General features: G+C 38.9%; 1 protein-coding gene across 2 annotated transcripts; it reads left to right on the top strand.

Annotated features, from left to right (window-relative positions):
- Nucleotides 1-6,634: 6,634 nt before the first annotated feature.
- On the top strand, nt 6,635-78,560 carry ngf (nerve growth factor). Of its 2 annotated transcripts, XM_008109869.3 has the most exons (3): nt 6,635-7,202; nt 69,648-69,747; nt 77,671-78,560. In XM_008109869.3, exon 3 carries the CDS (start codon nt 77,683-77,685, stop codon nt 78,415-78,417), a length of 735 nt encoding a protein of 244 aa, XP_008108076.1. In that variant the 5' UTR covers nt 6,635-7,202; nt 69,648-69,747; nt 77,671-77,682; the 3' UTR covers nt 78,418-78,560. The 2 variants fall into 2 exon arrangements, with proteins under 2 accessions (XP_008108076.1, XP_003220556.2); XM_003220508.4 differs by lacking the exon at nt 69,648-69,747 and having other exon boundaries at nt 6,639-7,202.
- Nucleotides 78,561-121,896: the final 43,336 nt, after the last annotated feature.

Below are 121,896 nucleotides of genomic sequence, written 5' to 3'. Positions count from 1 at the left end.
ACTGAACACTTTGATCCCTCCCTGATTCTTAGAAACCAGCCTTGATGCACTTCATGCAGACATTAAACATCTGCATGGCTGTCTAGCAAAGTTCATAAATCAAGTGGCACTTATTCTTATCTAGTATCTGCTCATATTAACAGAAATTTGAGCACATATACAATATGATCCAAAGGATAACACATTTGTAAAAGAGGGCATTAACACCATTGTTATAAACACCAGTAGCTACACTATATGGCTTTCGCATAGTATAGGATCAAAAGGTAATGTTATAAGCCATAATAATGTCATTACTTTATGTAATTTTTTCCATATTAATTCTAGTTTGATTGGAAGATTGAGATATAGGAAAACAGAAACAGAGTCAGAGTTCAAATGAAATGAGATTCAAAGTCATCATTACATACCACAGTTTCATGAACTTTAAATAAGACAGAAAAATACACTATTAAGAACCTTTCTCTATCATATTTAAGTCTGAGTGGCACTAAATCTGAAATGGGATTTTGCTTCCCTATTCTAATCTATTTTCAGTGAAATGTTATTACATCTCTTATCAGATGAAAGTCTCACTGCGTTCAAATGGATTTGCTACTAAGCAGGTACAGGATTGCACTCTAAATTGCCTTTTCAAATCTGGTAGGGCTAAAACAAATGGGACAGTCTCGCAATGGTGCCCTCTACTGGATGGGACCAGAATGAGTACGTCATGCTGAGTGCAGTGCACTCAGTCATTGAAAATCGGTGATGCAAAAGTGGAGCACAAAAGAATCTGGATGTGCTGGTGGAGAGGATGGTGGACAGGGACCAATCTAGAGTACTGCCCTCCAGGGCCAACAATCGTGTGTTCCTTCTGCCAGCCCTTGATTAAGTACCATATATATTTAAGTCACAGTCACAATTTTGATGCCATTTTAGATAATGCCATCCCTGCACAGGTCTAAAATGTTAGTTTTGCATTTCCTTTATTTTTAAAATATAATGCCCTAGACCACAAGGACCTGGAAAAGCTTCAAAATAGATACTTCAAAAGATCATTTTGTTCCTTTTATGTGTGAATTGTTGCACTAAGTTTACTTTAAGAAATGAATCTGAATTATTCACACTTATAATATTAATTGAGATTTAAAGAAACAACTGCAACGGCAAACTATTTTCAATGTTATTCACATAACTCTATGAACATTTTACACAGTGCTGATCATTGTGACCAAAAAATGAAAGAAGTTTGAGCAAGTTAGCACTAACTGAAAAATGCTGCATAGTACGATGAGCCTAGAATAGTTAAGCTGTCAAGCCATCTTTGTCTATTGAGTGTGAACTTGCAAAATTAACTGATTGGGGGATTAATTATTTTGCAAGGAAAGGCACCAAAGAGTTAACTGATATAATGTGTGCAGCCACATTAACATTTAAAACATGCCTCTATTAATGACCAAAAAGTACCAAGTAGTTAGCAAACATGTCAGAACTCTCAGGCTGGGTGTTATTAAATGAAAGTTCTAAAATAGGTGTTTTACAGAAATATAGGGCATATAACTCAAATATCATAATTAAAACAAACACAATGTTTTCTATAAATGGAGCAAGGAACTATTGTGTCTGTAGGAATGGTTTTACAGATCTCGATCTCTCTCTCTCTCTGTTTGCTTTCAAGTTGCTTGTCAACTTATAGTAACTCCATGGATTTCATAAATTTCATAGAATTTTCTTAGGTAAGAAGGTAGTTTTTCCAATTCCTTCCTCGGAAACATTGCCTATTTCTTGTATTTGTTGGTAGTCTTCCATCCAAGCACTAATTCGAGCTACTGGTTTTAGGGTGTTTGGGACATTTCAAATCTGTACTAGGTCCAAAACACACACATTAGTTTTAGCCACAAGCCTCAAGTTCTGCATATTTTGCTTTTCTTGTTTACCTGCCATGTATCCACAACTGTTCCCTATTGTCACTTATTAATATTTGTATTATGCATAATTTCCATGGCACTTTACAATTGTGCCATTATAAACCCAGTTGAAGCAATGGAAATGTGGTAGGTTAACACTTATGTAAGTTATATTAATTCAATATGTCTACTCACATTCACATTGGTTATTCAATTTGGGCCTAAGAATTTAAGCATGATGATATTTTGTAGCTATTGCCTGAGAGAGCGTAACTAGTTTGTTGCAGATGTTACAACATAAAATACAGTATAGTAGGCTGCACAGAAAGTTGTATTTCAACCTCAATGCAGCTACAAAACCATCTGAATATGACTACACATGATGGGCTTATCTCCATGAGCACAGTTCTCAAAGCAGGTGAGAAGTTGCTCTGTGATGTCTGCATGATGTCCTACCCAAACGGTTTTAGTCACAAATTTTAAACTTGCGTCTTATGTTTAATCTTTGTTCTGTGTATTTTAATATTTTGTAGAAATGTGTTTTAGTATGTGTATTTTATAAAATGTTTTAGATGATTATGAGTTTTTAGTGATCTTATAACCCACCTCGAGCCACAAGGAGAGACGGGTAAGAAATAAAATTGTTGTTGTTGTTGTTGTTGTTGTTGTTGTTGTTGTTGTTGTTGTTGTGCACAAGGCCTTCTTGCTCCCAATGTGAGGTGAAGCCACTTAACAAGGTTTTGCCCTGCATTATGAAAAGTTGAAACTTCTCTGAAGCTGCAAAGCAGGTTTGCACTTCAAGATGGTGTGAGTAGTTTAAATGGGCCAGTATTGCCACATAGCTTTCCCCACATTTTGTAACATAGGGAAAAGATGACACCTAGCTGTGTCATTTTTTCATTGCCGTAGTAGCACCCCATCCTCTCTCCCACAGGGAACTTTGCTGACATTGGCAAAAATGCTGAGTAATGGCCAGGAGCTTGGTGGCTGCGACTACAGCAGTAGTGGTGGCAGCAGCAGCAGCAGCAGCAACGGCACAGACAAATGTGACACTCCACTAGAGTCTAACCGGGTAAAAACCAACTGGGTGGTCCAGAGTCAATCCTGGTAGCTCCAGTAGGAAGTGGGAAGGAGAAGGGTCCAATCTGGAGTACTGCCACTCTAGACTTAGGACGTATTAAATGGCTGCTATAGAGGAACTCTTCATTATTAATTTAGTGGAGAAACTAGTATGGTATATGGGTTAGACTATTAGAGGAAGATGGGAGGCTGGTTGGCCATGGAGTTCATATGATGACATTGGGACAGTCTCTCCTCTGCTCACAGTTTGATTTTCTTCCCAAGGCTACATTGATCTCCTTAAAGAAAATGCAGACCATGAATGCTGCAAGCGATTAATTAACCAACCATTACCACACTTTCTCAAAGGCATTTATATGTATAGGCACTATGCAACAATAGGACAATGTATCCATATGGAGACAGCACATCTCCATATGGAAATGGTTATCATTAGCAATCACACTCAGCATGATGAAATCTTGGGGCAATATAAGCAAGTGAAACACTTCAAAACTATAAAATAATTACAGTAAATTTTAAAAGAGCTTAATCATCTTAGAAAATGAAAATAGGTTTAACAGGTTAGAACAGTTTAAAACCTAGTGCCTAAGTATCTTAGAGTGAGTCACTTACTCCCCTAAAGCTTCTTATATTAGTCATGATGATATAAGGCACCTATATGAAGCTAAAATTGGCATCAGGGAAAGTCATTCCACAAGTGGTGTATTACAAATGAGAAGGCCTTCTCCAACACCCCACATATCAGTGGGATACATAAGAAATTCCTTCTGACAGGCTCTGTCATTGGGCAGACATATATAGGGGTGAGTGCTTTGTCTCCCAGTATGTTATGATAAGCATATTTAGGTAAAATCTAAGGAATAGCCATCAAGCTCTACAAAAGGGTCACCTAAGTGTCTGCTGCACTCAGTATGTGAGTAATGTCCATGCCAGGCACATATAACTTTCATACTTTAGTTGTGAACTCTGTGTTTGCACTCCCACTGTAAAAGAATGATTTATTGCCTTGTTATTGATGAATTGTACAATTTGCTATTACTTATACATATCATTCTGTTATTGACAGGCATAGGTGTAATTGGCTTACCCTGCCACGAACTTTCACAGAGGTTTCTTTGCTTTCCCTTATGCCTTGTTATTGATGAATTGTGCAATTTTTGATAGGCATAGGCATAGTTGGTTTGCTCTGGCATGAATTTTCACAGAGGGTTCTTTGCTTTCTCTTATGCCTAAAGTAGATTGAATTTATTTTTCAATATTTTGGAAGTTGTACATAAAACCAGAACCCTGCCAAACTAAGGCAATGGTCCATTTATTCTAGAAAATATGCATTTATAATCTATGTATCTTCGCCAGTTAATGGTGATTAGCAATTTGTGAAAAAATTATTTTGAAATTATAAATTAATATAATGTCCCAGCTTTTGAAATTGTGCATCTCACTATTGTGTTGGCTGCCCAATATAGAGTCCCTGTCTCCCAAAAGTAACAGTATTTATTATAACAGTTTACATATTAACCTTTTAAGTTTCTTAATCAGCAGTTTGCTTGATCATCTAATTCAACATTCCCAACAGTTTCTTCATCAGCTTCCCTATGCAGTCAGTGGTTCCCTTGTTGTATGATAAGAACCAGGGCAGTAGCCAAGGGGGGAGGGTTAGGGGTTCAACCCCCCCCCCCCATTTTTCAGGTTCAATTAAAAAAAACCTGCTTTATTTTAACTGGTTAATCAAATCCCCATGAGTGTCCACTGAAATTTATCTGTCCTGTGTGTCCTCTGAAGTTTCTTGATGGAGACTGATTTCTAAATTATTTTGAGTTATGGAACTACTCTTCATGATTCACTAAAAAAAAGTTTTAACCCCCGCCTCCCCCCCACTGCCCAAATTTTTTTCTGACTATGGCCCTGGTAAGAATACTTTTCTTCTGGGTGGATCTTTGTCTTTACTCTTGTAGCTTGCTCTTGGCCTTGCAGCTCTTCTGATGTCTGTGGTGGAGTTTCCATTGGCCTGTAGAGCCCAGTTTAGGTGATTCAGTTCCCTTTGGAGAAGGTGGGGTTCGCAGATTCTTTTTGCACAGTTTCTTCCACATACTAATTGAAGGGACATGTATGTGCATTGTATATACTGTAGAATGAGTGCAATTTGACCCTACTTCAACTGCCATGGCTCCTTGCTACGGGATTGTAGTTGGGTGAGCCACCAAAGAAGGCAAAAGACCTTGTGAAAGGTAATGTTAGGGAACCCATGGTTATGGCAGTGAAAGTAGGATAGACTGCATTCATCCAACAGCTTAAGCGGCTGAGGGGGGAAAGGAAGAGGCCTGCGGCTATTAGGAATTGTGGAAGTGATATTAAGAATATCGTAATCAAGTCTTCAATTATAACACATGGAAATGTTTGGGAATTGAATGGAAATTCAGTCCGTACCACGTTGTTTGATGTATCCTGAAGAACTCAAAAACTCATAATAATTTTGGGAGAATCTCATAGAGTAGACTCTATAATATAATTCCTCCAGTCTTATGAAGCTACTGCTGTCTAAAATGAAGCCCTCTTAAGGCTTAGTCTAAGAGTACTTTTGTAATAAATATGAGTGTTTCAGCTGGAAGGCAGAAGAAAAGCAAATGCATGATGGCATGGAGACGTTTTGGCAATTGAAGCAGGGAACAGTTCATCTATAAAATTAACTTTACAACCTGATGGATTGGAGGCCGTGAGGATACCTCCCTGCCAGTACAAACAAGGGAGCACAGTAGAGTCTCGCTTATCCAACCTTCGGTTATCCAACATTCTGTATTATTCAATGCAGTCTGCCTTTTAGTAGTCAATATTTTTGTAGTCAATGTTTTCAATACATTACGATCTTTCGGTGCTAAATTTGGAAATACAGTAATTACTACATAATGTTACTGTGTATTGAACTGCTTTTTCTGTCAAACATGATGTTTTGGTGCTTAATTTGTAAAATCATAAAGTAATTTGATGTTTAATAGGCTTTTCCTTAATCCCTCCTTATTATCTGACATTTTTGCTTATCCAACGTTCTGCCAGCCCATTTATGTTGGATAAGCGAGACTCTACTGTACCTGCACATGGGAGAATGTCCCTTCAAAATGATGAATTAAGTGGAGAACAAGAAAGGAGACCTCCCGACAGGTTCAATAGTGCATACCAAGGACCAAGGCTTGGGAGGAATTATCTATTACTGTTATGGACTAAGAACTGAAAGCAATGTGGAAAACATCTGAAGTAAGCCATGGACTGAGATACACCTGAAAATGATATTAAGAGGGGGGCTTTTCTGATGCTTGTATGTGTGGGAGTCAGCACTGCATCTGTCACCCACTGCGGTTATGAAGGAACTGATCAACTCTTTGGGAGGAGCCTTGTGAGTATGAGTAGAAGTGCATGAGAGAATGAATGGGCCCACTTGGTACCAACTCAGTGTATGATTTTACATGCTTAATAAAAGTTACATGCAAGGTGTTTAAAACCAGAAAAAAGGAATTGTGGGAGTTGAAGTCCAAAACACCTGGAGGGAAGGCCCATGCCTGGTGTGGCGGCACCCGTGGGCGTTCGTTCTCAACCCGAGAGTGGTGCTGCCTGAGCTTAGCGCGGATAAGCCAAGATCCGGTGCCAGGTCAGTCAGGATGGGCGTGGGAGGGAGGGTGGACCCTGAGGCGGCGGGGAAGCCCCGGGGGCGGCGGTGCTCCCTCCTCAGGAGACAGGAGCCGCGGCCCCTCGCCTGGTATGAAAGCGGGGCGGGCGGGAGGCGGAGGCGGCAGAGGCAGGCGCTCTTCTCTCCCGCGACGTGCTCCGCGCGCCTTCCCGGGACTCAGTCAGTCAGAGCCAGCGAGGAAAGGAGCGAGTGAGCGAGTGGCCCTCGGGGGATCTTCCCGCGCGAGTCTGGGCAGTTCGCTCCTCGGTTTTGATGGCGCTAGGACCCAGGCGGAGCGCGAGCGGGAGGCCGAGGGAGAGCGCCCCCGGGGCTGCGTGAGTCAGTCCGAGCGAGCCAGCGAGCGACCGTCCGTCCAGGGAGCGCCGTCGGAGTCGAAGGGCAGCGCGCGGTGGATGAGGCGGCGGCGCGCGGTGGCGAAGTGGATGGCTCGCGGGCGCCCGGGGAGCGGCTCGAGGGTTCGCGGAAAGCGGGGCGGCCACGGAGCCGAGAGCAGCACCAGCACCAGCAGCAGCTCCTCCTAAGGGGGATCTCTCTCCACCTGCCCGCCGGAGGTGAGTGCAGCGCCTGGCTGAGGGATGCCCTGCCTCGTGGGGGACGTGTACCCCCGGCAAACTCCAAGGGTGCCTCTTCTACACGGAAGGCAGTTGGACACCACTTGGACTGCCCTTGAAATGGCTCCGTGCTGGGGCATCCGGGGGGCTGCAGTTGTATGAGGTCTTTCGCCTCTCAAAGATTCCAAAATCCCACCCAGGAGTCCCACCCAAGCCTCTCCTGGGGACCCTGAGCCACTCTTGGGAAGTTGCATCTTTGGTGTGTCTAAGGCTGGATGCACACTGCATCCCTCACCACACTTGGACATTTCTCCTGCAGAATTCTGGGGCTTGTAGTTTAGGGAGACACTGGGCTTCTCTGGAGGACCATAGCCAGAAAAATATTTTGGGGAGGGGGGCGGGAGGCTGAAACCTTTTTTAAAAAACAAATCATAAAGAGTACTGTAGTTCCATAACACAAAATAATGTAGAAATCAGGTTCCATCAAGAAACTTCAGTGGACACTCAAGACAGATAAACTTCAGTGGGCACTCATGGGGATTCGGTTAATCAGTTAACATTCATGAATAAATCAGGTTTTTAAAAAAAAAAAATCTGAAAATTTTCAGGGGGGGAGGTGAACCCCTAACCCCCCCCCCTCTTGGCTACAGCCCTGGTTTAAAGATCCCTCCCTAAACTGCAAAGTCGAGAATTCTGCAGAAAGCACTCACTACAGAATTCTGGGGTTTGTAGTTTAGGGAGGGGCTCATCCAGAGAAGCCCAGAGCTTCCCTATACTACAATCACCAGAATTCTGCAGGAGCCAGTCACAGCTTTTAAAGTAGATTAAAGTAGATAAATGTTCAAGTGTGGTGAGGCCCATGCATACAGTTAAACTGCATTATATGGGTCTACATCAGGCATGGGCAAACTAAGACCCTCCAGGTGTTTTGGACTTTAACCCCTACAATTCCTAACAGTTAAAGTCCAAAACACTGGAAGGTCGAAGTTTGCTGGTGGCTGGTCTACACTGAACTTATAATGCAGTTCCAAATTGTAATATCTGGCAGTGTACATCCAGCCTAAAATCCCTTGTTGGAGGAAGCAGAAAAAGTCCTGCCACCTCTATTAATAGGGAAGGTTTGTAGCAGGCCTTTGCCAAGTGCAGGTCATTTTTCCAAAAACCAAGGGCACAAGTAGCCCATATTGATGGCATTAGTATGAAACGCCACGCATGAATGTGACCTTCTGCTGTAAGTCAGGCAAGATTGCAGCTCTTTCCTCCACTCCTTTACACTTTTTAAGACACCAGTAGACACTGCATTTCTAAATCAGTTGATTCCCCCTCTTTTATCCCTCAAGCAATGAACTCCTCACTGTCTGTCTAACAGGGGCAGGATGGAAACGGATGGTGTTCATTGATTTATGCTTCAGGACTGAGTTCTCTGTGTGTGTTTGACACCAGACAGAAGTTGAAAGAGATGTTGGGGGGTGGTATGTGTGTGTGTGTGAAAAGAGTTTTGAGTTTGCAGTTTGTTGGAAATGTGTGGCATTATTTTTTCTTCCTCTGAACTTCAGAGCATTTCCATATTTTCTCAGGATATTTGGAATGTAAAAAATGAATGTCTAAATAAGAGTGTGCTTGTTTGCTATGTATTTTTTCACAGTGTTGCAGCTAGGAAAGTTTGCAGATATCAGAGTGTACTGATGGAAAACCTTTTGTGGTATGAACTAGGGCTCTGTATATGATTTCTAATGTAAATCCCAGTAACAAAGTCTCAGCTGTTGACCTGTGAAGTTGCTAAACGTTGAGATCCTGTTGTCATTTTGTAAGAGATTTGTTCTCGAACACCTCCTGACAGCTTCAGTTGTGCAGATGAATTTAAGTCTCCTGGTTTCAGTGATGTCTTCAGTTTGGTCAACAACTTCATAATTAAATGATCCAACTGTGATGACCTTTCTGTGTCATTGTGTAGACCTATACAGTGCTGCAGTTAAATGCAAACTATACACGAAAGTAGTAAAATCACATCATGATGGTTCATGAAAGTATTATCTGAAAGATCTTAGACTAGGATAAATAAGTGCCAGGGGCCAGATGAGTTAGATGAGACACATGCCTTGGCAAAGAGAATGGGGACCGTAATCTCAAGTTTCTGAATCACTGCTTAACAATCCAAGGAACATCTGGAGACATTGCTCAGTGATATAGTCACTTTCAAAGGGATATGTGGAATTGGGATAATGATTATTCAACAACTTGAGAAATGCAGGGAACTCGCCCTAAAGGGACATAATCTGTTTCATGGTAGAAGTCATGTTGACGGCTGCTCATTACTCCGTCCCAGCACTAGATCAGCTCTGAGTTCACAGTTTTGCTTAACAGGATTCACCTGCTGCTGCTGCTGCTGCTTCTAGGTGAATTGATTTCAGATTCATTTAAAGCATTGCCAGGAGCTGAATGATTTTTCATCGCCCCATAAAAATGCTTTTATGACCGCAAGGGTCAGTCCCAGCTTAAAAGGAGTATTTCATATATGCATTACATTTCAGTTTAGATTCAGAAAATCTAGCCTGGTTCTATGTTGCTGTTCCCTTTCTTTTATGGAACAACATGAAGAGACAAATTAGGACGGTGCTTTCTGCTTAATGGGATAGAAACTACTTAGATATTAGTTCATAATCACTCAGTAGACATTACAATTCAATGTTAGTTGTGTGGCTTTCAAAGGAATGTTTCTTTCAGGACTCCTATACATCTTCATTATTTTCAGTTTAAGGGATGAGGGGCACTGTCTTGTTAGCACTAACACATTTAGTCCTCCCAACTCCCAATTATATTGCAATTGATGAAAAAATGTTGCTCAAATGTCATCAAACAGAGCTTAAAAAAATTAATTCAAAATGGATTCTGTCACATCATTGGTTCAGTTTGGAGGAAAGGGTGATGTAGCATCTTTCCCAGAGCTCCAGACCATCACTTTCTATTTTTCTGATTTTTTAAGGTATCATGCCATTTAAAGCAATGGGGACCTCTGCTGGCAATTCTAATCTAACAAATACATGCTGAATGCATGTAATCTGATAAACATGAATTGTTCCTGATTGGTTTAATAACCTCCATTAAAGCAAGTTACAAAATGCTAAGCAAACATACCCAGAAAAAAGTTGCATTGACATTAATGAGGTTTGCTTCTGAATAAATACACTTATAGGATTGAGTTGGAGTTCTTTTAATCATTGTTATTTTTTTAAAAATCTCTCCAGATGTGTTCTTTGGTTTTGTGTGGAACTGTGAGCCAGATTCTTTACAGATAAGATTTTTTTGTTTTCTGTTGTTTGCCAGAAAACCCTCATGATTTTGTCTGCAGAGTGGAGGAGTAATGTTAATAATACAACAAAATATCAGGGTCGGGAAATTGTGCCACATTGTAATCTGGCATTTCAGATGGAAACAGTTGACTTTGTTATAGGTTAAACATTAAACAATTCATCGTCTGGAATTAATTCATCTATAGAAAGACACGTGGGGCTTTTGGGTTTTTCCCACTCCAGTCTTTGTATGATTATCAGGAAACAAAAGAGTTATACAATTAAGTTGTTTGTAAATAAAAAGAGAGATACCTCACTCCTGGTGTGTGCTTTCAGTTGCTTTGAAATTCATGGTGCTTACTCAGTTTAACTCTGCTTTGGTTTTCTCAATATGAACAACTGGGACTTTAATAGAAATAGGAGACCACCCATAAATTGCAAATTCTGTCCATGGAAATGGTCAATAGCCAAAGCACCAAGAACATTAACCACAGCTATGAACTCAAGAGCATATGGCAGACCTCTTCACCAAAATTACTTGATCGCTGTTGGCTATGAATGTGAGATCTGGACTTGATAGTAGCAACTGTGGTTATCTTCCCTATAATTAGAATAATAATAAAAATTCAACAAGAGCCAGTAAGTTGTGAACATTTGTGGTAAGAACTTGTCCAATGTTAGCTTCCACAGCACTGAACTGCTTAACTGAAAGCAATAGCTTAAAATGTAGGAAGATGTGAATATACTTAGCCCCCTGTATCCATGGATTCTACATCCATTGATACAGCCATCCACAGACTGAAAATATGTATTAAAAATGAACTCCGAAAAGGAAACCTTTATTTTTCCATTTTAATTAAGGGACACAATTTAGGTGTAGATACCAAAGGCCCATGTACCTAGAACAAAAACTTTCCAACAATTCCAAACTTGTTTCATACAACAATCACTTAATTAGACTGTGCTATATGTATTGTGTGTTTGTCTCATCTTTTGTTTGAAATAAGAGGATCCTCACAGAGGCCAACATCTAGTCCCTTTGAGGTGCAAACATCCAATGGTTGGGCTAAAATTGTATGGGAAATGGTGATTTTACATCACAAAAGTACACAATGTCTTTGATCTGGCATCTCCCCATCACCACCATATACAAGTTCCTGGAAGATATTTAAAGATTTTGGTTATAGATTTGAACCAACTAAGGTTTCCATTATATCCCCCCTCCCCAAAAAAATAAATAAAAGGAAACTGTGGTTTGTTCTAGGCATAATTTGAACAAGCCAATATCAGACTATAGTTGTAGATGATGCCATATTTGAATAACTATGTTGCTAGTATTTGGATATAGTAGTAATATTTTGTTAATTTAAAAGATGTAACCGGAAGATATCAATCTTCCCAGCATACCTGAAGGCGATAATGTACATGGTTGAGACCGACTTGCAGCAACACGTTGGTGTTAAAGTAATAAAGTAAATCTTCATTATGTCTGAATGACTTATACCTGGAATCACTCTTAGTAATGAGAAAAGCTAACATAATTTTAATCAATGATGTGTCCTCCTAAGGCAACATTTTTGTGCTGAGGTTTTCTTAGACATATGTGTGTGCGTGTGTGTGTGTGTTATTCATTGTATTAACAATCTTGCTTTACAGTTCTTTTTGGAAATGATTAACTAAAACCACACTTTCTTAATGAGAGCTAAATGCCGCTAGAACACGGCCATACAGCCCAGAAACCACACTACACCCCAAATACCATTACTTATTTATTCACATTATTGTAGCAATTACAAATTATTGTACTTGAAAATGGAGGAAGAGCTCCATGATTCTCTATCTGTGTCTTAACACCAGAAAGAAACTTTCACTGTCTAGATCAGGGGTCCTCAAACTTTACAAGTAGAGGGCCAGTTCATGGTACCTTAGACAGTTGAGGGGGTCGGACTATGATGAAATAGTCCAAAATTAGGATTGTTGTTGTTGTGTACCTTCAAGTCATTTCAGACCTAGGTCAACCCTAAGTGTAAAGTTTAGGACAGGGGCCAGGTAAATGACCTTGGAGGTCTGCATCCGGCCCATGGGCCTTAGTTTGGTACCTTCCAAACTTCAGGGATTACAACCTTTAAAATCCCAAATTCAGTATGGCTTTGGAATTTTGGGAGCTGAAATCTTAAACTTGTGGAAGGCAGCAGATTGGGAAAAGGCAAAGTTGCATTAACATTTTAATGACAGATTCTATAAATTCATCAACCTTGAGAATCTGATTGACATGGAATACCATCCAATTTTATTTATTTAAATTATTTAATGCATTTATTAAATTATTTTAAAGCTTTTATACTTTGCCTTTTTGTAAAGATTCTTAGTGGTTTATAGTTAAAAAAATGTGTAATGTGGGTGAGAAATAACCAAGGGAAAATCAGTAAAATCAGCAATAATATTGATAAGACTTTCAATTGGAGGGTTTTCCAAAGTGATAGTCCCATCACTTTGTTGCAGTAAAAATATCTTGAATCCACTTAAATTCAAACAAATTTTAGCCTCAGGTTTTGTGAACCCAGATCATCAAATCCATGAAGTATAATCCAGAATGTCCAGGATTCCACCTTTCCATCTGTTTACCTTCTGTTTTAGTCCGTGTATAGAGAGCAAGGTCAGGTGGAAATTAAACTGAAAAGGCTAACAGCGACAATGAGAATTAACACTGGCCAATCACAAAATGTGCTGATATCCCAATCATTCTAATACTATGTAAGCCAATTAACATGCAGCAGGTGTTCCCCTTTTTCAAATGTCTGATTGAAGATTTGCTAATGGAGCCTTCTAATCAGGCCTTGAGATATAGCAGTCCCTGATAAAAAGTCTAACTTAGCACTTTAAGTTGGGTCTAGATGTGCCGTCCGCCGGACAATAAAAAACTATAAAACTGAAACGTGCTGTCCTTTATCCGGGCGAACTGCAAATCCCTATAAGCTGTCCTATAGATATTGAACGACTGAGTCTGGATAACTTCAAAAAAGGGTGTTTATTCATACAAGGTTGTAAACCTGGCACAGATCTTAAAGTTGCAGAAAATGAAACAAATTTCTATAGGTTTTAGTCACAGAATTATCCCTGGTTCCAGAAGGCAAAAGTGATTATAAAACCACTATACCCTAATCACGCTGCCTATATTAGAAGGAGAAACTCTTTCCTTCCCTATCTTTACAGCAAAGATTAGTTCTAGAAGCGATGGAATAACTTTGCTCCTCTAACTAGATTTCCTATTCCAGATCAATATAATTCAATACTTATCTAATTTGGATAGGCTTAGATTGGCCTGGTTTTGAGGATGATCTGTCCCAGTTAGCCTTGCACAGCTCCAGCACGTTGGAAGACTATAGCCAGAATGAAGCTCCAAAATGGAGACTAGACCCTGGTAAAAAGGGCGGTCCTAAGATGTTGCACTCTTTGACCAATCACTGCAAAGAAAACTGCAGCCAGCTCTTGCAGACTCCAAGCCACTTTTCCTGGGCTTTGCAGCCAGAGGCTGAAACAAAATGCAAAGGAGGGAAAACAAACAAACGACCAATAGGTAAGGCAAACCATCGTCCTGGGGGACGGAACACTAGATATAAACTGGCAACTGATGAATTTTTACAAATTGTTGCATGTTGGTTTGATTAACTGAATCGCATTTTAAAACAATTGTAGTTCTCAGACTGTCTTCAAGCCCCTCCTGCCCCCAAACACAGAGCACATTATAGCAATCCAGTCTTCCGCACCCCAGAAAATAAATGTTTCTGTCTGGCCAGTCAGTGAAAACAAATGTTTTTGTCCAAACAGACAGAGAGTACTCACAGTGGCCAAAATTCTGGATATGGAGATATAGCATAAAGTTCTAACCATGCAAAACTATGCCCATCTCCCCTTCCATATGACTCGTCTTGCTTCTGTGGTACCCCTTCCATGGCCAGTTAGTGACATTGTCATCATCCAGGATTTTTCAAAGAGAACCACTAAGTTCTAAAGATGCTTTTATCATTGTGTGTCTGGTTAGAGGCAAATAGCTAGCCACGTCTCCCTTGCCTGTCTCCCACCCCCATTTGTACTGACCATTACAATAAATTAATCAGTTGCTAATAACTCATAACCTAACCCTACACCAAATTTGTTATATGTTCTCTTTTCCATTCTTCATTGGACCTTCATCTGGAAAGTATTAACATCACTTCCAAAAGATCCAGAAAGACTTCCAAGTGTTTAGGGGAAACATTGTGAGTTATGGTAATGTTCTTCTGTCTTTTAGACCAAAATGGTTAAGAAGAAATTCTTTACAATGGCAACATTTTCTTTACTCAATGCAAACAAATTTTGATTGTTTTATTATCATCATGGGTTTAAAACAGAGCAAAGTCATTCAGGCCACTGGAGCAACAGAACAAGCAATGCTGACATTCTGTTTGGTAGTACCTAGAGCAGTGGTTCTCAACCTGAGGGTCCCCAGATGTTTTGGCCTTCAACTCCCAGAAACCCTAACAGCTGGTAAACTGACTGGGGTTTCTGGGAGTTGTAGGCCAAAACACCTGGGGACCCACAAGTTGAGAACCACTGGTCTAGAGAGAGTGGAGGGAAGTGTTTTGACTCAGAACCCTACCAGAATTCTTCTTCCATCACAATGATTGGATACTTTTGTAAAATGCATGTTTGTGGTCATTTTATCAATGGGCCTTTTTTTAACATTTTCTCCTTTTGATTATATAATGTCAAGGACAGAACGCTCCAAGTAGAATACAACACAGTTTATTGAGGTTACAGAACTAAAAATTGCCCGTAGAAAACAAAGGACTAGGCAAACACTTGTTTTCAGTGTGAAAAGTAACAAAAATAACTTCGTTTGAGTTTAAACAGTTCAAAAGAATAAACCGGATTAAACAGAAGTTTAATCCGGATTAAATAAAAGATGCTTACTTCAGCCTGGCAATTAAACAAACAAAAACTGGTTAACAAAAGGTCAAAATGAACACAAAACCCAGCAGCAGATTCCCCTCTGCTACTCAAGAGCTACAGAAGTAACTCGGGCTGTTGCTCCTCCGTGCAACAGGCGAAAACCAGGTCCAGGCACATCAATCAGGGTAACGACGGTCAGCGGGGTCCCAATCTGGTCCGAGGTCGAAAGCCAAACGCAAACGTCTAAGGTTCCGCAAGTTCCACCGATAGCCACAGAAGGGTTAGTCCAGAGTCGTAGTCAGTCAGTCAGTCCAGCGTCAATCCAGAGTTGGCAATAATGTCCGTCAAAAAGACGACGGAGGTCCAAGCTATTAAGATTAAACACAAGTTGCACAGGAAAAGCCCACACAGTTCCTCCCGCCGTCTATGCCCAGTGTCCTTGGTAACTTACGTATACAGCAAACGAATCACACCCGTCTTCAGGAAGTCCCCAACAAGAGCCCAAGCGTTCGTCCAGATTACCTTGCCCAACGCAATTAGCCATTGGTTCTAAACCCCATTTTATGCCAGTTCATAACTCCTCATCGCTGTCAGCTGCTATCCTAATTCCAGGTGCCTCCTCATCATCCTCATCAGAACTAACACACCTTTGACTACGCCCCACAGCATCCCCAGCTGTGGATCCCGTTCCATCCCTCCAGCCCGTCCACGGGTCCGATCCTGCAACCCGCCAGTCGCCTCCCATGCTATCATTGCCAGTGACACCCAAATCTTCCCTCACCCGAGTCCATTCCATATCATCCTCCTCTGAGCTAACCATCTCTTCCTCCATTCCCTCGGTAAAACCCTCAAAGGAGTCTTCGTCAGTTGGTTCTGCAAATAAGTCCCGGAGCCGCTTCCTTTCACACTCCTCAAAAGAGTCTGACTCTCGAGGAGTCTTACGACCTCGTCTCCTAGTATCGGAGCCAGAAGGCTCAACCATAACACTATCCCCTCTCACAAAGGCCTCCTCCTCCAAAGGAGAAGACACAGCAGTGATCTCCTCGGCTACAGTGTTACGGTGCCCAGAAGTATCCAACTTCAATAAAGAACGATGAAAGACAGGATGGATCTTAAAAGCAGATGGCAAGCGCAATCTAAATGCCACAGAAGAAATCTTTTTAACAATAGGGAAAGGTCCCAAATACCGTGGCGCAAACTTTCCCCCAGTATGTTTAATATATTTAGAGGATAACCAAACCAGATCCCCTTCCTCCAACTCCTCCCCGGCTTGTCTATGGCGGTCGGCTTGAGTCTTTTGCGCTGCCTTAGCTTCTAATAATAAACGACGAGCAACATCATGTAAGGCAGCCATTTGAGAGGAACGGTACACCGGATCAGAGGAAACCACATTGGTCGACGGCGCCACCCCTCCCCGCGGATGAAAGCCATAAGTTAACTCAAATGGCGTGTGCTAACTAGACGTATGTACAGCGTTATTATAGGCGAATTCAGCCACCGACAACCATTTTACCCAAGCACTTGGTTGCTCTAAACAGAAACAACGTAAATACTGCTCCAACAACCCATTAACCCTCTCAGATTGTCCATCCGTTTGTGGGTGAAAAGCAGAGGAGACATTCAACTTGGTTCCCAAACATTCATGGAAGTGCCTCCAAAAACGAGACACAAATTGAGTAGCTCTATCAGAAATAATAACCTCAGGAGCCCCATGCAAACGGAAAATATGCTTGGTAAAAAGTAAAGCCAATGTAGGAGCCGCTGGGATTGTTGAACATGGTATAAAATGAGCCATTTTAGAAAATAGATCCACCGCCACCCAAATACATGTATAACCCCCAGACCTAGGCAAGTCAGAAATGAAATCCATGGAAATAATCTGCCACGGTCTCTCAGGAACAGGCAAGGAAGATAGTAATCCCCTAGGGCGCCCGACAGGCGTCTTACTCTGCTGACATACTGCACAGCTATCACAAAAACGGAGAATGTCTTGTCGCATCTTAGGCCACCAATAGTTTCTAGTAATGAGTTGTACAGTCTTAAACCTGCCAAAATGCCCAGCCATCGGTTCATCATGATGTGCCCTAATGACTTCCAACCTGAGAGCACCCGCCGGTACATAAACTTGCCCATTACGTACCAATACCCCCTCCTGGTCCTGTAAGTGAGGCAACACCGTACGAGTCCCTACCGAAAGTAATATGAGTTGCTCTTGAGTCCAGTTATCGTTCTTCTGAGCCTCTAGGATTTGAGCATGTAAACCAGCCTCGTTTTCTACCACACATAAAGAGGCAGTAGGCAATACTGTCTGACACACTGCCTGCTCGCAAGTTTTAAACTCAGGCTTACGAGATAATGCATCCGCCCGTAGGTTTACCTTTCCCTCCACAAACTGAACCTTAAAGTTGAACCTAGAGAAAAACAAGGCCCATCGAATCTGGCGTTGATTCAATTTCTTGGCAGTTTGTAAATGTTCTAAATTCTTGTGATCAGATCTGACCACAATTTGATGACGTGCGCCCTCTAACCAGTGCCACCACACCTCAAACGCCACCTTGATAGCCAACAATTCCTTTTCCCAAATGGTGTAATTTTGTTCAAAAGGTGTTAGTTGTCTGGAGTAAAATCCACAGGGACGCAAAGTCCCTGATGAATCCCGTTGAGATAATACAGCCCCCAACGCATAACTAGAAGCATCTGCTTCTACTACGAACGGTTTATCAATGTCTGGATGGATTAGTATATTGTCAGCTTGGAAACTAGATTTTAACTGTAGAAACGCATCGTGAGCCTCCCGTCCCCACACAAACGGTTGCTTCTTACGTAAGAGTTGTGTTAAAGGCACAGTAAGTTTGGCAAAGTTTGGAATGAACTCTCGATAGTAGTTAGCGAATCCCAAGAATCGCTGTACATCTTTTTTAGACTTGAGTTCTTGCCACGAGTTGACCGCGTCAACTTTGTGCGGGTCCATTTTTAGTTCCTTTCCCGAAACTACATGTCCCAGGAACTCAACTTCAGACACGTGAAATACACATTTGGAAGCCTTAGCAAAAAGCCCATTACCCCGTAGACGTAGTAATACCTGCCTCACATGCTGCTGATGTTCCTTTTCATCCTTAGAGAAAATCAATATATCGTCCAAATAAACCACTACAAATTGGTCAATTAATTCCCTAAATACATCATTTATGAATCTTTGGAAGACAGCAGGTGCATTGCATAATCCGAAAGGCATCACACGGAACTCGTGACATCCGAAACACGTGTTAAATGCCGTCTTCCATTCGTCACCTTCCCGTATTCTAATCAAGTTATACGCCCCCCGTAGATCAAGTTTGGTAAAGATCTTCGCCCCTTGCACTCTCGATAATAATTCCGAAATCAAAGGTAGCGGGTATCTATCACGAATGGTGTGCTTATTAAGAACCTGATAATCGCATACTAGTCTAAGCTCCCCTGTCTTTTTAGCCACAAAGAACACAGGTGCAGCAGTTGGAGAGCTAGATGGGCGAATAAACCCTTTGGCCAGGTTCTCGTCAAGAAATTCCCTCAAGGCTTGTCTTTCTGGCACCGTTAAAGCGTACAACCTTCCTGCTGGTAACTTAGCGCCCTCTATTAACCTAATCGCGCAATCGTATGGCCTATGAGGCGGCAACTTATCCGCTTCCTTCTTACAAAACACATCTTGAAATTCCCTATATTCAGCCGGTACACCCTCCATGTCAATCTGAGAGGAATTTAAAGCAAAACATCCTTGTCTTCTAAAAGCTATAGTACGCTTCACCCAATCCACTTGAGGGTTTACTAAAGTTAACCAATCCATTCCCAGGATTACATTGTACCTTGGTAACCGTGTAATGTCCCATACAAATTTTCCAGTTACCCCTTGTACCTCCCACGTTAATTCTGAGGTTTCACGATTAACCACCCCAGACTCCAGTAGTTTCCCGTCCGCTCCTTCCACCCATATATCGCATGCTTTACGTACTGTAGGAAGCCCATGCTTCCTCGCAAACCCAACATCCACATACGAGACCGTAGCCCCTGAGTCCAGCAGTGCCAGAGTAGAAGCAAGTTCTTTTCCCCCAACAGATAAGGAAATGGGTACAAAAACATGTTTCTTCCCCTCAAGTGACTGCTTTATAAGCCCTAATGCGTTGGACTCACGTCGCACTAGGGCTGACCTTTTCCCGAAAGCTGAGAAGGTTTAACATTACAATTTCTAGCAAAATGCCCAGCAGTCCCGCAATATAAACATAATCCCAATTGCCTTCTATGGTCTTTTTCTGCCGTTGACAACTTTCTAAACACCCCGAGTTCCATTGGCTCCTCTCCCTTTGCCACAGGTGCCCTAGGCGCAGATACAGATGGCACATACATTGCTCTAGACTGTTTGCGAGATTCGAACCGGGCGTCCAAACGCAAAACCTTAGCCACCAAAGTGTCCCAGTTTTCTGCCAGTTCTAAACGCGCCAATTCATCCTGGAGATAATCATTCAAACCATGAATAAACAAAAGCATAAACGCGTTCTGCCCCCAGTCTAGTTGATGACGAAAAGAATTAAACTTATTTAAATAGTCCAAAACAGACCCCTTTCCCTGTTTTAACCGATACAGAGCCCAGCTAGCATTCTCCATACAGAGGGGATCCCCAAAAGTGTCAGATAGTAATTTCTTGAAATCATCTAAATTGTCCTTGACTGGGTCATTTCCCAAAATCAAATTAGTGGCCCATTGTCCCGCAGGACCGGTCAACAGACTCAAAATAAATGCCACCTTACTGGTGTCCGTAGGAAAAGCTTGTGCGCTAATCTGAGAAAAATAAAGTTCAATTTGTGCCAAAAAAGTGGGCAATTTGTTTCGAGACCCATCAAAACGTTCAGGAGTCATTACATGTCCTTTAGCTGGCTGTGCTGCTTGTGCAGCGTAAAATGCAGCCTGCAGCTGGTCAAAGTGGGCCTTAAGTTCCTCCATCGTCTTCTTGACGTGGAAACCTCACTAGAAAAACTTTCTTTTTAAGGCGTTGGGCAATCGGTCAAGGACAGAACACTCCAAGTAGAATACAACACAGTTTATTGAGGTTACAGAACTAAAAATTGCCCATAGAAAACAAAGGACTAGGCAAACACTTGTTTTCAGTGTGAAAAGTAACAAAAATAACTTCGTTTGAGTTTAAACAGTTCAAAAGAATAAACCGGATTAAACAGAAGTTTAATCCGGATTAAATAAAAGGTGCTTACTTCAGCCTGGCAATTAAACAAACAAAAACTGGTTAACAAAAGGTCAAAATGAACACAAAACCCAGCAGCAGATTCCCCTCTGCTACTCAAGAGCTACAGAAGTAACTCGGGCTGTTGCTCCTCCGTGCAACAGGCGAAAACCAGGTCCAGGCACATCAATCAGGGTAACGACGGTCAGCGGGGTCCCAATCCGGTCCGAGGTCGAAAGCCAAACGCAAACGTCTAAGGTTCCGCAAGTTCCACCGATAGCCACAGAAGGGTTAGTCCAGAGTCGTAGTCAGTCAGTCAGTCCAGCGTCAATCCAGAGTTGGCAATAATGTCCGTCAAAAAGACGACGGAGGTCCAAGCTATTAAGATTAAACACAAGTTGCACAGGAAAAGCCCACACAGTTCCTCCCGCCGTCTATGCCCAGTGTCCTTGGTAACTTACGTATACAGCAAACGAATCACACCCGTCTTCAGGAAGTCCCCAACAAGAGCCCAAGCGTTCGTCCAGATTACCTTGCCCAACGCAATTAGCCATTGGTTCTAAACCCCATTTTATGCCAGTTCATAACTCCTCATCGCTGTCAGCTGCTATCCTAATTCCAGGTGCCTCCTCATCATCCTCATCAGAACTAACACACCTTTGACTACGCCCCACAGCATCCCCAGCTGTGGATCCCGTTCCATCCCTCCAGCCCGTCCACGGGTCCGATCCTGCAACCCGCCAGTCGCCTCCCATGCTATCATTGCCAGTGACACCCAAATCCTCCCTCACCCGAGTCCATTCCATATCATCCTCCTCTGAGCTAACCATCTCTTCCTCCATTCCCTCGGTAAAACCCTCAAAGGAGTCTTCGTCAGTTGGTTCTGCAAATAAGTCCCGGAGCCGCTTCCTTTCACGCTCCTCAAAAGAGTCTGACTCTCGAGAAGTCTTACGACCTCGTCTCCTAGTATCGGAGCCAGAAGGCTCAACCATAACATATAATGTTTGTATGCATTTTTCAAAGATAAAAAGTTTTTACTCATGCACATTTGATTTTACTGAAATTTATCACCAATATTGGCTCAGAAAGGATTTGCAAAACAAGATGTGCTTCTTCTGATTGCCAGGAGATATTTGTCCCATTGCCAGAAGAGTTTGAGATGTTGCTAAATGGATACTATTATAGGGAAATGTGAGCCTGAGTAATTATTTTTTGTCCCTGGTTCTTGGTAAGAGTGGGCATTCATCCACCTTTTTTACTGAAAGTGGTTTCTGCTGATAATGTCATGTGTTTGCAAACTCATTTGATTTAAACAGTATGTCTTGAATATTATGCTGCATATATATGCTTTTCATCTTGGTTTTTTTTTAAGCGGGTGGGGGGGGTCTATCCTACATTAGACTCAATAAAATCTATTTCCAAATGTTCATGGATAGGATAAAACTGTATGATTAGTTTGCCCCATGTTTTCTTCTTCCCCAGTTTTTGTTGGACTCAGATTCATAAGTGGAGCTATGCAGATGATTTTTCTCCCAAGTAAGATTGCTTATCAATTATAATATAATCATATCAATTTTCACACTCTATAAATGGTACAGTCACACTATCAAGATGATTTTGACAGTCATTAATGATTAGTCACTAGCAAAACCATTCAGGTTTCTATCATCTATATGATCTGTACATTCTAATTTTTAGCCCTAAAAGTTTTTCCATATTTTTATGGATGTGATAACTTTGGTATATGTGTATATATATACCTTCAAGTTGCTGTTAACTTTTGGTAACCCCATGAAATTCATCATTTTCTTAAACAAGAAATATTCAGAGTTAACTCGTCATTATTTTCCTCTGAAATATGAACCATAGCACATGGTTTTTGCTTGGCAGTTTTCCATCCAAGTACTGTACGTACTAACTAACCCTGACCCTGCTTAGCTTTCAAGATCCAACAGAATTTGTTATCTTCAAGGTGCGGACCTTAACAAATTGGGTACACTGTACAAACACCTAATTCATTTATTAAACCAGTGTTTCTCAACCTTTGAACTTCCAGGTATTTTGAACTTCAGAATTCCTAATTTCTGAGAATTTAAGTCCCAAACACCTGGTGGATAAAGGTTGAGAATCACTGAAAATGACAGCAATTTAAGTTGTGTGATTTATTTCTGGATGATTAGTGATGTGTTTCAGGATTAAATAGAGAAGGTTACTGTTTTTCCTCTGGGTTTTGAAATTAAAAGCATAGGTTGGTAATTGTGGATGTTCAGTTGTAAACACTGGAGACTTATACAGTGACAAAGTTTACATCTTTTTCTGGTAATAAAGAAGGAGAGGCATTAAATATTTTCAGTGAATATTTTTGTAGCAGGCAAAATCAATGATTGCCTATCTAATATAAAAGTGTGTGGAAAGTCACTTCTTATACTTCTACGGCAATATCCCTTTCTGTGTCACTAAAAAGATGATAGTGAATTACTTTTAAAAGTAACATTTTATTTTCACAGAATTCTGTAAGATTTAAACTTGCAGAGCCTGATGTGTGGAAGAGGACTGGCAGATTAGTTGTCAACATGTTTGCTTAGGAGTATGTGCCACTGAATTCAATAGGATACATTTCTTGATCAATGTGATTAGCACTGCAGCTTTATAGGGTTACTTAAAACATCCTTATGAGTGAATAATATTATTAAACTAGGTCCAAGGTAAATGAGATTCCATGGCCTTGACATTTGTTTTGACCATAAATACATTTGTTTTTGATTTCAAGTTTAAAAAATAGTAAGGTTAAAGGCAGGTAACATTAACATCCCAATGACTCTGGTCAATTTCTGCTGGAAATTGAACATAGAGTTGTGCTGAGGGACCTAAAGATTCCGAGTGAAACCATATTAATCAAAGCTAGGCATAATCAAATCTGCTAAGTCAAACCTGCAAATGTGGAAGACCAACCATACATTTTAAAAGGGATCATTACATTGTAGCGCTGAAGACATCTTTGTAGGGCAGACTTTGGTACGAGTGTGTATGATTATAATCTTCCCCCATAATTGGATTGGTTAGGAGACCTATAGGCAATATGGCAATAGAAGCCTGCTAAAAGACAGTTGGCCGGCTGGAGCTGTGCTGAATCTTTCAGAGACTAGGAACACTGGATATTACCTAGGGCTATCCTCTGACTTAACTTTGTACTAACATAGGAGCCCTGTATTTGAGTTGGAGGTAGTTTGGATATATGCAACCCAGCTGCTCACTCACTGTAGCTCTTCTTTGCCACCTTTTATCTCTTCTGCTGAGAGATCTTAGTCCACTGAACCATTATTTTAATAGATTTATTTGTCAATGGGTCTCCTGAGATGAGCTTGCAAAAGAGGACTCTGTTAGCTAATGTATATTTCTGTTGGCAGAATATGATTGTGTCAATTCTTAACACCATAAAACCAGGGCATCTTTGGGTTAACTGCCTGGTTAAGTAGTCCAATGAAGATTTTGTCCATGTACCATTATGTAGAAAGCATTTTTAACTCATTAGGTTTATTTATTTTGTGTCAAAAGCATTGCATAATAAATAAGTTTAAAAGTGATAAAATAAAGGAATCACAAGCAGCTAAATAGTTTTAGACCAAAAGCAGGCAACAGTGACCGCATTGTCCATAGCTTTAAACAACTCCTCCTCCGTACACGAGGCAGGACATTGTGAACAAGCATACATATGCGGAGTTGTTTGTTCTGCTCCACAGTCACACAAGGTGGAGGTTTCTTCCAGGTAGTGCCATCTTGCCAGGTTGTCTTTTGATCTGCCCACTCCACTTCTGAGTCTGTTTAGGGACATCCAAGTTACCCATTCTTGGTTTGCCCCCGGAGGCAGACCCTCATGGCGGGCCATCCAGTTGGAATTGCCTGGTTTAACTGCCCAGAGGGATACTCTTGCTGTTGCTGGAGGAACACATTAGGTAAGAGATCAGGAGCGGCCCTAGGTTTTTCCAGGTGGTAACCCAACCTAGGGCTGCGCGCCCCCCGCCCAAAATTGTGCCCCCCCATCCCAAACTTACCGGCAGCAGCAGCAGGCAGTGGCGGCGGCGACCATTGGGTCACTCACCGCAGAACCAGGAAGCAGCTTGTATTCTCACGAGATCTCACGAGAATACAAAAATACGACCCAGTGGTCGCCACCGCCCACCGCTGCTTCCACTTCGGGTGCGTCCAGGAAGGCGCTGCACCCAAGGCGGGGGCTTCAGTAGCGTCCATGACGAACCAGGCCTGTAAGAGATAATGCTAATTTCTAAAACGTTTTAGCATGCATGTAGCTGCCCTGGGCTTTGCTACTAAACAATTGGAAGCTAGACCGTAATCTTTTATTTTAATTTTATTAATGTTAAATAGAAAACAATTATTGTAGTGAAACATTATGGAGAGGGATGGATGTCTATTTTGGGGAAAATACAGCACACCAACTTCATATTCTGGCTATTATATTTGCAGCCAAGTTGGACAATAAGTGTTATATAATATTGTTAGAGTTTTTGTATTTTTCTTGCTCCTGTTCTTTTGATGGCACAATGGGATAATGGTAACTTCATTTGCTTAATTATTCTGTGTATGACTGGTGCTAAAGACATAGGAGAAAAGCCAGTTAAGAAGATGGCATCCCAGATTTGACCAAAGTGGATATGTGGAAATCATCATACAGTAGTGTGTGGAGAGTTCTTCCTGTACTGGGACCATGGCCTTTTAGTGCTATATAGTGTATTTGACTGAAATGTAGACATTTAAGAGAATTATTTATCACAATTAACATCCCCCTTTTTCTTTATATGCCAAATCGCAAGGAGATCTAACTCATGAATGGCAGCTAGAATTTCCTACATCAGGGACACTGTCAATCTCTGGCAGGTTTTACTCCAGACGTTTAAGGAACCTCCCATGGTCTCAAGCTATGGTCCCAAAATCCTGGCTAGGTAAAGCCAGGTCTTAATTGTAATGCCTGGCATTCTGTAGGTGATGCCTTCTTAACATTTACATAAGAAAGTATTTCCAGCAAGCTAGAAACAATATCAATTCATACAGATCTCCTTCTGTACTACCCACACATGTGTTCATGATCTCTTTAAGAAACAAAACGGAATCTTTAGAAGGAGAGAAATTGTTGCTTCTGGTTGCTTCCCAGCAAACATCCTCCCCGCCACCCCCTCAATGGTTGTGAGTTTATAGTATTATAGACTTTATAGGAAAGAGGGGCCTTTGGCAAGTAGCCATATCAGACCCCATCAAGTTCCGATTTCTCAGCTCTGGGAATGGTAACAACATATGATTACACTTTCCAGGTTATTCACTTGATCCTACGTTTTGGGCAGTAATAAGGAAGATAAGAGGGATTAGGTAAAAAGGATACAGAAGGAAGGATGTATTATAGGTAATGGTTGCCAGAATAATGCGCAGTTCTTTTGTTCTGCTTTCAAAGCTAGTTAAGAAAGATATGAAATTACTTTGACAAGTTTCTTTTGTTGAAAATTCTTCAGATATATTTTGAGTAGACTCTTTAAAGGTGGGGTGGAAATCATGTGGCCTTCCAGATGTTTACATAATACAGCTCCCAATACTCTTCAGTATTGACTTTGCTGGCAGGGATTACTGGGCAACACTGGGAAGGTCATGTTATTCCCACCCTATGTATAATCAAGATCCACAATTAATAATATATTATAAAAGAGAGCATAGGTCAGCAAGTAGTATGCAAAACCCAAGTAAACCAACCTGGTAGATTGTTTTGTTTAAAAACAGAAATCAGTTTGCATAATGCAATAGTCCTTACCATGGAAATGTTATTTCAAAACAATAACTAACAGAATCTCCCCATCAGCGTTAACACTGAGGGCTTCAGGAACTTTTACTCCCAAAAAGTAGTTCTTTCATGCTCTTCACTGCTTTATTATCAGTGGCTTTTCATGGTGGTTATTAGGGGTGTACAATTCAGAAAAAAACCCTGCATTTTTCAGTGCTGATTTTTTGGTCGGCCCATATTCTGTTTTTCGGAAACTTCCCAAATTCAGAAAGGGGGAATACCATTTCTCGTTCTGTCTTCCAGACGTTTCATTTTCATTCTGGGAAGATCCAGCCCATTGGCAGCAATGGGGGAAATTCCAAGGCTCCCCTTTCAGTCATTTTAGGGCTATCAGGACGAAAATGGCCACACCTGGAGGACACATTTACTACTGCAAGCCCCCCAAGTTTCAGAACATTTGTGTCATCTCCTGATTTTTAGGAATTTTTAAAAAATGTCTACAAATAAAAAGGGGAGGCTGCTGAACTTGTGTAGGCCAGAAGATAGGGCCACACAGGCCAGAAGATAGGGCTGCGGAGCGAATAGCACAGAGTCAAAGAGGTGAATTAGAAGAAAGAGTTTTTTTGTAATTTTAAAATATTGGGGGGGGGGGGGAGGCTGCTGGTGCAGGACAGAGTTCAGAAGCCAAAAGGTAGGGCTGTGGAGGGATTGAAATTGAAATAATATTATCCCTATTGGAACTCGAGGAAGTCAGGCTATCCCTCCCTTCCCTAAATCTATCTCACACTCAGTCAATTTAAAGCAGAAAAGGTAAAAACATTTAGACAACTACACAAAAATTCCCTTTTTAACTCACCCCCTAAACGCACATCCCTAGTGAAATTAGTAAAATTACTAGTGAAATTAGTAAAATAAAAGGACTATAAGAAAAATATTAACTAAGAAAATTTAATGATCTAATGCAGAAGAAAAAAGATTGCAGTTCTCAAAAGTGTTCCTAAGCATCGACTGCACTGCAATAGAACACAGAGCTAGCTAGCACATGATCCCTCTCTCTCAAATGCCAGGATGCCACAGGAAAATGGAAGAGCTCTCCCAGCTTGGCAAAAAAAAAGAAAAGAAAAGAAACATGTGATCTGCTTTTTTGCTCTGATTGGCTTAGGAGAGGCGAAGAGGGAGAAAAACCCCACGAGTGTGGCGGCTGCTGCCATAGCACAGCCAAAAGCAGACGATTTCAGCTGCCACATGGTCCATTTTGCTTGAGTCAGTTTAAACCCCATCATCTGTTCCATTTCCAGAAGTTTGGTTTCCAAAACTGTCAGAATTCGATTTCCGGTGGGGCTCCTTGCACAAATTGGTGCGGCAGCATGATGGGATGCTGCCATTGCCAATACATAGGCTGCCTTATGTTCCATAAGGAACAACGTGACTTTGGCACAGTGGTGACGCTTCCATGGGATGGGGAAGTGTCAGGTGGCAGCCGGGGTGCCCGGATTGATCCACTGCTGCTCCACTGCCATCATGATTCACTGCAGAGGCTGGCAAATCATGGTGCTGGACCTCATCCATATGTTTTAAAGGATGGCAATATGTCTGCTTTACCCCACATAATTTGAGATACTTCTGTTTACAGGAATGCATTTGTAAATCATTAAGACTTTGTATAGCTTTTTTTTCAACCACAGTTTTCTTTAGGATATTACAAGTAAACTATGGTTGCCTGACTTCTCCAGGATGTGGATGTATGGCTTTAAAAGGGGTGTTGGTTGCAATCAAGGGCAGGCAACTCTGACAACTTTTGAATAGAGACACACTTGCTTATCAAAGATGAGGAAATATACCATATTCTTTACACCCCAAGTCCACAGCAAAAGTGTTTCTGCTGATGTAAATCTCATTGGATAGGCAGTTGGCAGATTCCTTGCTGCTATACTCTTCTTTTGTTGATAGATACATATTTAAGCATCATAGACTGCTCTCATTTCAGCAGAACAGGTTCAGGCATAGATGTAGGAATTCACCCAACAGCAGGTATGGTGATTTATTTGGCTGTGCTCTGGGGAATTTTCCTCTGTCTTGGTTCAATGTGACAACTGTTGTCAGAAAATATAATTGCAGGTCTTGCCTCTAACACTGGAGTGCAATAAACATGACTGTAAAATTTGCAGCCTGGCAGTAGGTCATTTATTTTGTTTTTGAATAGCTGTACGTGTAAGGCAGGAGGCACTTTTAAAGCTGCGATGCTTAAGGCTTATTTAGCTTCCCTGGAAGGTGGTGACTGTTGGGGAAACTAATAAAAGATTAGACTCTCTTTGACAGCTCTGAACCACACAGAGGAAATTAACTGGAGCCGTATTCCAGTGAGAGGTGGATTACTGTTTTACCCGTTTCATATTATATGTGAAATTTATCTCTTTCTTAAGACTTGAGGGCTTTTTTTATTCTCAGCTGTAGTTGTCTTTGCTGGGGGGGGGGGGGGCAGTTTGTTTTGTTTCTGAAGCTATCTTTACTTTCACAGTTTTCTTTTCAGTGTATGAATTGGAACCAAGAACTGCTTTTTAAATAGGCTAACTTCTCCTCTTAATGTGGTCTAGTTTGGTCCCCATAGGGCCATTTGGAGTATTATAAAGAACAATGTTTAGCATAGTAGTGCTGTTTTTGGCTTTTAACAAACCTGCGTGCCAGCTGTTTAAGGTTACAATCCTGTACAAATCAGTCTAGAGTAAGTCCTATCAAACTCAATGGAATTCAATATTGGTTAAACATGCATAATATTATACTGCAATAACGGTCAATTTGAGCAGATCCTTGAAACCAAAGAGCTTGTACATTTGTCCCTTCAGGCGAAGGTTGCTGTGTACAAAGTTGTCAAAATGCTTCTTGGGTCACTTGATATTCCCCCAATGCATAGAAACAGCTATTTCTTTTTACATTAGCAACTACTACATCAACACCCCTCAAAAAAACCATGTCTGGTCAGTAAAAGCTATGAATAATGCTCCCCATTTATATTCCCTCACAACGCAGCTGGGGGTTCTAATGGACATCATTGCTCTTGGTAAGCACTAGAATGCGGTTCCAGACACAGTATGGCAGAAGTAAGCAAAGGGAGTGCACTTTGTTAAGTCTTCAACTGTAATATTTATTGGTGCATACAAATAAAACATGGCTTAAGAAAAATCCTTTAAGATATAGGCAATTGATTGGGGGCATTTGTGTGTAGAGTGTGGGGAGGATGTCCATAAATTGTGACGCCAGTAGCAGAAGCATCTTCACTGTAACCATCATTAAAATTCAGATATCATGGAAATAAAAGTCAAGCTCTTCCAACATTCAGAGTGCAGCAGGTAGTATAACAGTGAAAATCTGTTTCATTTTAGATTACCTATAACCATATGGAAAAATTCCCTCTCATCCAGCAACTTTAATTATAGAAAATCCTAAAGGTAAACCCAAAACCTATCACCATACCTGTAATGATTAACAGAATGCTGTACTTCTGCCAGCATTTGGAATCTTCGATTTAAAAAATAATTCCTAATACAGGGTGTTACAAAATGATGGACTCAATTCAAAGCAGTATATTTCACAATGGCAACATGTTAGAATCACACAAAAAATGACTAACGGTTTAATGACTTATCAAGTTGTCATGTTTTACTAACCATTTTGAGCGGGAAAGAAATATAAAAAACAATCCACCAAACTGAGAATATCTCATTAGCCTTTATGCTGTGAAGTCATCATCTTGAGGATGAGGATTGAGGATAGGGGCTGTTTGTGTGCTGGGAGAGGCATCTAACAGTAATAGTTTGAAGCTCTATGCCCCACCCTTTCAAGTGGTAAGTGTTTCATTCATTGAAAGTTTGTGGTTGCAGATATATAGCAATTTCAAATCAGGTCCATCTATTTGAAACGCCTTATGTTATTAGGGAAGTAGAAATTATTTTTGTAACTAATGAAGGAATTGGGATAATTGAATTCATTGTGCTATCTTTAATTTATTAAACCGTGTTCATTGCAGTCGTGAAGAAGCACAACTGCCACCCCCCTTGTGAACCAGGGTTCACTGTTGGTTTCAAGTAGTGGGACGGCCACCTATCTGATTCTCTGAGGTCTTTATTCCTACTACCAGGTCACAATACCTGCGAAGGAGGTTTGGGGGGGGGGGAGGTACTGTTGTGATACATCCCCGGGCCACCTGAGCTCAGGGAGTGAGGTATGGTTGTTGAGACATCTGAGGCCAGTTCCACTTAGGAACCAGCTGCACAACTGTTTCAGGTGTCTGATTTTTCCCTGAGTTAGTTTAACCTTTGATAAAGCTGCATTAAGTGCCTTTGCCCCCATGTTATTTTGGATCAGCCCTGTGTGGTGTTCAGCTGCCGTGGGACTGATGGCTTTCTATATTGACTGAAGTGGTCAGTGTAGATGTACCCCAACTATTGTCCCTTGCCTGGTGGTGGTGTCGGTTATTCTTCCTTCTTGCTGCCACACTTGCCTGTTGCTGGCTCAAAGGCACGTGGCTCCAAGATTGCTGGCAAATGGCATTTAACATGGGAAGAGCACTAGTGTTTCTCCCAATTTTCTGCAATGGGACAGCTTGGGATGTTGTTATCCACAAAGGCTTGCACCAATCAAACATGATAAGCTAAGACAAGAATTGGCTTTGTTTCAGTGAAACAATATACCTGCCTCTGTGAAAGGTTGTTCAAGAACAAGTGAATCTTTAAACTTTCAGAGCAAGTATATGACTTTTAAGACCACTGTCTTATATTTATCTTTCCCTTCATCTTGCAGCAAATCCCATCTATACCCCCACAGATCCCATCCACTCTGTAGTTGCTGTTTTGTTCCTCTGATCTCAGTAATATTGCAGAATGGAATGGGATGGATTCCTCATAAATATGTTTCAATCTGCAGTGCACATTCACTAGGGATATGATCCATTTGACTTTGTAGAGCATTGTTCAAAGTGCCAGATTATATATCCAAGTTAAGTAAATGTGGAATAGCTCCTCCAAAAGAACTTCACATGTTTGTTATTACTTGAACCTATTATTTCTTATTATTTGAAGCTAAGAGTCACAGCAACATCTACTTAGCTCAGTGAGGTTTTATCTATTCATCAATTCTCTTATCTTGCCCTTTGCCAGCTCCTTCTATCCTCCTGATAGACAGTTTAATTTCCAAGAAAATAAAATGAATGTTGCCATTTTAGAAATATGATAAAGATGAATAATATTGCCATGCCAAGTCTTCTGCAGAAGAAACAGCAGCGACCATGAAACCTTAATTACTAATGATTTTATTTTTACATTAGAACATTTTACCATGCTTTACCTAGGTATTTATTTATTTATTTATTTATTTCCATCATTTATATGCCGCCCTTCTCACCCGAAGGGACTCAGGGCGGCTCACAATACAGTAGAAAAATAAAACATAGCAATATAAAACAATCAGTTTAAAACAATCCCATAAATACATTTAAAACAGTATAATAAAATACTTAATAGGTACTTTGTTATGATCCATTTTCTCCATATTCCTTCCTGTGATTCTGCTCCGTTGCTTTCTGTGCTTTCTATCACCCATGAAATAAAGGTTTTCTAAGTATAAAGAGAGCTTTATGTGGAAAAAAAGGCAACAATAATGTCTCTCTAACGATGCTAACCTTTTCCTCAAAAGTCAATGTTTTTCCTGGGAATTGGGAAAACATAAATCTCTGTGAAGCAAGCTGTAAAGTTTCATTGATTAGTTATAAACTCAACTGAAAGGTGCCAGCTTGTTTCTGGCAAAACAGTATGCCACCACTTTTTCTTTCAATCTCATCTTCTAGAAGGGCTATAGAACTAAGTTCACCTTACTTATAACCCAGGTGAACTAATGTTCCCAAGGAGCAGCAGGCAGTATGACTAGTCCGGGGGAAATCCAACCAATCAGGTAATAAGGCAATCCTGCATATGTGGGACCATCCATACAAAGTTCAGTCTCTACAATCTGTGATTTCTAACACACACAGTTGCCTCCATCCATTTTTATTTTGAAAACCCATTACATGCAGTTAATACTATTTTATTCTTCTTTGTACTACAAGAGTACTGAGTGCTAGTGACCAATCAATTTACTTCTCTGGTTGGGAGAAGCCAGATAAATTTAGTAATTTCCAAGCTGTGTTGGTGAATGTGATTAACCAACAATAGTTACCGGTATACCTCACTGTGGGTAGATGGACACTAAAGTGAAATTCTGTATTTGATTTGAGCAGCAAAAGATTTTCTCATAATACTTTTTGATTAAAGGTTTTTAAAGCCCCTTTTTGTATTGTATTCAGGATGTATGACTGTTCTGATGATGCAAATGATGAGGAGCCTTCTCTATCCCACCCCCCACTTTGTAGTCTGTACAAAGGATATTTGTAAGAGTGTGCTGTTATCTGTTGATGTGTCTGCATTGGATTTGATGTCTGTGACTGAGTGTCCGGATTTTATGCATTACAAAGAGAAATGTATATTCATGGAATTTTGATCAATCTTGCAAATTGACACTAAAGATTGTGAGTTTTGGAGCTTAACTGCAAGGGCTACTGCAACTTCATTGGCAAGTTCATTCATTTTCTGATTAGGTCCGCAAATTCCAAAGCCACTTGCTTCTAATGGTAAAAAAGCAGAACAGATCCAGATACTTTTAAAGTAAAACAAAAAGACATTTAATATGTACTAGTTTAGTGAGCACTTCCCAAGAAGTCAGATGTTGACACAGGGAGAAGAAAGTAGGATATAGAAGAATGGAAAACAGGCCTTAATGGATTATCTGATTAAGAGAAAAAACATTCAAATGACAGGGAACGCATGGCTTTCATTCAAAGAACAAAAATTCAAAACATAGGGTTTAATTCACTGCATATTAGGCTGGTTACATCCTGTTGGTGTCAGTGACTTGAAACAGTACGAATGTAAGGTTGTAGTATAGAAACATTAATTTTCATGTTGAATATTTTCTATGTAAAACTTCGTATGCACAGCTCAGTTCTGCTCTGGTTCTATTTTTGTTATCACATTTCAGGCCAAACCAGTATTGCCACAACTATTTACAAAGGGGAAATTAGAGTGGGAAAGGTGACCAGCAGCACTCAGTGGCAGTTCTGCAGCTGGAGGAATAGAACTGGAGTCACCCTCCCAAGTTCTAGGCTGGGTGTTATAGTTTGTGTATATATTTTGCCTATTTTAAAATTTGGAAGTAGGAAATAAAACAGTGTTAATCCAAACGTGTACACTTACTACAAGCTTTTAATAAGGTATTTGTCTGAGTAAAGTGAAAGTGAAACAGTAACATGTATGTCTGAGACACTAGCTATCCAACTAAAAGGTTAAATAAAAGATAATGAAAAATAAGACAGAACTGTTCATCTCAGAACTATAGTACATAATCCATGTAACCAACTTCAGAAAATATTGATAGAAGAACCCCAAAAAAAGAAATCAAGAAATCAAGCAGGGTACTTAACCATTTCTAGAGAGTGGCATCTGATACTTTGCTTTTCAAGGTACAATATGGTATATGGTTAAGATAATGTAAGCAAACCTTGTTAGGTCTATAAAAGACAGAGAGGTCAGTAAAATGGGACCAGTGTCTAACTGAGTTTATATGATTAGTTGCATAAACCATGCTATACATAAGACTAGGTGGCTGAATTCATTCCCAAGAATGCCATGTGTGCATGTTCCTTCAAGTTGCCTGCCCACTTATGACGACTGTGAATTTCAGAGGGTTTACCTAAGCAAGGACTACTAAAAGGTGGTTTGCCATTTCCTTTTTCTGAAATATAGTTTATAGTACCTGGTATTCATGAGCAGTCTCCCATGCAAGTACTAACCTGGGCAGATCCTACTAAGGGCTCTTTGACACATGGCTAAAAACCTGGAAGTAACCAGGTTAAAACCAAGTGTGGGCAGAACTGGGTTAGCAGCCGAAAGCATGTGTTAAAAAGCTGCACTTAAAACCTGATTCTGCCTGGAAAATGCGCACCTTCGCATGACTGTATATCCCTACAGTCATGCAAAACAAATGCTTTCTTTTCCTCCCCCCCCCCCCCCCCCCTGTGTGGACTGCTTCAGTGCACGTACACTTTTTAAAAGCCCAAAACAGCTGATCAGCTGATTGGACTGTCAAAATATGGAGCCACAGACACATAGAGCTTGAATTATCAATTGGACTAAGAAAGAGATGAAAAATCTGCTTGTGTTTACATTAAGATATTTGAATGTGCGCATATGAGGTTCAGTGTGTGACAGTGTATTTTTTTTAAAAAAACTTCTGCCAAATGTCCCCTGTCCGCCTTCCATCTTGATCTGCTTCAAAGTACCATTTCCCAGGACTGACAAGTCTGTGCGTGGACCTGTTGTTAGGTCCCAGGATTTTTTGCCCCAGATTTAAAATGTGCGTATTGGTGCTGTCTCAAAGCACACTTAATTTCCAAGATCAGCCGGGATCTGGAGCCTTTAGATATTTAGGCCTCAGTAATAAAATACCTTATTGCAAAATGTCCAGAAAAAGACGTTTGTGGAACTTTGGTTTACCCTTTAAGTCTTTTCTGTTTTACTCAATGAAACTACTTGAGAATTAGATGTTGATATCATTATGTGAGCCATTTAAATGATGGTGCAGCCTCAGTTGTTTGTGCTTTACCAGGTCTCAGACCAGTGATAGAAGGTAAAATCTTTTTGTTTTAAAAGTAAGGAGGCTGGTTATCATGTGTGCAGCAAGATTTCCGGGGAGTAAGAGTCTGTTGCTTCAAAATAAAAGATAATGCAGCGCACATATGGGTTACTAAAATTACATTGTCAGAAACAATTTAAGGACATTTCACACATCACTACAGAACAGAAAATTATTTTTCAGTTACTTGGGAAACCTTTGCTCTATTGGTCAAACACAATTGAAGAAAACTTTACATCTTAGAATCAAATGCTCAGGTATTTCAAGTTCTATATTTTGTATATATAAAAAGAATCACAAAAGTGCAAGTTCTTTAATTTTGGGTGCAGGCAGTTTCTTTTAGTATACTAATAATAACATCCAAATCGGTCCTCTCTTTTGAAGCAAGATACTACATAGCAGAAACCTATTAGCAAATATAAAGATTCAGATGCACATGTTATTCATGCTGGTGGTGTAGATTCCTTTACATCAGGCATATGAACAAAAGGGAAGATTATTTCCATATGTTTCATCCCAGCTCTGTAAGGCACATGTACACACATGTCTGTAGATGCTTAAAATGTTAAGAAAGACATGTAATTGTTTGGCAATGTTGCCAAAATACATTGTTAACTGGATTTAGAATTGTTCATGGTTAGGAAGAGAACACATCACTCCAGTAAAATGTTTTCATATACTGTAGAGAAAAATAAACAGCATGTTATTTACTTGGAACCCTCCTGTCTATTCTATCTGGAAGTATCATTCCACACTTTTAGTTGATGCTCTACATGTGCATTCTACCTCCAGTATTTGTTCCTGCAATTCTTGCTAGTATAATCTTCGTATCCACAGGGGACATGTTCCAGAATTTACCATGGAAAGAAGAAACTGTGGATAATGGTGAACCCTACTGAAATGAACAGCGTCCTTTGGATGGTACCATAAAATGCTGGATGACCTGGAAAATTCTGAGAGATATTATCTAGGAATGTTCTAGGTTCCCTAGGGTGACTCCATTGTAATTTCCAGCCTCAACACACTATAAAATCACCTGGAGGCCATAGAAAATACCTAGAAAGGGCATCTTTTGTTGGATGCAAATAGATAAAACTGCTGGTTCCAGTCCCATGGGTACCTGGATCATACTGTATTTGTAAATTCATGACTTAAAGCTTTAACAAAAGGAGACATTCTAACTTGCTCTATTGGTTATGTAATTAGGAGTGCAGATGAATGAATATTTACCCGGTCCTAAATCCCAGATTAAATTCTGTGCATTGTACTTCTGCAAAAATATTTCATAGAATCAGAGTTGGAAGAGACCACAAGGGCTATCCAGGCCAACCCCCTGCCATGCAGGAAAAGCACAGTCAAAGCACCCCCAACAGGTGGCCACCCAGCCTCTACTTAAAAACCACAAGAGAAGGAGGCCCTATCTACACTGCCATACAATTCAATTTCTGAATCCAGATAATCTGCTTTGAACTGGATTGTATGGCAGTGCGGACCCATATAATCCAGTTCAAAGCAGATAATCTCAGTTCAGAAACTGGATCGTATGGCAGTGTAAATCCAGTCAGACACTTCATCACACTCCAAGGCAGGATATCCTACTGCCAAACAGCTCTTACAAAAGGGAGTTCTTCCGAATGTTTAGATGAAATCTTTGCTCCTTCAATTTGAATTCATTGCTCTGTGTCCTAGTCTCCAGGGCAGCATTTTTTTTAAAAAAAAAACGCTTATTCCCTCCTCAATGGGTCCTCCTTTCAGATAATTAAACATAGCTATCATGTCCCTTCTCAGCCTTCGTTTCTCCAAGCTAAACATACCCAGCTCCCTAAGCCACTCTTATAGATCTTGGTTTTCCAAAGCTTTGATAATCCTTTTGGTCATCCTTCTCTGGACACCTTCCAGTTTGTCAATATCCTTCTTGAATTATGATGCCCACAACCGAACCCAGTATTCCAAATGGGGTCTGACCATTTCATTGTGTTATTTGTTCAAAATTCTCTTTTGCACTGATACAATTTTTATAAATAATTATTTACAGGTCCTTTAAATGTACTTCAGTTAATGCATTCTCGATGTAAAATTATCTTAATCACTTTTCTAATAAGACTTGTTTAAATCCTGTTAGCAGGAAAGTGAATTTTCCATTGATGCAGATAAATGCTGCCATAACATTAAGTTGCTTCAGTGATCGTGTCTGCTTCATATCCATGGGCTCTTGTTCTGCAAGTTAGAAGTGAACTTGTCAGGAAATGCGTGGTTCTGAAAATTTATCATTCACCAGCCAGACAAAAGCCACTTTGGCTTTTCCAAATCAACTGAGTTAAGTCTCAGTGATTCGTTTAGAACTTTTTTTGGCCTTATTCTCTTCCTCTGAGGGTGGGGAAGTATGTTTGTATTGGATGTAAAACAAATAAAAAATGATTGCATAACAGGAAGAAGCCACTTGAAAAATACAAACAACTCAGAAGAAAGAGGTTGTTCAGGGTTAATGAAGAATGTTATCAACACAAAGAAAACCGGTCTTCCTATGGAATTGAGGAATTGTCGGCATTAGACAACCCCCACCCCCAAAGCCCTTCCTTGGGTGTGGGTGAATAAATTCTTCATCCTCCCCTCACTGTAAATGGAGTGTAGGTTAATACTTAAACACTTAAAGAGCAACACCAACAATGAGTGCTTCTGTGCCCTTAAACAGAAGTCTGACAGAACATTAGCTGATGAAGCTTTTCTTGGCATGGAAGTGAAGGGTGGGAGAACCATTGCCTGCAAATTCTTGCATGTTAAGCTGCTGTTAAAAAGAATGGAGCTGGGCCAGGTTTCTTTAGGGTCAGTTTAAATGGTATGAGACACAGTTCATAATAACATCACATCTAATTTACAACATTTGATAGAGGAGCTGACTGGAACGAACTGTGCTAACATCGTGTGCCTGCTATCAGTTCAGGATAGCATAGGTCCAGAGAGCCAAATCCACACATAGCCAACCAGGAATACTCCCATAAGGACAATTACAAATAATTTAATCGTGTTTACAAATATTCTTCCTCCCTAATTTCTTAAGTCCTTGCAGTTATGACATTGCTTCCTTCCTTTATAGGATATTATTGTATCTTTAGTTCAGTCACATACTCAGATTTTACTGATTTTATTTGCCCCATCTGAAAGCATGAAGACATGGAAATTCTCTGTCCTCTTCTCATGCAAGGCAATCCTGACATCTTCCAAGAAATTCTCTAAGATTCTGCCATCATTCTGGCTCATTATATTTTTAATAGAAGAAGATATTAATAATATTTCTGGTAATGCATAGTTTCTTTTCAGCTGTTTGCCCAGTTTTTTTGATTAGCAGTTCCACAAAGAAAACTAACCCTACCCAAAATACAGCAATCATTTCATGAAGTGAGTAGTTCCTCTGATGAATGGAGTGGCATTAGTGCCATATTTCATTTTCCATGTATTTATATAAATTCATTAACTTGGCCTTTTGGCCCAATGGGGCCTTGAGGCAGTTCGCAATTACTAAAAGAAGTAATATTTAAAATACCAAAGTAATAAGCATTAAAACATTGTAACTGAAATCTGAAATTAAAAGCACTCAAATTGATTCCAGTAGAAGAACAAAAATGTATCCTAGATTAAAAGAATTGATAGACTAAATCAATCCAGGTTCACAAGAGGTCTATAATCAGTCCCTGCAACTAAAATATCTAATTTGCAGCCAGATTAATCTATGAATGTACTGAGATACAGAAGACGTTCAAAAGAAAGTTGCATCTAGGTTTATGTGCAAAAACATTATCATCAATTTTTGTTCCACTTTAGTCATTGATCACGATTTGAGCACTTTGCTTCTCATAGATCTGTTTAATCCATTTTGAAAATTTGGTCCTTATCTGAAATCCTAGGGACCAGAAGTGCTTTTTGAATATTTTTTTTGTATCTGTATAGACACACTTTATGATATATCTTGAAGACGGGCACACATATACACATATAGTTTGAAGGTATTTTTTAAACATAATAGTTTTGTACACGAAACAAAGTTGAACCATCAAAAAGCATTGAACCATCAAAAAGCAAAGGTGTCACCATTTCAGCCAGTGCAAACAATTTTGGAATATTTCAGACTTTGGAATTCTGCTTAAGGAATGCTCAATTTGTGTAACACTTTAGCTAAACTCTATGTTAGATTATTTTAAATGAACTTGGGGGCCATGGCAAGAGAAAATGGTGGTAATAAAAATTAAACGTATTTGTGTTAAACGTATTTATTGGAAAATCGTTCTTGATTTTCTATCAAACATGTTAAATCAAGCAGTTCAGGAATGTGGAGAGCTTTAAGGTTGAAATGCTTCTCTTAATCATAAGGAATTGATTTGAGTTTTAATTACAACAGCTACAATGAACATGGAAGGAAGAATCAACTTTTGAGAAATTGGTCACTTACATGGATAGATAAATTGAAATGCCAAGTGAGATATATAAGTGAAAATAACTGCTATGACAAGACTATGTGTCACCCCTGTAGTCATCAAGTGACTACACCCGTGTGGTGTCTCTTGGTGTGTAATGTTATATACTGGTTTTGTATTGCTTTTAATTTTAAAATGCTTTTAAAACCACAACTCTTTTTTTTTAAGAGGAAGAGTTTTGTACCATTCAATTGAATACATGATAAATTGTAACTATTCCTCATATATTCATATGTGACATAACAGCTATGGAAGTAGGGACATTAAGAAAAACTTAGCAGTGCCAGTTGTGCAAGGTGTAATTTATAGTGACATCTTAAATTGCAGTATTAGATCTAGTGGGAAGCTGATGGCATCTATGTGAGTGGAGGCTGTGAATCTACGCCAGATTTTAGTCTGAAGGGAGCTTTCCAAAGTACTAGGTTTCAGGTTTTATCCCCAAAATAGGTTCAGCATATCGGATAGTTCCTTAAAGTTCAGGTTATAGGGCAGACCCACTACCCTATAGATATGCCACAGTGTAGTAGAAATAAGATGAGACAAAAAGGACACCGCTGGTGGACTAACTGATAGGACCCAGGGCTTCAGTTATAGGGAAGGCAAATGAAATCTGATGCAGCAAGCGAACATTTATAAATAGAGCTTAGGCATCAAAATAAAGTGGTCAGACAGTATGACCAATAAAATGCTAACATAGAAAATTCTAGGTATGAACTATGATAATTGGCTCATTTTCTGCACTGCTAGAAATATGGTGACTGAAGGATCATTTCATTTGAGGAAATAATTCTTCATTTTCCCTCTCTGATTTTTTGCTACATCCCTGATAGAACTTCTGTTCTCCTCTTGTAAATTGTAAATTATTTTGGGCATCTTATTGTATCCTGAAGCTGATGCGCACTGTAATTTGCAGTGGAGTAAGTGCCATTTACCTGTCTGGTTTGGTATAATTCCAGTACCATTTGTATAACTTAAAATACTGACTGTTGTGTTTGTCTAGTGGCTTATCTTTGTGTCACTTGCCTTGTCTAAATGAAATCCTTCAGTAACCACATCGTAAATTTTGGTACCTGACTTTGTGTTTAATTTTCCTTCAGAAACAGCAGCTGAACTCAGAGTATTTTACAAATGAGCCTTTTGCAAACATGAATACCACCATGGTAGTCTTTTCAAGTGTTAACATTGTCTGGAGTAGAAGACAGGCAGAGAATCTGTGAGGCATCTGCCCTTTTATCCCACTACCTTCCCACCAGATATGAAGTTCTACCTAAACCTCTCTCTTCTCTGTTCCCACCACAGACACTGCATCTACTCTCTTTGACCTCTATACCTTGGGAAGGCACTGTCTCTTGGGAAGTTTTCATGGGGAAGATCTTCTGTTTAAGCCCCATTCTTTTCACAATTGAGCTTTTTTATAGATTATCATTTCAGTCAGTAGAAAACATATCTTTCTTGTACTATTTCTGCTACTCTGGTCCCACCTACACTGATCATTTAATGCAGTTTCAAAACAACATGAAACTGTGACAACTACAAGATGCATGCCACCAATGCATGCTGGAACCTGCACATTTAAAAAGTCTCCGAAAAGTCCAAGATAAGCACTTTCATGCTGTTTCTGCAAAATTAACATTTTCCGCATATCCTATTATTCCTTCATTCAGAAAAAGGTGACTGCCATGTAGAGAGTGTATAAATATTATTCTGCATTAAAGGAAGCACTCTTCAGATCTCACCTTCCACTTACTGGCAGCTTTTACCAGCTGGCAAATTTTACTCAACACAGGACCTTAGCCCAGACAGAGTCACTTTCCTGAAGTCTAATCTAAAAGCTATCAAATTTAATATTCCTCCCCTGTGTATTGTTTCAAATAATTACTTGAGGAAGGAGAGTGCCTTGCACATTGTTAACAAGATGAAAAAGTAAGACTTTGTAAAAGTGTTCACCTAACCAGTTTTCACTGTTAACATAGTAGAAAGCTGAGATTTTGCTTTCCTTATTGTTTTATCTTCCTTTGTTACTTCCTTTTTCTCTCAGATTCCCTGTTCAATTCTGTGACATTTTTTCATCATCTGTCCAAGGCAACATTGTCACGCATGTTCCTTGCTTGTTTCATAAATCCAGTTCCATTGAGTATCGAAATTGCAACTCCATCCTCATTGCCTTTGTGATAAACAGCAGTTAGTCTGGTTTTTTTTTTCTTTTACCTTATTCTTAAGAGAATTTCTACTGCCAGGAAATAAAAGCTAATGATAATACTTCTTATACTTAGTTCCATTACTGGACTATCAAAAGGTATTGCACCAGATATTGGTCAAACATAAATGTAGGCTCTCATAGGATACTTCTTTGCTGTTAAGATTTACTGTAAAGATGTCTTTTTCATCTTGAGCTTCTGCATCTTCAGGTTATAGGTGACAAACATACTTTAGGTGGGAATAATGGCAGCACCTTGATTTTAGAACTTTCTTAGGGCAAGGGGTTCTCTAGGAACCAACCATGATATACCCTTTAAACAGCAAGTTATGCTGTATTTGTCTGTATTTGTCTGTTCAGTTTATATTCAAACATACGCTGAAGTAATACTAAGCCACTGAGAATGCAAGGTAGATTCTTAATTATTACAAATACTTTTAATAAAAGGATTCAAAAAAAGAAAATATAAGCAAATAAAGGCTTCTAGTGTCCCTTGGACAGAATTTTGACCTAGGGAGCTGGCTCTGGGTCTATACTGCTAGGTGTTACACTGTTTATCTCCAGGTGGAATTTCAATTTCTAGGGCAGGTACAAAGGAGGTAGGGGTTAATGCTTTTGTAGAAACATTGAGATAGTGCTCACATCTCCCAGAAGATGCACAGTACCTCTCTTCCTTCCAATTGCCTAAGGATGAAAGACAATTCCTGTCCTCAGAGAGATTCTTTACCAGGCTAGCGTTATCTCGAATCAGCAGCCTCTTTGTTTACCTTTATACTTAAAGTCTGGTTTCAAAGAACCTGAAACTCAAGCAGGGTCTGATAAAGCAGTGAAATGAGACTCAAAGTGTGGACTCTCTCCTATGCTTTCTCACTATCTGGTTATATTACAATAAATATGCATGGGTGCATGAGAAGCCCAGTTAATAGACTTTTCATTGATCTTTGAGTGCAACCATATACACCAGGGGTCCCCAAACTAAGGCCCGGGGGCCAGATGCGGCCCTCCAAGGTCATTTACCTGGCCCCCGCCCTCATTTATAATATATTTTTATATCAGTTTTAATAATATATTGTATATACATATGATATTGATAATATTATCATTTTATACACTATAATAATAATAATACCATATAATAATATTAATTATATGTTATATATTGCATATAATATTACAGTATAGTGGTATAGTTCAATATAGTAATATATAATGCTAATATTATGCTATGCTAATAATATATTGTATGTACATACAGCTGCTCTGAGTTCCCTTCAGGGTGAGAAGGGTGGGATATAAATGTAGTAAATAAATGCAGTAAATGAATAAATAAATAATTTTGGACTTAGGCTCGCCCAAATTCTGAAATGACTTGAAGGCACACAACAACAACAATCCTAATCAACCTGACTATGTCATTGGCCAGAAGAAGGCCCACACTTCCTATTGAAATCCTGATATGTTTATGTTGGTTAAAATTATTTTCATTTTTGAATATTGTATTGGTCTTTCATTGTTATTGTTGTTGTTTTGCAGTACAAATAAGATATGTGCAGTGTGCATAGGAATTTGTTCGTATTTTTTTTCAAATGATAATTCGGCCCCTCAACAGTCTGAAGGATTGTGGACCGGCCCTCTGCTTTAAAAGTTTGAGGACCCCTGATATACACTGTCAAATCTATTTTTTCTTAATTCTTTGAGTTGTTGTACATTTAAGTAGGGTTTTGATCAGCTTCACATGGTTTTTCCATCTGATTTTTTAAAACATCTATGGCTGTTTTCAAAATTATGTGTTGGCAATTTTCAGTAGTCTCACCTTGAGCCATGCACAGCTGAACACACATGCAAGTAATCCACATTGAACATAGTGGAACTTATTTCTGAGTTAGTGTACACAGAAGTGTAATGTAGATAAATTAACTAATATTGTATAGAGCAGCCTCATGTCAAAACATCTGTGAACACGTCCTTCCCAATATCATATGAATGTGTTTTGTATGTGGATATTGGAAGCAGTTACAAATGTTATAGAAATTAGTTGTCCAAAGAAAATAACCCACAGAAGTATGAGAATTAACATTTTAGTTACTAAAATGGGGCATAGCTGGTGTTCATGAATAAGGCATAGATTGGTAAATAGTACCGGCTTAGAGTTTTAAAGTGAGAGGGGAGATAAAACCTTCCATATCCAGACACATTTAGTGATGAATGATAACTTGAAATTGAATAAAATAATTCTAAGATATATAAATAATAAAATAGCAATAAAATATTATAGCATGTAGTTGAATAAACTAAATCATCTTGTGAAAAGGGAGATTTTGGATGGAGAACAAGTGACTAGAGAATAATTTTTTTCACTGTGTTCAGCAAACAGCATACATATACTTTACATATATGCATAACTAACAGTAACTTCTGTTAGTGATACTAGGAATCTGCTCAGGCAAAGAAATGCACTTTCCATTGCTAGTGGATGTACACATCAGATGTGTATCTGATGTTAATGTTGAAATCATTACATTTCTTGGATGCCACAATGGAGAGGTAGGCAATATTCAAGATGAATCCTAAAAATGGATGACAATTTCAAATTGTAAAACAGATTAATTTTTAAAACAAAAGAAGACCAATTTATGTGATTTTGTTTCAAACTCCCTAATATATTAAGGGGCACCCACTTTTAAGACCTCTTTTATATACTTATATACTTTTTCAAGTATATAAGCTCATTTATGTGTCTGTAGCAATTAAAACTGTGTGTTACGACAGTGAGCTGGCCAGATACAGGCATATGCTGTATCACTGACTAGTCTGAAATGTCTCCCCATTTAACTTCTCAGATGATATCACCAACTCTTTGTTGCAGGAAAGTCACACATAGTTTCACTGCATTCATAAGAGGAGAAACCTTGAATTCTGAGCTTTGCTGAAAGATACAGATAATGTAATGGCTGTGTAATACAAGTCAGAAGAAATCCAGGTGGACCTTTCATGCTAAGTAGGCATGACTATTTGCCTGCTCAAAAACAAAGCAATTGAATTTACCTATACTTTCAGCTGGATAATGTTTACAGTTTTTTTTAATGACAGTAACATAGAACCTACCATTTCCTAAGCCTCTCAATGTAGATAAATTATAAAATTATGCCACTTGGCAAATCTTCTGTTTGTAGAAAGGTGGGAATTGAATCTTCATATTCCCACTCAGAGCTGGCCCTAGGTATTTTTCAAGTGCAGGCGAACAGAATTTTGGCGCCCCCCCCCAAACCAATCACTGAAAAATAAAAGCGTTGGATAAGCTAAAATGTTTGATAATAAGGGGGGATTAAGGAAAAGCCTATTAAACATCAAATTACATTAAGATTTTACAAATTAAACACTAAAACATCATGTTTTACAACAAATCAACAGAAAAAGCAGTTCAATACCTTGCGGAGGCAGGCCGCAGGAGACAGGAGTTGCTTTGATGATGCCCCCAACAAGATGGCGCCACAGGCAACTGCCTAGTTGGCCTGATGGTTGAACCGCCTCTGTTCCCACTAGGGTGTAATTGGCATTGCCTGAACTTGAAGTACTTCCTAGGTATAGTACAGCTCTTTGCATAATGGGTTGAAAATGCATTGTACAATGCTTTTTTGGCAAGTGTTGTATAGGGGCTTGAGTGCCAGAATTTGGCTTTGGGAGACCAGGGTTTGAATTCCCACTGAGCCATGGAAACCCACTGGGTGACCTTAGACAGGTAATACTCTCTCAGACTCAGAGGAAGCAATGGCAGATCTCCTCTGAATAAATCTTGCAGTCTCCCCTATAGATTCACCTTAGGGCTGGCATAAGTCAGAAATAACTTGAAACACACAATAACATCGATTTTTTAATAGCAAGTTGCAGAAATGATTTATCTTGTATCAACATGACAAAGTCTTGAAAGACAAAGGTTTTTACTAGGAAAAAAATCAACTTTAGCCTGGGGAAACAGTTAATTTTATATATCCATTAAGGATTTAAAGTTCTTGTGGTTATACTCCTAATCAAAATCTAATAAAAGCTAGTAATAAAATCTAACTTTAGCTAGTATGCTGTGAATCTCTGGAAATATAAGCATGGGAAGTTAACCAACTCTGGAACATTTTTATCCTTTGCGTTGTACAGTATTGACAGTACTACGCAGGACCATAAGAAAATCAAATAAAGTTCTTTGGCCATTTCATTTATGGTTTTTCTTAGCTAAAGGAGTTGGACAAATTAGCTCTTTTTAATATGAATTGTTTCAGAGATTTATGTTGCAAAATGGCATGGTTAGTAATAAGCAATACATTTTAAATCTGGTGTGGTCGGGAAAGTACTCAAATAGCACAAGAAAAGCCTGAATGGATAAATGCTCCCTGGTGAATCCTTGAACTGGGGTGGTCAACCAGCTTGGAGGCAGAGGGTAGAAAATATGGTTGCCGTGCATTTTGCTGCAAGCAGGGGAAGTTAAAGCCAAGAGCAGACAGACTCCAAATTAATTGCTGAAAGGAACATCCACTTACCCCTTCTTTCCACCATTCATTGATTCTCTTCCATTCCGTCCCCTTTATGTCTCACTCTGTCTGTATGCTGCCCTCTCACCCACTCCACTTTCCCTCTCTCACACACAGACACATATCCAAAGATCCCAATGCACCCAAGGATCAAGACTGGAAACAGAAGTCTTGACTTCATTGGAATTGCTGGGCGGGGGAAGGTTCTGGCTGCTTGACTTATATGTATGGCCAGAACTGGCAATGTGTCTCTATGTGTGTGTTGAGGGCCCCTTTTATATCACTGAATTATAATGCTGCAATTCCATTTTAGTTGCCATGGCTGCATCTCTGGGGTATGTACTTTATGGAGGAACTAGAATTACCTGGCCAAGCATTCTAAAGGATGGACCAGGAAAAATTAAAGTGAAGCCATAGAGTAGAATCATGTGTGAAAGAGCCTCTTAGTCTAAAAATATTTTCAGTTTCTGATTCCAACTGTCCTTGCATCAGAGTCACAGATTATTGCTGCATTTTTGTCCCTCTCACCATCTGTCTCTCCAGCTTGTGAACAGGGAACTTTGCAATTGGTAGTTTTTGAGAGCGTATGTCATAAAGAAAAGTAGAAATGTTATTATCTCACAAACTTCCAGTTTTGCCTAACTGTGCTAGGACAGAACCACATATTTAAAATATTGTTTCTTCCACAGCCTCATTTCCCAGTCAACTATGTCAGTACATCTGCAGCTTAAGTTGCCCCTTCCTACGGCTCTCCAAATCCCAATAAAGAATAAATGATCAAGGGATAGATCAGCTCTTCCATAAGGACACATTACATTATTAGGGACTAGTCTACTCTCAGAGGTTGTAATAAACATCAAGTTGGCCATTGTATTAAAAGAATGCAGGACCAGATATTTCAAAATTTATAAAGTCTGCCCTGTCTCTCCTCCTTTCAAGCCTGATCCCTGAGTGAGGGTATTTTGAGGGGAATGTAATCTAAAGTCTTCCAATGCTAACCTGGGAACTAGATCCATAGTCTCCCCCCCCCCCCCCCCAACATGGCTCACGTGAGCCATTTTTAGTAGACATGAATTCTAATGAGTCCATACATAACAGAAAAAATATCCTAAACAAAAGATTGTGTCCTTTCAGTTTCAGAATTCAAGAGGCAAGCTTATTTTAATGTTTCACTAATCCTCTGTTAAACATCCCTTGAAATGACCTGACATAAGGAAAAGTCTTTTATGAACCTTTAATTGCTAATGTGATACAGTGATGGAAATCTGTAGCCATTATCATGTATTTTAGTCTATAATTAATACTGACGTGCAGTAGATGGGATATGGATTTTTCATCAGACTTTGCCCCGTTGTTGCTCTGAAACTACAGAACTGTGCATAGTCTTAGTGTTTTATGTTTGCTGCTCATAGTTTGGCCTCTGATTTGCCCAAGTACTTACATTTGAGAGCTGGGCGTTTGTATACAATGCTGGACTCATTTATTCTGCTGCCCTGAAGTGAAGCCTAAACCCTACCTGCCCATGCTCATAGCTTAAAGGTTTTCCTCTGACATTAAATCCAGTCATATCTGACTCTGGGGGTTGGTGCTCATCTCCATTTCTAAGCCGAAGAGCCGGCGTTGTCCGTAGATACCTCCAAGGTCATGTGGCCGGCATGACTGCATGGAGTGCCGTTACCTTCCCGCCGGAGCGGTACCTGTTGATCTACTCACATTGGCATGTTTTCGAACTGCTAGGTTGGCAGGAGCTGGAGCTAACAGCGGCCGCTCACGCCGCTCCCGGGGTTTGAACCTGGGACCTTTCGGTCTCCAGCTCAGTGCTTTAACGCACTTCGCCACCGGGGTTCCTGCCCATGCTCATAACAGCATGATAAAACCCCTTTTTCTACACAGTTTGGAAACCATTTTCTCTGTCTTCATTTCTCCCTGTGCTCCAGTGGTATAATCTGAAACAGACAACTTCACCAGGGTGCATTTCAGGACCAGTCTTGTTTTTAAGAGTTGAAATGCAGCTATATTTAATGTTACGCAATATGGTAGCTAAAATCCTAGCTAAACCATTCTGTCCTTTTCTAGCCTGTCCAGTCCTATAACCTTGCCTTTCCTCCAAAGCTAGAATTCATTCCCATTCTACATCTCAACACACCAATGTTAGAAAACAATAAAGATATATAATCTAATTTAAAATATTTCAAACACAACTCACTCTTTTAGAAAAAATAGATTTTCACTTGGCATGCAGGTGTACAGATGCCACGCTGCTGTTATCAGATATACTGAGAAACCTACTTCACGAGCTAGCTGTTTATTCCCATACTCCTAAACAATTTCCCTCTAGGCCACAAGATAATAATCATAATTAAGCATTTACATATCATTATTTCTCTGGCTCAGAAGACATGATCTGTTTCCAGCTTGGGATAGCTAGATGAAATTTATTTTGTTGTATCATAAGAGCTCTTATAATATAAAAAGTGATATTTTGATTTCATCCATCCATCCTGCTTATTAGATTCTGATTTAGCTAAAATTAATAATGACTGAAATCCCATTGATGATCAATGAAACAAAATTTGTTCTAATGAGACATAAGTGGCAATTTAGAGTACTAAGAAATAATTCTGAGTGTATTAAATAGTGCTTATTTTTATTTAATTTTGCTTTATAGTGCAACTGAAAATACCAATAATTTTAGCTGGGTCATAGGCCTGCAGTGCAATTCTGCAGGTTTCCCATTTTCTGTGGCATTTACTTGTGTGTGTGTGTGTTTTTTTAAAAAATTATAATAACTACCAGAATGAGTCCTTTTTCTCTTAACACATCTGGTGCAGGGAAGGAAGTAATCCCATGAAAAACTTACTGCTGATTTTACAGAAACCTTAACAGAAGTGGTGTGTTTGCTTGCAAAACTGTTTTCTACATCTCCACTTAAAGTAATTAATGAGCAGGAAACAAGGAGTCCTCAGTGGCACAGTGGGTTAAACCACTGAGCTGCTGAACTTTCTAACCGAAACGTCAGTAGTTTGAATCTGCGGAGCGGGGTGATCTCCCACTATTAGCCCCAGCTTCTGCCAAACTAGCAGTTTGAAAACATGCAACTGTGAGTAGATCAATAGGTACCACTCTGGCAGGAAGTATCAGTGCCCCATGCAGTCATGCTGGCCAAATGATCTTGGAGGTATCTATGGATAACACTGGCTCTTCGGCTTAGAAATTGAAATGAGCACCAACCCCCAGAGTTGGACATGACTAGACTTAATGTCAGGGGAAAAGCTTTACCTTTACCTTAACAAGGAAAGGAAATGGACCGAAATTGCCAGCTGTCTTCAGTCTTCCAACAAATCATCTGCATCCTCATTTTTAAATAATACATGTCGAATAGTGAAATAATTTTCTCATAGCAAGTACTGATGGATATGCTTGGCAACACTGGTGATCATCAGATCAAAATTATTCTTAAATGTTCATTGTGAAAAATAATTATAGGACAAAGCATACTACTCTGTAACACAATTTAGTGTAACATGTTTTTTGCTAAGGTGCCTTTAATAAGTCACCAGAATGCTACTACCAACTTATTAAATTATATTGCTGTTCAGAAATGATAATTCCAATACTTTAAAATTGCCATGGATCACAGTTCATGTCAAAGTTCAAGGTGCTGTCTTTGACACTTAAAGCCCTGAATGCCTTGGGGCCTGACTACCTTTGGGATGGTTTACACTCATATCAGCTTACCCATATGCAGGTTATCTTTGATGGTTCTGCTTGTGTCTCTTCTTTTCCTCATTACCTTAAATTTCTTTTGAATACAAGTTGGATTTCCATTTAGTCACCATGAATTTTAAATATAAAATTTAGCATCATAGCTGGAGTCAATTTGGCAATAGGAATATCCCAAAATGTCCCATGGCTGGGTTGTTGTATGTTTTCTGGGCTGTATGGCCATGTTCCAGAAGCCTTTTGTGGTTTAATTGGCTTTGGGTTTGAGGCTTCTGACTGACAACTTAACATTTATACAGACAGAAAAGAAACAGATATGAATGGTGACTTTACAGCAGGCATCCTCCAGCTGTTTGGGCTTCCAGTACTCAGAAGCCCTAGGGAGTTTCTTCGATGTCAGGAATTCTGAGAGTTGGAGGCACAAACAGCTGGAAGGCCACAGTTTGAGGATGCCTGCTTTACAGGATTGATTGTCCTGAATCTCTTGGTGGCTTTCTCTGCCTTTGACTACTGTATCTTTCTGAGTGACCTTGATGACATGGGACTGGGAAGCTGAATCTTTTGGGCCATGAACTAAAGTGCTGGTACTGATATTTACAAATCTGAACATTGTAGGACAATATTGTACATCTAAAAGGTTATGTCTGCACAATTGAATCTCTCCACACACTCAGGTGACCAACCTGAGAAGGTTTTACCAATTGCCACAACTACATTATGGAATGCCACCATGGGGCAACTGGCAAATAAATGTATTTGGTTGAGTTTTTGCACCTGAATAAAGGCAGAAAATCTTAGGCCGCTTACTTTTGTGCATCCCTTAATGTTTCTAAATGTTTTAAGTGCTTAAAAGTGTTTTACATTTTCTAATGCAAACTGCCTTGGTGGTCCCCAGTATGAAAAGCAGAGTAAAATATTCTTAGCTGGATAATCAAATTCATTCCTTGAGGACATACTGGGTAACAAGTGTAATAAGAAAGCCCTGGAAATAATCTGGAAAACAGGGGAAAAAAACATATATATGAATCAATATAAGAGATTGTTTGGCTGCCAATGAAAGTGGGAGAAAAAAGGTTTATGCAGATGCAATATAACTCCAACGGTGTATACATTTTGGGGTGGGAATATAAAAATCTGCTTGAGAGATACCCAAGAGTAAAAGGTTCACTGAACTGCTTATGTTTAGTCAACCTTTATTCTGTGTGCAGACAGTATATCATACTACACATTGCTTTTGAATGTCTTTTCTATTTCAAAGACAAAAAAGCAAACTGTGTTTTTTAATGAATTGGTGCTTAAAAGGAAGATGCTTCACCTATAGGCAGTGATCATAAAGATAAGGTGTTGCTTTCTTGTATTCATAATTTGACAGCATTCTTAGGAGTTCACATTACCTAGCAATTAGGAATGTTGTTTCAATAGTACTCCAGATTTAATTGTCTCTGGTTTATGAATGATGTTCCAAGCATTTTATGCCTCTTCTAAAGGGAACATAGAAGATGTTTATTTTATTATTTTATTTTACATTTCACTTTGCTGGTTGATTGCCTAACATGGACAAAATAAATTGCAAATAATATTCTGCCGTATGAAACTCTATGTTAGAGAGACACAATCAAATGATGCCAGGTGCTGTTACATCTATAACTATGTGAATTCTTTGCTCTTCATGAGAAAAGTTTCTGTCCAGTCATCAAGCTACCCTAATTATCTCATCATTAAGCTACCCTGATTATTGAATTCACTAGGAATGTTCATCAGATGAAACTCAATAGCATTTAGAACCTCTTTCTTATGTTCGTGTTCGTGCTATTTTCTCAATTTCTTTTTTAAAAAGCAGACGTTTGATTGCAGATTAAGGTGGCTGTGGTGCTGAAGCAGTTCCTATGATAGGAGCCCCTTTCTACACATAGGGGTAACCTATATTGAGAGTGTTACCATAAAAATTGAACAGTTAATTACATAGTTAAATAATAATAAAAATACCAAGTACAATTGACAGCACCAACAAAATTCTGGCACATTTTGAATGCTGCAATTTAAGCCCCTTCTATATTACCATATAATCCTGATTATCAAAGCAGATAACCCACATTATCTGCTTTGAATTGGATTATATGAATTTATACTGCCATATAATACAGTTCACAGCAAGTAATCTGGATTTTATATGGCAGTGTAAATGAGTCCTCAGTTGAGACTAACAGACTGATCTGCTGCATTTTTATTCAATTGCCCAAGTAACCCACAAAATAGTGATTATATCAGAAACACTGGGAAATTCAGGAAGCAATTGGGATGAAAAGAAAGCTAACTACACCTTTCCTTTAGCACTGAGTCCCATCTCCAGTGAAACAGTTCAGGTCCAGACTATTTGCAGAACTCCATCTCTGTTTATAAACCAGCTTGAGCACTGCGATCTGCAGGGGAGGCCCTCCTCTCGGTCCCATCATTCCTTGCCTCTGGAACTCCCTCCCAAAATAACTAATTTTGCATCTACAAATTCCACCATTCATGGCTTGAAAATGTCCCCACTTAATTTTGCCATTCTATTACATATTTATCTCATTGATTCATATATAGGCCATTCTTTTACAGATGTATACTACTGATTTGTTGTTAAGGAGGTTTGTATTAGGTATATTCACATTTAGAACAGAGAACATACACATTCCTTACACATCCCTACATGTGGGAAACATTTGCTAATTCTTGGGCCTAATAGCACACCCACTCCCTTTATTCCTTTCAATAAAATAGCCTGGATCTGCTTTGTAGATGTAAAGAATACCTCTCGAGGTTGGTAAGGGAAAGTGAAAATCATGCAGGAAAATTCCATCCCAGAGGTACATAACTTCTCTTTCTCTTCCTTATTCTCACCAATTCCCTTTTCCAGGCCTCACGAATGTAGTCCGTGGGCAAGAAAATGACCTGTTCTGTGAGGTCTGTAACAGCTGCCTTGCCTCCAGCATTGGTAAACAGAAAATGAGAACACCCGCTCAGTCCTGCTCCCCAGTTTCACTCCCAGAAACAGAGAAGATTACTCCAAGACATGGATTCAGTTCAAGCCTTCATTCCCCCCTTCCTGTCTCCCTCTTTGCAATCCCTGAACCAGGCAGCAGCGGGTGGCCTTTGTTGGACTTGACACCTTCACACAGATTGCAGTGTAGAACTAAAAGATATTTCTGGCTTGAATGAGGTCCCAAATGATTTCTGATTAGGTCTTAGCTAACACAGCTGGAAGCCTTTTTGAACGAACTAACTATGCTAGAAAAACAAAGTCATTATCATGGAGTATGTTATCATATCACAGCTAAGTAGTTACTACTTCCATGATACCAGTTTTTTACATGCCTCTCCATGTGCAATATAAGGAAGATCCTCTATAGTCTGCCCTCCACATTCACTGGGGTTAGTAGCATAAGAATAACATGAAAATGAAAACCTGCAAATAAATTGCTATTTTTTCTACTTGAGAGAACACCTTTCTAGCATGACTCTATGATAAACTTCTTCTGGAAGCTGGCAACATAATTGCTTTGAGAAACTTAGATATTCCTAAAGATGTGGGGGAATTTGACCATAAATTCAACCCAAGGACCTAGAGATTCCAGTAAGGAACATTTTAAATCAAGTCCACAAAAGTCAGAATCACAAATGTGGGGGGACAACTGCATAGCATAACAGATGAAGGAAAGGGTGCACCTTACACTCTGAAATTTCATATAAAATGTAGGAAGAAACCTGGCAGACTTGAAACAGGCTTCTCCAAGCAGAGCTAGGATGAAGGAAGGAATGAAATAATGAGTTTGGAATACAAATTATTTGAGTCTTATAATGTGATTGAGTAGAATATGACAGTTAGCTATTTGTAACTACAAATTTTCCATCCACAAATCCCACCATGTATGGTTTGAAAATATCCCCCTCTTAATTTTGAAATTATATATAAGGGACACCATTTTACTATACTATTGTCTACTTAAGCATCTATGAATTTTGCTATCCACAGGGGTTCCTGGAACCAGTCCACAGTGAATATCAAGGGCCCATTGTGATTGTTTTTCCTTTTCTTTTTTGGACTACAAATCCAGTACAAATATGACTTGCATTAACTGTACTATTTCAAAAAAATCTGCATGTTTAAACAGGATTCTATTTAATCCTGTGTTTAAGTTTCTTCTTCCTGAGGAAAGATTTCAATTGTAGGGATCAGCAGAGATCCCAAAATAAATAAATCCCATATATCCAATATACACATGGTTCTTTCTAAGTTGAGTAGAACTGTTGTAAATTTCAGTGCCCAACTGATCAAGTGCATGAAATATTTTGGACATCTAAATGAATTAACATCCGCAAACAGTTTATCTAGAAAGATGCTTACTAACTGTCCTTCTTCACATTATGTCATGATAATGAGTAGCAAATATGAAATACAAAAATAAATGGCTGAATTACTTAAATAAAGTAAAGGAGTGGCAAATAAATCATTTTTAATTTAAATGTTCTGGACCTTCAGCAGGTGCTTTGAAAAGAAAATATTGATAATCAAATTATTTCTATTTGAAAAGTCCTACATTTTTGGTTCCTTTGTAACATTTGGAAGTATGACTACAAACTCCAGCATTAATGTAGTTCTAAGTACGATATTTGTGCAAGAAAGCAAGTCATTGTATTCATAATTGTTTTAAATCAGTTAACACAAATGACAATTAAAATATTCACCAAGCTCACAGATTCCTCTCTACTAGTTTAACATGAGGGTCTTCAGAATTTATGCATTTCTTTGTGAAAAGTTTATAGTTTCCAGTAGCAATTTAAGATTACAGGTAGCCAATATGTAATTTCATATTACTCAAAGCGTACCCTGCTGACACATAAAAAATATATGGAGGTTACTTTCTGTTAACTCATATTTTGAGAAAGAGGGCTGAATATGTTTGCTAAAACATCTGACTTCAGATTGCATAAATGGAGTAAAGTCAAGATCTGTTCAACAATGTTACATCAGCTGTTGATAATTATACATTAATTCCTCTAATTACAATAACTAAAACCAGTATAATCTTCATAATGTGACCAGTACAACCTCCAACATGGTGATGAGTGTTCATTGCATATAGCTAATACTACTGAGATTTTAATCTCTTTGGGTTGTTTTGTGCACACATTGAGCTATATGTAAAGTAACATGTAACTCAATCTTTTGTTAGAGTTTCCCTGATACCTTTTTCCCAACATAGCAAGTGTATTTTCAGAGCTGTAATATGAGGCAACAAAGAGAGAATTCATGTGGTAGAAACTACAAGACCCTAAGATCTCATATGGATAACAGGCCTCTCTCATTTACAAACGTGAAAAAAATCTCCTTGAAGTAACCAAAGAAAAGAAACAAGAGTGTATCTACTATGAAGAAGAGACACCGTCTGTCTTCTGGAATTTACTGCCTGGTTGCTTCGGTCCATTGTCCATATAGTATATGCTATGCAAATTATTTGAGTAAGTTCATCTAAGCTTATAAATCTTTGAAATGGAATTAAGTGCCAGTAGAGGCTTTATTTATAAATTCATGTATGGGAGTGTACTGTTATCCTCTGTAAGAAAAGGTGTCTTGATACACTGTATTGAAAAAAATGCCATTCTATTTTTCACACTTAAGGAACTTTTTGTGGAAAATTGGTTTATGTGAAAATTAAAAGCCAAAGGAAACATTTTCTTTACCAAAGAACTATTTTAATATAAAATATTTTTTTAGAAAAATCCAGATGTAAACAATCATTGGTACTTGCACAAAACTTCTAGATTGTCTTCAAATGCATACATTTCACAGTTTTTTAAATTCTTGAAACAACAAAATCAGTGATGGCAAAACGCTGAGTCTCCATATGTTTGACTTCATATCCCTAACGACTGGCCATGCTGGCTAAGACTGTTGAGAATTAGAAAGTTAAAATATTTGGAGGGTCACAGGTTTCTTCCCACTAAGATATTTATTTTACTTTTTGAAGATTTTCTTAGTGGCAAACTCTATCTTCTCCTGAAAACAGATTTACAGTGATTTAGCCTAGTTGTAAGCTTTGTACAAACATGGTTGTTGTATGTCTTTCGGGCTGTGTGGCCATGTTCCAGAAGTATTCTCTCCTGACGTTTCGCCCACATCTATGGCAGGCATCCTCAGAGGTTGTGAGGCATGGATAAACTAGGCAAGGAAAGGAAAATATATATATATCTGTGGAGAGTCCAGGGTGTGGCAAGAGTCCTTTATCACTGGGAAGCCAGCATTAATGTTTCAGTTAATCACCCTAATTAGCATTGGAAAGGTTTTGTCTCTTGCCTGGGGGGGCATCCTTTGTTCAGTCATTAGCTGTCCTTGGGGCTCCTCTGCCCTCAGAGTGTTGGTTCCCATCTACTGTTTTGATTTTAGAGTTTTTTTAATACTGGTAGCCAGATTTTGTTCATTTTCATGGTTTCCTCCTTTCTGTTGAAGTTGTCCACATGCTTGTGGATTTCAGTGGCTTCTCTGTGTAGTCTGACATGATCGTTGTTGGAGTGGTCCAGCATTTCTGTGTTCTCAAATAATATACTGTGTCCAGGCTGTGTCAAGTGCTCTGCTATGGCTGATTTCTCTGGCTGAATTAGTCTGCAGTGCATTTCATGTTCTTTGACTCTTGTTTGGACGCTGCGTTTGGTGGTCCCTATGTATACTTGTCCACAACTGCATGGTATCCAGTAGACTCCTGCAACTGACCAGGGATTCAGGCAACAGTCTTTCCTAGATCTGTCTGAAGTTCCTGATATTGTCTGATGGCATCCCTTCCAAGAACAAAGAGGTCTATCCTTGGTTAGCTTCTGAAATCAGGAAATATGAGGAATGTTTGGGCATATAGTAGGGATGGGTAGCTTCCTTGTCAGTGGGACAGAATATACACTCTGATTTTATTTGAAAATTTATAGGAACTGTCCATGGTGCTGGACTCTGTGGTTCTAGACTCACTGAATCATGCAGTTGGAAGAAGGCATCAAGTCCAACCTTTTGCTTAATGGAGATGCTCCAGCTAGTGCATACTCAGCATGTAACTGAGCCATGCAGAGAAAATATAGAGAATAGCTTCTGCAGTTTGGAGTGCTTCTTTTAGGTTTGGACTAAAACTCAAAGGAGATTCACCACCCTGATGACATAACAGCTGCTAGTCCCTTCCAGTAATGTTGGAATATAAAAGACCAATGAAGCATAAAAATCCATGAAAACTGTGTTATTAATTCCTTAATTAATGTAGGTTTAGAGTTATGTGAATGATTCTTGGATGATCTTCTTATTTGAAAATTATTGTTGTTATGTTTGGTCTTAAAAGGATTTGTTTTCTGTGAAGCTTTGAAAAAGATTTATTTGGTTGGGCTCTGAATTTATTTCTGGTAATGCTTAAAAGTTGTAAATTATATGAAGATGATTGCCTAATGTAACAGTGCAGTTTCTAAAAAGTAGTCTAGTTCTTTTTTCCCATCTGTGTATGTTTTGTGGTAGAGAGAAAATACTTTTAACATTACCTATGGGATCACATAAAAGAACCTGAGGAACCATATGCAACGTATAAACTGTTAGATGCTTAGCTTAAGGCTAAGGCATGGAATTTTTAAAACCTTATGTTTATATAAATTTTATAAGGTTCTCAAAGAAAATTGGTTAAAAATAGCCATTCTTATAACTCTAGTTCCACCCTGCTAGTTTTTGGAATCCACAATTTGAGAAGACCCTACATAACTGAATTCTTTTGGTTTATTCTGGACTGACCCAGAATGTCATTTAGCCCTTTGCAATGTACTTTTAAACCAGACACCCCCAAACTGCAACCCTCCAGCTGTTTGGGCCTCCAACTTGCACGTTGGAAGCATGGTATGGGAGGTATGGAATGTAGCCTTAAATGAAGTATTCAGTTCTGTTAACATGAAATACGAGTTTATACATGAAGTAAATACATCTAAATGCTCCATACTGTATCATGATATATTTTATATGAATGTTTTTTTTATTTCACCTAATTCATTTATTTGTTTAATCTATACATCAGCTTTACCACTTTTATACACATAGTTTATTTCCTTATAGAAACTCAGACAAATGTTATTTTGAAATGAACATTAGATGCTACATAAAAATGCACCTAGCCTAGTGTTTCTAATGTATCGAGAGACAGAATTGCTGTTTAGTCTTCTACTTCAGACTGGTGCTTAATCATAAAATGCATACATGGTAGTTCCTTGATATCCACTGTGATTTGTTTCCAGGACCACCACCTTACATACTATATAACATTTGTGTTCTATTTCTTATGGCCTGATCTTTAGACTTGTTCATAATATTTTTCTTGACCCAGTTCCATTTTTCTTCAACTTCTTGCATTCTATTTTCATTACCTTTTGGATCATTTAATTTTACATCCATAATTTCGAATTCCATTTGATCCACCATATACTGATACTATTTATTTACTGTCCACTTTATCTTTCCATCCCAATACTGTCACCGCTTGTGTGCACTCAATTATTGCTTCCTTTATTTCCCTGTAATTTCCCATTCCCTCTCTTTGTACTAAAACCGCCATTTCTTTTGTTATAACCCAATCAGTTCCTAATATTTGGTTTGACACGTTTTATATAGTCTGCCAGAAGTATTATACCTGTTTGCATTCCCACATCATGTGCATAAATCACCCTTTCTGTTGACATCCATGCCAGCACTGGCTGCTCCCCTTTTTATAATAATATGCTAATTGACATGGTGTACGATACCATTTATGTAATATTTTCCTCCTCATTTCTCTTACTTTTGTATTCCTTGTCGTTCCTATTGTCTCTACCACTTGTCTCATATCTTGTTCTGTAATTTGTAACTCTGTTTCCCACAAACTTTTCAAGTCCCCTATTGTACACCCGTCGGCCTCTATTAGCATTGCATATATTTTATTGGCCTATGCGTTATTTCTTTCCATTTTTTCTCTTATTATCTTTTCAAAGGGGGTGTCTTCTCTTTTTACCATATATTTTATTTAGTATTGAGATATAGATCCTTGTGCCATAATATACACTGTTGTAGTAAAATGCAGTCCCTTCTATAAAATGGCAAAATCAAGATTTACTTTTTAATTTTTTCTATTTAATATTTTTAAAACATGGTTGAAAAAATGCATGGATGCTGAATCTGTAGATAAGGAGGGTCAAGTACTGTTACACCAAGACCGCAGTCCTGTATCTAAACCAACATGCTTTCGCTGGCATATCTTTAAAATGTGTCAATGAAATGTTGTAGGACCAAGTGTGTACACGGTACAATAAATCATAATACTTCAATCTGTAACTAGTCAAAGAAAACAAACTATTGTCTCACATATGCCAAGTCGACCTATTGCTGTCAAATTGCTTCTTTTTTATTGGTTAAAGGTTATTGGAGGCACTTCCAATTTTGAAATACTGTAGTTATAGCAACCATAACATGTTTGTATCTGACATTACTAGCACCTTTATGACCCAGTTCTTTTTAGGAGCCAACCCAGGATTTTATCAAGCATGTTTGTTTTGTGTAACCTCATTTGTTTTATGACTTGCTTTATTGTTGATTGATTTGTTTTATTGTTGTGTTTTATATTGTCTGTTTTGCCTGGGCTTGGCCCCATGTAAGCCGCCCCGAGACCCCTTGGGGAGATGGGGCGGGGTATAAAAATAAAATTATTATTATTATTATTATTATTATTATTATTATTATTATTATTATTATTTGTGATTTTAAAATGTTTTTATTGTAATGTGATGACTTAACATGAAATTAGTCACTGTTCTTGTTGATTATCATGTAGCCATGAGATCTGACAATACAAAGCAGGTTGCAACTATTTTAGAACTAAAAATGTGATCTGCAGCATGTCTATCCTGCACTGCAGCATGTCTATCCTAAGAATTTCATATCTTCAGCTCACGTTCTAGTGAATGCGAAGCACACATGACTGGAATCCTAAATTGAAAACTGGCTTCTCCAGTATCAGTGCTGTGTTTTTATTTAATGCAGTGTGTTGTGGTAATATTTAGAGGTACCCTGCTTTCACTTATATCTGTTGCATAGTCCTTCTTTCTTGAAGAATCTTCTTGAAGACTGTGCCTTTGCTTTAAGGATGTCATTACTGAGTAATAGGGACAAGATCAGGACATTTTTCCCCAAATAAGAATTCTCCAATAAAATCTTCCTCCAGTTCCCAAATTTGGGAACCTTTCCCCTAAAATATGAATCCCCAATGATATGTTCCTCTAGTTTTGAAATTTCTATCATTGCAGGAACTAACATTTCAAATGAGCATTTGAAAAAGCAATTTAGATATCCAAGAGAAAAGAGCAGACAGAGATGCCAAGAAGAAGAAAAAAAACCAAAACATTGCAGATACTAGAGGTAAATCATTTTCTGTGCATCACCCACTGTAATACTCAAAATTTGGGGACTGAAAGAGAATTTTATTTGGGGGCAGAATTCTTATTGTTATAGCCCAGCCTCTATAGTTATAATCCTGCCCTCTATATAAAATCCTATTTGGTACACTGTTACAAATGTTTAAAGAGACGCTTTCCAAAGGTCTCGGCTATAGCCATTCATTCATTCCCCTTTATTATTGTGATAGGCCCCTTGGCATGTTGGCCTTCACTCATCTAATTTTAGAACTGCTTGTTTCCTAGAGGCCATTTTTGTCTTTGATATCAAATCTGGATTACATTATCTCTTCTGTTAGAGTAACTCGGCAGTCGCTGTATCACCCAGTTAGCACTTAGGGTTGTCAAATAACAGCATGACCCTTTGGCAAATAGAATGGCAGTATCACCATCGTGTTCTCTTGCCATAGATAGTTTCTAGTGCTTTACACCAATGCTACCTAAAGTAATGGTATGTGGACCAGAGTCATTCTGCAACTCTGACCCATACACTGTAGATCAGGGGTCCCCAAACTAAGGCCCGGGGGCCGGATGCGGCCCTCCAAGGTCATTTACCTGGCCCCTGCCCTCAGTTTTATAATATAATATTTTATATCAGTTTTAATAATATAATATTGTATATACATATAATATTGATAGAAATATTATAATGTAATACAATGTAATACTAATAATAATACCATATAATATTAATTATATATTATATATTACATGTAATATTACTAATAATATTACAATATAGTGGTATAATTCAATATAGTAATATATAATGCTAATATTGTTCTATGCTAATAATATAATATATTGTATATAGATATAATTGTAAGCCGCTCTGAGTCCCCTTCAGGGTGAGAAGGACGAGATATAAATGTAGTAAATAATAAATAAATAAATAAATAAATAAATTTTTGACTTAGGCTTGCCCAAAATCTGAAATGACTTGAAGGCACACAACAACAATAATCCTAATTAACTTGACTATCTTGTTGGCCAGAAGCAGGTCCACACTTCCCATTGAAATCCTGATCGGTTTGAGTTGGTTAAAATTGTTTTGTTTTTTTAATATTGTATTTTTCTTTCATCGTTGTTGTTGTTTTGTTTTTGCACTACAAATAAGACATATGCAGTGTGCATAGGAATTTGTTCATTTTTTTTCTTCAAATGATCATTCGGCCCCTCAACAGTCTGAAGGATTGTGGACTGGCCCTCTGCTTTAAAAGTTTGAGGACCCCTGCTGTAGATAATTGGTCTGCAGAAAGATTCCAGGAAAACTTGAAACAATTGTTTTCAGTGTGCACAAATATGTTACCATTCTCTTGCACGTTAAAAGAAAAATTGCTTGTCTTCCACATTAGATAGCATAAAAAGAAGTACTTTAGACTATTGTTTACTTCTGTTTTGAATGTGCGAGTGTATTGGGCTGGAGAAAAATTTTTTAAATGAAATCCAGAAACATAGTTAAGGGGAACTGAAAGTCTACATTTGTTTCTTCATTGCAGTTTCACAGAGTTGATATTGCCAGGATCAACATTCTCCTTTTACTGCTCACTTTCAGAGAACCATCAAGTTTTGTAATATTCCCTTGTAAACCTGGATGGGTGTTTCCCTCTGCCAGCACTTTCTCACCATAAAAACTTGGCTCCATTTGCCACTAACGTCCCAGAAGTGCCAGCAGCGTGATTTTCATTCTGTTTCTCACAAATAGATTGCTCCGTGTGCCAAGCCAGCCACCAACTCTAGCTGCTATCACATGGGCTGGTTGCTAAACATGAAGAAGCAGCTGCCTGCCTATCTTAATTATCTACACCCAGCCTCCTGTAAAACACAGAGAACTAGCCTCCCCTCCTCTTCATGGGACTGTTTTTATAAATAACAGATTCTTTAATCTAGTGACACTGCACTGTTAAAAGAGCAACACACTATACAAGTAAACAGATTGTAGCTCAGCAACTCTAGTTGAACAGCTATGCATAAGAGCACTGCAAAATATACTGCCTTTACATTTGTCTGAATATTTCCTTTTATCCTGTCAGCTATAAAAAAAGAATTGGGGAAATTATCTTACTTTTGTGGATGGATATAACAGGAATTAACAGTGCAGCTCCAAAGGTTCTCCAGATTCGTTTGTTACAGGGAAAATAATTTCAGGAGGTTGGGAGCAATTCACTCCTAACCCTTTAAGCCTACTGTTTTTCATGACAGTCCCCATAAAACCTCAGCTATTATAGTTGCCTTATCTTCTTCCTGTATAACCCTTAACAAGCTCCACCAGAAAATTTGGATCAATGTTCCATGTTCCAGATTCATTGGTGCATAGCTAAACGACCTCATACCTGGTGTGCTGATTTGTCTAAGGACCAATTCAGATTCTCAAACTGAGAGTAGTGATCCTACTGTCAGTCACTTTGAATGGCTCTGGAACTCCCCCCGAAGGAAATCAGAATGGCTCCTTCATTGCCCTCCTTCAAAAAGCAATTAGAAACCTTCCTATGCACACAAGCATATGGAGAGAAAAATGGTTCAATGGTTAAACTTCGGCCTAAGAAACAAGGAATGGTATATATGGCCATGGCTTTTAACTCTGTTTTATTATTTTATCATGGTCTATTTATATTATTGAATGCTACATTTTTAATTTGTTTTATTCATTTATATATGCACTTTGATGGCATTGAATGTTTGCCTTTCTATATTTTTTAGCCACCCTGGGTCAGATTGTACAGGAGAAGGTGATCCTGTAACCTGGACCCAAACCATGTAGGGCTTTAAAGGTCAAAACCAACACCTTGTACTTAGTGTATAAGGTTCAATAGTATTGCCAGTTGTAAATGAACCCCCTTTAGACTCCATGGTCCTTGACCACTGATGGCCAACACTCCTTCTTGGGGGAATGACTTGTGGCAGTGCAGTTAGAGGCATCTTAGATGACAGCAATTCACTAAACCTGCGTCAGTCTGTGTACAAATATGGTTTACTTATTTAATTAGCTTTGGCCTGTGTCCCTTATTGAGATGGGGGAGTTCAATCTTGTTGATCTTTCACACATACAAAGAGCACCAAATGTGATACGCTTCTGGACTGGCTAAGTGGAGTGAAATTTTGGGCCACTATATTTTATGTTTCAGCTCTTCCCTACAGAAGATTTATTTTAGTCTTCATTTTAAAAGAAAAATATTCAATAATCAATTTTTGCCAATGTTTCTCCTGCCCCCATTTTTTAATGAAAAAAAATACTTTTGGAGAAAATGAAGGGTTTGTTTTCAAAATGTTCAGGGTTTTTTTCTGATCTTCATATCTCTTGGTCATCAGGAGATTGGGAGGAAAGTGTCATCCATATGCTAATGGAACCCAACTTTCCATCTCTGTCACATCTGAATCAGGTGTAGCCTTCCAAGTTATGTACCAGTGCCTGGATGCAGTGGTGGTGGACTGGAAGAGGGCCAATAAACTGAGGCTGAATCCTAGCAATATAGTGCCCATGCCCCATGGATAGGGTTGCACTTCTGAAGAATCGGGTCCATAGCTGATGGATACTCATGGAATAATATTTGCCACCAGAGGCCCAGGTGTTTTCAGTGTTTTGGAGTATTTTTTATCAGCTTCACCTACTAAACCAGTTGGAACTATTCATAGGTCAAGCTACCTGGACTATTGCAATGTGGTCTACGAGGAGCTGCCTTTAAGACTGGGCTACATCTGTAGCTGTTGCCAAATTCTTCACTGCGTTTCTGACTGGGATGGCCCACCAGTTGCAGATGACACCTCTACTGACTGAATGGTACTGGCTGCCTATTTGGTAGTGGGGCCAGTTTTAATGTGAGTGTATAAGGTTCAAACAAATTGGTCCTGGTTTACCATCTTCTCCTTTTTGATTTTGGATGTCATCAGGAAAAGCCATCTGAATTATTAATGTATCTATAAATCATAGTTATCTTATTATAATTAATTATAAATTCTCAAAGATTTATCCACTCCTTTATCTATTGTCCATTCCTTGGTAAGATTCAATTGTGAGAATGATTCCATAACAAATTCTTATTTCAGTTGTGTTTTATAATCATAATAGTATTTCCTTTTAATCCTCAACTTTGATCCACTTTAGGACTAAGTGCAAATACTAAGTTTATACAGTTGTGTATAGATGGAAAGTTAAATCAACATTTTTAATTATGCATTTTGGCATTAAAGTGCCCTATTTAATGGTGTTTAGTTAGTAGTGATAAATATCTTATTCTGTCTGGTTTTAGATAGCATTTGATGTAGCTTTTGTGATGTTACTAAAGCTGCTTTGTTTTCTACCACTGAAATCACAATCCTTTGCAAGTCTAGTGAGGACCATTTTTGAAATGCCTTAATATTTGTTATCCTTAATTATTGGCTTTAACTGCTTTTAGCTACCCTGGGTAGTATGTAAGCACCAGAAGGATAAAATAAAATTCATATTTAAAGTGCATTGGATAAATGATATTTGAATCAAGGAATTGCTAGTTCACAAAATAGTTCCCAGAAATAAACTGTTCTTTGGAAAATGAATATATTTTAAAGATATCTGACTTCTTAATCACTTTAATTTTATTACATACAATCAGTAATAAAAATATCCCTGTATCACCCAGCTTTTGGGCTAGTGATCAGAGGTATGTAAAGGCTGTGAGCTGCAGTGTTCAATAGAACTAAATTAGAATTGGTCTCATTTAAGTATGCCTAAGTAGTTTTTCTTCACCTTATTTTCCTTTTGCCTGAAAAAAAAAACATTTTGCATGTGAGTATCAAGACTAAATCTGGAAAGAGAAAATGGTATTGCTTTAAAATCCTCCCAAATGTAAAGAATGGGTTTGATGTCGTAGAAGAAGTGCTTTGACCCATATGAGATAGCAAATCAATACCAGGCTTTTTGAGTTGTTTGTTGGAAGTCCTGAATTGCAATTACAAAAAAAGTTGAGTATACAAGGCATTTCAGAATTGAGAGAACTCATTCTACTCTGAAAGCTTGTCACTGGAGAAAGGAATTGCTACAACCAGTATGTTTGTAATTGAAGAATGTAAAGGACACGATTTTCATTTTTCCCTAAATGGTTCATTGCACATGAAAAAAAGATGAAAAAGATGATATTTCAATAAAAATGACACTGTGTTGCATCCCTTGTCTTAAAGAGATTATCAAGTCTGACTGTCTCTGTTAATTAGAAGTATGAGACACCATGCAGTGCAATGAAAAGGGGGCACAGAGGCACTTGGAAATTGGTATTATTTATTTTAGATAAATTTACATTCCTCAGCCCTACTAGGGGCAATGCTATCACCTGCACAGGGGTTTAAGAGTGTCCTTACATAAACTCAGGAACTTGGGATTCATTTTCCTCTGAAAGGCATGCAACCCAACCATGTGGCTTTAATTACTGATTGCACTACTCAAGTTTTAATATGTATTTTTTTAGTCTTTTATGTTTCATATTATGAGCTATGATTAAGCAGTGAAACCACCTTCTGAGGAGAAGTAAAGAATGAGTGGAGTAAGAGCTCAGAAGGGAAAACAGAACATTGCAGCCTAGAAGGAAAATACATTCCAGCTAGACACAGAAAGAATTATGAGCTGTTAATCCAGCACATTTTTTGCTCTGTTGTTTCATTTTAAGACTCATATTTGTGCAAGAATTAACAGTTTATTAGCATTCATATTATATAATCTGAATTGCAAAAAGCCAACTGTGCATCAGCTTGAATACATATGCAGATGTCTAAGCATATATTGCTATGATTTTTCAGTTAGAAGTAAAAGACCATCTATCAAAATGGTAATAACCTTTTAATGGTTTAATATTTTCAAGAGCTGCAAAAGTGTACCCTTGCACACACACACACCTCAGAAATAAGACATGTTAGTTCACAGACAATGTTTTCTGCCTCAGCCTTAATGATGCATGTTTCCCCCCTCTATCGCTGTCAAGGGCCTGTCTACATAGACCGGGGGGGGGGGGGGGAACTCACCTCTTAGCTGTTTTATCCTGTCATGTGACATATGTGACAGTGTTTCTTTTAGACTTTAATGCAATGTACCTATGTTTTAATGGTTTTAATCATATTTATATATTTATTGTTTTATAGTTTAATTGTGTTATATATTGCTTCTCTTATGTGTAATGTGGCATTGAATAATTACAAAACTGGAAGCCGTGCTGAGTCCCCTTCAGGGTGAGGTAGAGTGGAGTAGAAATATAGCAAATAAATAAATAAATACCTAACCAGTTCTTGCTCCACAGTTTCCAGGAAAATTCAATCTATTGCTTCCTTTTGACTCAGACTCACTGTTTACACTGTCTTACCACTGAAGGGATCAATCAGGCTACCTCTTTTTCATTGATCTCATGGCTTGATGCCATGTTCCAATGTCAAAGCAACTGATTTACCTAGTGAGGCTTTGCAGATAAGGTATTTAATTTTAAATTTTACAATCCCAGACTTTATATTTCCTAATTGGAAGATACTGCATACTGGGGATTGTACTGGATGGTCCTTATGGTCTCTTCCAAATCTATGATTCTCTGGCAAACCCATAACTGAGTCAGTGTTTTTCATTTTGGCACCTGTATATTAGGAATTAAAGGAGATGCAATTTTTTTAATATATAGCATTCTTCTGATGTTTCAAGTTTCTCCTTTTCTCATACACTTGGCAACTTTGCAAAGAAGAATAACAGACCTAAGGGGAAAGAAAAGATGTGTTCTCACTCCTACTTGCATTCCCCACTTCTGCATCCTTACATTTGAAGTATTGCTTTCCTTTTTTGATAAAATCGTTGAAACTCTCCTCTCAGTTTCTCTGCCTGGAAATAAGATAGAAAATTCAAATTAAAGGTGTGTACACTCCTCTAATAGGAATTATAATTTCCACAATATCAGAAGGCTTTCCTGGCTTGTCAGAATAGAGATCAAGAAAGAGAAGTATGTGATTAGGCCGTAATTCTTAGGAACCAATTACAATCTTGTATCTGTTTACTACATCTCCATTAAGGTGGTGCAAGTAGCAAGAGAACAAATATTTCAACACAGTTGGACTGGATTTTTTCGCACCTGAATTCTACAGAACTGTAATGGTTCAAGGATGTAAATCTTTGTCAAGAACGTTTAAGCTGTTTTTCTTCCCCTAAGTGGATGACATAACTCTAGGTTTTGACTATAAGTGAAACAAGAGAATCACTGCAGGGTGCAGGGGACGAGGCTGCCATTTCCACTGGGAATTGTCTGAATTCGTGTTCCTTTGAGTCTTAAATATCTAAATTGCATGGGGTTAGTGGTGAGGGAAAGAGTGCCTGGTTTGCTTCATTCTATAGGTGTGGGAAAAAAAGAAATCTGCTCTTAATCTCAAGGATTCTCTTACTCAAATAAACCAAGTCTCTTGAGGCAAATGAGTTCTATGGAGCTCTTGTTAACCCTAAAGCCAATTCCCCTGGGTGGAGAGTTGTCCTTTGTTCATGATGTCATGGTCAAATGGAACCAGAAATGCGAAACACTAGAAGATTGTGAGCCCCTTTTTTTGCTGTTTTGAAATGTAATTATATGTGTATCAAGGAAATTTAGAATAGCAGCTTTTCTCTCCCCCTACTTTGACCTTTGCTACAGAGTTAATGAAAGGTTAGGTGGATTCATTTTAAATACGAGCTTCAAAATACCCCTTGATAGCCTAGGCTTTATTAAAGCCAATCATTTTCTCGGATACCAACAACTATACTATACTATTCATCTAAAACATTTGTGTGCTGCCTCTTTAGGGCAAGGGGCAACTTTTGCCACATAAACCATATAAACTAGTTCCAGCTACAAAAAAAGTGCAGGCTTTATAAAAAAAAACTAACCAATATCAATAGAAACTGTAGTCTCTGAAAATACCACACTCTGTAACAGCAGCACAACAAAACCAAAGTACTGATTTAAAAGCAACAGGACATTTTAATAAGGCAGCATTGTGCCCCCCTTGCAAAACTGGAACAGCAGTAGAGCTTCCATGCTCTCTTTACGGGTTCTTTCATGACTTTGGAGCAATTGTGGTAAAGGCCCCAGTTATTGATACCAGTTATCCTTGCCACCTATAGTTCCACATAAAATTCAGCATTCTTCCTGCAGAGGTTATTGTGTCGTGATAAAAGTTGGTCACTTAACAACTATCAAAATTGCATAGATTAAATTATTTAAAAACAACACTGGGATTCCAAAAACCACAAAGAATGTACCTTGGATGCTTGCACTCCTCCTGTTGAACTGAACTTGGCAATGTGAACAACCAAGGGAGTGGTTAGTAATCAAATTAAAAACAAATTACCACTGGAGATGACAGCTGTATATAAGGACTGACAGTGCAAGCGGGCTGAGGAAATTTGGCTGACTGAAGGTGTGTGGTATCCAGACTTTGTTCCTTCCAAAATAGGTGTGGCTCTGGCTGGCAGACTGGGGCCCAGGAATTTTAGTTTTGACAAGGCTCCCATTGGTTTCCATGTGTTGAAAATTAGACCAATCCTAAACTTGGTCTAACTTTGTGCCCCACCTCCAATGTTTATTGTACCTTCCAACTTTAAACATGCCACTTTTCAGGATTCAGATTTCATGTGTACCCATCTAAAGTTGTGAGACTAAGTTACATACACAATAAAGTCTAATCCATCCCATCAGCCAACATTTCAAATCTTGTTGGCTGTTAGTTCCTGCCACTTCAAGGACTCTCACTTGGATCGCAAACTCATCTTCCAGAGAGTCAGGAGGCATACTTACTGAACGTAGGATATTTTTAATTGTTTCTTGTTACTTTCTGGTATTGCTTTTGCTTTCTAACCCAGATTGTCACAATGCAGTCTAGAAATATTATTATTATTAACAACAAAAACAATAATTCTATATAAATATCATATTATAAAGAGAGGATTGTGCAACCTTTTCCAGACCTGAAGATAGCAGCTAATTTTGGGGAGGAGCATAGATCACATATAAAAGTAGAAACACATGTGCAAAACACAGCTAAGATGTAAAGAGTACTTTGGAATTACTGTGGGAAAAGGTGGCTAAAGTCATCTCTTCATTCCCACTCCACTTTGGCATCCTCAGTCAACACTACCACTTTGATATTTCCAGCAATGCTTTCTCCTTCCAGATGGACTTCTCAGTGATCTTGACTGGAATCACTTATTCTATGATGTAGAAGCACAGGCTACAATTGTTGATGATGGGGGAAGCATGCCATCACACAACAGGTCTGCCATCTTTTCTTTGCTTTCAGATGTCCCCACTGTGTTTGTTTATGTACTCTCAGATTATGTTTTGGAAAGCCTTTCGGTTCCTTAGCAGCATATTAGGAGGTGTCTTGGCTAGACAGTATTAATAACAATGAACAAAGTAATCTGGTTAATTGTTTGCTGCTTATGTTCTTCCATTGCAATCAGTGTATCCAGGTGAAAGAGTGCTCTAGACAACACTCCTTTGAGAATTGAGGCTCGTCAGTTAATTGTCCTTTGAAACAAGTTTCTAAGTAAGTGGAGAAATCAGTAGAGATTTAAACTCGTTTTAATGTGATTGCTGTGTGCTTTCAATTAATATATCATGGAAAGATTTCTTCCGAAGAGCTTTGGTTTTGCCTTCCCCTCAAGGTGAGAGAATAGGGCTTGCCCAAGTCACCCAGTGCATTTCCAGGTTAAGCAGGGATTTGAATTCTGGTCTTCCGGTGTCATAGTTGGCACATAAACCACTGCTCCTTGCTGGCTCTATGGCAGCAAAGGAAAAGCAAAAGAATTCAATAGACTAGGCATAACTGTTAACTACTTGGATTTATCTTGGGGAACACATAGGTTGACATAATGTCCTATGAAGTGCTGAATAGCATTTTATAAAAAATCAATTGTGTTTTTATTTTTATTTTAGTGTTTATCAAAGTAGAGTTCCTCCTCTCCCCAATTTGGGAATATTTGTCAGGTGTCCTCTAATGTATGGCAAAGGTATTTGACAAGACAGATAATATAGTTACTTGTCATTAAATGAAATGGTTTTCAACTAGCTCAGAGTTCAAGGGAGAAAATAATTTACATCTAGATTGACAGCTTCTAAAGAAAGTTTTCATTTCAGCGCATGATTTAATCCTTAAAAATTGGACCAACAATGGAAACACTGGCAGATGCTGTTTTTAGCATTGTTTGTTTGAAACTTCTCATCGTTTGCTTCATTTACTGGATTTAGTCTTGACGATGGATCTGGAAAATATATAGAAAATGAAGATTGAAAATACTGCTGAAATTGAATCTTTTTTTCTTGTGGTTAAAACAAGTCACCAAATGAAATAGAGGCTGTGTTTTCTTAGGGTGGCAGTGCTTGGAAATGCTGTTGAATTGTTTTTGGCTCAAGCCAGTAGCAGTAGCTCTGTAATTAACCTTGCTTTAAGTGGTGGACTTTATGGCAAAAGTGCTGTTATTTTAATAAAGGAGTCGTCCAAAGAATGTAATGTTTTACATCATGTGGCATAAGACTTTTGTGTTTTGTGGTAAAAGAAGACCACTTTAATGTTGACATGTATATGGAATAAAAATGCTATTATCCTGAAATACTTGCACTAACTAAATTCCAGAGCATATTCTTATTATAGTGAGATTGAACTTGCTGTCCTCTCAAAATTACTTGTGATTCTTAATTATAAGATTAGAATGTGGACTGGAGGAGAGTTAGTGAAACAACTAGGACTGTTGGAGGATGTCCCAATAGTTCCAGCTGAGTAGCCAAGTACCGTTCTTTTGGTTTGTGTCACACCCCAGCACTGGTTCACCTTGCTACACACACACACTCCACCACAGCAGGCTTGAGTTTTTCAGTTTATTGATAAAGAATAACAAAACCCAATAAAAAGCAGTAAAGAAAGCAATAATCCAATTGAGAGTGCAATCCATCAAGCACAGTTCAGAGTGTTCGTAGATAAAAGTACTGAGACCCAAAAATAACAAGGCAATCCCGAAGAAACAAGTAAACATGAGCTTCAAAGGTATAATCAAAACACATGAGATGATGCATGAACCGAAACTAAGCAAGAGTTGAATCTTCAACAGCGATGTTGCTCTGACTGAAATCTTTCCAAATTACATCTCCTTTAAAACCTCCTTGCAACCTAAAAACACGTTTCTCTGAGCTCTAACCCCCCCCCCCCCACACACACACACACACACACACACATTCCTCCAATTCTCACAGAGCATCTGGGGCCCCGATCTCAATTTCAACCTGGAATCTCTGTCTAACACAAATTCATCCCCTCATTCCCATCTGGACTTTGTTGACAATTCTCAGACTCCTGTGAAAAGTTATCCTTATCACAAACTTCGGCAGCATCTCTGCTAAACTCAGAGCTATCCACATTCCCCTGTTTTGTCTGTTTTTCTAAGCTATCAACACTTTCAGAATCCACCTGCATTTCAGAAACGTCAACATTCCCAGGGACAAACTGCTGTTCCACAAATCCCCCTTCATCATCAGACTGAATCACAACAGTTTGCTATGAGGTTTTTGGGCTATATGGCCATGTTCTTTCACTGAAGAGATTACATTTACCCTATATACTCATGTATAAGTCTAGAAATTGTAGTTAAAAATCAACTAAAAATGTGGTCAACATTTCCATGGGTCACAAATATGCTAATGTATATACCAAATTAAAACAACAAACAAAATAAGTAGCCTATACTTTCTGAATCTTCAGCTTGCACATAAGGTTGCAGGAAATAATTTAATTAGAACTCTGAAACATTCAGGAAGCTATGTTACAGTGGAAATCTATGAATTACCACCCATGCTCAACCTATGAGTTTGTATACAAATTGATATATTTATTAAAATGTTACAACACAGTGATAAGCCTGAAGTTGCTTCAGGCTAAAAAAAAAATCAAATTTGATGAAGTTCCAAAGCTTTGAAACCCGTGTTTGCTCAGAGAACTGTAATTCATAAGACAATATTGTATGTCAAATCAACAGATCAGTATTTATATGGAGTCTTTTAAGACCTCATTACATTAAGGCCCCTAATGAGGGGGACAAAGGGGGACAGTGGTGGCAGCATGGCGAATCCATGGGGCAGCAGAGGAAGCCATCGTCCCGCTCCCGACATTGTCCACATTGCCGCTTTCCCCATCACACAGGGGAAAGCATCTTCACACAACTTCCCGCCACATGCTGGCCCCGTTGTAGGCCATGAGAATATGAGTAGCCCCCCATGTTCTCAGGGCACCGTCCTAGGATGCTTCCAGGACAGAGCCCTGCTGGAAGTAGCCCTGCATCACATGAAGGTCTCCAGCAGACTCGATCCTAGTCCCGTCCTGGAAGTGTCCTTGGACAGAGCCAGAAGTCCATGTGATGAGATTGTAAATGATGTAGGCTTAAAAAATCAATTTGACGCTATTGTTCTTTTTATCAACTGTTTTGTTAGTGTAGGGCACATGACATTTCACAACTGAACAGTTTGTAATTTCACCAGCATGGAAAATGGACATTTTGGTTATGTTAAAGCATAGTTTAGAGTAACTGCAGGCACAGTTTTGCTCCTGTGCTACATGTGTCCTCAAGCTCTTTTTTGTGTTTAATGCCTCAGATGTTCCCCATAGTTACCTTTTTTAAACAAAAACGGACTTTGTGGTTTCCTACTGAAATTTGGCACCAAAGTTCCAAATGTTTAATTATCAATGCCAAAAGGACGTATATGGGCCCACTTTAAAAATAGAAAGGTTATTTGAAAAGAAACTGGAACAGTTATTGAAATAGATACTTTTCTTTGCACAACACCATAAGGGCAAATAATTTCAGTCTGTTCACACACCGTGGTTGACCTAACGTAGTACCATGTCACTTCAATTCCATGTTTTAATGTGATAAAAATCTTGATGGTGGAACAGCTTCCTGGTCAGCTACCTATTGGAAGAAGCAGCCAACACACTGCTAAATGTAGTTTCCAAAGTACATAATATACCAGTACACGAGAATGTATAAATAGATCTCTGTGGATGATCTAAAAAATAAAAACTGGAAAGATTTTTTGTAAAATTGATGGCTTTCTTCTGCATCAACCAATGTTTTGTTTTTTTGTTTTATTTTTTGCCACCTGGACTTGGTTGGGTTGGTTTTATTTGACTTGGCCTGGTTTGATTGTAGCATGGTCTTAGTTCATCATACTGAAAAATAGTCTCAACAACCCACGGTGAAGTAGCTGTTGGCTGTTTTCTGTAGGAAGAGCAAAATAAGCTACTATTAAAAATTAACTCTCAGCAATGTGCTTTTGAATTCCCTGCTGTGCAATTGACTCCTCTGGTTAAATAAATATCGTGATAGGTCTGTAATTAGTTGCTTTCTTTTCCCTATACCTAATTATTTCTGCTTCTTATTTTGGATATCATATGTGAACCCATCCTTATTAAGAAGTTGACTGTTGCATTCTATAGACGTAAGATTGTTGGAAGTGACTCATTTTATATTGTCGACTACTGGCAGGGTTTGACAGTATTAATTGCCTTCTTCAATTAAGCTAGACTTTGGCATGCAGGATGAACCCAAGGCTTCCTTACAATTCTGCAACTACTGAAGAAAGAAGTAAAATCCTTCCCCATCCTCCAAGTTCAATAAAATGATAGGATTTCCTTTGGCATTTTGCTAGCTGAGAACAAGACTTTGCACTGGATAAGCTTTCAAAGTATAAAGCATAAGCAATCCAATTGTGAGCATAATTACTTAGAAATAGCTTCCAAATTCTTCAGTGGAACTTACAAATAAACATAGGTACAACTGTTGTGCAATTTTCAGCCCCTTGAAAATTTCTAGAAATTCCACTCATTCTGCTTGCTCTTTCTTTCTTTTATTTCATGTTAGAAATCTACAGAGCTAAAAGTGCCACTATTAATTTGAAGAAATTGCTTATTTTTTTCAGTCATAACATTTCGGGGAAAGGAAACAGACCCTAGTATAACAGTTCCAGAAGTCTGGAGAGTTCGTTATTATAGCTTTTGTTCCTGCTATGTCCGTTTTTGCTTAATTGCTGCAAACATCTTCTGTGTAGTAAAGTAGTAAATATTTTATAGCATAAGTTGAGTTCTGCCCTTTACTTGTTAATATGTTAAAATACTGTTCATTGTTCCATTTTCACAGTTACTTCTATAAGACTGATATGGATGCATTATGGGAAATTTACATTTACCATTGCTTAACTATTCTAGTTGGGAGTACAATAGGGTCATTAAATTAAGGCCGGCACTGTACAAGTCATTCAATGATTTTTAATCATTTGCTCAATTGCAAAATAATTAAAAATTGTGATAAAGTGGATTGCTAGTCTGGTTCAGTAAACTGATGTATGTGCCCTTGAATGATAGAAAAGATCTCATGGTTCTAGTTATCCCTTTTAGCAGCATGTAAAGGTTTCAATGTTACTACATCTGATCATAGTTCTCCTTATTTGGGAGGAAGAGAAAAAAAGAGAAATGCAGCAGAAAGGATTTTGGTTGTAGAAACCTTGAATCCTGGCAACAGAATGAAGATTTCCCAGAAATGAGGAGGGAGGGGCATAACCTATTATTCTGTTACAGACAACAAGATATCTTAAAACAGCTTTGATCACTGTGTTGTTCATAGTGAGACAATGTGGTAATTGTTGTTACAATGAAGGCTGATCCAGTTGCCATTCCCATCTGTCAAACCATATTTTCCCCATAGAGCAGTGACATTTTAAGTGCTGAATGTGTTGTGAAAATCCATCTTGAATAAACTTGCAAGAATATATGCTTCTGGAAAGACTGGAAGCCACAAACCCCCTTTTTAATCAAACATCTTAATAAAAACACCATTTTAAAAAAGTATATATGCTTCTTCTATATGGCTTCCTTTGGCACTGTCATTTCTTGAACAGATATTTATGTAAAGCATGCTCTGTGATCCAACAAAATGATCAATTTTTCATTGTAAATGAAGAGACCAGTGGCTGTGCCACTGGTGTTAATTGATTTTTCAGTTTAGTTATAAATCCCTTTTTTACACATCCTAAAACATCAGCGTATAGGTTGAGTCTCCTTTATCCAAAATGCTGAGACCAATGGATTTCCACAACTCAGTGATCCATGTTAAAACAATTTTTCCATGGACTTCTGCATCAAAGCCCATAGGATACAAAAGACAGTGATCCCGGTAAAAACCATTTCTTTCCATGGGATCATATAGTTCTGCACCAAAACCCATAGGATACAAGAGACTGCTGATGGTTGGGCAATGAAACAAGACAGGAATCTTTTGATGGTTCGCATCACACCTGTTTTTAAGTTGTAAACATAGGAGTAAAGTATGATTAGAGGTAGGAGCTCTGAATACGATAGCTGGCCCATGTTCAGAGTTTCCTCCTTTCAGGACATTTCTGCCTCTTTTCAACCCTGGAATATGTGATGAGCTCCATGATTCTCCATGCTAGAAAAGACTCTGAAGTGTCATACCAGGAGGAAATTTCTCAATGTGATGAGGTCGATTGCTGAACTTCCCTCTTTTCAGGACATTTCTGCCTCTTTTCAACCACGGAGAGCTATGCATGACAGCCAGAAATAGCTTAACTAATGTGATAAGCTCAGTGCCTCTCCATGCTTCAAAAGAGGCTAAAGTGTCCTACGACTGGGAAATTTCTCAGTGTGATAAGGTGGTTCGTGACCACATAAAATGAACATAAGGAGAATTTGAAGGGTGTTTTGGAGTAGAATTATTTTTCTTCACTACATTTGGTTTTGAAGAAAGTAACTAATACTTTTGATATTTCCCACAGTTTAGGACATATTGTATGAACAATTCACACATGCCTTTTGTGCAAAAAATAATTACGGTAGTTGACACCCCATTTGTTACTCATAACTTTTGAAATTCACTTTTATAAGCATTAAACTGTGTAAATTGTGTCTACAAAAATTACAAACTGTGAAGATTCCTGTCAGTTCAAGAGTCTCCTCATCAGGCTTTCCTGACATTTGAGAAACAAACTTTCAACTATTTATGAACATTTTTCATCATTTTTCATTCTTATTGGGGAGGCCTTACACTTGAGGCTGGGAAATTCAAACCCGTTGGTGCAACTTAAAGGTTTGAACCATTCCTCTGTGAGAGAATGAGGGTATTTATTCCCTCAGCATAGCAAAAATAGTAACAAGAAGAAAAAAAATTCTCCTTACAAATGGTATAATGTCTACAAGATTAAATGCAATGAAGCAACTTGATGTTGATGTGATTAGGCAGACTTGCTTTTTGTTGTGTTACATCTCCTGTTTTAGCCTATTGCCACTTTTCTGGTAAATGCAGCAGTTCTGCTTTTAATGATGTGTCACGTCAGGAACATTGCTTTATTTCTTTACTATGCCAGCTTTGTATTGGCTTCCTTTTCTTTCTTTGAAGATGCTTATAAAGAGTCGGAGTTGCTGAAGTCTTTCAGAAGTTATTTTCAATCTAAATGCCTAGACTAGAGTTACAATAGTGGCAACTGGTTACTTCCAGATTGATTGAGTGGTGAGTCCTATGAAGATTTTAGTCTAAGCTTTAAAGTAGCCAAACAAGGCACTCAACCCAATTCCCCTAAAAAAAAAAAACCAAAAAAAAAAAAAAACCACCACCACATTGACATGAAATCCATTAGACTCTACTGAGGACCAGTCCTTATTCTGCTTTTTGGCCAAATTTGTGAATTATAAATGTCTAGAAAAGAGAAAATACATGATGTATTTTTTTTTCTTTTTGCACTTCTTCTTCTGATAGAGATTCTGATGTAACCCACAGAGATTTTTGTCATGATCTTACTTCAACTTTAATAACCCCAAGCAACTGCTTCATAGAAGTCATATTCTAATAAAAATAAATACCACAGGAATTAACAATAACCCAGCTATTATTTCCTGATATTCCTACTTTATCAAGCACGCTACAGGCTTTTGGATATGGCTTCCTGCAAGGAGTGGGGTGGGGACTGAAGGAAAGCAACATCTGGCATCCACATGGCAGGATCTCATAAAAACCATGACATACCTTAGTAATACATTTTCACTGGCTTTGCTGTATCAGCATATATGCACTAGATTCAGAGTGGATCCATTTGAATGCTATCTTTACTCACAATATTGTTCTTGGTCTCTTCTCTTTCAGGTGCATAGCGTAATGTCCATGCTGTGCTACACTCTGATTATAGCATTTCTGATTGGCATATGGGCAGCACCAAAATCTGAAGATAATGCGCCTTTGGGATCTCCTGCAACAGCTGACATTTCTGGAAGCAGTCGGACTAAAACACGCCATATTATGAAACCAACCCGGCACAGAGACCAGAACCAACCTGTTGTTAGGAAAGCAGAGGACAGGGAAACAGGACAAGCATCAAATAATGTATTTGTGGATCCAAAGCTTTTTCAGAAAAGGCGGTTCCAGTCACCTCGGGTTTTGTTCAGCACTCAGCCACCGCCTTTGTCAAGGGATGGTCAGAGTGTGGAATTCCTAGACAGCACAGACTCCCTCAACAGGAATATCCGAACCAAGCGGGCAACTCATCCTGTACATAACCGGGGAGAATATTCTGTATGTGACAGTGTCAGTGTGTGGGTTGCCAATAAAACCACAGCAACAGACATCAAAGGTAAAGAGGTGACTGTGATGGTGGATGTCAACCTCAATAACAATGCTTACAAGCAGTACTTCTTTGAGACCAAATGCAGAGACCCTAAGCCAGTGTCCAGTGGGTGCAGAGGTATTGATGCCAGGCACTGGAATTCCTACTGCACCACAACACATACCTTTGTCAAGGCATTGACCAAGGATGGCAACCAGGCTGCCTGGCGCTTCATTCGGATTGACACTGCCTGTGTATGTGTAATCAGTAGGAAAAGTGAAAACCTCTGAGATTGGCCAAGCCCGCCCTTCCCCCTTTGCCACTTCCACCCGGCCCCCTACCTCAGTCTGTAAATTATTTTAAGTTATGTGGACTCTATGCTATATTTATAGTTTATATAGTAAGGAAATATTTATTAAACTCTTTAAAACTGCCTGTGTGTTGAATACTTTAATGAGATCTGTCTCCTTTCAGCAAAAGATTGCCTCAATTTTGCTTCCTGGAAATATTAACATGATTATCATACCAGTGATTTTGAAAATGAATACTTGTCAGTTTTCAATGCCATCCTCATCCTGTTTATACATCAAACATATCCATTGCTTGTAACCAATGCTCTGTTGTTACAAAGCAGACGAAAAACATGTCACCATATTGTTCTATTAGTAAAATTCTGGACAGAAATTGAAAAATGCTCCTTCTCAGGCTTTCTGGGAAGGGGGCAGTAATGACTTTTTTCTCAAAGTTCCAGGGATTGGCATTAATTTGTGCCATAAAATATAATGATAGCCAACAGCCCAGTGGCCTGCACCAGTCCAGGGACCACTACTTTAAATAATGCTGCTTTAACACATTTATTTTCTGGCTCAGAAGCTTACTGCTCTTCACATAAGCTGAAATTAAAGTGAGATATGTAGTTAAAACAACATTATTTCCTACTTTCATTGTGATAAACAGTGTCAAAAATTAAGATGGCCCTTAATCCACCTAATTTAATTCAATTAAATCCTATTTAAACCAATAGAATAAATTATCCATGATTAAACTTTTTCTTGTTTTCTATGGCACAAAAAGTCGGTTCAACACTTTTACAACCTATGGTTCCATATAACTTTATGCAATATATGGGCTTCAAGTGTTAGGTCCTTTTCTGTTTCACAAGGCTTATTTCAAGGCAAAATGGGCGTGGGATTCCATCCTGAGCCATAGTCAAGTATGCTGATACCACTCAATTGCAGTTTGGTTGGATTCACCTAGATGGTTCATCACAGGAATTGGTGTTTTTGGAAGGTCAAAGGGCCATTTCCCTGACTCCATGGGGCTGCAGAACCATTATTTTCATGGGCTAAAAAGTGACTTCAAAGAACTAATTGTGATATTTAATACTATGGGGTGCTATTTTTAATGTTTTGCAGAATGTGGGAAATACAGCTTTTACAATGAAAATTAAGTGCTCCAAAGTGATTTTTCAGATCAATGAAAAAAATGAGAAATATTGGAGGTTGTGGTTAAGTGAGAATTTGGAATGGGGCAAAGGATGTATGGGACCTGCCCAAAGGTCCCATGTAGCCAAAAAAACCCACAGAATTTTGACTCCAGCTACACAGGTTGAAATATGTGAAATTCTTGACAAAATTGCCAGTTTTATAAAATAAAATTAAAACTTGTATTGAATACTTGAGATGTTGGAATCAGTAGCAAATGTGTGGCAAATAAAAATACACATGCGATGAGAGTTGCCACCCAGCAGTTTTTTTTATTCTAGTGTAGCTAGCAATTGGAAGATTGTGTGAAAAATATGAAAAGTCAATGTGTGTGAATACAGAGTATTTATGAGCTGAATCATGAAAAATATGAATATGACTAATGATCAGTTTTTAAAGACTTGCCCTTCAAGCATTTTCCTTCCTGTCACAATCATATATTTTACCACAGAGTTGTAAGAATTCATACGAATTCTTGCTAACAAATAATGGGGCTGGAAGTATGTTTTCACAGCTTTTAACAAAAAGATCGTTTTGGCCATTTTCAAAGAAACAGAATCCAAAAGCAACCCATCTTTTTCCAGTTCCTGTGCTCCCACGCTAAGAGTTTTTCCAGCTTGGAGACCTCCATGGTGTAGCCCTTGGGCTGAGACCTATAATGTGTGTTCCAGCCCATATAGGCTGTATAAAAGTCTTCATAGTTTCATTGTTGTCTTTGAGAAAAAGTTATGGATATCTGTTCAAGATAAATATCACTGAATTGCTACGCGATAGAATCTTTCAGGACCCCAAATAACAGTGTGGTTTTAGCACTCTCCCTCCCATTATAACTTATTTTTCCATCCCAACCACATATACTTCACTTTGTGCCCAGATAAAGAAAACAATGGGGTATAACAGCCCTGCCTTGCAGAGAAAACAATAATAGTTCTACCAACCACATTGATGTTTGCAATATATCATTCCCTTGTCTTTGGCTCTGTGTGTGTGCAAATACTATTGTGCATGTGCACACACATATTTTGTAATGGTAAAAATCAAACAATGTGTGTTTTGCTTTACATTTCCACTTGCAGCATTGAAAGTCTTCTATAGAAGGTGGCTGGCCAGTTATTTCTCAGGTTTTATTGTAAGACCATTGCCCAAAGGAATAGTCCAAAACTGGCCCAATGACTTGATGATAGGTATGTGTGAAGGATCTAATCTCAGGGTGCATCTACATGGTGGAATTAATGACACTACTTTAACTGCCATGGTTCAATACTATGGAAAGCTAAAAACCTTGTAAAACTACAACTCTTATGAATCTGTAACATTGAGCCATGGCAGTTAAAGTGGAGTCAAACTGCATTGATCTTACACAGTGGGGGTGGGCAGTAACACAGGGAGCCTGCACTGTTTTCTCCTCTTGTGTCCCCTGGCATTTTAGTTCACCATTTGCAGCACATTTTTGTTAGGGTTTTCTAGGTTTTGCATAAGGTTTGGGGATGTTCAGAAAATGGAACACCTCACTTGTGGCCAGGGTTGAGTGGTTTTGACTGATCATGAAGCTTGTTGAGGGGTTTCAAGGACTACAACCCATGCTTTCCCACCTCTGCTTTACAAACAGTTTTCCCATTGGGTTAAATAAATATAAATTCCCATCTTGATGAACACTTGAGACAAATTGTGGGAAGAAAATGAGAAAAATCAGCACCTTTAAAATATGTGCAAACACTGCTAAAGAGTGCTTTAATGAATGGGCAGAAAAGTGCATTCAAATAATGTGCACAATTTTTGAAATATACATATTCAAAACAAGTTTTGATCTGTAAAAAGTGGGCATGTTTGTAGGCCAAACATAGATATCAGAAAGGAAGGACATTGGGAGATGCAGACTTTATATATATATGCATATTCCTATCAGTAATCTTTTTCCGGTTCCCTTTCAGCACACATCACTCATTGAAGGGCTAAAGTTATCCAGGATGCTGGGTCCTTGAGCTACTGGATGCATGGCAGGCACTGATTCAGGTGGCTGTACTGTGATTTACACTTATTGTTAGCAATAGTAAACGCAGCAAAAACAAAAAATCATTCTAGTAGCAAAATATCCCAAGTCTTCAACAGGATAATTGCCTTAGTACTGAGAAAGATACTCAGAGGTGGTTTTGTTATTTTTTTCCTCTGAAATATAGCCCACAGTACCTGTTATTCATTAGTGGTCCCCCATTCAAGTTCTAACCAGAATTTACATTCTTATTTCCCAAGATCAGATGGAATCTGGTAACTCTAAAGCAGTGCTTTCTGAACCTGGGTCCTCCAACTATTTTGGACCAACTCCAAGAAGCTCCAGCCAGTTTGACCAACAGTAAGGAATTCTGGGAGCTGAAGTCTACATTTGGAGAGACCAAACAGTGTTTTAAAGAATTTGGGCCATATACATATACCTAATACTAATCATCAGCGGGCAATCCCTCTTGCCTGACTTATACTACAAGGTAGATCACTTCCCTATGCAAAAATACTATCAGTAACCTTACTTTATTCCTGCAATGGCTCTTTCCTTCCATGTCATTGGAATAGTGTATTTTTACCAGGCTTTATTCTGAACTTTAAATGCACAATTCAAGATTCTGAAGCCTATCTTTAGGCAAGGTTCAGCACCATAAATATTTTTGTTAATGTCCAGACTAAAACTTGGAGTGGATTAACCTCCATGCGGATATGGGAGACACCAGTCAACATTGCTTTATTTCAGTTATGGTCTTGATCACGTCACCCTCCCCCCCCAAAAAAAAAAAATCAAAGGAATTTCAGTTCAAACAGCTGAAGTGCTGCCTTTGGCTCATGGGTAAGTGTCTAGCTGAAAGACTGAAACCACAAGTTAATTTGCTTAAGTGTAAGTAGATCTACATGCAAACAACTGCTGAGTTTTAGCATTTCAAGCAGATATTTGAAACACTCCTGCATACAAGTATATTTTTATTACAAACCCCTGAAGGTGAATATTAACCTCTATCTTCACATATCTTGGGGAAACGGTTCAAACAGTGAGGCTCCATAGCCTACGGTATCTACACTGATGCCAGCCTCAGTCTGGGTGAAGCATATGTATTTGTTGATGCATGTGCCAAACATTTTCCAGATGTTTCATTCACCAGCTTGATATGTAGTCTTGAGGAAGTTCCCCTTAGCAGCATCTGTACCAGGGCTGTAACGTTTTTAATTTACTCCTCATGACATTTTTTCAGCATTGGAAAAATGACACCGTGCAATTACTGTTTTCATTCCCTTCTAGTGGCAATTAATGGTGTGAAATGGCTCTTCAGAAGATCTAAAAGAGCAGCCACTGTGTCAACACAGCTGAGTCAAAATAAATATCCAACACACATTGTGAGCTTGTGAAAAATCGGGTAGTTCTTTGTCTAATTACACTATGCAACACAATTTTTGTTCCTGGGTTATGTCATTTTCCAATTGGATCTATCATAAAAAACATGAGGAAAGTTTATTAAACTGCAAAAAACTTTATTTTGCGGCCTGCACAAAATGTTTAAAATGTCTTATAAAAGGTTAAAGATGACACACTGAATGGTTAAAAATGGCAGCCAGAAAAATGAGGTTTATGTGGTATAACAGCTACTTTCAAACTAAGTACTACATAATTAAACAAGAAACAACACTGTCGAACTAGGAACATATTTTTTTTCAAATTTTGTTACTTAGTATTATTTTAGGACCCTTCCAAATAGGCACTTAATACAGAGTAAGAAAGTGGAGTTAAAACCCCCAATACCTTAAGGCGAGTCCTTACATGGAGCCATTAGTCTGGGGAAATGGTATCACAACATCCAGAAAAGTTTGGATAATGTAAAGGGAACCACAAAAGATACGGAACATCCACCCAAAGATTTCTTTTATTTCTTTCCTTCGTTGACCCTCTGAGATGTGCTGCACCTCATAAGCACTGGTGTGGATATAACAAAATGCACACAAGCAGATTTCCTGTCATTGTCTCTCCTCACCTTCTGGTGCTTTGAAGTTTGCCCTCTTGAACCCCATTTCCCTTTGGGATCATGCCTGTCATGCTGATGCCCATTGTGTAAATTCAAGCTCTATTTCAGAAATATGAGAACAAAGGAATGGTTGGAGAGAGTTCTCGTTGGAATTGCTTTCCTCTCGTGCTTCTATTTGGCTCCATATGTTTACATCACTCATCAGCTGTTTCAAGATTATAAAATGAGGATAAGCCCTAGAGCAGTCTACACCAGCACATAGCAAGGACCACTCATGTTTGTTTTTTTTAATTCAGGGATATACATTGTCCATAGCAACACATTTTTCACCTGACTGCAGATTTTAAGCAAACCTTTTTATCACATGTTTTCCATGCCATCCTGTGATCCCGCCCATATTTTCGGTGTGTGTCATATAGCCACACACACACACCTCCCTCTATCCCACTTTCTTCCAGAATCTAAGGCATGTGTAGAAGGGACCTTAGGCTGCATTTGCAGAACAGAAGGTGGCACACAAAGCGCTAGATAAAAGGAAACATTCGAAGGAGATTCTAGGGCAGCCACAATGGGAGAAGAGAATTTATTGATTTAAGAGGAGGAAGATGATAGAGAGTTCACTTTTATCTGCTGTGAGAGTACAGCCCAAACGTAAGAAAACAGAGTGTCAAAATTGTTCCAAAGTGACAGAGCTCAAGAGAGTTATTAGTTTGAACTACAACATCCAGAATCATGAAGGTGAGGGAATTTGTGGAGTTCCATTCTACAAAGTGACAGTTTACAAGTCCCATATGAAAGCTGGCAGATCTGTTTACATTTCATTTGCAGATATCAAGCCTTAGCTGAGTATGTTGCAGATAGGGAAGAAATGCAGACCTGGCCCAGTTTAAACTTTCTGGTTTTATCAACTATTGTGTTGCTTCTGATATCACAAAACTGCAGCTCCAATGCTGCCTCTGTGTTGTATTAATCTGAAACATGTGTATGACTTGGCATCTCTTCAAAGAGCTCAGGAACTCTGACACAGGCATGCTCTCCAGATTGCTATAGTACATTATGGATTGGCATATGTAGCAGATCAAGCCTACTTAAGACTGCTTCTAGTTACACCTACATTTCAGAATTTTTGGGAAGGAGATTGCTGGGAAGGGAGCGGGGCAACTGCCAATCAAGTTCATTTGCAAAAGATGTACAGCCTATTAAAATAACCAGCTATCCTTTCTGTTCCATCTGTGCAGTTCCAACACTGAGAAACTTTCAGAAAAGAAACAAGACATTTATATTTTGTATATGTACCCATGGCAGTGAGATCATGACACATTCTACTGTACAGCTGTGTTAAATTATAAAGTTCAGAGGAAATACAAAATGTAAAACAGTTACATCTTCTTGAAAGCCTAGTAGAATCCCAATTCCCAAATCTTAACAGTTTGCTTCAGAATGAACGACATTATCCCGTTGCTTCCAGGAAATTAATGAAACAAAACAAATAAAATAACATTTGTTTTGTGAAGCTAGCCACTTTTGATAACAAAAATGGTTGCAGTGTGGATCATTCTCCACTAGGCAGAATGATGTAGAATTAACTATTATTTACAATTATAATGTTGCCTGATTATGTGGTATTAAGCATAAGAACACTCTTGCTGCATCCTGATACTAGTATAATAACTGGTGGTAAGTGGTAATGCCAAGACCTGCATTAACTGAATGCACTTTGCATTTAAGGACACCCATTTTCATCTCCAGGCAGATGAATTAGTACTTGCAAAAAACACTGAGATCACAGATAAATTTATTTTTGTTGTTTATTCATTCAGTTGCTTCCGACTCTTTGTGACCTCATGGACCAGCCCACGCCATAGCTCCCTGTTGGCTGTCGCCACCCCCAGCTCCTTCAAGGTCAAGCCAGTCACTTCAGGGATAATATCCATCCATCTTGCCCTTGGTCGGCCCCTCTTCCTTTTTCCTTCTATTTTCTCCAGCATCGTTTTTTTCTCTAAGCTTTCCTGTATTCTCATTATGTGGCCAAAGTACTTCATCTTTGCCTCTAATATCCTTCCCCTCCCAGTGAGCAGTCAGTCTTTAATTCTTGGAGTATGGACTGGTTTGATCTTCTTGCGGTCCAAGGCACTCTCAGAATTTTCCTCCAACACCACAGTTCAAAAGTGTCTATCAGCCTTCCTTATGGTCCAGCTCTCGCATTCATAGGTTACTACAGAAAATATCATTGCTTTAATTATGCAGACCTTTGTTGCCAGTGTGATGTCTCTACTCTTCATTATTTTATCAGAATTGGGCATTGCTGTCCTCCCAAAAAGTAAATGTCTTCTAATTTCCTGGCTGCAGTCTGCATCTGCAGTATTCTTCACGCCTAGAAATACAAAGTCTGTCACTGCCTCCACATTCTCTCTCTCTATTTGCCAGTTATCAATCAGTCTGGTTGCCATAATCATGGTTTTCTTGATGTTTAACTGCAACCGAGCTTTTGCACTTTCTTCTTTCACTTTGGTTATAAGGCTCCTCAGCTCCTCCTCGCTTTCAGCCATCAGAGTGGTATCATCTGCATATCTAAGGTTACTATGTTGTGACAAAGAGAGAGAGAAAAAGATCTAGCATAAAAGGTGGTAGTTTATTATCTATTTATTTGAAGTATTTATATTCTGCCCTTCTCACCCCAAAGGGGAATTAGGGCAGATCACAATGTACATATACAGTAGAGTCTCACTTATCCAACATAAATGGGCCAGCAGAACGTTGGATAAGCAAATATGTTGGATAATAAGGAGGCATTAAGAAAAAGCCTATTAAACATCAAATTAGGTTATGATTTTACAAATTAAGCGCCAAAACATCATGTTGTACAACAAATTTGACAGAAAAAGTAGTTCAATGCTCAGTAATGCTATGTAGTAATTACTGTATTTACGAATTTAGCACCAAAATATCACGATGTATTGAAAACATTGACTACAAAAATGCGTTGGATAATCCAGAACGTTGGATAAGCGAGTGTTGGATAAGTGAGACTCTACTGTACATGGCAAACATTCAATAATAATAATAATAATAATAATAATAATAATAATAATAATAATAACTTTATTTTTATATCCCGCCCCATCTCCCCGAAGGGATTCGGAGCGGCTTACATGGGGCCATACCCGACAACAATACAATAACAGCAATAAAACAATAAAACAAGGTCAGCAATAAAACAATGTCATATCAATAAAAACATAACATCAATGAACAGTTATAAAAGTCAGCGCACGGCATAAAATGGTTAAAAACAGGGCTAAAAACGCGGAGCTGGGCCCAGAGGAAAAACTTCAGCGTGGTAGAGGTAGTTACACAATTTAAAATCAATAAAGTGCTAAATAATCGTGGCCAGGCAACCTAATATCGCATGAGCAGGAAAATCAACCCTATAATAATTAGCCCTCAAAGGCTTTTTGGAAGAGCCAGGTCTTAAGGCTCTTCAATGCCATATGACATACAGACAAAGACAGAGACAAAGACACAGAGACAATTTAACATTTTCCTGCTTCTGGCTTCATGAGGGTATGCTCGATTCTGGCCACAGGGGGAGCTGCTGCTTCATCATCCACTGTGACACAGAGTCCTTGATGGATTACTTCCTCAATTTTTTGGCACATTGCTGGACAATTTGTATGGTGTTAAATTAGCCTCCCTGCCTAAGTGGTACCTAAATTTCCTACTTGATAGATGCAACTATCTTTCGGGTTGCTTAGGTCAACAACAAGCTGGGCTATTTTTAATGGTCGGGCACTCAATCCGACCTGGGCTGGCTTCAAACTCATGACCTCTCAGTCAGTAGTGGTTTATTGCAGCTGGCTACTAACCAGCTGTGCCACAGCCCGGCCCAGTTGCAGTTCCTTTTATTGTTTATCTAGCTATTATGATAGGTGTATCTAATTATTGTGATAGGTTTATGGTAAACCTATCATAGGGTTTTCTGGAGCTGAAAGTGTGTGACTCATTCAAGGTCACCCAGTGGATTTTCCACGATTAGGTGAAACGCTGAACCCCAGTCTCCAGAGTCATAGCCTGAAGTTCAAACCATTACACCACACTGATCTTTTCTAGACCACAGCAATTAGTTCTGCACTTATTTTATGGTATTTCCCTTTATTTATATAATGCTTTCCCCCTGACATGGTAACTTACATCAAAAATTAAAATAAAGTCATCTTTAAATAATAGTTTGCAAATTTATAAACATTGAAACAAATTGCCATATAAAAACATCAGTACTTTAAAACAACATAACATCATCTGAAACATGATAATAACAATAGAAGTACAAATTCCCATCCTCTGAATCTGTTGTGGACTAGATTAGATTTATGCTGTTTATTAAAGTTCAGCCAAAATGTGTCAAAAGTTTGAGAAAGGTCCTGAGAGCAAAAAAGATGGTTAAACAGACATTAGAAGAGATGGTGGGAAAGTCACTATTGAAGGCATATACGTATTTAAAGAGAGACCCACCAAAATTTTAGTAATACTTAGAGAAAAAATAGTACATAATATTCTGACAAATCACAGCATATATACAACTAGTCATCTCCCAGTGGAGTAACTGTTTGTATACAAGTGTTCTGGTCATTTCTGCACACACTGCTTACAGGAAAATTGTACGCCTCTCATTCAGAGCTAGTGTAGAAGTATGTGGCTAAATTTGGCTCAAGGAATCAACATATTTCTCTCTACACACATCATAGACTTGTAACTTGTTTTTTTACAATTAGCTTACATTTACACTTCATATTTGTACAGTTTCATTTGTTGTAACATTCCCAGTTTAAAGCACTTTGGTGCCCATCTAAGGACAGAATCAAACATTATCTTGGAAAACTTTCCTGGACCAACATTTACCAAGTCAACAAGAATGCAGTAGAGGAGGTGGGGGGGGGGGGGAATTATAAAGGGAGAATCTGTGAGCAAGACTTGAGGGCATGAGGGTTAACCTCTTACATACCCATTTCCCTGTAAAAATACTAATTCCTGGTCTTTTCTCTCTTCTGGTCCATTTAGGACTTTTTCAAATGCAAGTCCCCTATCCCCATTTCTACACACTTCTATAACAGTTTATAGACAAAGTACCACAGAGCCCATCATATGATGCAGACAGACTTCTGATTTCCATCCATAGTGTTTCATCGGTGAACTCTGTCTGAAGTGTGGAAAAATGGGTGGGGGGTGATGAAGTCATGGAGAAACAATCTTCTGAGCTCTTGTCGCATGTGGAAACGGAAGAAAATGCTTAACATGTGGGATAGGATCTATCAGATTCGCTCACGTTGAATCATTTCAGTGATGTGGAGGAATAGGAATTCCAATAGGTGGTGTCTTTTACTCCACTTCCTTTGCAAAATCCTTCTGCATGAGCCTGGAACAGTATTTTTTAAAATTAATGTAATCATAAGGAATAGTGCCATTGTAAGATATTACCATTTTGCTTTCACTACATTTTCTAGCTTTTTAACATTTTGTTGCTTTTTTAACCAACTATAGGAAGTTAGGATGGTGCCTTGGGCTTCCTCTAGAGTAACAGGATTGAGAGGAAAAGTAAATGAGCCCATAGAAGTGGTGTCTGTCTTAAGAATGGTGCCTTGAGTCTCCTCTAGAGTAACACAATTAAAAGGGAATGTAAAGGAGCCCATAGAAGTGGTGCCTGTCTTAAGGACAGTGCCTTGGGTCTTCTCTAGAATGACCAAACTGATCAGCCAATTGGCCTTACCAAAATACACAATATAAACACAACAAACAGTATACATCTAGTCCGACTAAAATATAAATATAAATATACAAAAGGAAAGGTGGAAGAGGCCAACTGGGAGCCAAATATACCTTAATCCTAAGTATGGCCATCAGGTGAATTGGGAAATGACATTTACAACCCAGGAACAAAAAATGTGTTACATATTATAATTCTAGGCAAGTTGAGCTGTTCCAGATGACTTCAAATAAAACAGAAAAAATAAACACATTTTAAGAGAAAATAATCATTAAGCAATCTCATTCTGTATACCAGTTCAACTGCTAACGAAGTCCTTTTTAATGGCTTTGAATATTTGTACATCACCATTATTTGCTTTTAAAAACAGTTAATTTCTGCCAGCCTTTCACAAGATGGGAAGTGTAAGTAAATAAATGAAAAAACCTACTGTGTTAGTAGACACCATCAATTATAATTTACCTGCTTTGTGCTCTAATTCATCTCAATGTAAGTTTCCTCCTCCAGACATTTTTCAGAACCAAAGCATGGGAGTGCCGCAGGGTGGAGTCATCAGATGGCTGGCAGCAGGTGGTGGCAGGCAGTGGTGGCACTGTCCTTAATGGCAAGGCATGGAGGTTATTGCTTCACCTCAAATCGCCCCATCCCGCATCGCCAGCCAGCACTGCTCGCGCACCTCACTTCCATCCATGGGATGGCTGGCCAGCTGCCAATGCGGGACAGGTCGATGCGAAGCGACGCAATAGCCTCCATGCCTTGTCTTTAAGAACAGTGCCACCACCTGCTGCAGGCCATCTGGTGAGGTCCAAGGTTTGCAGATGACACTCAATTAGGAGGGATAGATAATACTCCAGAGGACAGGATCAGAATTCAAAATGACCTTAACAGATTAGAGAGCTGGGTCAAAACTAACAAAATGAATTTCAACAAGGACAAATGTAAGATACTACACTAAGGCAGAAAAAAATGGAATGCAAAGATTCAGAATGGGTAACGCCTGGCTCGACAACTGTTTGTGTGAAAATGATTTTGAAGTCAGGAGAGAATGCTACTCGAACATGGCCATACAAACTGAAAAACTCACAGCAACCCAATTTTTCTGGCCATGAAAGCCTTTGACAACACAGACTCTGGAGTCTTCGTGGACAACAAGTTGAACATGAGCCAACAGTGTGTTGCAGCAGCTAAAAAAGGCAATGTGATTTTGGGCTGCATCAAAAGGACTATGGTGTCTAGATTGAGGAAAGTCATGGCTCCTCTTTATTCTGCTTTAGTCAGACCTCACGTGGAATGCTGTATCCAATTCTGGGCACCACAATTTAAGAGGGATATTAATAAGCTGGAAGGTGTCTAGAGGAGAGCAACTAAAATGATGAAAGGTCTGGAGACCATGCCCTTTGAGGAGTGGCTTAAAGAGCCGGGTATATTTAGTCTGCAGAAGAGAAGATTGGGAGGAGACCTGAGAACCATGTATAAATATGTGATTGGATGTTATAAGGAGGAGGGAATAGGCTTGTCTTCTACCGCCCTGGAGACTAGGACTTGGGGCAATGGGTTCAAATTACAGGAACAGAGATTCCACCTGAACATTAAGAAGAACTTTCTGACTGTGAGAGTTGTTCAGCAATGGAACTCTGCTGCCTGGGAGTGTGATGGAAGCTTCATCCTTGGAGGCTTTTAAACAGAGGCTGGATGGCCATCTCATAGAATCATAGAATCATAGAATAGTAGAGTTGGAAGAGACCACATGGGCCATCTAGTCCAACCCCCTGCTAAGAAGCAGGAAATCGCATTCAAAGCACCCCCGACAGATGGCCATCCAGCCTCTGCTTAAAAGCCTCCAAGGAAGGAGCCTCCACCACAGCCCCGGGGAGAGAGTTCCACTGTCGAACAGCTCTCACAGTGAGGAAGTTCTTCCTGATGTTCAGGTGGAATCTCCTTTCCTGTAGTTTGAAGCCATTGTTCCGTGTCCTAGTCTGCAGGGCAGCAGAAAACAAGCTTGCTCCCTCTTCCCTATGACTTCCCTTCACATATTTGTACATGGCTATCATGTCTCCTCTCAGCCTTCTCTTCTGCAGGCTAAACATGCCCAGCTCTTTAAGCCGCTCCTCATATGGCTTGTTCTCCAGACCCTTAATCATTTTAGTCGCCCTCCTCTGGACGCTTTCCAGCTTGTCAACATCTCCCTTCAACTGTGGTGCCCAAAAGTGGACACAGTATTCCAGGTGTGGTCTGACCAAGGCAGAATAGAGGGGGAGCATAACTTCCCTGGATCTAGACGCTATTCCCCTATTGATGCAGGCCAGAATCCCATTGGCTTTTTTAGCAGCCGCATCACATTGTTGGCTCATGTTTAACTTGTTGTCCACGAGGACTCCAAGGTCTTTTTCGCACACACTGCTGTCAAGCCAGGCGTCCCCCATTCTGTATCTTTGATTTCCATTTTTTCTGCCGAAGTGAAGTATCTTGCATTTGTCCCTGTTGAACTTCATTTTGTTAGTTTTGGCCCATCTCTCTAGTCTGTCAAGATCGTTTTGAATTCTGCTCCTGTCTTCTGGAGTGTTAGCTATCCCTCCCAGTTTTGTGTCGTCTGCAAACTTGATGATCGTGCCTTCTAACCCTTCGTCTAAGTCGTTAATAAAGATGTTGAACAGAACCGGGCCCAGGACGGAGCCCTGCGGCACTCCACTTGTCACTTCTTTCCATGATGAAGACGACGCATTGGTGAGCACCCTTTGGGTTCGTTCGCTTAGCCAATTACAGATCCACCTAACCGTAGTTTTGTCTAGCCCACATTTTACTAGTTTGTTTGCCAGAAGGTCGTGGGGGACTTTGTCGAAGGCCTTACTGAAATCCAGGTACGCTACATCCACAGCATTCCCTGTATCGACCCAACTCTTACGAGTTACCTCTATCGAAAAAAGAGATCAGATTAGTCTGGCATGACTTGTTTTTGGTAAATCCGTGTTGACTATTAGCAATGACCGCATTTGTTTCTAAGTGTTCGCAGACCACTTCCTTAATGATCTTTTCCAGAATTTTGCCTGGTATTGATGTGAGGCTGACCGGACGGTAATTGTTTGGGTCGTTCTTTTTTCCCTTCTTGAAGATAGGGACCACATTCGCCCTCCTCCAATCCGCTGGGACTTCTCCCGTTCTCCAAGAACTCTCGAAGATAATTGCCAGTGGTTCTGAAATAACTTCCACTAGTTCCTTCAGTACTCTTGGGTGTAGCTGATCTGGCCCTGGGGACTTGAATTCGTTTAGAGAGGCCAAGTGTTCCTGGACAACTTGTTTCCCTATTTGGGGTTGGATTTCCCCCAATCCTTAGTCCATTCCGTGTTGCTGAGGTTGAAGATGGCTTTCTTTTTCTGAGAAGACCGAGGCAAAGAAGGCATTAAGTAGTTCTGCCTTTTCCCTGTCCCCTGTCGCCATCACCCCATCTTCTCCTTGCAATGGCCCTATCTGTCAGAGGTACTTTGAATATGCTTTTCCTGCATGGCAGGGGGTTGGACTAGATGGTCCATGTGGTGTCTTTCAACACTATGACACTAATTACTGCAATTGAGGAACCCTAACAATGTTCCCTTGAGTTTTAGGATGCACAGATGTAATCGTCTTTTCTATTAAATCCTGTAGTTCCTTACTGAGCAACACCTTTGTATCTCCCAGACCGGCTGCAACAGAATTGCTTACAAATGAAAGTTGACTATACTTAATAGCCACACCTTGTTTTGTTGGGAGAGCACACCCATTCTTGTTTTGGGTGCTGCTTACTTTTGAGTAAGTTCTGCTGTAGGGACATCAATCACCAAACCTTAGGCAGAAACCAGAATTTTGCTTGGCAAGATAAAGACATGACAATGGTTGAAACTGAAGTGCAATATTTATAATGGCGATCGACTTTTTGTCCATGCTGCCTGTAGAAAGCAAACTAAGTTTCAACATTAGCTTTTGTCTCTCTTTTTTCTTGTTGTTAAAGATAGAATGTCTTATAGGACATATTCATACATCTGTTTATCACAGGGATTGGAATCATGCATCCTTACAGATGTTGGACTGCCCTGACCAGCATTCCTTATTATTGACTATGCTGGCAAGGGTTGCTGGGATTTGCACTCCAACAACATCTGGAAGTCTGCATGATTTCCAACGATAAATTAGTATGTTTATCTTTTTGTATTGCAGAGTAGTTCTCATCACATTCTCTAGCAATTACAGGGATGAGAAATGTTAATACTAAGCCACATGGCTGGAAGTAATTCTAAAATAAATAACAAGAATTTGGGATACCCAGAATTTCTGGGGAGCCTGATGGGCCACATTCCTCCACGAATCCAAGGTATCAAAGCTTCAAACCAGGATGCTCATATTCCACCAGAAGACCAAAATGGAAGCTTCTCAGAACAAACATTTGTGCTTGCTTTAATCGTCTTCTTGTTTTTGTCCTGAACGGCTCTGTGTTGGCAAGTTACTACTTCAAGTCTTTTATCCCATCTCACTTCTACTTAAGAGCAACAGCTTAGAGTTCAAAAGCCACTTTCCTGACTCACTGCTGCCAAAGACAAATGCTTACAGTTCTGCTAGAAATGAAAAATACCTGAGGGAGGAAATACATTTGCTTTTGAGGCAAGATTCCAAGGGTGAAAAGAAAGTATGGGAGGAGGGATGGAGGAAACTATTTTTCCAGAATCAAAGTTCCTGAAAAAGCAGGCCATAGGTGATCAAGCAGTTTCAACTACATCTGAAAATGCAGGTATACAATACATATACATCTTTTTTTGTGTTGAAGTACTTTGGCCACATAATGAGAAGACAGGAAAGCTTGGGGAAGACTTCATCTTTGCCTCTAATATCCTTCCCCCCAGTGAGCAGTCAGTCTTTAATTCCTGGAGTATGGATTGATTTGATCTTCTTGATTTTGATTTTCTCACTTTTGTGTTGTTGTGATGGTAGTGTGTCTTCAAGTTATTTCTGACTTATAGTGACCTCAAGATTAACCAACCACAGAGTTTTCTGGGCAGAATTTACCATTGACCTCCTCTGAATGTGAGATGGTATGACTTGCCCAGAGTCACCCAGTAGCTTTCCACAGCCAAGCAGAGATTCAACCCTGGTGTCATGCTAGTTGAAAAGTCATGCTAGTCCAACACTATTGATCTTTGGGTCAGCCTGCAAAAATAAGAACTTTTTAAACTGATTGAAAACAATATAAGCATTGTTTGTGGCACAAGGGCATGATATAAATAACATACAAAATAATAAATAAATGAAATAAGCTTTTGCTTGTCTGTTTTTTTTTCCACTGTGGCTCCTTCATGATTTATTTCAGTAAATAGCTAATTTTAGGGTTTCTTTTTTAAAGATGGAGTCCCATTGAGCCATGATATAATGCAAGACTACCTCCAATCTTCCTGGGGTTACACCAGCACATGTCTCCACAAGGATCCTGGGTTAAAACCTGAGCCAAAAGGGAAAGTTATTTCAAAGAATATTAACAAATTGCATATCTAATTTTAAGAAATGCATAGAATCTCTTAAGAATTTTGTATTGTAAAAAATATGTTAAAAATCTCAAGCAGAATGAAAACAATTATGAAGACTAGATATAAGCAACAAAAAAGAACAGGTAAACATCAATGAAGAATTAAATTAGAAGACTGAAATCATTTAGTAAAGGTAAAGGTTTCTCATGACATTAAGTCTAGTTGTGCTTGACTCTGGGGATAAGTGCTCATCTCCATTTCTAAGCCAAAAAGCCAGCATTGTCCGTAGACACCTCCAAGGTCATGTGGCCTGTATGACTGCATGAAGCACTGTTACCTTCCCACTGGAGCAGTACCTATTGATCTAATCACATTTGCATGTTTCAAACTGCTAGGTTGGCAGAAGCTAGGGCTAACAATGGGAGCACCCCATGAGATGCACTCCCAATTTCTACACACTTTAAAAACAGTTTAACAATGGAGTCCCACTGAGCCATGATACAATACAAGGCTACTTCCAACAGTTCCCTGTGATACTTCATCTTTAAACTGTTTTTAAAGTGTGTAGAAACTGAGGTTTTGGAGTCAGGGAGTAATCAACTTGAGAGCTCCCAATTCGTGAAGAAACGGCTAAAGGCGTTTCAGATTCAGTCCAGGATGGGAGGCTTATTGTATTGATCTTTTAAAAAAATAGTAATCCAGTACGGTCAGGTACAGTTCTTGCCAGGTTTTTTGTCCAGATGAACTCTTAGCATACACAAAATTAGATGAACAAATAAGATCAATCAAAAGCTACTTCCTATGTTCTTATGTTGAATAACTAATTAAAAGAGAAAGAGAAAAGTATAACTTGTTATATTAGCTTTCAGAAACCAGAGCAAAGAAAAGATAATACAGGGAGAGGGAATACAATTAAGGTAAGAGAAAATGAAAAATTCCTCCAGCACGATGCCTGCTAAATGCATTGATTGCTCAGAAGTGTTACTGTTGCCTAATGCTAGGATAAGATTGGTGCATCCTTTACAGATTACATATTTTCCCTCTATAATTCACCAAATGTATGTATGTGAAACAGATAGGATAATTAACAGTTGAACAAAATGTGATAATGGGAGTATGAAGTGATATCACCATGTTCCATTTGCTGAGAAATTTTATAGGAAAACACCTGAAGAGAGCACTTGGAAGCTGAAAATGTACCATATAAGATCACAGCTGAGAACATTAAGGATGAAATTAAACTTTTTTTTGAAGTTTATTTTTCAGTTGAGATTTGGAGGAGAGAGCATCCAAGAATTTAATAGGGCATGTCCTTGAAAATCTATTTTTTCTACTCTTGTTGCATGTGCCTTCCAACTCTGCTGGCCATTCCAACGTTAAACATTTGTGGTGACCTTCTCATTGCTGGCCATTCCAACATTGAACTCTGGTTGCCATAAGTGGCCTGTAAATGGAGTATTATTACTAATTTTATTTTTCATTGTTGGATCATATGTTGTGTATTTATGATTATTATTTGTATTATTTTTAAATTGTTGTATCGTTCTGTTTTTATTATGTGTACTGTATTGTATTGTTTTTACCATGTTGGAAACCACCCTGAGTTCGCTGAGAAGATAGGGTGGCATATAAATAAAGTTTTATTATTATTTATATTTCTACTGCAATTTATATTTCCAGTACTTATTCATTTTTCCAATTTTTGAGTTACATTGCTCCTCATTACCTGGTGTTATCTGCCTCTTCCTCATGTCTTCTTCACTTTTTTAAATTCCTTTGCCTTTCTCACAGGAGCACATTTTCATTTTTCTCTCTGTTCTTCTCCAAAACTGCTAACTATCACCATCAGCTTGTCCACCCCAATGTAATCATTCTACATGCTTTCCTTCACCAGTCAGAAGATGTCTTTACAAGAGTTCTAGGAAGCTCCGAGTTTCTGATGTCATAGTGTAAAAATCCTCATACTATCACTGTCAAATCCATACAGAAACTTTCTAGATCTTTGTAATAATAATGAGATAATTGGATTGCTGCTTACATGCAGATATAGATGTACCGTGTTTCCCCGAAAATAAGACCGTGTCTTCTATTAATTTTTGCTCCCAAAGATGCTCTAGGTCTTATTTTCAGGGGATGTCTTATTTTTCCATGAAGAAGAATTCACATTTATTGTTGAACAAAAAATGAACATTTATTATAAACTGGAAAGTAGTTGTCATCACAAACCAGCATAACCAAACAAACTGTGAATCCTATCAAGAATTTCTTGTTATTACCATTATTTCCATGTACAACACTCTATGGTACGTACATTTACCGATTTGCTCTGGTGTTCTGTTCGGCGAGCATGCTTCCAAACAAAAACTTTGCTAGGTCTTACTTTCGGGGGAGGCCTTATATTTAGCGATTCAGCCAACCCTCTACTAGGTCTTATTTTCTGGGGATGTCTTATTTTAGGGGAAACAGGGTATTTCTAACCAAGCACTTTAATGATCAAAGATTTAGTTGACTTACAGTATCACATACTTCAAGTGAATCTGGCTCTCACTGGAATGATAATGTCAATGATAAGTAACACAAAAGTGTTGTTTTCTGTCTTTTGTTTTTAATTAATATTGCTTTTGTAATTTTCAGTTGGTGAATAAACAGTAACTAACAAAGTTATTCATTAAGTGAAACAGAATGGAAAGAATAGCCCATGTTTAGAATAGCTATCATTGTTAGCTTATCAGTAAAGAGTTAATACTTTACATCTAGCACTTTGGACAAAATATGAAGATCTGCCTAGGAAAGACATAGTGGGGAACAGAGAATAATCTGTGAAAAGACTTGGGATGCCTTTAAAACAGTAGTTCTCAACGTTTGGTTCTCCAGGTGTTTTGGATTTGAACTCCCAGAAATCCCAGTCATCTTACCAGCTGTTAAGAATCATGGGAGCTGAAGTCCAAAACACCTGGAGAACCAAAGGTTGGGAAGCACTGCTTAAAAGCATATAGGCTTTTTGTAGGGAGAAATAGGTGAAAGGTTATCAGAACTTTAGATCAAAAGCCATGGGACTTGCCCTCTTATCCCTGCTATTTCTCAGAAGTTGCTGTAGTCACAGCAACATGAAAAGAAGGAATTAAAATAGTTGAGTAATAATTATACAGCTGCCAGACATTTTGGAAAAGCTCACCAACATTTATAGCCCTGAAATAAAGGATGTAGATTACAGACCCCTGGCCGGTGCTTTTATTTTCATTGCCATTCCAAAGAAGTTGGGTGCTGTCACAAGGCAAGAATCCTATGCAGTGAACATGCTGTGTCTTCATCCAGCAGTCACCCACTCAACCAGGTGATTAAATGCAAGGGAAACACCCTGCCCTGCCTGCCTTTTAGCCAACTGCACTTTATGCATTTTGTAATTTGCTTAATGGCCTCTTGGAACCACATCAAAAATTATTAACAACATTATTATTGCACTAGTGATTCTCTCTTGATTTGCATAATTTAGCTCCTGGCTGCCAGGGGGATTTCCTCATGAAATTAAAAAAACAACAACACATTAAAATGCTGGCCAAGATTGTTTTAATGAAGATTGCTAAATGATACAACTTCTTTATGAAACAAAATAGAAAACTACCTGCATCAGTCAAGTCTGAACTTGAGCTTTGCAGAAGCAGTGCATTCATGTCTATGATTTGACACAGAGGAGCAGCCAAAGGCTACTTTTAAAAATAAGCTACTTTTAAAAACACTACTTCTTCAAAAATAAGCATTTTGCATATGCAATAAATGGGGAGTGTAAAATGGCTAGACAAGCTAGGTGTTCCACACTTTTTACGGTGCAACAGAAGAAGGCATTTCATTTGTACCCAAAGAAATCTTGTAGCACCTTTGAGACAGAAGACAATTCTACACAGGCAATAAAATGCAGTTCAAAGGCGTCTTGAGGTCAGGGTGTCAGCATTCGTCATGCTAAAGCCCATAAGTGCATCCCACCAGACAAGGTAAGAAAAAAATCCTGCTTTCAGATCTCTCTGCAATCAGTGTATCTTTGTGGCCACCATCCCAGCCCCCCAACTGGTTCCTAGGGCGCCTATGTGGAGGCACTCCACAGCAACTTGGCTCACTTTATTCCACATCCTGACTCAGTTTAAATGGCAGTGTAGAATCACTCTAAGAGAAAGAAGTTGACACCATAAGCTTTCATAGGCTTATGTCTACTGTAGTTCATCAGATCATGGAGGAAAGTACATGGGAACAGACCATTACAACTATGAATGAGTAGGTTGTTTGTGTGAATAGCAATAGAAATGTTAAAGTTACGGATATAGTGATGAGGTGACAAGTTTAATTTTAACTAGAATTGTTATGGGATGAAGACAAGAGGAAAGATTTTACCTAAAGCCTAGATGAGTAGATAACCCTTTGAGTGGTGAAAGGAGTTAATGGAATATAGCATGCTGCTGTCTGAGAACCAGAAAATCAAGGGGGCCATTATGAGGCTGGGGTAAACTAGTGTTATAATATGCATATTGTGCCAGGAAATCATTGTCTCTATTCAACCCACTGGCAATGGACTGGATCATAGAATCATAGAATCATAGAATAGTAGAGTTGGAAGAGACCACATGGGCCATCCAGTCCAACCCCCTGCTAAGAAGCAGGAAATCGCATTCAAAGCACCCCCGACAGATGGCCATCCAGCCTCTGCTTAAAAGCCTCCAAAGAAGGAGCCTCCACCACGGCCCCGGGGAGAGAGTTCCACTGTCGAACAGCTCTCACAGTGAGGAAGTTCTTCCTGATGTTCAGGTGGAATCTCCTTTCCTGTAGTTTGAAGCCATTGTTCCGTGTCCTAGTCTGCAGGGCAGCAGAAAACAAGCTTGCTCCCTCCTCCCTATGACTTCCCTTCACGTATTTGTACATGGCTATCATGTCTCCTCTCAGCCTTCTCTTCTGCAGGCTAAACATGTCCAGCTCTTTAAGCCGCTCCTCATAGGGCTTGTTCTCCAGACCCTTAATCATTTTAGTCGCCCTCCTCTGGACGCTTTCCAGCTTGTCAACATCTCCCTTCAACTGTGGTGCCCAAAATTGGACACAGTATTCCAGGTGTGGTCTGACCAAGGCAGAATAGAGGGGGAGCATAACTTCCCTGGATCTAGACGCTATTCCCCTATTGATGCAGGACAGAATCCCATTGGCTTTTTTAGCAGCCGCATCACATTGTTGGCTCATGTTTAACTTGTTGTCCACAAGGACTCCAAGGTCTTTTTCACACACACTGCTGTCAAGCCAGGCGTCCCCCATTCTGTATCTTTGATTTCCATTTTTTCTGCCGAAGTGAAGTATCTTGCATTTGTCCCTGTTAAACTTCATTTTGTTAGTTTCGGCCCATCTCTCTAGTCTGTCAAGATCGTTTTGAATTCTGCTCCTGTCTTCTGGAGTGTTAGCTATCCCTCCCAGTTTTGTGTCGTCTGCAAACTTGATGATCGTGCCTTCTAACCCTTCGTCTAAGTCGTTAATAAAGATGTTGAACAGAACCGGGCCCAGGACGGAGCCCTGCGGCACTCCACTTGTCACTTCTTTCCATGATGAAGACGACGCATTGGTGAGCACCCTTTGGGTTCGTTCGCTTAGCCAATTACAGATCCACCTAACCGTAGTTTTGTCTAGCCCACATTTTACTAGTTTGTTTGCCAGAAGGTCGTGGGGGACTTTGTCGAAGGCCTTACTGAAATCCAGGTACGCTACATCCACGGCATTCCCTGTATCGACCCAACTCGTATATGGAGTTCTTGCATATATTCCAGTTCTGCTGTTTCTTCTTTTGCAACTTTTGTTCTTGTTGCTATTGTTAAAAATTGTTGTTCTGAGATCCAAAATGGAAACTCCAGAAGGACTAGAGTGTTCTGGAACTAATTTTTGTGTGTTCCCATTCTTGATACATGATTCATGATTATGTTTAGCCTCTGTAGCATAGACTGGCCTATTTGTCCAATGTAGAGTGCTAAAGGGCATTGTTGACAGAAGATGGTATGTATCTCATTAGAGAATGAGCAAGTGAAAGTACCTCTAATATTGCAGGTGATGCGATTATTAGGTCCTGTGATGACATTGCCCAAGTAAATGTGTGGGCAAAGCTGGGTTGTGGCAACATTCCCTGAGCCCAGAGTAGCCAAATACATTTGGGCTTTTCTTTCCCATGACACTTGTGTTTTAAAGAGGATTTATATAAGTTCAGAAGTTGAACCCAGGGTCCTCCCCGGTTCCCTTTCCCCTGGAAAACTTCAGACTATGCTGGAGCAACAGCTCTCTGAAAAAAAAATCAGCAGGGACTGGATGTGCAACTAACCCTTTTTGTTCAACAGCAGAAATTGAGGGCAGCAAAAAGTCCTGTGTTTTGTAATAATTTGGACTTCCAGGAACAATCAAGGCCATGGATAAGTCAAGGGTCATTCTATGGAGAGTGGAAAGTGGCAGTATCTTTGTTAAATTAGCACACTGCGGCGGAAATTACCAATCTTGTCAAAGAATGTGAAATTTTGACATGATAGGAGCATATCTACATGTCCCTAAAGGCAGCAGGTCTCATCTAAACTTGGAAGCTAAGCAGAGTTAGCCTTAGTTAATACTTACATGGCCAAAGAATACCAAGAACTATAACTATTTTTCAAAGGAAGGAACTGGCAAAACCACCTTTAAGTATTCCTCGCCTAAGAAAACATTTTGAAATTCATGAGGTCATCATAAGTTGACAGATGACTTGAAAGCACATGCATACATACAAGAACATATCCAAAGTCACTCTGAGTGTACTGTGAGTAGCAGAACAAGTTGCTTGGACAAGTTTTAGGCCAAACACCTGCAGATTAGGAAGGAACAAGGATGATTTGCTACAACAATATTTGGCATAAATAAATGCTCAACAGATGTAAAAGAGATGACTTGTATAAAAGCAGAAATATCTTCATCCATTGCTACACTTTGGTGTTATCACTGAATATTATGAAAAGCTTCAGCATGTCATTGACTGCAATCCTAATTACTCACTGGGACTTCTGAGCAAACATGCTCAGGATTGCATTTCACAAGGTATTACAATAGGGCTGACTCTGCATGGTTCTTATTTATCATATGTCGAGTGTTCAAACTCCCTGTGAAGAAAGTTATTGCAAACTTAAATTAATCAAGTGTCATACGAGGCCTCTCCATTTTCTTCTTTGGTAATTATTATAGTAGACAACACTAGGGAAGTATTCTAGTAGTAGCCAAAGAAAAATACATGTTGAATTATGCAGGATATTTTCTTTAGAGCAGTATTTAGAAAATAGTACATCTATAGTTTAGTCCTATGTTGTCTGCTTGAATCTAAGCCCCTACATAGGTAGGATAAGATAGGGATAGCCTTAGTGTGTATATAAGAAAATAGGAAAATTCCAGGACACTTAAATGAAATATTGAAAAGCCTATGAAAAAAAGATATCACATAAAAAGGTCCCATAAATGGGGCACATTACTTAGGGGGCAGGATATGCTCTAAGGCTCGGCACAAACTGGTATTGCCTTTGATTCTATCAAAGTCTGGATTAAGAACAGAAAGGATAATTCTAATTATTTGTTCAAAGTAAAAAAAAATGGTTTCTTGGAAGTCGGGAAACCCTGGTGAATACACAAGTGAGAATTTTGTGCCATTCCCTTGCAGTATTTGAGTTTTCTGATGTCTTGCAGAGAAATTTTATGTGAAGAAAAACATGCAAAATTTCTTTTACAGCAAAGAGGAAATAGTTTATATCTCTAGTTAGGAGAGCTCTGAAAGAACCACCCAGACTATTGGCAGAAGTTTCCTCTATACATCTTCCCTTATCTGGACATTTTTTAATCAACTTTAAAGATTTTCCAAAGCTGCTTTTATGGTAGGAAATAGTGCATCATTGCTGTATGAGGCAAGACAATCAGAGTTCTGGTTGCTAGTAGGTGCCAAATTGTTCCAAGTTACTCAACAGAAGCTTTTGGGTTGTCCTACAACCAACTGAATACCACTGCATAACATCACAAATGGGAGCCTTCTCAATGGTCATACCCACTCCTTGGCACATTTATTTATTTTTTATTTATTTACAGTATTTATATTCCGCCCTTCTCACCCTAAAGGGGACTCAGAGCAGATCACATTACACCTATAAGGCAAACATTCAATGCCTTGACATAGAACAAAGACAAAGACAAACACAGGCTCCAAGCTGACCTCGAACTCATGACCTCTTGGTCAGAGTGATTGGTCTCAGCTGGCTGCAGCTGGCTGCTCACCAGCTTGCGCCACAACCCGGGCCTCCTTGACGTGGCCCAGATTGCAGTGGTGGGTGACTAATTCCACATTCATAGAGGTTTGCCAATGCCTTCCTCTAAGGCTGAGAGATTCTGACTTGCCCAAAGTTACAGACTGAACTTCCATGGTTGAATTGGATTTGAACCCTTGGTGTGCCAGTACATTGGTCCAACACTCAAATGTACTAACAGCACTGACTCATAAATACAACCTTTGTTACTTATATTAATAACAGCAGTTGCTACCCAGGTGCTAGTCAACACATTAACAAATATCTTATTTAATCTGTATTTAACTTATATCAAAGAGAGAGCAAAATATTCCAGGACTTTCCATTCCATTATTCCAACTCTTTATGTGCGATTACATTCCAAAATGCATTGAATCTGCTAGAAATATAATGGTTTGTTCCAGGCAATATCCCAAAATACACTGTTCCTGCATGTGTATGTTTCAAAAATGATTCGGAAATGACTATATTTTGCCATTCTAGGCTCTTTCTGAGGCCTAGAAGCAAGCTAAGGTTCTATTTTGTTGAAGCACAGTCCACATAGACACCACTTTGAGGTACCAAAAGCAAAAGTGGGCATTACCAAATTGTAATAATGGTGTGCAGATCCAACATTTACCCCATGGAGAGAGTTGCAGAATGAAAGCCTTGTGTATGAACTGAAAAGATGGTGGTGGGGGGGTCTACAAATAAACATCAGAACTAAATAGTGGTGTTATTATTGCGTTAAATGCAAACAGCTTTTTTTGCTTCCCAAATGTAACATTTGACAGCCTGTTTAAATTTCCAAAACATCTGTGCTGTTAACTCTTGGAAAACATTCCTTCCAGATCCTGGCTCATTCTGCTAGCTTGCTCAACATTGGCAGCGGCAACAGAAGGGAAAATATGCTTGTAATGAGTGTTCCACTTCTTCAGGATTATACATATTCAGACTTTGATTGTTCTATTACAATTGTTTTCTTTATCCCTCCATGCCTCTGATGCAAGTACCCTTCATGTTCTGCCGTCAATACTGCTTTCAACGCTGTCTTCAAATTTGTGCCTGTTGCTATTTTGGAGCTAGACAGATGCCTTTGTTCTTTAGAGATGCCCATTTAATATAATTCACCATCAATAATAAATTGGTTTTTGAAACTGTTAACTAACTTGGTAGCAATTGTAGGGAGGGGGAGGCAGAAGGTTTATATTGATACTGACAATTATAGCAGTTTGACCACTTTAATTGCCATAGCTCCATCCTATGGAATCCAGGGATTTACATTTTCATCACATACTCTGAATTCTCAGGCAGAAATCTCTAAATTCAGGGGTGTGCAGTAGAAAATTCTAAGTATCTCACCAAACAATAATTCCCAGGATAGAACTGTACTGGTTTAAGAGATAATGCTGAATCAATTTTGTGAATAGTTTCCTCACTTGCAGTCTGGTACCTCAAGAAACTACGAATCCCTGTAAGGAGGTGTAGAGGTTAATCAGATATCCGAGTGTTATAATTGTGCAGTGTACCTACACAAAGAATCAAAACTGTTGCTGTTGTTACAGCCACTGGGTATGCTGGCTGGGGGATTCTAGGCACTATAATCCAAAAAAAAAAAAAGAGCATTTTTTCAAATTATATGTGATTTATGTCATGTTTATTTAGGACAAACTATCTGGCTGACCAAACTATATCATGTTGTCTAAATCAGATTTTAGCCTAAGCTTTAATAGAATTACTGTTTGTGCTGAATCCTATTAAAATAAGTTCAGCATCTCAGATAGCTCTTCTATATTTGCAACCTCCTAATATGGGCTAATTTGTTCATCATGTTGAAAGCGTCCTATGACAGAACTTAGACCTTGTGTGATGAGGTCATAAAAGAGGTTGACAGTGCTGTTCATTCCTCTTTCCCCATCTTGAATCATTTTATTTACTTGAACAGTAAATAATAGTGGGATGCACATAATATTGTATGAAATAGACTGTTACCACATGCAATTCCAGTTCTTTCTGCCTTGTGTAATAAAGTTAGTTACCCTAGAGTTAAAGGGAAAACAACGAGAGCATTGGCACATTCATTCTTTGAGGGAAGCAACTCCCAAAGTTATAGCCATGCTGCCTGGGGGATTCTGTTAGAAGTCATTCAACAAAGGGACATTTCCAGGCTTTACCACCAACAGAATTAATACCCGCTGTCTAAAATAGCTGGTTGCAAACTTCTACCTCCACTAGTTATAGTCAAATAACCAAATTACTTCTTTCTAGTCCTCAGGCTAGCATATGAGATTTGTTTTGTGGCTAGTCTGCCAGCCATCAAGGACATTAATGCTTTTTTCCTGAGTAATCATCAGTGTCATTTGAGGTAGGATGATTAACATCACTCAGTATAATAAATGTACCATTCCCACAGCATCATAATGGCACAGTAGTGGCTCTGAGGTAGATTCAGTTCATTTTCCACAATTAACAAATTGCATGAACTATCCGTTATATAACTGGTGTTTGGTTTTGACCAAATGGAGAATGGGTTTCTCTCCCAAATTGTGCAACCCTTTAGTAAAAATTTCTCACAGCCAAAGCAAATAACTGGGATATTTCAAAGTCTGTGGAGATCATTTAAGAGGGTGAAGGAAGGAAGGATGCACCCAATCCTGCCACTCCAAATCCTTTGTGTGGGAAGATCCATTAATCAATAAATAAAAACATTTACTAACTAATAAATCTAGAGTTATTCTCATTTGGCACCTATTACGACAAGAAGCATTATACATAGATTTAACCATGTACTAATCCAATGGAAAACAATACTGAATTATAATACTGTATATATTGCTTCCTATAATTCACAAAAGTTACTTTTTGGACTGCAACTCTACAGATTATTCAACCAACATAATCACATTGGCCGAGAATTCTGAAAGTTGTAGGGTCTTCCCCCCCCCCCCCCATCAATCACCTTCTTAAGTACTGCTATTTCTACTTGACCATTCCCCAGTAATCATTTTGTAATCCAGAGTGGGGTCCTTATTTTATAATACAGAAGATGATTTTAATGGCTGCGGCATACCTGTATTCTAAATCAGAATTCTCTATTACCAGTAAACCATATGCTTCGGCGGCAACTTAAAAAACCAATCATACTCTTTAGAATAGAGATACAGAATGGGTACAGATGAACATCTACTGCAGAGGTGGGCAGTTGTATGGGGCAGAGGCATTTTTTTCATCTCTGACCACTACATGGGCTTCATCTCCCTCATGTTGTCCTTTATAGCCCCTCTCAAAATGGTGACATCTTATCACCTCCTGTTACAATTTTGAGAAAAACTGCAAAGGAAAACAGAGTCATTGGACTGGGGGGGGGGGGGGGGGGGCGGGTCTGGCTTATTCTGGTGATGAGCTGCTTGTATATTTTCATGTTTCTGTGAATTTGAGAAGATTTCCAAATAGTTTGAGGTACAAATTGCAGTGTTTTTAAAATGAGGTTCAGGGAAGGCTTTGGGGGAGCTTCAGGAGCCACAAAGGTGGGGTCCAGGAACTGCATGTGGCCTATGCACCTCACTGTGCTCACCTCTGATCTAATCACTGGTTAGTTAATTCCAACTGCATGTCACCACAAATTAAATGAGTCATGTCTATCATCCTGATCAGTAGTAAGGCAGTATTAACCCTCCTTTACATCCCTGGATGTAATAAGATTTTACTCACCACTCTGGCAAAACATATGATTGCCTTTCCTGATGAATGAGGCCCTGCTACAAAGCTGAATAAAATCCCACATTTTCTGCTTTGAACTGGAATATAGGACTGTGTGGACTCAGATAATCCAATTCAAAGCAGATATTGTGGGATTTTCCGCCATGATATTCTGGGTTATATGACTATGTGGAAGAGCTCTTAGTTATAATGAAATCAGTTTTTGTTTTGTTCAGACCAGTTGTGTAGCAAAGATCAGATTCATATGTTGCCCAAGGAGTGACAATGTATTTTCCCTGAACCTATATCCCTACTATGACATGATGCAGCTGCTTGAATAAGGTGCAGAACACTTCCACAAGACCTGTCCACACAACGCCGCTTTGTCATTTTTAATGTATTACCACAGTAGTTGGGCATAGAGACTCAGGGAAATGTGAACAAAGCCACAGGAACGTTTTAGTCAAATTAGAAGTTTAGCAATAAATGTTGGGAGGCTTAAGCTTTAGAAAAAGGTCTTCTGTATCTTAAACATTAAGAAGTTCTATCTGTCACAAGTTCTGTATATTGCAGTCGCATTTTGCAAATATATATAACATATGGTCTCCCATAGTAGTTTATATGAGCAAGCTTCTAAAATGTAGTTAGATGAGAAGCTCATTGATACACTTTGTGAAAGAGTCTCCACCAATAGTTCCTTGTCATCCTGAGCAGATGTGTCAAGTGTCAGAAGATGATTTCATTCGCCATCTCTATAAATGGCTTCAGAAGTGTGCTCGCTGAATTTTCAAATGACACCGAACTTGGGAGGGTAGCTAGTAATGCGAAGACAGCCACAGGCTTCCAGATCTTAAAAGATTGAATAATGGGCCAAAGCAAACTGAATTTCATGACCAAAAAGTATAACATTTTACATATAGGTATGAAAAATCACATGCATAAATATAGGATGGGAAACATTGGCTTGGCAATTGTATATGTGAGTTCTCCCAATACTATTTTGGTTAAGAGCAGCTATCAAAGCTGAAAGTGATCCAAAGAAAATTGCAAGAACAGGCTGTTGACATAAATTGGTTGTGTTGGTTTTCAAAGTAATTAGCAAATCAGTCATAGTGAGCTAAATCATTTCAAACTCCAAATGAAGACATTTATAGGTAATCAGACGTTTTAGTACCAGCAGAGTTCAGGTGGGCATGTTATTGCAGATGCCATAGTATCTGATGGTATTTTTTTCTTTCTGTTGGAAAAAAAAAATACAGTCACTCAATTTTTATTTGGAGCAGAAATGCAAGGATTCAGTGTTCTATATTCTGCAGGAATGCTTGATTGGGCATATTTCATAATAACATAGTTGAATATAATCCATCAGACACGCAGACTTTAAATTGGACAAAAAAGTTTAATTAATATTATATAGAGATAACAATTTTAAATGAACATTTTGTTTAGATCTAATAAACATTCAAAACAGTTTCTTAAATGGCTTTAGATGGAGATCCTAGTGGATTAAATTGCTGAGTTGTTGAACGTGCTGACCGAAAGGTCATCAGTTCAGATCTGGGGTGTGGGGTGAGCTCCCACTCTTAGGCCCAGCTTTTGCCAACCTAGCAGTTCAAAAACATGCAAATGTAAATAAATGTAAGTAGATCAATAGATACCACTCCAGTGGGAAGCTAATGGTACTCCATGCAGTCATGACCTTGGAAGTGTCTACGGACAACGCCGGCTCTTCAGCTTAGAAATGGAGATGAGCACCATCCCCCAAAGTCGGACACAACTAGATTTAATGTCAAGGGAAAACCTTTACCTTTACTATAGCATGGATTCACTGACCACAAAGGCATATATTGGAAGGAACCTGCCTCTGGTAAAAGAAAATCTGTCTATCACTGATTCAAACCACATTTCCATGGAGGAAAATACATTTTGCATTTGCATTGATGATTATGGTGAAAATGTGCATTTAGTTTGCTTTTTAGCATACCTAAACACTGTATTACAAACTAAGAGGTGGATTTTAAAAGCATCATACAAGAGCGACTGTAAGCCAATGTAGCTGTACCCCTCTCTATATTTCTGGACTACAACTCCCATCAACTTGTGAGCATTGACTGTAATGACTGATGAATGGAATTGGAGAAACCATCCACGTCTATCCAACTAGAGGGTATTATACTTAGAGACAAAGAGATACCTGTAGGTTGTGTGAGAAAAGGACATTCATTTGGGGGGTGGGTATCCTATAACAAGAGGCTGTGAGTAATCCTATGTTCCTTGTAGACCTCCACAATGAAAATGACAGCCCATATAGAGAGTGTCTTTTATGATAAATGTGCAAGGTTTCAGAAGAGAAGAGTGATTTCATCTCCCATTGAACAAAAAACTGAAAAATGCAGGAGCTAGGGAGATATGGTTGGGAGATACAATAGCGTCTTGCTTATCCAACTTTCACTTATCCAACATTCTGGATTACCCAGCACAGCCTGCCTCTCGCCCAGATCCATAGCTGTTTTTCTAGGCAGCAATGACTACGGTTTTTACGGATTTAACTTCCGACAATGTCGTTACTGTGAGTTCATTTTATGCAATTCTGTCTTTATTTGTAGTCAACTTTTTAGTAGTCAACTAGCTGTGCCCAGCCACGCATTGCTGTGGCGAAGTATGGTGGTATGGGAAATCAGATAATCTGTATTTTATAGGTAGTGTGGAAGAGGCCTAAGTGAGGCCTAACTGCCTGTCCTCTGGAGTGAGTGGGTTGCTAGGAGACCATGTGAGCAGAGCATAGCCTTCTGACTGGCAGCAATTAGCTAAAAACAATTATTCCTCTCCCTCTAATTAGGACTTTATTTTTCTTTTCTTTTTGTTGTATGAACGTAGAGGCATGGATGAGGGGTTGTGCTGCCAAGTTTAGTGTTTCTGGGATGTGTAGTTTTGTTGTTTTGTCCTAGGCCGAAATTTCATTACCCTTTTATATATATAGATGTTTTTGTAGTCAATGTTTTCAATACATTGCAGTGTTTTGATGCTAAATCAGTAATACACTAATTGCTACATAATGTTACCATGTATTGAACTGCTTTTTCTGTTGATAACACAATTGGATAATTCCTTGTAAAATATATCAAAAATTAGAAGAACCTGTAACTAAGACCAACTCACTTTTTTCTATTCCACAGTGGGTGTTTTCACTTAATATTTACTATATTTAATATTTTGAAAAGGCTGAATTACTGAAATCAAAACCCTGGATCCAAGTTGGGCTTTATTAGTATTTATGGGAAGTCTACTTCCCTGCAGGAAGTATCCAAACCATTTCAAAAGACTTCATTCTGCTTCATAATTAGATAAAATGGTATATATAATCATATATATTACTTGTTCTATCACTAAACTCTTTCCTTAATTTTCATAGAAACCAAAGAGACGTGAGCTGGACAGAACAATAAAGTCAAACACTGTAATACATACATATACCTCACAATAAGAGAAATAATTCATCATTAACATGTAATTTTCAGCTTAGAATTTTCCATTTTCAGAAATGAAGTTGTGAAGTTGCCAGTGAATTGACACAGCTGCACTTATTATGCTTCAAGCTTGACAAAATTGCCTCTTCCACGGCACAAGATTTGGGTGGACCTCCATTAACTAACAACTGCATCCAGCCCAAATGTTGAGATTGTAAGGCCAATGTTCTTGTTTGGAAACACTTCTTTCAATACTGCCTGTGCAAAGAGCCGGGACATAACAAACTAATGAAAAGTTCTGTACAGTCCATAACTATTTGTAAAAATTAATAATGCAAACTGCTTGCAACTTTATCCCACTCCATCCCACATTCTGACGCTCTAAATGTGTGAAAGATGCCATGATTTCCAACTAGAAGATATGAGAAAATCACTTGTCAGGATATTTCTGCAGCAATATATTAGCCGACAGGTATTGTAGCCCCTAAACCAATCAAAAGTGAGAATTCTGTTGAATAAATAGACTGAAAAATGGGAGGCATGGTAAGTTGCAAATGGGAGAGATTTCTTTTAAAAATTTGAAGAAAATAAACTTTCTGCCAACTCAAAGAGTAAAATAAAAAGCCGTAAAGAAAATGTTGATTGGTGTTGTTGAACCATCAGTATGAGAAGAAATCAGCAGTACTTGTAGAAAAGCTTTCTTCTTGACTGAGATGTTTATTGATTTTATGGCACCAAGCCCTCATTCTTTGAGTTGATGGAGACTGAAGTTTACCCCAGTTCACTCAAAGCAAAAGACCAGAGCCAAACACAACAAACCCCAGAGGAATAATTCTGTTTCTTTAAAGGTAGCAAGCAATGAAACAGCCAATTGTACTTTTATGGCTGATTACACCCACTCCACAGAATCAAAATCAATAATAGATTCATTTACATTTTTGTTCATAAAATCTGTCTCATGCCCACAATATACAAAGTAGGTACCAATTATTTTGTAAGAAACATATGTATCCGCTGAAGTACAGATGAACTTGATACACTCTGCCAAACCCATCTCCAGCAGGATTGGATGATCTGACTGGCTTAAATCCCAACCCTGTCCTGACAGATTTTGCAAGCACTGCAAGTAGGTAATTAGAAGACTGCTCATATGTATGAATATAATTACTATTGGAGGTAATTTTAACATGCAAAGACAATTTTCTTGCTTTTTTAATCACATTAATTTTGTTCTTGCAGTTTTCATGTTATTGTCCACATTTTATGATGGATAATTGAGTTTGAGAGAAAATGGGTTCTTTGTGACACTTACTTCTCTCAAGTTCTCTCTAAACTGTCAGGTATGTAAATATAAAAACATCAGGTATCTTCTATATATAAAAATGTAATGTACATAATTAGGACCGAGTTAACAACAAAACCACTGGATCAAATGCTACCAAATTTGGCCACAATACACAATGCACCCAAGGAATGTCCTTCACTCAACCCCCCCCCCCCCAAAAAAACCCAAAAAACAAAAAAAACTGGCTTATATTTATTTTTCACTTTCCCTCACTTCCCTTTTCAGTTGGAATGGTACGTTCCCCTCTTTCCCCTTCAGTCTCTGCAGTTGCCCTGGGGGGGGGCGACTGTATTTGCAGCTGACGGGGGAGCCTGGTACATGGAGAAGATCAGGTAGAGAGAGAGCCAGCTGCCAGGGTTGTTCTTCTTGGAGGATCTTCCCTCCCTCCTCGCACACACAGTTCTCCCCCTGGCTGCCAGTCAGAAGGTTAGACCCCATTGCCTTTAGGCTCCACCCCCTTTGTGTCATAGAAACCCCATCAGCCACAATGGCAGCCAGGGGACAGACAGAGTTCACTTAGGCCTCGTCCACACTGCATATAAAATACAGATTATCTGATTTGAACTGGATTATATGGCAGTGTAGACTAAAGGCCCTTCCACACAGCTATATAACCCTGAATGCCAAAGCACATAATCCACAGTATCTGCTTTGAACTGGATTATCTTGAGTCCACACTGTCATATAATCCAGCTGTGTAGAAGGGGTCTCATATAATCCAGTTCAAAGCAGATAATATAAGATTATAAATATAATATATAATAATTACTGTGTTATGATAATACAGAACAATATAATCTCTAAAATCAGGACAGTAAATAAAGAGCAACACTCTGAAAACAGGGAAATTCAAAAAAGGAAACAACCAGAGCCAGCTAACACCTCCCAACAAAGGATTCCCCCAGGGAAGAAGCAGCCAGGCTTTGAAGCTGCAAGACCATTAAATGCTAATCAAGGTGACTAATTGCAGCACTCATACTTGCCACACCAAGACTATTCATTGCTATTTACCCTGGCCGACCAAGGATTCCACAAGGTAGAAAGCGGCCAGGCTTGCAAGCAGCAAGGCTATTCAGTGCTATTAAACCTGGCTAACCAAGATTTCCCCTAGATAGAAAACCCCCAGGCTTTGAAACCACAAGGCTACTCCATACCATTCAACCTGGCCTAGCAAGGATGCCCTATGTAGAAAGCGACCAGGCTTTTAAGATGCAAGACTATTCAGTGCAATTCAAGCTGGCCAAACAAGGATTCCCCTACAAAGGAAGTAGCCAGGCTTCAAAGCGACTCTTTGATTGAGGATGCGACTCCAGCTCACCAAACAAGAATTCCCCTAGATATAACACAGCCAGGCATTGAAGCTGCAAGGCTATTCTGTGCAATTTAACCAGACCAACAAAGGAACCTTGGTAGAAGGTGGCCAGGCTTTGAAGTAGCGATACTACTTTTTACTATTGAAGCTGACCAATCAAAGATTCCCCTAGGTAGCAAGCAGCCAGGCTTTGAAGTAGTGAGGCTATTCATTGCAATTCTAGCAGGCCAAAATAACATTCCCCTAGAAGGCAAGTACCCAGCCTTCCAAGCAGCAAGCCTATTCCATTGAATTCCACCTCACCAAACAAGGATTCCCATAAGAAGAAAATAGCCAGGCTTTGAGGCTGCAAGGCTATTCACTGCTATTCCACCTGACCAACAAAGGATTCCCATAAGCCACAGCAACGCGTGGCCGGGCACAACAAGTGTAAATACAGTATAAAAACTGTGAAATAACTTTTTCTGTGAAACAAAAATCATGTAATGTATCCAAAATAATCCACTCTGTCCCTTTCATTATTTCATATTTGTATGCATCTTGTATGTGTATGAATGAGGATCATGCATGGGGTTAGGAAAATTTGCTGAGGCTATTTTATATTGTGCTCACCCATTGCTGGCATGTGGTTCTGACCTGTCTGCCTGGAGATATTTTGGTCCTCAAACCACACAAAAAACATCTCCACTCCATCAGAACAAAATATTATTTCCATCCATAGAGCCATTCTCTAGAATGCTGGAGACATTTGTCTGACACAAGTAATACATGGGCTAGTCCAAGTGTATAGAATACATTTTACTTAAATCAGCCTTCTGTGAGAAAAGAAGAGGCCATAGCTTCATACATCTTCTGTGTATATGGGCTTGTGCCAATTTAGCATTTCAATTCATTGATCATCTAATCTTACAATCAATAGGTAAAGGTAAAGGTTTTCACCTGACATGAAGTCTAGTCATGTCTGACTCTGAGGGTTGGTGTTCATTTCCATTTCTAAGCCAAAGAGCTGGGGTTGTCCGTACACACCTCCAAGGTCATGTGGCCAGCATGACGGTATGGAGTCCCATTAACTTCTCACTGGAGTGGTACCTATTGATCTACTCACATTTGCATGTTTTTGAATTGCTAGGTTGGCAGGAGCTGGGGCTAACAATGAGAGCTCACCCCGCTCCCCAGTTTTTGAACTGCCGACCTTTTGATCAGCAAGTTCAGCAGCTAAGCGGTTTAACCCGCTGCATCACCAGGGGCTTCTTATAATCAACAAAGCAATTAAATTTCCAGTAATGTATATGTTCCTGAAATCTCAAAATTGAAGCTTTAAAAAATATTGATGTATGTTTAAGGTCAAGGATTGAACTAATTAAGGGTCCTTTTTGGCACAATCAGGGCACTAGTGAAGGATAAATATATGAAGGTAGCCAGTCCTACAGAGAGGTCTCCAGGAGAGAACATCACAGCTGTAGGTTTTCTGTTTCTGTGAGTGAATGGCAGGAGAGGGAACATGCCTTTTTCTAGGAAAAACTCTAGGAGCTGTAAACAGCCCTCCATTCTCTGTTGGCCTTAGGCTAGGAAGTGAAGGTTAGGGAGCAGCCCCATCTGTTTGGCACTTAGCTCTCTGACTTTCTCTTCCCGACTCAGATGCGGAAGGAGATTGTGGAACAGCTGTGTAAGCAATGGGAAAGGGGCATCTGATGGCATGTGGTTCCTATTACCTGGTAGCTCACGGGCAATGTCCTTTCCAGTCCATCAAGAAAATAAACATGTGTGCTCTCAGTCTGATTAAATTTAGCCCTCAGTTAACAGTCCAGTTCTCCACATGACGATGCCTAATTAAGGTCCATTGATTTAAATGTGACTTGTTTGCACGTAAATGTGTAAGTGCCTTCAAGTCTTCTGCCAACTCATGGCGGCTCCATGGGTTTCATAGGGCTCTCTTAGGCAAGGAATATTCAGAGATGGTTCTGCCAGTTCCTTCCTCTGAAATATAGCCTACAGCCCCTGATATTCATTCATGGGATCCCACCCAAGGACTAACTAGGGCTAACCCCGGTTAGCCTCCAATATCAACCAGAATCTGATACCTTTAGAATATTTTGGCAATTAATGAGACTTACTCCTAAACAAATGTGTATGATACCATCCCAAGCCAATTCAAGATTTTTGTTATATTGCCTCTGTCTTTACTAGTTTTCACGTGCAATTCTATGCATGTCTACTCAAATGTAAGTCCCATCGAATTCCATGAGACTGATATCTGAGTTTGCGTATATTGTATGTAAATGATTTGCAATAACAATTACCACATGTCAATGTTATTGTGGTATACTACTACCAAACAGGCAGAAAAGACAGCAATATATTTCATAAAATTGCTAGAGAGAATAATTAGCAAGTGACTTTAGATTGGCTTGAGCCAATCCATTGCATTTTTATTTGTAAAGAAAACCAAGTTGACTTGAGAGAAAGCAAACCTTTATGTAGACAATATATATAAATACCTCACCAAAAAGAATCCATGAAATGACATGAATTTCAACTTTTCTGTAGTTAACTGATAATATGGGACAGCTAGCAATTCAAAAGAAAAAATTCACAATCTGGTTGCATAGTCTGGAATTTTCGTGAATTGCATAGAATTAGAGAAACCGTTAGCTGACACAGGAAGTGGTATAGTCACTTTTTTAAAAGTGGGACATTGAGGACTCATCTTGCTTATCCAAATTCTCCAGAGAGGCAGTCTGAATGTAAGGGATGAGCTGCAAGTTGTTTTCACACACTTTCCTGTATATTCAGAACACATGTCATCATTTTGCAAACTGTGTGTATTCAGTGTTCCCAGTGTCCAGTTGAAGAATTTAAGCACAAAACTAAGGGCTTGCCACATCAATGCACTCTCAGAACAAAATCTAAGGTTTCTCATTTGTCTTTTCTCCATTCCAGCCATAAAACCACAACATTTCAAGATGTCCTTTAATTTTTTCCCCCTTAAATCCCTTTTTTCTTTTAAGTTCACTGAGGCTCTGCCACTGTTTCCCAAAGGTTTTAAATGCTTCTACATCCAGGCTGTGTTTCTAGAAGAAAATACTTCAAAGTCAAGGTCACAGAGTGCGCGGTGTCAAGCATTTGATTTTCTATGGTGTGCTTATTTATTATCAGTTCTATCTTTAAGTTCTAGGGCCAAACTATTCAGGCCTGATTTGGACTGATCTGCTGCCCATTCACCTCATGGTATATACATTTGATCCATGATGAATAAATATCTATCAGACTAAAATTGACACCAGGAGATGTTGTTGGTTCAAGGAATCCCATCATCACTCAAATATTTAAGACTACTCCCAGAGGAATCATAGACAAAAGAGTGTGCCAGGTTAACCTTCCAGGAAAATATGGGAAAGGAAATATGTACAGAATGGAGAAAGAGAAGCTTAGCTGACTCTTCCCAATCTTTGAAAACTTAAATTAATCCTGACAACCTTTGCTGAAGTATGGAGAATTCATGAAAAGGTGAATCAAAGAGAAGGCGATTGGATTGTAAACATTCAAGTTAGAGGGAAATTAAATGCAGAAGGTACTGATGGTGAAAATTACTTTCTTAAGAATGGCCAAATTTTCTCCAGAATTTCACAGATGAAAATAGGGACACATGTGGCCAAGCCCGTGACTGTGGTCAAACAGATGGTCAGGTAACAAGAGGAGAAATATTGATAAGGAAAAACACACAAATCTCCTATTTTAAACTAGCTTGGAATTTATCTACAGAGTTTAGGAAAGCCTGGAAGAGGGAAAAATGAATGAAATACTACAAGCTTTGTGTGTGTGTGTGCATCTGTACATGCAGCATAACAATAAATATAATAAATACGGTTATTGTAAAATGAAATATTTTTATTAGGCTATGCTCAAATTTCTAGCTTTCTCTCAAAGCCATGATGACTGCATGAGTTCTGTGCTGACTCACAATTGTTCTTTGTGCCCAATGCACATTAATTCAAAACTCAACTTTCCCATAGCAATCATGTAATCACCTTCAGGGTTGTTTTTAGGATAAAATTAAGGCTATGAAGGGGGGGGGGGGGGGGAAATAATATGGAATTTAACTCCAAAAGATAATTATAATAAAATTAACTAGGAAATCTATAGCCATAAAAATACATAATTGTTATAAAAATCCATGCATTCCAATGGCCTTTTAGAATTTTTCACTTAGCTACCCTGTCACACCCACAGAGATTAGTAAATAAAAAGAAAGTAGGGGTGGGGAGAAGTTGTATCCAATACAACTAAGCCTTAAAATACAGTGTTTATGCAAATCTCAAAAACAAAGAAATTACATATTAAAACAAAGAGAGGAAAAACATAATTTCAAATCAGGAATATTTCTCTGTAATAGTGATACAGTGTCAGTAGAAATGGAAAGGAAATCTATGCATTTACAATGGAGATAGGTTGCATGAAAAACTAGATGGGAGTCACACAGCAGAAACAGTACAAACTTCAACAGTCAGAAGCACTTCCTTCTCTGCCTTTACCTTGACCTTATTGGGGAGAAAAGAAACATTACAGCCTCTCCTCTCCTCTTGGCTGTTCTGAGAGTCCACGTGTAAAAGTGTGAGGAAGGCAGAGGGTGCTGCCCTTGGAGTAAAGGAAGTAATACTCCCTTAATCCAATGGGAAGAGACACAAGCGTGGATCAAGTCATGTTGATGAACATCAGCTGAGTGATTGTGAGGGTGTGTGTGTGTGTGAAGGGTGGGGCTGGGGAAGATAAAAAGGAAAGACAAGAAGATGGGACTAGGGCAAGAAGGCCTGTGGATCTTTCTGTGAATAAACTGCAATGTAAGGACTATTGTGAATACCTTAACAGCTTGCCTGCTTCTGCTTGAAGACTGTTATCTTGCATTTATACTATCCACATGGCAGAGGAAAAGCTTTAAACATGTATGTCAAAGCTTATGTTGTTCCCCTCCCAATGGAAGAAGAAAAAACTCCCACATCAAGCTTCCTTCTTCTGAGGGCCCTTCTACACTGCACTAAAACCTGGGAGGAACTGAGTTATTTTAACCCAGCTCTTACTGAGTTTCTGTCCTGACCCCACAACCCAAACTCCAAGCTTTCCCTCAGAAGGTGGCTAGATGCCATCCTGGGGCAACCAAGGGTTAACGCAGGATAACATCCAGCCCTCCTCTAGCCCCCCATTTCCCCCTCAAAAGCCTACCCAAGGGGCCTGCCGGCAGCACAGAGAGTGCTCCTGACCTGCCAAAATGACACACCAGGAGGTGGGGGAGGGGGGAGGAGAGATCTCCAAGTGCCATTCCGCTTGCTGGCAATAAGTGTGATAAAGTTGTAATTTTGGATTCTTTCCAGCACCGTATAAAGACATGGCTTTTCATCAAAGCCTTTGAGGTTTAATTTACTTTCAATGTACAGTACTTATCTTTAACTGTTTTAGCTTTTTAAACTATTTTAACTTGTCCTTACATTTAACGTATAAGAAATTTTGAGGGCACTGCCTGGTTCTATTCAGACCCATGAAATCAGACATCTGTAGATACCATCATGCAATTTATCCCAATGCAGACTGTGTTGTAGCCATTTTGCTTCTTATGCTGGCCACCTCGCTCTAGCCATGACCATGGCATCTCTACTGTGTGATGTAATTTACCACTGATGTTATAAGTAACCACAAGAAAATACCTTAATGTTCTTATCCTAAATAATTCCATTGTGTTATTGGGTGAAAGTACAGGGAGAGGAATCTCTTAGTACCTTCATGATGGCATATATACGTAGCATGGTGATTTATGCATTCCTGCTTGTTTCCCAACCTCTTCATAGGTTGCTCATGCATATAATTCAGCATGAAAACACAAATGCCCCCCAGTGCTTCCTGTTCTGTGAAAGGAGGAATCCCCAACACACAATTCATTTCAACCTGTGCTAACAAGCTGCAATATTAATGCACATACAAGATATTTAAACACCTGGCATTGTTTCTACAAGGCTGTTCTCTACCCAGTCACAGACATCCTGATGTTGATGATGAATAGAGTAATCCAACTTGCACACCCCCTGTGGATACCCCATTAAACTTCTAGGACAAAGCAGCAATGAACTGCATTTGCCACTGTTCTGAATTCCTTTATTATTTCAGGTACTAGAAGGAAGAAAGACAGGGTATAACACAAAAACTAAGTTGATTTCATTGTTGTTGTTTTCAGATTGTTGTTTTTAACCAATGGATGATTGTTTACACTCTAGAATGAGGGTTTCCAAACATTTCATGTTGGTGACACACTTTTTAGCCATGCATCATTTTCAACACAGTCATTCAGTTTTACTAACAAAAGGAAGCCCCCAATGGTGCAATGGTTTAAACCCTTGTGCTGACAGGACTGCTGACTAAAAGATCAGCAGTTTGAATCTGGGAAGCGGAGTGAGCTCTCTCTGTCAGCTCTAGCTTCCCATGCAGGGGCATTTATTTATTTATTTACTATATTTATACTCCGTTCTTCTCAACCCCAAAGGGGACTCAGAGCGGCTTACATCTGGGCATCCCCTGGGCAATGTCCTTGCAGATGGCCAATTCTCTCACACCAGAAGCGACTTGCTGTTTCTCAAGTCACTCCTGACACACACAAAAAACCTAACAAACTGAAGGTTAAAGCAACTCCTTGTAAGAGATACGAACTCATACATAAATTGTAATAACAAAATGTATGCGTACATAATATATCTCATCAAAACCTTTTATTTATATATTTTAAAATATATGAATTATGACTTATTTCACATAGAATCAGGGATTTTCTTGTTACATTTGTGCAACACACCTACACCTATCATGTGATGGTGCTCAGCAGGCCCCGTCCCCAAAATGCTGCAAAGGAGCAATTTTCTCCAGTGTAATGAGGTCCCTAGACTTTTTCAGTGTTTTTTTTTTTGTTATTGGCATTGAAGTCAGCATATCATGTGCACTGATTGCTCCTTTCTATTTATATAGTATGCTGGAATTGTACATTATTCTTTTCACAGAATTTTGTTTATATTTTTAAAACTAGCTCATGCATTTTTCAAAACTGAAATGCACTGAAACACTGAATAGTTATCCACTGATGTACTTCCCAATGTATGTGACCACATCAACAGTTTTATTGCATTCCATGCTTTCTTTTATAGATGTGCAGATGTTTATATGTATAAAACAAGGAAAGGTTCTTAGGAAACCTAATCAAATGCAAGAGACAGGAAGAGATCACAGCACACAAACTATTATATTAAAATTTGAAACCAGGCATTTTTAATACTGAAATTTTAACACTATTGTATTTATCCATTTGTTTAATGTATGCCCTGCCTTTCTTCCAGTATAGGAACCAAAGCACATTACAATAATTTGATTGTTTAAAAATAACAAAAATTCAAAAAAGTCATGTTTCATTTTACAAAGATTGCAAACAATTAAACAACAATTTTGTTAAAAGCGCATGGTTGGAAAACACATTGAAATACAGCTAAAATGTAATTGAAAAGATAAAAGTTCAGCACACCACTTTCAAGCACCCTTTTGACACATGATTTAACATTTAACATTTAAATAAAAAGGGAACAGAGAAGAGGCCAGCCAACCAGACCTTCTCCAAAAGAGAGTTCACCAGCCTAGGAGCAGCCTCTGAGAAGGCTGATATAAGAATACAATATATTCAGCATGATGTCGTGGCTGGACTACTGACAAGACTAAAAAGGTGAAGTTTTAGAATCCAATCATAAACTACATTTGTTTATTTTGGCTCACCCAGTATTACTTCACAGCATTATATGAGAATAATATGCAAGATGGAATGTATCTTCTAGTTTCAATTCTTGGACAAAAACATGTTCAATCAATACCGGTAAATGATCTGTCAATAAATCTCAGCTATACTTTTGGAGGCCACGACAACTACCAGTAGCATTATTGTTGCATGTCTTTGAGTCATATCCCACTTACTGTCACTTATCACAGGTTGAGTTTTTTTTTGTTTTTTTTTTGGTGTGGGGGAGCAATATTTGTTTTTCCTATAAAGCTGAGTTACTTAAGGTCGCCCAATGAATTTCTATGGCTGATGCTGGATACAAACATTAGTCTCAATAATCCTAGGCCAACACTCAATTACTACACTACCCTGTGGTTAGTACATGCTATCTTACTTCCTGAGTCTTTTTTAAATTGAAAATGTATGTTATTGTATTTTAATAGCCTATTTTTGTACCCTGAATTTTTATGCACTAGCTTACTCCAAATATTTTAACCACACTCAAAACAATTTTCATTAAGAATACTTGTATTTTTTTAAAAAAATTAAAAGTCCCCCAAGATGAAAGCATTTCAAAAGGTTTCCACATCAACATATTTCCAGAGGGAATTACAAAGTATTTTCCTTCTTCATCCTCAGGTGATTAAAACATTGACTCATACTCTTTGATGAGGTTTATACATCCGCTGCTCAGTGCTCTACATGCCTCAAGGTGGATTTCCCTATAGAAAGAAATGCCCAGGGTGGTGTAGGGACTGGAGTGTCAGACAGAGACATCCATGGTCCACATTCAGATTATTACCCAGCTTTGAAAGCCACAGGGGAACTTGGACTAACTGGTTTCTGTCTCTCCCTCCCTCTCCCCTTCCCTCTCTGTGTCAGATTGCCCTTTCTCACAAGATTGCTGTAAGGATAAAGTTGGAATGTAAATCCTTACCTGTCTGATTTTCACATGCAAGAACAAGAAGCAGCAATTTTTCTGCTCACTATAGAGACAGTGTGACGTTTTCCATCAATCTTAAGAGAATTGTCCCATTTACAAGAATAGTTTTTGTGCAAAAAAAACCCCACATAGTTTGTGCAATTGCACAAGTTGCTTGTGAAATTCATTTCCACAGTGAAAAG

The sequence above is a fragment of the Anolis carolinensis genome, chromosome 4, assembly GCF_035594765.1.
Source record: "Anolis carolinensis isolate JA03-04 chromosome 4, rAnoCar3.1.pri, whole genome shotgun sequence".
NCBI classification, from domain to species: Eukaryota; Metazoa; Chordata; class Lepidosauria; order Squamata; family Dactyloidae; genus Anolis; species Anolis carolinensis.
Note: the sequence above shows the minus strand (reverse complement) of the source record. Positions and strands in the feature narration are given on the sequence as shown.

Coding starts and splice junctions, on each gene's coding strand:
- ngf (XM_008109869.3), top strand. CDS start 77,683: ATGTCCATGCTGTGCTACACTCTGATTATAGCATTTCTGATTGGCATA.